The sequence below is a fragment of the Lampris incognitus genome, chromosome 19, assembly GCF_029633865.1.
Source record: "Lampris incognitus isolate fLamInc1 chromosome 19, fLamInc1.hap2, whole genome shotgun sequence".
In the NCBI taxonomy this organism is placed as follows: Eukaryota; Metazoa; Chordata; class Actinopteri; order Lampriformes; family Lampridae; genus Lampris; species Lampris incognitus.
Genome location: NC_079229.1, coordinates 20229142 through 20352170, shown reverse-complemented (window position 1 = coordinate 20352170; position 123029 = coordinate 20229142). Strand labels below are relative to the sequence as shown.

The 123029-nt window shown below is 41.3% G+C and overlaps 1 protein-coding gene across 3 annotated transcripts; it reads right to left on the bottom strand.

Annotated features, from left to right (window-relative positions):
• Positions 1–4507: 4507 nt before the first annotated feature.
• On the bottom strand, positions 4508–99946 carry slc12a7b (solute carrier family 12 member 7b). Of its 3 annotated transcripts, XM_056299915.1 has the most exons (25): positions 99655–99946; positions 54753–54847; positions 52865–52996; positions 46379–46525; positions 35171–35225; positions 34200–34330; positions 33518–33759; positions 33084–33295; positions 29972–30139; positions 29327–29425; positions 28961–29018; positions 26457–26631; positions 26127–26245; positions 25641–25739; positions 24353–24472; positions 23872–23976; positions 22151–22319; positions 20908–21103; positions 19909–20078; positions 19078–19209; positions 18532–18639; positions 12006–12181; positions 10943–10957; positions 9083–9216; positions 4508–7857 (listed from the first exon to the last, which is right to left on the bottom strand). In XM_056299915.1, the coding sequence occupies exons 1-25, from the start codon at positions 99770–99772 to the stop codon at positions 7766–7768; spliced, it is 3267 nt and encodes a 1088-aa protein (XP_056155890.1). In that variant the 5' UTR covers positions 99773–99946; the 3' UTR covers positions 4508–7765. The 3 variants fall into 3 exon arrangements, with proteins under 3 accessions (XP_056155890.1, XP_056155891.1, XP_056155892.1); XM_056299916.1 differs by lacking the exon at positions 10943–10957; XM_056299917.1 differs by lacking the exons at positions 4508–7857; positions 10943–10957 and adding an exon at positions 10836–10916 and having other exon boundaries at positions 9116–9216.
• Between the last annotated feature and the right edge of the window lie 23083 nt (positions 99947–123029).

Sequence of the window (123029 nt, the reverse complement as noted above, 5' to 3'; positions counted from 1 at the left end):
CCTACACTCGGTGTACAGTAATATATTGGCTCCATGTATTGAGTCCATTACACTCAGTGTGATGGGTAGATTTCACACCATGTCTGAGAGCACTGCTGCAGCACCCGCATGTACCTCCACCTCTGATCTACACCTGGATTCAACCAATGGGGGGGGGGGGGGAGAAGGCAACGCCTCCAATCGATATGGGCCTGACCATGTCATACCACATTGGACAAACACACTTCTCTGACAACTGTTTGCCATTTGTCCATAAAGATAGCCGTAAGGCTTGTGGCTGCATGGAGACTGCTATGCAAATTAATTCGAACATGATTTTGTGCTCGTCTGTCACAGGCAACTACACACTGTGTAAACATGCATATACTCATACAGCCAGCGCAGTCTTCATTTATGCAGTTTGGCGGGAGATGTCACAGCATTAACGTCCAGTTTCCTCTCCGTTTAACTATTGATTCGGTCAACAATGTCCAGAGCTAAGGGACGGGGCAGAAACAGCACTTTGGACTGTTTGATTGTGCCGTCTCTCGAAGCACCCAGGTTGATCGTAAGCCAACCGAGGCCTAAGTTCGTCATAATGCAGAAAAAGAAAATCTTTACAAAATGTCGGTAAACCCCGTAGACTCTGCGGGCGAGCTAAAACAGCATCAGAGAGCCGTCGTTTGAGAGCGTTTGAATGCAGCCGTCGTTGATGGCTTGTGAGGCAACAGGATTTGGGTTCAGGATGTAGTTGCACAAGGTCAACGCAAGTTCCTTCCAGGTTAAAGCACTCAAGGCTTAGCAGCAAGCTTGTAACGCACAGATATCACACCGAACGGCACCATGTGAAGTTAATGCATCATTACTTTTGGCCTTTCATACAAAGCTGATTGTCATTTGTGGGTGAGCGTGTGCATTAAGTCTATAATTAAGTCTATAAAATAACGCCTCTGAGTCACATGGTGTGAGGCAAACACCGTGAAACCCAAAAGTCATGATGGGGAGTCATCAATAACAATTTCCCTGCTTGAGGATGCAAACACATTTTGCATACCAACATACATCCTCTCAGTTATACACACCACTGACTCGCGCACCTGCTCGAGATGAGAAAAAGCTAATCGAAAACGCTATGAAATGGAAGTAAAGATGCATAGAAAGTTAGTATTTCCTCTCTGAGCACCAGAGGCGTAACAATGACACTGGTGCTCTGGTATGCGCTCTGTTTGTCTCTCTCCCTCGGTGTTATGGTCACGCTCTGATTGGATCAGATGCTCATGTCATTTCTTTGTGTGGGACAGGGGCCATGTGACCAGCATGGGTTCGGCCCCGTCAGCGCCGAAGTATCTGAAGTTCCAGTTTGGTAGGGAGGCGGGGGAGGGCAGTGGGACTTAAGCCACACTGACACACCCCAAATTTAATGCCTTGTTATGATAGCCTGGGATAAGATGTGTACACATACCATTACATGCATGAGTTTGATGACTATTTAATCACTAAGCAATGGGAACCATAAGAGCCATTGCGAGACATGGAGCTGCAAAGCAGAGTGGGGCCTCAGTTAGGGATGCCTGATGAAATTATAACAAGTATTATTCTCCCACATGGATGTACGGTAGATAACAATCCTGATATGGGTGCAGATTTTCAGTTATTGCAACTATTTTCATGCTATCTTAGAGAGGTGTACTACATTAAAGAGTTATTGCTTTTACAAATATGAAGTATGATTGCAAAACTCACAACTCTGGTGCTCATCTTGCAGAAAAAAAAATGTGGAATTGGCTGCAGGATAGAGTTTTGATTTGGCGACTGCATGAACCAACTTGTCATATATGAGAGCAAGTTTACACTTATTCTCATGATGAAATGCTAGCTTTGCTGGCTCAACACACAAGTGGGAAATAAAGGTACTTCTAAAAGTACTTTGAGAAATCAGTGCAGACTTTGGATGTAGTTTGTTGGACAGCGGAGAGTGTCTGTGCAATAGTAAGGTGACATGCAGTGGTTATTCCACTGGATTATTAATGGTCATCACCTCCAATTAAACAGAGGCAGTTATCCCAGTAAGATGCTTCTTGAGAGAACCAGGCAGAGCAATGAGCCAAATGACCAGGATGTTGCTTATAAGGGAGCTCAGCGTGGAAGTTTCTTGACATCAAGCAAATGTTCTCTGGTACGATTCCTTTCGTGAGCGCTCGTTTTCATAGTTTAACATCTGGCCTAACGACTCAAGACACATGTTTGATGCCGCGTTTTAACCAAGCTTTTTTCAAATTCCTTTTTTTTTCCTTTTATAGATTTTTACCCAAATCATGACCAACATGTATACGCAGGGAAACAGTACACGGTAGTGTATGCCACGTTATTCTTTATTTGAAGGCAAAGCTGTCCTCTAGTGGCCAAAAGAGGAAGTGCAGGATGCAGCTGTCTCTCGCTACTAAAAGGTGTTTTAACTAAAGAGGCGCTGATCTGTACCATGACCATCAGTCCATCACCCAGGTTTCTACCAAACACACTGGACTGGTTTTTCCAGCCAGGCGTACCTGCTGGGCCCGTGTCACATGGCCTGACAGTGAATCACTGGTGTAAGGTACCTTGTTATCTCCTTTACAAATCAAAACATTTAACAAGACTGCATAACCCCCCCCCCCCCCCAGTGACGTCTCAAAATGCCACACAGTGGAAGCTTACTTTTGACGGCCTCTCTGGCGTTCTAGTGTCTCCTTGTCTGAAGATGTTTGCTAAACCAAGAGTGAGATTAATTCCATTGTCCTGGCTCCAGAGGGTGTCTCTGTGTCTCGCCATAGCAGAGGATGTAGTGGGTGAGGACTACAGAGACAGATGACTGCACCATCATGGTTATCAAAGTGACGGCCTGTGTAATGTGTACGGTATCCTCTTTGGCGGTTTAGGCAACAGGAGGCTAAATCTGAAGTAGTGGTGAGGTTCATTACAACATTTAATCTGTCTCCGCTCGCTATGTGAGTAAACATACCTGTCTTGTCTATAATGTGCAATTCCTTAAAGGTGCAATCTGTAACGTGGAGTACTGCAACAACACGAGTTCTCTGCTGACAAGAGACATCTCTCGCCATCGGGTCAACATGGTGACTTTGTTCGAACCCCCCTGTTCCATCCATCCGTTATCCAAGCCACTTATCCCAACCGGGGTCGCGGGGATGCTGGAGCCTAACCCAGCAGTCATTGGGCGGCAGGCGGGGAGACACCCTGGACAGACTGCCAGACCATCACCGATCCCCGTGTTACCTCCGGCTATGTGTCCCGGTCGCTGCACTAGCACCTCCTCTGGTTGGTTGGGGCACCTGTTTTTTTTGTGGGGGGGGGGGGGGGGGGGGGGTTAGCGTGATCCTCCCATGCGCTACGTCCCCCTGGTGAAACTCCTCACTGTCAGGTGAAAAGAAGCAGCTGGCGACTCCACATGTGTCGGAGGAGGCATGGGGTAGCCTGCAGCCCTCCCCAGCAGAGGGGGTGCAGCAGCGACCAGGACAGCTCGGAAGAGTGGGGTAATTGGCTAAGTACAATTGGGGTGAAAAACGGGGGGGGGGGAGACATTGTGTATTTGTTTGAGAAATGGGAACCAACTGAATGCCTCAAAAGGAACTGAAAGCAATGCGGCATTGGCTGCATCAATTGCGGATTGTACCTTTAAGTAAACGCAGAGCAGCAACATCTTCATTAAAGGCCCCATAGTGGTAAATGGCTCAGAAAACGATCCCAATTTAAAACATAACGAACCTACTGACCCAACAAAGCAGTCATATCAGTCTCATACATAATTAACTGCAACCAGCCAACCAGAATGGTCTTCCCCATTGCAGTGGTAGATACAACCAAGTCCCATACGCCGTCAATACTGCTTGTATAGCACTGCTCCAAGTCCGCCTCTACTGATGTTTTGTCCAGCACAGTTTAGTGCTGCCGTGTGTGCGATTAATTGAATCAGGACAACAGAGGCGCTTAGAGGTTAGCTTAGATGATTTCAGCACTTTTATTAATTACTCAGAGGCACAAATATAATTTACAGGGCTAACCTTCTCTAAATGTGCGCCCACAAGTGACATCCTGTTACGTCTGTGAGGCCTGCCCGCTGAGCTGGACAGCAGCAGCAGAATCACACGCACGTGCAAACACACCCAACACACACGATGGTGCACAAATGTGCATCCCGTCTCTCTGTTATATCACACACATGGGTGCATGCATGCACGCACACGCATGCATGAACGAACACACACACACACACACACACCCCCACGGGTGCAGTTCCGCTGGTTCTCTCACAGAACAGAGGCTCTTGCAGACACTGACCCATAGCAAACTTTGGTTGTGAATGTACAGAGAAAAAGGTCACGTGACTGTACGTTTTTTGTTGTAAAACCGAGCCTCAGTGACATGTTGAGGTAGATAACATTTCTCCTGTCACTTCCGACGACACAGCCGTGAAACACACATTGCTGATGATCCTATTTACCCTCAAGAGACATTTATTCTTAATCGATAAGCATCTTTTGTGCAAGATTTTATTGTCTTATTCAACATTTATGACCTGCTCCTGCTACTCAGTGTCAGTAACAAAGCTCACATTTTTAAAAAAAAAATCTATTTGTTAAACTGATCTGAACAAGTTTTAAAACGTTTAATGGTTTAAATGTTCAACTTCATAAAACTAGACACAACTTGATGTTTTATAACATAGGCCCAGAGATTTCATCTTCGGGGACTATCATACAAAACAGAAGAGACTCAGCTGAGATGTTTTCAGTGAACTTCACACATGGTGGTAACATGGTCACATGACCCGCTCGTCTCCACCGCCAATGCGTCACACAATTAATTCAATGTTCTTAAACATAAGACCTGCAGTCTAACCAGGGGCCTTGAGACCAACATCTTGCTTGTATACGTTTCTGATGGGTTTCAACCCCCTTCCCCGCACCCACACACACGCACAAGCATGTATGCACAGACAAGACAGACCAACACTTGTGTGCACATGCATGTATACACACACACACACACACACACACACACACACACACACACACACACCGAAGCATGTATGCACAGACAAGACACAGACCATCCAGACCAACACTTGCGTGCAAATGCATGTACACACACACACACACACACACACACACACACACAGACCAACACTTGTGTGCACATGCATGTACAGACAAGCGTGCATACACACCAAAGTGTGTATGCACAGACAAGAAGACACAGACCAACACTTGTGCGCACCCCCCCCCACACAACAATCAAGTTCCCTACTGCAGCCTCCCCCCACTCCCCCGCCGATCAATTTGCAAGACTCACAGTTGTGAAAATTAACACTAGAAGTAACAGAAGATAATTACAATAAATGTAGAGACAAACACCACACAGAACATGGCTACAATACATAGGTGCACATGGGGAAGAAAATATAAACACACAAAACAAAGAGGATGTCGTTTAACTGACAGACAGACTCTGAACAGGACTTTGCTTTTCCATCTACACAAGAGTATGACATTTCCATTTTACAAAATACTGCACAACTAAGAAAATGCAGAAAAGAAACTGTGGAGATACCACCAACCAAGGGTTGAATGCCCCCTTCCTTCATTAACCTAACCCGTAGTAGACTTTGTGCCGGCAGCATTTACCCATGTAAGGCATGGGGGGGGGGGATCAAAATGCCCTGCAAGACAAAACCTTCATTATTTACTCAAGACTTCTGACAGAAATGTGAATCAAGCATTCAAAAGGACACACACACAGCAGAACAAAGTAGGCAATCTCTGTGGGAGGGGTGGGCAAGTCGCATCATAAATATAACCTTCCTTTTTTTTTTTTAGCATTTTCATGTTTTTCAGGGCTTCTAGTGATGAACAGTCATGGCTGTAGTAGGGACTAGCTCTGACACCGATAATACTTCCACAGTTTCTTTCTTTCTTCTTTTTGGCACATCTTCTCCTATACATGCATATGAAGTCAGTTGCCGACGGTGTTTGTTTTTCCCTATCAACCCCCTCCACGACCTCCTAAGCGAGAGACCGAGCCCACCCGTGGAACAATAAGGTACCCAGGTAGGTGAGGATGTGTTGGTGCACTGACAGGTAGAACGTGCATCCCATCGCTGTGTGCATGTTTAAGATAAAACAAATCGAGACAGTCTCCATTACATTGAAAGGTAGCTAGTGCAAAGAGAACGGTGCTGCAACTAAGCCGACGCTGGATAAAACTGCCGAGGGAATCCAACACCTATTACTATTTTACTTTTGAACTTAAGCCACAGGCGTCGACTCCTGGTCACTCTGACCTAATCGAATGCCGACAGCGGTAATTGCAATCTATAGATTTAGTTTAAGCTGCAAGCCAATCTTCAGCAATTTGTGTTCTCAAGCTGTCAAACAGCCCATGAATTAGAAACAAAAGCTATGCTTCCTGTCAATTCTGCTCTACACAAATTTCTATCAACACTACTTCAGAAATCATAAATATGTTGGTACATTTTCATAACATACTGTACAATTTACTATGGCTATTCTCCCTATTGCAACAATGGGTCACTTAAAGGATGTGGAATATTGCTCTTCGATTAACTATCTTTTACCCAGAATTCATTAAAAAGACCCCCACCCAGGTAACATAAGGTGATCCCCACCCTCCGTCTCAGGGGCTGGCTAGTGATATGTCTGAAAACACACAACAGCGACAAGTCTTTTATTGCACATTCAAAGTCCTTTTGACCCATCCGATACATGACCAAACTTTCCCCAAGCTTACCTACTCGTGCAAGCGTACGTGTGCATGAATCACACACACACACACACACACACACACACACACACACACACACACACACACACACACACACACACACACACACACACTCACTCAGACAGAAAAAACACGGCCATTCAGTCCACTAGGGGTTATTCTGAACTCAACGATGACAAAGACACAAAAAAAAGCAACATAATTAGCATGACACATGCTGCTTCAACATGAAACTCACTTTAAACCAAGATGTTTCATCGGCCTATATACAGCCTGTGTGTCCTTTTAGATGTCCACACAGACCATCCGAACCCATGGTGAACCCAAAGTAGTTCAATGAGACAATTAAGTACTTGTGTTGATGCAAGCCACATTGGATCACAGGGTGATTTTCTACCAATCAGTGTCTCTGTGTGTTTCCTGCCTGAAATGTAGTAGACATCAGATTCAAGAGCAATCATTCTGTCTGTGCATAGATGCCGCACAATTTAAAAGGGGGCAAAGCTGCCTTCTCCATGTCTTCCTCTCAGGACTGTACTCCCCCCAGAGTCTAAATAAACCAACATGCGTGCTTTTCTTAAGAAAAGCACACATTCTCTTCTTTGCTTATTGTGTAATGATAAGCGTCAATAACGTGACAACACTAACACAAGGAAAGGGAAAGAATATGAAAATATAACATGACAATTTCAAGAGTAAATGAAAATATAAAGTGTCTCTATGCTCTATCTTCCAGGCAGCAGGGATACAATGGCCCAGCAAGGGAACACAGCACACTCTCTCTCAGCCACCGAGCCAGTAAGTTGGTGAAACACCAACCATTTCCTCCCACTTACGGTCATAAAGACCGTCCGCCCGATCATGAGTGGCCCCTGCCTTCCAACGACTCCCACTAAAGAAAAATCCAATTCAGCTTCCTCCTCAAAAAATGCCCGATAACTGGTATCCGTGGCAATGACTGATGTGTGCAGGGTGGGGTCAGAGTGTTTTTTTAAGAGTAAATGGTGATGACCTCACGGCCACCACCACGGACCAGGAGGACCCGGTTCAACCCCTCAAGGAGAACCTCCAGAAACTCCATGTCTGAGAAGATAAGAGTCAAGGAGAAAAAGAGGAGGCACAGATACAGACCAGGACAGTGAATTGGACATTACAAAGGAGAAACATGGTCCCAGTGGGCGAGTTAATTATTGTGTGTGGGGAGTCTGGGCTAAATGCTAATGCATTGCACAGTGGCATAATGGATGGAGAGATTATCACTTAGCCCAAGAAATCAACTCTGTACACAGCTGCCAGTTTCCTGTTTGTTGGCGTGTGCTATTGACTACTACTACTACTACTTTTGGCTGCTCCCGTTAGGGGTCGCCACAGCGGATCATCCGAGGCGTGTGCTATTGACAATGGCATATTTTTCATGATGCCTGCAAGATTTACCACAGATAAATGTCAACAACATGCACAGAATTGTCGACAAACTTTCACCTGCACCTACCAGCAAATGGGTGAAAAGTTTCAAGTTGTACATATCAAGTTACATCCAAAATTCTGTCCGTCCGTCCGCTCAGCCTCATAATTGTGGACGTAACATAATAGGCACAACTTGAAACTTTTCACCCGTTTGCTAGTAGGTGCAGGTGAAAGTTTGTCGACAATTCTGTGCATGTCATTAACATTTATCCATGGTAAATCTTGCCAGCATCGTGACAAATATGCCATTGTCAATAGTACATGCCAACAAACAGGAAACTGGTATGACTGCTGCAGTAGAAACCGGAAGACAGTAGACTACAGTTATGCACAGAGCCGATTGTTCTCAAACCCATGCCTCAACAAGCACCGTCACTTTGGAAGTGTCCTTAAGCAAGACACAAGGGGAGCGAAAAGAGAATTTTCCTTGAAGGGATCAGTACAGTTTGATACACAACACTGGCAGAGGCTTGTAGTTCAGTAATGACACAGAGAAAGTTACAGTACAAAATAGCATCTAGGCAATGGCAATATGTGCAGCAATAATTATGTGTAGGTTAGGTGTGGTTGGAAAGTGAGCTGCAGGTTGACAGCACAAGAGAGGCTCATTGCCGGTTTGGAGTTGCAGCTGGTTGCCTGCAAACAGATAATGAATTGCTAGCCTACACAAGCAGGCACACAGGCAACTGAGCCCAGGAAAGGACTATTGCTCTAAGAAGTCGTTTGTTTTGGTGGCCTGCTTCTCTGTATGCCTGAGTTAAGCAGTTGTCCATCTAGTGGCTTAAAACCATTATATTTCAGCGTGGGACTGGAGTCAGTAAGAGCAGTAAGTCAAGGATACAGTTTTCATCCCCTCCTCTGTTCCTGGGTGGTCCGGGCATGTTGAGCAGCACCAGGTGGGCTCCCTGGGACTTGTTGACCACCACCTCGTTCAGCTTGATCGCCGTGTGCATCCGACGGACGTTGGACTGGTTCCTAACATAACATAAGGCTTATAGTGAGGAAATGGGACACTAAGGAAGTCAATGACGATGTTAGACTAGGAAACGACCCCTAATTCATTTAAATAATGATACAAAGAGTCTCTATTTTCCCCCTCGGAGTGTAAATGACCACGTGGTAAACAACCAACGCACTAGCTGACACAAGTTTGGAGCGGGCTCTTGGTCCAGTGATTAAGCAGATTTCACCAAGATGAAGCTATTCACTAGCATCAGAGTGAGGTAGAGGTTTCTGCTCTTTCTATTGGTAGGTCTCAACAAATGTAGACCGCAACTAGCTCTTAGCCCTGCCTTGATGTGGTTATCAGGCAGCACTCCTGAGTATGATACTGAATTTGGAAAGAAAAAAAAAGAAGATCCCTCTAAATTTAACTAATCACTTCCTTCTCTTACTCAGTTATGAGGATCAGGTATTTGTGTTATGTTTAGAAAATGGATCATTAGCTTCAAACAGATAAAAACGAAGGAAAGCCAAATCATGGTAATGGAAATAAACCATTCTGAATTTCAAACAAACTACTATTTTGGTCATGATAGTGGCGGGCAACATTTTTAAAGCAGGGCAGAGAAATAACCCCCCCCCCCCGACTAAATCTCACTACAACTTTGCTTACAGTGATGATATATATATATATATATATATATATATATATATATATATATATATATATATATATATATATATATATATATATATAGGCCATGTTGTAGTCACACGTTTGAATTTCCCTTAATTTTCCCTCAATCTCAAAATCAAAACCATAATCTCATTACCAGTTATCTAACTTTAACCTCTTAAAAAAGTTGCCCCTATATCATTACCCCGATAAAGTTAAAACACATGGCAAGAAAGCACACACGACATGAATACTTTAACTGCCAGTAAGCCAAATTGCAATGAGGCAAACAAAACAAAGCACTTCCTCTAAACTTCTGCCTTCCATTTCACTGAATTTGAAAAATAGGGCCATGACTCATTAATTGTCTCTTTCCGAGCTGTCCCGGTCATTGCTCCACCCCTTCTGCCGATCCGGGGAGGGCTGCAGACTACCACATGCTTCCTCCAATACATGTGGAGTTGCCAGCCGCTTCTTTTCACCTGACAGTGAGGAGTTTCGCCAGGGGGACATAGCGTGTGGGAGGATCATGCTATTCCCCCCAGTTCCCCCTCCGCCCCGAACAGGTGCCCAAACCGACCAGAGGAAGTGCTAGTGCAGCAACCAGGACACATACCCACATCCGGCTTCCCACCCGCAGACACGGCCAATTGTGTCTGTAGGGATGCCCAACCAAGCCGGAGGTAACACAAGGATTCGAACCGGCGATCCCTGTGTTGGTAGGCAACGGAATAGACCGCCACGCCACCCGGACGCCCTCTTGTCACTTTTTGTCTTGCTTCTTAAAGCAGCACCAGTCAAATATATGTGGGTTCAGTTACCACTGTGATGTCTAATGGATGGAAAGCACAAATTTGGTCAGAGGTATTAAACACTACGACATGATTGCATGCAAATTAAAACCATACGAGGTTTGTCAGGTATACATATGATAGGAGGAATAAGAAGCATATTAAACACACAGACACATACATACATGAGAACACAAGTTGGAGGACATTGAACAAAGCTGCAATCACCTCACGAGTGACACTCAGACACAGCATACACATACGGCCTAGGGCAAAGAGAAATGTGACTTACAGACTCTCCCACTCTCTAGAAGGAGAAAAACAGGACAGAACAGAAACAGGCTTAGATGCTTCTAGAAAGCCACTCAGCATGCCAACTGTCCCACACGGCTCCTCTGAACACCCATAGATGACCGCAGAAAGCGATTGCCATTAGGCGAGGAGCCAATTGGTGTGCATGATGATGTTCCATGTTAAAACAGTGTCAATTTCTTCCTCTCATCTGGGAGTTATGACTTTATTCAGAGATTGTGTAAAATGTTTGGTGGGCTTAAAATCAATTATATACATAAAAAAACATTTGAGAGAATATACACAATGAACATCACACACTCATAAAAAATGTGTAGATAGTATAGCATGAAATGTGGCAAATGGTGTGCATGTGGTCTGCATGGTGCAGCCATTCACTGAGATTCAGATGGCCGAACACTACCCACACACACCAACCCACACACACACACACACACACACACACACACACACACACACACACACACACACACACACACACTGCAGTCTGAATGCACACACCATGCAAGTGATGGTCCAATTTCACCCTATTAGACACTGGGTGTGCACATGATTACTGTTACACAAACTACAGCTACACATGCTGTCCTCCTGCACAGAGGCATATGCACCATTTTGGAGTACTGGTTAGAATTAGTGTTAATACGGCACTCTGGGTTATGTCAGTAGAAACTATTATTAAGTATATTGATTTGGTTACTTTATTTTTTTCTAATTATGATGTTAGAACTCTTTAAATGACTGGATAAAATTGTGACCAAAAAAAAAAAATCAAAATGGTGCAGACATCTCTTGTAAGGCACATGCAACACTGTGTCTCATCTTCACCATTCAAACAATATTTCTACATCTATAAATGTGCCACTACATAACTCCTCCAATTTGGAGACTTTTTTGAGTTGCATATAAAAATAACATTAAGATGTTGCACTACCACTATCCAACTTTTTGTTCCTCCATTTTCTCGCTTGACCTGCCAGCTCTATAAGTAGAAATGCACCAACTGGTTGAGGGGTATTTGCAGCAACAAGGGTTAAACTTACGGTTTCATATTAAAGATGTCGCGTACGGCTATGTTGGCATTGGGCTCGCGATTTCTGTTGCGTTCTGTGAAGAGCTTCTCCTTAGTCCAGGTCATGTGGACCCGATCAGGCCCAGTGTCGGCTTTGTCATTCAGAGTGGCATGAGATGCGGTATTCCTGTCATGAATCAACTGGGCCTGGATCGGAGAAACATGGAAAAAAGAAATTAACAGAGAAAGAGAAAGGGGTGGAGTGGGACAGGTATGGTGGAGAGTGATGAAACGAATCAAAGGGAGGGGAAGGGGGAAACAAGTACTGGGAAAAATGTGTTGTGAAGTGAAATTAATGGGAAAAAAATGAAAGAAGATGAACAGTAAAACAAGAGTTTCAGTAAGGAGAATGAGAAAGTTGAGGGACACAAGACTTTTTTGTTTGTTTGGATTTTCCACCCCCCCTTTTCTCCCCAATTGTATCCAGCCAATTACCCCACTCTTCCAACCTGCCCCGGTCGCTGCTCCACCCCCTCTGCCAATCTGGGGAGGGCTGCAGACTACCACGTCTCCTCCGATACATGTGGAGTCACCGGCCGCTTCTTTTCACCTGATAGTGAGGAGTTTCACCAGGGGGACATAGCGCATGGGAGGATCGCGCTATTCCCCCCAGTTCCCCCTCCCCTTGAACAGGCGCCCCGACTGACCAGAGAGGAGCTAGTGCAACGACCAGGTCACATACCCACATCCAGCTTTCCACCCACAGACACGGCCAATTGTGTCTGTAGGGACACCCGACCAAGCCGGAGGTAACACGGAGATTCGAACCGGGATCCCCGTGTTGGTAGGCAACGGAATAGACTGCTACGCTACCCAAATACCCAACAAGAAAAGACTTTGGGGTTGAGAGAGTCATGATGGAGGGGACACAGTTTTAAATTGAAAGAGTAGGAGAGCAGTGTGTGTGAAGTGAGATCACAAAATATTAAGGGCAGATAACGGGATCAAAACATGAACTGGAGAAAAAAAAAACAAAAAAAAAACAAAAACATTTGACAGCATCGGGTACCAACTGAAAAGGAGTGCTGGACATGAAACAATGGGTTCTGAAACAGGAGGGGGGTGGTACAAGCACTTTTCTAGTTCAACTTGCATGGGTGAAACCACGCTTACCCGGCTAATGAAAAGCAAAAATGACACAAACCAAAATACAGAAAAAAATATTATTCATATGGAGACACAAACCAGTAACACAAGATACTATAACACACAACAATTAGCACAAAACAATGGTTGTCTGGGCATGCTAAAGGCCCTTGCTAAGGGGTTGAAATACAAAGCTGAGGTTGATCAACAGAATATGGAACGGCGATGGTGAGAATGAACTGAATTAGGAATATTCTGCGGGTGTAAAAGGCTGGAAGTCAACAAAGAGTTCAAAATGGATTCTGAGTCTATGGGACACCATGGATTAGACAATGCATGCGCCATTAGGCATAGATAATGTGTAACTAACACAGTGGGTACATGTGTATATTGGAGCAGGGATCGGGGGGCAGAAATGCTTTCATATGGTAAATGGCTTTAATAACAGACCAGAATACCATTTGGTTTTAAAAATCACATTTGAAGATACTTTTGCACACAATCCGCCATGGCATCCCTGCTACAAAGTGCATGCTCCAGTGTTTCATAGCCACAGTCACATGATATGGATACTAGAACTGATCTTGGAAGAGACTTAATGGTAAGCCTCCAGCCCATGATAAGATAACACTATGGGATGTATTTCCTCTATCAGTTCATTACTAATTTTAAATTTGGAATGTGTGGGCCCATGCAATTCATCCTGCTGGTCCTTTCTCACTCTCTTTCCATCCACTTTTTAATCATCTAAGAAAGGTAAAGTGTCTTGAAGATAAAAACAAGACCTCTTTGAAATATCGCAGGGAAAACCTGCGATGCAGAGCATTTTAATGATAACATGTACATTATATATAAAGCCTAATATTTAGAGTGATGTTTATGCAGTATACTATAATTCTCATGAGAACCTTAATGATATGTCTTAGTATTGGGATTTAACTGTCAGATACTGCTGGATTTTTCATCCAGCGTACTTAGTGGGATGTTGTAAGTCAAGCAGATAGTGAGTTGTATGTCAGCAATGGTCTTTTTAGCCAACTGACAAAAAAAAAAAAAAAACCTAATCTGGCTAATAAACCAGATTTTACAGATTTACTGAGGGTGCCTGATAACGCATCACCAGCCTATAAAAGAGGTGGGACAATGATAAATTAATCCTGTCTGATTTGCTTATCAACTAGTATATCTGTCAGTATGAACTGTGACTATGGCTATGATGATGGGTGGCAGGAGGTTTGCAGGTCACGTGGGGTATGAGATGATCGTGAGTGAAGATTCATGTTAGGCTAAAAGGAAGTAAGAGGGATGGACAGTGTCTTTAGATCAAGGCAAGTCAAGTCTGATGTTCACTGATCATTGCCAAGGTAAAATGCAGCAGTTTTAGTAGTAATGGTGGCTCCAATACCTTTGTTTCAACTTGCAAAAAAACATGATTATGTGTGGATTTGCCACATCAGGTCAATTTAGATAGGTGCCATTTCAGTCACTGAAAGGTATAATACACTGACTCAAATAATTGTCCTGTCGTGATTTATTTAACTGAATATTTTATATGGCAAGCTGACCAAACAAGCAAAAGAAAAAAAATAGCTTATACTTCTGGACCTATATCTGCAACACATGCACAACTGCATATTTTACTAACAGAATATTTGACTGAATTTACCAGATTATTTTAAATGCTAACTGTGCATGTGTTGTACCCCAGTTACAGGTTTCCTGTGATGACACTGTCCTCTTTCCTCACTTGGGAGTCAGGTGGGGATGTAATGGAGGGGTAGGGTTGCAATTTTAGGGTATGATGGGTTGGCATTCACAAAGCAGCTCCCACTGACTGTACAGCAAAGGCGCTATTCTCGGACTAGTTCATACTATTGTGATCACAATGTCGAGGGGACAAGAAGGATTTCAGTGATCCTCAATCAGCTACCATCTTTGTGCTATGTGGGACGTTCTCACTTTATCTTTACCCCAGGGGTACAGTGCCTTGCAAAAGTATTCAACCCCCTTGACAGTCATCACTCATTTCTGTTCTTGAATAATATTTTTGTGAACCCATAAGCTCTAACAGCACGTTCCCAAAGCAAAAAAGTTATGTTTTGCTGACTTTTTGTAAATAAATTAAAAACTAAAATACAGTGCTTGCATAAGTATTTAACCCCCACATATATCAATACTTTGCAGAGTACCCTTCTGCTGCAATAACAGCTATGATTCTGTACAAGTGTTGCACATTCTTCTGGAGTAATTTTTGCCCATTCTTCTTGGCAGAATTTGTACAGGTCTTGCAGGTCGGTGGGATGGTGCCTCTGGACTGTGATTTTCAGTCTTTGCCACAGATGTTCAACGGGGTTGAGGTCTGGACTTTGACATGGCTACTACAAAATGTTCACCTCTTTGTTGCTGAGCCATGCCATTGTTGCTTTGGCCTTGTGCTTAGGATCATTGTCCTGCTTGAAGGTGAACCTTCTCCCAAGCTTCAGTTTTATGCCAGACTGCGACAGGTTTTCTTCCAATATTCCCCTGTATTTAGCTCCATCCATTCTTCCCTCAATTTGAAAAAGCCTCCCAGTGCCTGCAGATGAAAAGCAACCCCATAGCATTATGCTGCCGCCACCATGCTTCACTGCAGTGAGGGTGTTTTTTAGGGCATGAACAGTGTTAAGTTTGCGCCATAATGCTTTGAGTTTTGGCCAAAAAGCTCAACTTTTGTCTCATCTGACCACAAAACCTTTACCCACATCCTAACTGGGTCTTTCTCATGTTTGGTGACAAACTCCAAGTGTGTTTTATATGCATAGTTTTGAGCAACGGCTTCTGTCTTGCCACCCTCCCAAGCAGGCCGGATTTATGGAGAGCCCGTGATATGGCCGACTCATGCACATTTACTCCAGTTTCAACCACTGACCTCTGGAGCTCCTTCAAAGGGATTGCAGCATCATCTGTGGCTTTCCTCGCCAGCCCATGTCTTGCTCGGACCCTTGGCTTTGAGAGATGGCCTGTCCTACAAAGCATCTGGGTGGTGTGATACAGCTTCCACTTTCTGACAATGGATCCAACAGTGTTCCACGGGACATTCAAATGCTTGGATATTGTTTTGTATCCCTTTCTCGCCTTCTGCATTTTAATCACTTTGTCTCTTACTTCAGTATCATGCTCCTTTGTCTTCATTTTCTGATGGAGTTCACACCCGGCTAATGAACTTTACACAGAGTGCTTTTGATACCCATAAATGAGACTGTTACTTTAATATCCTACAGGTGCATACTATGTCCAATTGTGTTAACCTGAGTTTGTTTTAGGAATAATTTGTTATTTGTGTAACCTTGGAGCTTTCAGAGTACAAGGGGTTGAATACTTATGTAAGCACTACATTTTAGTTTTTAATTTATTAATACAAAGTCAGAGAAACATAACTTATTTTGGCTTTGGGGACATGCTGTTAGATCTTATGGGTTCACAAAAATAAAATTGTTCAGGAACAGATGTGTGTGTATATTTTATAATCCAGAAATTAATGATGACTGTCAAGGGAGGTTGAATACTTTTGCAAGGCACTGTATCGGGATACTGTACATTTTTAACCCTGAGCTTACACGGTTTCAAACTGGCATATACCAGCTAGGCAAGAGAAGGAGAGTGCCACTTTTGCAGCGGCATCAACACAACCTTGAAACGTTGAATAAGATGCGAAGTGAAAAGGGCACTAAATCAGCCCTGGGGTAACGTGAGTCATAAGAAAATACTGGGCTAAGAACATACAGTGTAAAAAGCACCCTTGGTATGCTTGTAAACTTATGCCAGGCAGGTCAAGAAACAGTTAGGGTGTGCTTCAGATATTTAGTGTAGCAAAGAGAAGAACGAAGGATCAACTTCTTTTCAAAACTTGAAAAATGATTTTTCTTGGTTAAGAGAAGGATGGGTGTTGATTAACGAAATGTGTAAAATATGTAAGAACAAGAATCAATGTGTACATTTACAAAACTAAAAAAGTTTTACACTTCATTATTCAAGTATGTACAGTCATTTCTATCTGAACTTAGTAGGTTTTTTTTTTGAGACCTTGCTTTGTAAACACAGACCCTGAGTCTGTTTCGTCTCGAACATTTCAGAGTGGAGTTACTCCTCATGGATCATTCCAACACCTGTTATGAACTCATCTTTCACAATATCATTCTGTCATTGTTGTCACATAGTGTCTAAACAGTTTAGGTGAGAATCCACAGTGACCACCATTAATCAGCCTCACTGTCAAAGCTTTGGAAAATTGCTCTCTCTCTTGAGCACATACAAAATATTATAAGCCAAACTGATCCATGATTAGTACCCCAACTCAATAAGTACAGTTACACTTATCATTTTAATGTGACATTTCTGATCACAAAGATCACATTTTGGGAGATAACATCTTGTGCCCAAAAGGTGGTCTGAAATTGTTGAATATGGTCCCTTTTTGTTAATCTGTGCCAGTCAACCATTTACTGCTCTTTTTTTCCATGTCTGTATTGCCAATCTATGTTTTGCAGCTTGCCTGTGTCCACACAATGTGGAATTAGGATCAGGGCAACTGGGGGTTAAAAATAAAAATCAATCAGGAATATAAGGGAAAAATAAATTAATATTGTGTGTCCAGAACATTCCCTGGATGCTAACCTGATTGGAAGATAAATGTCACATTTGAATGACAAGTGTAACTGCAGCCACAGATACCATTTTATGAACATGGGCGTGCACGTCTACGAGGGAGGTGAGACACAGTAGACTGACAACTCTGCTACCTCGTCCTCCTGAGTGTCCTCCATCTGTGAGGAATGTCGGCTGGGACTCGAACCCTGGGCACCGCCCTGGTTCTTCCTCCGGATCGAGCTACGTGATTCATCAGTGATACTCTGAATCTGAGCAGAGGGGGTGTGACGCAGTGAGGTGTTGGCAGACGGACAGGGAGAGGGGCCAGTTGTTAACGCATCAGGTCCCCAGGGATTACCCAGATAATTCACTGAACTACGTGTGACATAATCTATGGAATCTACCCAAAATGATTCCTGAAGGAATTGTCTTTATATAGAGTTCGTGATCCATGTGATGTCGACACATTAATGGATTGTATCATGTATGCTAGCCCTAATGTAGCAGCAACAAATCATCAGTCAACATCACGACCATCAATGAGAAATGTAATTGAACCCCTACACACACGCACGCATGCACGCACGCACGCACGCGCGCGCACACACACACACACACACACAAAATAAAGACAAATTAACAATATTCAGCAAGACTACATGTCAACCTACAAGAAAATCCAAATCTGGGTCACTAGCATTACAATCAAGATAAATGCTAATGCAACAACCAAGAAAAAGGTTCTGCGAGTACAGGAAAGTGATAAGGCAAATGATGTGCGTTACCTCTCTCTCCCTCTCAGTCCGAGACAGCTGCATCTGTTTCAACATCTGAGACCTCTGTTCCATCACCAGAGTCTTCTCATAGGTGAAGGCTGAGATGTCGCTGTCATGCTGCAAAAGTGGGGAGAGAAATATCAGAATAATTACTTTGGCAAATATTGATATCTGTATATCAGATAATGCATATAAGCACTCACTGTAATTTCCAGGATTTGTGAACACAATATATTTGACAATAACATGTGTTTCTGTTGTAAAATGTTGTAAATTATTTGTAGCACTTAACCTGCATGGGGTAGCAGATGGATGTTTTTTGTTGTCAAACAGAACAGCATAATAACTAGACTTTAAAAAAACAATAAAAACTGTATCTACACTGGTGCTGGCTCTGAGTTTATTGCAAACTGTGGCAAACCCAAACCTTCCAGGACCATAGTAGTCTCTAAACCATACCAAGTGTTTGCCAGTACTATTTGCCAAAGCTCAATATCAAATAGGTGCATCCCTTTGTGTCTCAGAGCACAGTGTCATTGTGTGGAACAGTCTCACCATCTCCACCACCTCCACTTCTGCATCCAGTCGCAAGTGGTAGAGAAACATCTGGAGGTCTTTCTTCATCTGGATACTGTTGTCATCCATCTGGGCTACGGTGAAGATGCGCATCTTACACTTCCTCCACACCTGCAGGCAGAGAGAGAGGGATTAGAGCGAGAGAGAGATAGTGAGACAGAGGCAGAGAGCAGTTGGTTAAAAGGGGAAGATCGGTGGAGGGGTGGATGCACAAATGTAAGGAGGAAAGAAAGGGAAAGGGCATAAAGGGAGGAAGAGAGTGAGATAATACAGTGGGTGGAGGTTGGGGGCAACAGAGAGTAGAAGGGATGATGTGAGGATGAATAGAAAGAAGGGGGTGGGGTTGATGGATGGTGGGTATGAATACCAAGATTAAAAAAGAAAAAAATAATGTTTCTTGAAGATTGCACCCAAGTTCAATACGTGATATGGAAAAGAAACAGACACAGACAATAGTGAGGTACAGCAGCTGTACAGCTGAGGATTTGTCAGGTGACATTCAGATGACCCAGTGTACATGATAACCAGAATTCCTGTGTACGTGATGTACCAGGTTGCACAAGCTGAGCTTGCGCCCTTGACAGACACCTGAAACTGATAAATACATTTCAGAGGTTGACTCCTTTTGCTTCCATTCTGGAATATTTACAATATAAAACTGACCATAAGAAGTGATGTTGGACAACACCTCACTTAGATGGCTCCTGCCCAATACTGAGAATGCTTTCTGTGCAGGTTTGTATCAATGCTCTTTTTAGCTGTAATATGTAATAAACGTGTGTTAAGCGTCACATTTTTGTTAAGCATCACCTTGTGCTGTCGCAGCAGGAAGGGCAGAAGCATCAGCATGCCTCCATCATGTACGACCCACCATACATCAATGGTGCCCTCTCCTAGACGGTCCTGGTTGGTGGGGAAACTGTCCACATTCTTGGCCACCAGCAGGGCCTGGTGGGCTGCTGTGGTTTCCCGTACAGTCTCTGGATGAATAGAGAGCAGAAAGAGAGAAAATAGGATGACAAACAACTACATGAGAGAGGGGCTAATGCAGAAAGGTTAACAGTGCGTGATGTCTGCAATTTGCATCTAAGAATTTATGATTTAGATGGACGGACAGTCAGGTAGACAAATAAATCAAAACAGACAGACGAATACATGATGAGACATATGACCAGCTGGAGTGAATATGGGGTTATGACTAGTTCTGTGGTGCTGCTCTACATTGGTCTAATTCTCCATAGGCAAATCAAATCAAGTCAATTTATCTTATTTGTATAGCCCAATATCACAAATTATAAATTTGCTTCAGTGGGCTAAACAGCAACATAACATCTTGTCCTTAGACCCTCCCATCAGATAAGGAACAACTCCCTAAAAAAAAAAACCTTTAACAGGGAGAAAAAATAGGAAGAAACCTCAGGGAGAGCAACAGAGGAAGGATCTCTCTCCCACTCAAGACGGACAGCGTGCAATAGATGTTGTGTTTACGCAATTTACACAATACAACATTGAAAGAGGATAACAGAATTATAATGGACTTATAAAATCTATGAAGAACATGATGCACAGGATGCCAAGCAGTATCCAGACACCACATATAAATAGGCGCATATAAAAATCTTCTGCCGGTGTGATTCCACTCTGTTTGGCTTTATTTCACCACTGCATTACATTTTATTTTGATCTGCTTCTCCATTTGCACCAATGCAGGTCTTTCAGGTTGACATTCTGTTCACATTCAATTCTATTGAACCCCATTTTATTTCATTCCACTCCACTACAATCTGGTTTACCCGATGCTCTCCCCACCTATGAAGTTCTTCCAGCTCTGGGGGTCGTTGGACTGCTTCCAAGTACCGGGCCAGGCCATCAAGACTGTGTTGTGCTTCATGCCACCCAGGCCTGCAGACTGGATGAGGTGCGAGAAACCGTCTCTCAGGTTGGAGGACACCACCACGTGGCAGAAACCCTTGGTGCGCTCCGCTGCCATGGCTGACTTGATGTTCTGGGTGGATTGGACGAGTGGAGACATCGGGGTGTGAGAGGGAAGGCAGGAAAGAAAAAAAGGGAAGGAATGTGTGAGGTGGACAGAGGAAGTGGAGAATAGGATTGGGGAATAATGGAAGGAAGCAGGAAAGAAAGGGAGTAAGGAAGGAAGGAGGGACAGAATTCAATACGAAACAATGAACGATCAATTATTGTTTTTTTTTACATCTGGCACCATTTTGAATTTTGACTAGAAATGGCATTAATCAGGGTTGCACCGCTCTGCTGGGTGCTTTTAGCATAAACACCATCTCACCATAAAACCTCAAAACCTCTCAAATCCTGAAATCTTTTTGGTTCAAGTCAGTTCACAACAATGACTCTAAGCGATGTCCATGAATTACTCTGTAATCCTTAACTTTACTCGCAGTAATTGCTTTGAGCACATTAAGTAATCCATCAAATTGAATTGCTTTTGAGGACAAGCTCAAATCACCTTGCAAAAAAGCATTACAATATTCCCTGTGGTAAATTGCTTTCTGTTGCCAGTAGGTGACAGTGTCAGACCAAGTTGCAGGTGGATAAGGCTCATCATAAGCCTTGAAATCCTGTTCACTCCTCTTTTGTTTCCCCTTTGCCCGTCTATTGCCACTGCTCTGCAAGTCTTAAGACTCTGCCCCCCCCCATGGCCAACAGTGCCGAAGGAAGTGTTTCAGCATGTATATCTAGATCATATGGGATGTTGTGTTACGAATAAATGTGGGACCTACAATTTATATTTCACCTAAGATAAATAGGCCACAACAACATTCAGAAGCTGTAAAAAACTGATTGGTAATTTTGACCGACAGTGTTTCGTCTTGTTGGCTAATATTATGCTATGTATCATATCAACGTATCATGAATTCACATGAGTTTATATATCAGGCAACGAGAAGTGAAGAAAGTTATCATTTAAGGTGCATTTGTAGGACAAAATTGTTTGCAACAGGAAAAAAAACTTGACAGCAGTGTCCATGTGTAAGTATGGTTGTGTGAGTCTGTGTGATCATTATTTCCACTGCACCTGCTCAGCAGTCTTGGTCTCCGAATCTTTAGTTAGATAGGTTCCTTCCAGAACATTCCCCACTATGGTCAGGCCTTTCCCTGCCTTCAGCTGAGTGGTAAAGGACAGCAGGCGAGGATGTTTAACTCCTAGATCTGAGTCCAGGTTCAGCAGCACCAGCAACTGAGGCCTGGACCGAAAGAAACAGAAGAGATGGCAGGTTAAGTAACATCATTATGATAGTGCTTATCAAAGATGGAAAAAAAGTGACAGAAGACAATCACTTCTAATGTATCTCAAATGGGTGATACATAGCTGGAAAAGGCACCTTGTCCCTGCTTATCAGTCCAAGCTGGCTGACTGAACAGATTAATACACAGCCCATCCAAGCTGCCATTACTCTGTATTCAACTCTCTGACTTACATGGTCAACAGCATTAACCTGACTTATTTCCAAAGAAAGTGGAAGAACATCCCATGCAATATAGCTATTGCATCAGAGCCAAATTTCTTAGAAAATAATTTGGGGATAGGACCAAGAGAAGAGGGCTGCTCAGTGGATGATATCTTTTTTTTGGGGGGGGGTTTCCCCCTTTTCCCCCCCAGTAGTAGTAGTAGTAGTAGTTTCTCTGCAATTGTACTTGGCCAATTACCCTATTTTTCCTAGCCATCCTGGTGGTTGCTCCACCCACTCTGCCAATCCGGGGAGGACTGCAGACTACCACATGCTTCCTCCAATACATGTGGAGTCACCAGCAGCATCTTTTCACCTGACAGTGAGGAGTTTTGCCAGGAGTACGTAGCACGTGGGAGGATCACATTATTCCCTCCAGTTCCCTCTCCCCCCTGAACAGGCGCCCCAATCGACCAGAGTACGCTAGTGCAGCGACCAGGACACATACTCATATCCCGCTTCCCACCTGCAGACACAGCCAATTGTGCCTGTAGGGACGCCCGACCAAGCCAGAGGTAACACAGGGATTTGAACCGGCGATCCCCATATTGGTAGGCAACGGAATAGACCGCTACCCTTCCCAGACACCCAGTGGATAATATTTTAAGTTGAATTTAAAATATTTGACTTAGCAGCTGAACAATAATTTTTCTGTGACATTTTAAAAGTCTAAGGCAAAAACAACTTCCCTGAAGTATAAAGCTCTTTACTTTACAAACAAATACAAAAATAAAGCTAATTTAAAAAAGTGTGAGGCGCTTTTAAACCTCCTGTGTGAGTTTAGGTACCAAGAGATTAATGAAGTTCTCTACCTGCCCATTCCTTGGTTGGTCTCTTTCTATCACTGACTCCTAGCATTTGGAACCAACATCAGTATTAAAAATCTTAAATGTGAGGACACATTACCTTTATTACTATTTTGATTCCGTTATTTTTGTTTGGCCGAGGGCATTGGAAAGAAGCCAAACACACACACACACACGTGCGCGCATGTGCACCCCCCCCCCCCCCCCATACACACACAAACCTCCGAAAAGTACCTGGCTGCAGCCTGCAGAATGGGGCAGGGTTCAATGTCAAACGTTTAATCCCATCCATCCACCCCACCACCAAGCCCTAACCCCAACCCTTTTAACCCTACCAAACCCAAGTCCAAACCAATGAAACTGATATTTAACCCCGCCCACATTCAACACTTAAATCAATCAAATCAAACGGCGGGTGGGATTAAACACTTGACAATGAACACCGCCCCGTTCTGCAGGCTGCAGCCAGGTATACTTTATACCTCCAGTTCTTTGTGTGTGGTGGTGCCTCCTCAAGTCGAATGAGAGCATAGCGGGCAGCGTTGAGAGACAGACCTCGTATTCCATCACCCCACTCTTTCTCCGCACTTATGAGAGAAGGAAGAGAATGAACAGAGAGAACAAATCAAAGGATTAAAGTGAAACAACAAAGAGAAAGAAAACAAATACAAACCAATTCTAGCAATTCTAAAACTTTGTGTACTGGAGTGGCTCCCACTCGCTCTTTTGTGGCTATTTTGGTATTTAGTTGTATTCAAAATTCCATGAAACTCCAATAAATCTCAAATGATGTACAATAGTACCAGAGCAGACATTCCAAAAACTAAATTTCTTATTTCCTAAACAGAGTTTTAAAATAATTTTCTGTAACTTTAAAAAAGATTTGCACATATGCTTCCTGTAGTTCTTCATTTTTATTTAGTCCACACAACAGAAAAAAACGGCAAACAAAACTGATCTTACCCTCTATATTCAATGTATTTGTAGATGCAGCCAGCGATGGCCATTGCCACAATAGCGTAGTACCAGGAGGAGATGAACATGAGAGATAGACACAAGCTCATTCCAAGGAAAGACAGGGCCCTGTGGAGGGACACGCGCACGCACGCACGCACGCACGCACGCACGCACGCACACACACACACATACACACACACACACACACACACACACCATCAACAACTCTTACTGCCATTTGTAAAACCATAATTTAATTATTCCATAATTTCTGGAAAAATATACTTTGGAAACAAGGAAATGGACCTCAAATTGTAGACATAAGTGGCTTGAATACTGATGCCTGTGTGGTACTGTGTTGTACTGTCCTCTACCTGCACTGTTCTTGGCAAACACCCTCCCTCACGCTAGAGTTGTCTGTGGGCGTGTGTGTGCATGTTCATCTGCTCTGCATTTGCTTGTATGTGTGTGTTTAGGAGTGTGAGTCTCCATTTGGGGACACACACACACATATACGTACAAACAAAGGTCAAAATCAGCTGGTCCTAGCTTAGACTAAGACCCCAGCCAAATCCTGTTGGATCAGACACACCATGGCCCTCACCACAGCCAAAACTAACTCGCAGGCCACTGGCAGACTCTGCAGGCCACTGAGTCAAGCTATCGTGTGTGTGACATAACAGAGCACATGCTCTTCAGTGGCTGATTTAACCAAGAACCATAGCTCTCCAGGAGAGTTTTGATGGCGCATATCTGCTACATATCAGCAGCTAAGACATAATTCAGACAGGGCAACTATATAAGGTAAATAAACAATACAGTCATACTGTCTCCATCCATGTTTGTTCTTTCCTCATTGGCCCTTTACAGAATCACATGGCTTCTCGTGTGTTTATAACCTGGGTTTGAGTTGTTGCATGTGTGGGAGAATCTTCATGAGAAAAGCCAGAGTTGATCACCTCAACTACCCTGTACGTACCCTGTACCAGAAAAGTAGCTGGGATCAAGTTTAAAGACTCCCAAGACACTGAGCTTCAAGCTCTAAGGCATTCATTATCCTATTCACAGACTGACAATAATCATGCATGGGTGTGTCTGTGCATGTGCAGATTGCACTGCAAAGGGAAAATGTCTGTTCACAGTGTACAGGAGGGAATTTTATCATTTAGACAAGACACTCAAGAAGTACTTGAATAATTCATTCATCAGTCCATTCATCCACACTTCAGTTTCTCTATCTGGCTGTCCATATATTCACTCATCACCCACACAAGAAGAGGCGAGGTTAACACACCAGTGGTAGTATTTGAAACGGGGCCTCCAGTTGGGTGTGCGCAGCAGTGTCTGGACAGCACAGGCCAGGTTGACAAATAAGTAGCACATCAGGAAGAACCTGAGAGAGGAAGACAGAGGGTCCAAAGGATATTAAGAAAATTAATGAGTGCTGTAAGCAATGGTTCTGTGCATTACTCATATCTCAGACAGTCACGTAAATACAACAAGAAATATGCAAATATGACGCAGATATCTGATATCAAGCTGGTAAAAAGCTAAAATAATTATAGTGAAACACTGCTGATACTAAAATGTGATACCATGATCTGTAGGTAAAATGCCTACAATCAAAGATTAATTTTTATTTCTGAATGGATTATAATTTCTTTCAATGTTTTGAATAGCTTTAATTTGTATTTACCAAGCTTGTCTCTTCATGGAGAGACCAATTGTTCTAACATTTTCTTGTGTCTTTAGCATAGATAGTGCATATTTAGATACTGACATGGAGAGGATCGGAGCCACAGCATCCAAGGAGGCAATAAGGATGCCAATCTCACAGATACCAGCAGTCAGCAGCAGAGCCCAGGTGGGCTCTCCGTTTGCCTTCCCATGACCAAAAACCTATCACACATGTTTGCAAGTATTCACACATAAAAGTATGTACACAGAACATGTATGAATGAAGAGAACAGAAAAAAAACCCAATGGAACCACACAGTTATAGAACACTAACACTAGTGTATGAGTAGAGAAGGATGTAGTGTATGTGACTGAACACTGAAAGGGTCAAAGAACAGAAAGAACACAGAATAATTGTTTGCGTAAGTCAGACCTGTAGGAAAGGTACAATGCCGTCTCGTGCAATGGCCTGCAGCAGGCGTGGGGCACCAGTCAAACTCTGAAGTCCAGCCCCACAGCAGGAGAAGAATGAGCCAATCACAATCACCCAAGGTGATGGCCAGGACAATGTGCCAATCACAAGGTTCCCTTTCACAGAATCACCAAACCTGAAACACAATACCAAAAAATACGTAATTCCATGGAGTGCACAATTTAATTTGGCTTTCATTATCAGGATTCTCAAATGGGTTCTTAGAGCTTCACTAACCCAGGAATTAAAAAAAAAATTTTTTTTTACAAATTTTATAGCACAGCATTACTAAAAATATTTCATTTTCATTAAGCTATGCAAAAGGTTTTAATGCAAGGCAAAAGCAAGGCAAGTTTATTCATATAGCACATTTCATTCAAAAAGGCAATACAAAGTGCTTTATATAAAGGAATAAACACATTTAATACAAAATACAGAATAAGATTAAAAGAAAAAGATTAGGAAATTAAAAAAAATATTTTCCATCCATCCATTATTCAAACTGCTTATCCTGCTGTCACGGTCGCGGGATGCTGGAGCCTATCCCAGCAGCTAGTCACAAATATGTTAAAAGATAAAAACATAAATAGAATGAAAAGGGTTAAAGTACAGGACCAAAGAGCAAATTGAAAAATTGTCAAACTACAACTGTCAGTTGGCTGAAGATCCAGTTAAAGGCATTGGAAAACATAAAAGTTTTTAGTTTTTTCTAATTCTAAAGTCGTCAAGAGTTATGGGAAGTCATATCTTCTGGAAGATTGTTCAAGCTATATGTGGCACAATAACTAAATCCTGCTTCACCATGTTTTGTTTTAACTCCAGAAATAGTTAGCAGACTATTTCCTGATGACCTGAGAGGTCAAGAAGGTTTATATGATATAAGCAAATCAGAGATGCATTTTGGTCCTACACTGCTGAGATTTGTAAATGAGCAGCAGTACTGAAAGCATTGCAGGGACCTGAGAATAGGTGTAATGTGATCAGCTTTTTTTGCCTTTTAGCACAAATTCTGAATGGGCTGGAGTTGCCTGAAGCTTATTTGGAGACCCGCGAAAAAGACCATTTCAGTGGCCTAGTCTTCTGGAGATAAATGGCACGGATAAGTTTTTCTAAGTTTTGTGTTGGCAATAATCTTCCAATTCTGACAACAATTTTAAGATTATAAGCTGGTTTTGTTATTGACTTGATATGGCTATTAAAATTTAGATTTGAGTCCATAATTACGCCAAGATGTCTAGCTTGGTTTTTAGTCTTCCAAGACAGGGAACCAAGATGAGCACTGACTTTTTAACATTTCTCCTTTGGAACCAAAGACAAGTCAATTTTATTTGTATAGCTCATTATCACAAATTACAAATTTGCCTCAGTGGGCTTTACAGCAATACAGCATCCTGTCCTTAAACCCTCGCAATGGATAAGGAACGACTCCCTAAAAAAAAAAAAAAACCTTTGGCATGGAGAAAAAAAAATAGGAAGACACCTCAGGGAGACCAACAGAGGAGAGATCCCTCTCCCAAGACAGACAGACGTGCAATGGATGTTGTGTGTACAGAATAGAAAACAATTTATAGAATACATTGAAACAGGATAACAGAATTATAACGGATTTATGAGATATATAAATAATGTGATGATAAGACGAGTATTTAAGTTTTGGATTTATTTAGTTGAAGGAAATTCAAGCAAATACAGTCACTGATTTGGTCAATGCACTGATGCAGTGAATCTATGGGACCATAGTAACTCAGTGAAAGAGCTAGGTAAATTTGGGTGTCATCTGCATAGTTGTGGTGAGTGATTTTATTATTTTGCATAACTTGGCCTACAGGCAACATGTAAAGGTTAATAAATAAGGCCCAGGCTAGTTCACTCGGATATGCAGTTGTCAAATGAGACAATCTACAAAATAGTAGATTAATAACATTAATAATGATAATATTTCTCAATACAAAGAAGAAAAAAAGAAAAAACAAAATAGTCCCCATCTTGTAGGACTTGAACTGATTTAGGATTGTGTCAGAAACCCAGTTTTCCAGTCTTTCCAGTAGTATTGCATGGCTGACAGAGTCAAAAGCAACACCAAGATCCAACAGAAATAGGATATACATTTTCCTGGTATTCGTGTGCAGACAAATGTCCCTTAGAACCAGATAAATCTTTCATGGTCTTTTAATATAAGGTAACTGGCCAGCTGTCAGTGTTGGTGTAAATTTTAAAGTAAAAATACACCTAAACTAAAAATCTAAATAAAGCCAGAAAAATGATGACTTGTTTGACAGGGAGCACCTAATTTCCTTACAGTGAGGGTTTAGGCTTTGAATTTAACACTGAACTTAACAAATACATATATCAGCGTATATCACTTTTAATATACACACAAAGTATACTTAACTTGGCCACTTAGGTATAAAATGGCCACTAAAACAAACACATGCAAACATAGTCTGAATAATTTTAAATCTTACTTGTCTCGAAGCAACACACCCTCAATACAGGCACCAAACAGAACCACGCAGGTAACATCTTAGGAGATACAGTTCAGGAAACCACCAAAGACGCAGTCAGTCAGTACACAAAGCCTTTTTGTTTTTATGGGTAACACCTCCCAAGTAGATACACTGATATGCATTACCTTTTAAATACAAGATAAAATAGATATCTATAAAACAGATAAATGAGAAACTTTAAATTTTTTGAACTTCTGTTTTTTCAGTTTCAGCACTTTCAGTCTGTGCTGGTTAGTAATAGAGATCAGTACTTAAGAAATACAAAGTCCTCATTCTTTGGCTACACATTAAAAATTAGTTTCACGGAATATGGATTTAGGATACAGATGACGGAGGTGGTGGCGATAGCAAGGATGGTTCCAATTGGGATGGACTTCTGAGCATCTCGCAGATCACCTGACCGATTCGAACCGGCCATGATACCTGCACAAATAGAAAAATTAGTAGACTAGAATACCATGAAAAGTAGATAATCAAACAAATACTGTGTTACCTCAGGAAGGACAAATAGTAATGTGCTTTCTACAATGCATCAGGATGATACCAGCTGATACCTAACATGCATCAATCACAGCGCACAACAAAAGATGGTATTTTTCAGTGCAACAGCATGATTGGTTTTAGGTCAGCTCAGTACAAAAACTAAGTCTATTTTAAGTCATTCAGTCTTCGTTCCTGACACAAACTGTGTACCTATATTAAAATGCTGGCACTAAACAATTTAAAGTACATATGATATACCTCCACATATCATTATATTGAACCTTTGTGAGTTAGGATGATGGTATTATGATCGTATTTGGATAAAAGTTTCTGTTAAATGAAAAAAAATGTAAAGGTAGTATAGTCCTCCAATGTGAATGAATGAAAAACCTGTTAGCCCAGCTGGATTTGTTTAACCCAAGTATTACTTATCTACTAAAAGAAAGTAAAATCCCAGGGTGTTTATGCCATATTTCACAATCTTACCAGTGACAGAGGGAAAGTAGATGCCAACAAGCAGGGTGAAGAAGGTAGTTATGTCATTAACCACGTAGGGCATGTAGATATCCTGGGAGGTGTTGGTTGCTGGAAATGAAGGCAGGCGCTTGTTTTCCACAAGCATACCCAGTGGACCATAGTCTGACCACATGTTTACTACAAAAGAGATATACAGCAAGAAAAACAGTTGGATAATGAGACAACAAATCATATAGACTACGTTAATAGCCTGGCAGACTTTTTCAATATTTACTGGCTCCTATTTCCTACCAATGCAACCTACTGAGTTGTGTATAAAGGGTTTTCAGAAACGCTTAACTATAGAGGTATAAGTTACACTGTAAAGACAATTATTTGTCTACTAGTATGCCCAGAGGAACTAATTTTCATATTTTCAAGAACTATTATTTTCTATGTTGCTTACAGATAAACGGAGTACCAGTGACCAGTGTCCAAAGCAGTCTTATTTCTGGAAGTGCATTGAATTGCCATGTAGTTGAGCAGCCAAGGGAAACTTAACCAAGAAGATATTTTGAACCAGTTTTCTTCTAAAGAAAAGTTGACCACAGGATTAAATTTTCCACACACTGGCCATTGGCAGCCAATCAGATTTTCATCCATTTCTCTTTTGAAGTGAAACATTACAACATGTAATCTACTCTCTAACAACAGCCACGATAATCAAAACCAAAACAATAGGAACAAAGTAGGCTTGAGTGAGTGAATCGCTTCTATCTCCTAACTTTAACTGCATGGAAATACTTTTAAGCTGTCAACCACTAGGGTCAGTCACAGTGCTGGAGTCAGGCAAGCCAACAACTGAGTAGCTGTAAATGATGACAAAGACAGGACAGAGAAGCAGACAGAACAAATTTGGTGTTTCGTTTACAACCAGCATACCCAGGGGACCAGAGACCCATAAGTTTGATGTGAAAACCAATGTGAATAAGAAATTGTGGGGATGAAGTGGAAAAAAGGCAACTGGGGATGAACGGGGAAGAGAGTGAGGGGCATTAAAATGGAAGATGAGAAAAATAAGACAACATAAAACAATCACACAGTCATGAAATCACACAGCAACTGCACACATCTACCAAGTTCCATAACAACATGAATGAGAGGAATGCGGAGGTGCTTAAGGGGGGAGTCAAAACTAGTTTGTCATGGCCCACAGTTTCATAACCTGACCAATTTCCTGAATAGGAATATAACGGCTTATTGGTAAGCTTTTTATTTTCATTTACTGTTCGTTCATCTTGTTTTTTATTCTGCCATACAGCACAGTGTAACAGTTTTAAAATGTGCTATACCATTAAAGACTTATCGTTATCCAAGACCGAATTCCTGTAAAGAGGTGAATAGCTTACTGTGTCAAAAAGTGTTTGCATCATGTTGTTTAACACTTAAAATGTGTTTTTGTTTATAGATTAAATGGACGTGTTCTGTGAAGTGAAAAAAAAATTCAGTAAAGTGAAACCTAACGTGGTTGCTCTGAAGCTGGAAGGCATGCAGTTCCAAGACTGGAGATTACATCACATTAAGATTAAAGCACAAACTGGTTGTGATTGAATAGATCTATGGGGTACAGTATTCGTTTTTCCCTTCATGATCCTGGAGCAACTTGAACATTTCCATTAATACCAGCCAGAATAAAACAGGTGAACCTTGCAGAGATACTTAAAATGTATAAATATGTGAATAAAATAAGGGATAATTTGGGGCAAGCAGTTTGCACAAAGTAGACCTGAAATGGGGTTACCGAGTTCAGCAGAGTGGTGAACAAGTTCATTCCAGGCAGCTGTTTCATAACCTGTCCTCCTGATCTGGATACAGTTATAATCAAAAACACTTTGACTGCAGCTGTGATCACTGAATATAGCTTTTTTTTTCTGTGAGACCCTCTGTCTTTCTTAGGTATATCTCAACTTCTCTCTCTCTTTTCTCCTTCCCGCTTATCTTGTGTTTTTAACACTCGGTCACGATTAATCTCTGTGTTATTTATCCCTGTCTTACTCCATTCTTTGTCTCAAACTCTTTTGTTAGCGTCAGCCAGGAACCAGTTTACACATCTTAGTGAAATGGTTGTTAATGCTGCATTGTTAAGCCAGTGACATGCTCACTTGCTCTACACCTGTTGTTACAGCACACTAGTATCACAGCTGCACTGTTTGCACCCTAATCTAATTTGGAGCCATGTGTTCAGTTATTGCAGTTTACCAGTACATCAGATTGTGAGTCATAGTGATTATATATGCATCTGTCTGTGGTTATGTACATGAGCATGTATACCAATGTATATTTTCTTTTGTGTTGGTATTAAGCAAGATATTACTTGTACTATGAAAGAGGTTCTATACTGGCAAAAACTTTAAACAAACAGCTGTAAAATGATAAATGTTTGTGTGAGAGCTAAGAAATGTCTCAGAATCAAAATACATTCAACTTGTACATGCAAGTTCTATATGCTTACTGTACCAAAGTTGGATACATTCATCCATTATACAAACTGCTTATCCTGCGCTCAGGGTGACGGGTATGCTGGAGCCTATCCCAACAGTCATTGGGCGGGGAGACACCCTGGACAGCTGCCAGGCCATCACAGGGCCCACGCCCACACACACCCCCACAACCCCCCCCCCCACACACACACACACCCCTAGGGACCATTTAGTATGGCCAATTCACCTGACCTGCATGTCTTTGGCCTGTGTGAGGAAATAGGAGCACCTGGAGGAAACCCATGCAGACACAGGGAGAACATGCAAACTCCACATAGAGAAAGACCCAGGAGACCCCCCAAGGTTGGACAACCCTGGGGCTCGAACCCAGGACCTTCTTTCTGCGAGGCGACCATGTTAACTACTGCGCCGCCCCCAAAGTTGAATACAGCCTACCTCAAAGCACAGCTAGAAAAAAATATCATCTTTAATACATAGAGAGGTAGCGAAATATTTTTACTTGGTAATATGAAGGAGTATCATAATTAACATAGCCAGTAATATAAGAGGAACACTTGTATACCATCAACAGGTGCCGCCACACATGTTTTAAGTAATGGAGGTGAAGAGGTGAAAATTTTTGGAGAAAACTATGTTCCAACCTGAGATGACATCACTGGTCAGTCCAGGGATGCCCTGCAGCACAGTCACATCATTGTTTTTGAAGTACTCATTGCAGCTGGCATTCAGCTGGGGTCCATCACAGAACAGACTCCACAACTCGGTTGTGACTGTCACATTGTCTATGACCTCTGTCTTCACACACTTGTCAAAGTTGTGGCTCTGAAGGGTGCGGTTTCCCAATACGCATAGACTAACAGTGGGATGAAAGAGAGTTGGTCATCTTTACATGCATCCTAAACAGTTTTTTACATGACCTTAGATGACAAAAATTTGAGAACTTGAAATTATCACTGGCTAGGGAAATTAAATATCCACAAATAATATGGCTGTTTAATGCCAAACTAGCAGAGTATCGAGCAATACTTGAACTTGGATTAAAGTGTAAGATATGGTTTCATCTGACTGGACTCACGGAAAATCAGGAGGCTCAAAGATGGTCTTGATGACCCCAGCATAGATGGCCAAGATGGAAAGGATGACACAGGCCAGGAAGACTAGGGCCAATTTGTTGACATACTTCACCCCAACAAAGACCACCAGGGCCATCAGTGCCAGACAACAGGTCCCATAGACACGCATGTTATTGAGCAAGGCATCCACCTTCTCTTCCTTCTTTTCTGTCACAAAAATGGCTGCCTTAGGGACAATGTATGTCTGAATAGGTAGAAGAAAAGTAAGGAAAGATAAACAAAAACCCCCAAACAGAACATACAGTTGGTTGTAGAGACTTTTAGTTCAGTACTGTCAATAGCACATGTCTGTTTTAGTAGACATTAGCTAAAATTTCCACCTTATTACATCTTGCCAACAAGTTACGGTCAGGACACTCAAGACAAGTAAGAGAGGATTTTAAGCTGTTATTTAATTCTATAAAGATTTCTATTTGAGCCACAATGCAAGTCTGGAGGACAGGCATAGAAGGAAAGACAGATAAATTATTGGCTGTAACTGGTAAAGAGGCTATACATGCAGTAAGTATGCTATTTACTGGGAAGCAGAAGGGGGTGACAAGCTGTGGTCAAACTGAGATGATGGAAACATTCTAGTATAATCACTATGTGGTTTCAGTAGTATTGTGACATGAGCATACTCACCAGTAGAATTTCTATTGTACCCAGGATGTACATAGAACCTGCAAAGGTTGTGCCCAGGTAGAAACAAAGGCCTACTGCCCCACCAAACTCTGGGCCCAGGGATCTGGAAATCATGTAGTAGGAGCCTCCAGCTGAGTGTAAAAAAAAAAACAAATTAGAAATTAGAACATACACAAACCACATTAAGGATGTCAGCTTTTTTTTTTTTGGGGTGGGTGGGTGGGTGGGGGGGCAAAACAGTAGGATCTTGCAAAACCTCCAACAATGAAGCTTTTGAAAACCCGTGAAATTTCAAAACCTTTCATCTTTTCAAAGACATTTGTGGATTCATAACATTCTATAAAGATACGTATGAATAGTTTGGCTTCGTCCAAAAAGTCAGGATATTTCCGCTCAGCTGCCAATTTCTACATGTAGGAGACAATATCTGCTGTCAGTTGCTTGAACAAAAGCAATTAATTTAGCTGAATTGAACATTCACAAGGACATTTTTCTGTGCTTACTTCATCTCACTTCACTCTACAAAATATATTCCAAATAATTTTCTTATAATCAGGGTCAGAAATTCTTTTATCACAAAGTGCATTATACGCACTAGGAATTTAGCTTGGTGTTAGTGTTACAGTTGTGAGTGCAAGAAGAATACTGTCTTAAATAGAATAAAATATAGATAAATATATAAGAATTAGAAGAGATATCTGATATAATATCCAAAAGATGAAATTTAGTTATCAAACCAATTTTGAATTTTGGGTAACATGTGTTGTCATGTCTTGGAACATTTATTTATTAAGCCTTTAGATACTGTTCTCTGTCTCTTATCTACTGCAAAAAGTTCCAAGATGGAACACAAAATCATTAAAGCTTTCAAGCTCCTAACTGTATAAATGCAATAAAGACCTAATGGGCTGCTTGGAGTCAATAGTAACTTCTTTTTAAAATTTCAACTATGCGCAAGCACCACATCCTACCTGGCACCACACCATTGGTAGCAATTGCACTCATTGATATGGCTGTCAGCATGGTCTGTTGAGAAAGAATTGAGAGACAAGGACATTAAATATACATTCTCAAAGCCACTAACCTGATACACAAATCTTACAGCAATTAATCACAAAGGTATTGTAATAATGCATTCGTTCATTTCGCATTAACACATTTTTAATCACATTTGGCCTTATTTCTTTAGCATTATTTTTTCACGATCTAAGAACTCTTTTTTTTTTTTTTTTTGGTCTTTGCCTTGCAACAATTATTATTTAAGATTGCTATAACCTGGATTTTGACTGTTTAAATTATTCCCTCAATGGTAAATATATTTGCCAGTGACCAAGCTCAATAATCAAACATTTACCCAGCTGAAAACATATAAACAAGCTTCTAAAATATTTACAAATCTTTTTGGATGCACAAGTTTTCAAAGGATTTCTAGGACTAGAATCGCCAATTTTTACTTTTTTTGTCCCTTTTGTGGCCTGTCCATGTCCAGGACAATCTTGGAGCAACCCAGGAACCTTAAGGAGCTTAATCCTACATCCAGCCTGTGAAATGACCTCTTATAGGCTTTTGCTGTAAATCTTTGGGATTGGTAATGGATACAAGCTTTTCTGTGAAATTACTCATTGTTATCCAGACTAAAGGTATTAGCATCTGGCTTGTTATGTAATAGTACTCATGGATAACAGCAAGGGCAAAGGATAGAGAAGAAAGACATAAGTAAAGCAGGATGGAGATAAAGGTCAAGAGAGGCAGGTGGAAAAAATGAGAGGGAAATATTCTATTTATGTCAAATTCAAAATGATAAAAGTGAAATATTTTTCGTTTTGGAAAATAGCATTTGCAAAATCCTTTTAGCACTATGGTTTCTATTTAATAGCGATGTCAATAGAGTAAACCAATATGAAAAAAGAGGCACAGGCAAAAAGAGAAAGTTGAGAAGGTGTACTGGTGATGCAACGATTAAGAAAGACAGAGGAGTGTATATGGCAAGATAAGATCAAGACAGCTGCTCTTGGGTATTAATGACTAAAATAAACCAAGTGTTCTTTGCTATCTGTACATTTTTAGGTCACGAATGGAAAAGCTGGAGTAAAGCCAATTAGCTGGAAAATTCACTACCCACTTTCACTGAAATACTAAGTTAATATGACCAGTAGACTGCAATACAAAGGTCTATTGGAGAGATGACCCCTGGTGAAAGCTTTTTACTCATATGTTTGAAGGGATCTTAGCACTGGTAAGATGGTCAAAGACAGGTGCACCTGTACCCAATTAACAATTCCCTCCTAAATGTCGAGCTTTTTTCCACACACAACCTTGTGTGTGGAAAAAAAGACTCATTCCAATTTTTATGGTGGTTTTGATGCAACACATTGCTCTTGGAATCAGATTACTTTTATCAACCTGATGTTGGATAGTAGTTATTGTGCAGGACCAACTGAACTGTGACTTTTTGGTTTTATCGAATGCATTGAATTGAATGAGGCAACTTTTCAGCTACTCAACTTCTTTGCCACTTATAATCATAGTCCACTATAACCATTGTGTTGATTTGGAAACATTTTGGACCCACTTTTTGTCAGGAGTTGCCAGGAGTCACTGTTACTCCAACACCGCAACATAACACACCCATTGACTGTTTTTATGTTGTTTAGTAACATGGTAAGTCAGACAAAAAACACTGATCTCCAGTGATAGCAGTCATGACAACTAATCTATGTTTTACAGTGTTCTGGGCTTATTTGAAAGAGGGAGTGAGATTGTGTTTGGATATGTGTATGTGTGCTGTCCTAAGCTAGCATGGAACCATGGATGTCTACGAGAACCATTCCACCTCAATGAGCCTCTTTGTATGTCCCTGAACTAGACACTGATCTTCCATCTGTTTTTTTGCCAACAATAGTAGTTCCCAGAGTAAAAAGGAAAAGAAAAAAAAAACAATAAATAAGAAAAAGAATCTGACAGCAACTTTGGACTTCATCTGCAGCTTCAGACCAGAAGACCAAATAGCAGTAATTGGATGGTTAAATTCCTACAAATATCATTTTTGACCCTTTTAAGAAGTTTATCTTAAAACCATTGTTTGAGGGTGACTTGGGCTTTGTATGTTCATGAAATACAGTCAGAGGATTTGTCCTGCCACACAAAGTTCTTAACTTGACAAAAATCTTGACATAACTGGAACAGACTAGAAGGCATAAAGCAGAATTGACTTAAATTGAAATGAACGGATTTGGAAAAAACTTACTGAGGTCTGTGTTGGGTATGACCTGTGTGACTGGGACTAACGTGTTAAGAGCAGTACAAGATGAAGAAGAAGTTTAAGCAAGAAAACGTCCACTAATCTGTCTGAAAAGCTTAAGAGTTCCACTTTCGAAACAGCAGTGGCACACCTAAGCAACACCTAAAATAAATGTAACCCCCTCAGTTTATGAGAGTGAAATAAGAGTGCACTGTGTACACACTTAATCCCAAGCAAACACAATGGTTTCTGATATAATCAAACACAAATGAGATTAAGTTATTGCTTGCGTAACTCAGATAATGTGCCTTGTAAACATTTTTTTTATATGAATCTACAGGAAGACTAGATTATGGTTTCAGTTGTGATTACTGTTTAGATATAGCTGATCATATGTGTACATTTATTTTGCATTTCATGCCTGACATAAAAATTGCCCAAGGATAAAGGTAAAACAAATTAGTTACATATAGAAGACTTTTTTTTAGCTTTAATGAAGAGCATTTCCAATATATTAACAAAAAAATACAACTGTTCTGAAAATACTTTTTTCATATACTGGAGATTGTGGGCATTATGCTAATAACAATTCACATTTTTTCACATATTTCTATCCACTATTACATCCCAACAGATTCAGGGACATCATGGCTTGTAATGCATCTTTCAGTTAAAGGGAACTCAGCTGATGTTGGGTTTTGCAGTATCATTCCTATCCCTTTGTACCGTTTGGTCTCTGTCAGTTTTCGAAACGGCCTCCCAAAGTCAGGACTTAACTTTGGTTATATAAATGATAACAATTCTGAATACAGAAGTCAATGCTATACAGAAACTAAGCTGAATACAAAAAAAATTGACAAAGGAAATCATTGTTGACTTCAGAAAGATCAGAAAAAATCACATTCCTATTTCCATCAATGGGTCATCTGTTGAAATTGTGGACAGTTTTAGATTTCTCAGTTTACACATCACAGACATCCTCACATGGTGTCTCAACACTAATTGAATCCTCAAGAAGGCACAGCAGAGACTGTGTTTTCTCAGACATCTCAAGAGTTTTTGGTTACCGAAACTCTTATGAACTTTTATGGCAGTACCATTAAGAGTGTCTTGACAGGCTGTATCACAGTCTGGTTTGGCAACCTGACTGCTCAGGACTGCAGACTGCTTCAAAGGACTGTAAAGAGAGCAGCAAAAATCATTGGCATGGAACTACCACAACTTAAAGCTGCACAATATTGGAAAAAACTCACATTGTTTTATTTTTTCTCTACGATATGAAAAAATACAGGAACTTTCATCAGATAACTTGGATAGCTCTATTTGGAAAGAATTAATCACTCTAGAAGGATTGGGATGATGTTGGGAAATTGTGATAAGTGAGTGGTGCCTTTTCGCCATTCGTACGCGAAGAGGAGGTGATAGCCAGAGAGATGACGGGGAACAACAGTCAACAATAGTCATGCACGGATCGGCTCTGACATCATCTGAATCCGCATGTTCACATAAATCATCCACCCGCCACCCACCTGAACAAATTATTTTCTCCGATTTAGAGACCCGCACCCGATTACCATAACCTTTATTTCTCAGTGGGATATATGTAAGTGTGATGATATGGTAATGTATTACACCATGTTTGAAATACCAGTTTTGTGTTTATCATATACATACAGTGCTTCGCAGCTGTTGCATATGACATACCCAGCATTTGACACATCATGGTTAAATATTTCACTAAACTGCTCCCACACAGAGCTTTTCTGCCCTTGCTTTTTCTTTTTCTACTTTTTAAATTTTCTCTCACCATCTTTTTTTGCCTCCATTGCTGCTTAAGACAAATGGATGTCGCAATTGGCGCAATGAAAGTCTAGTCTGCTAATTCGTGCCTGACGAAAAAATGAAGCTTAAAATATATTCATGTTTTAGAGAATGTAATTCATATTTTCCTCATTAATGATGAATTATTTCCATTGGTGGCCTTGGCCATGTTTCACCAGGAGGAAAATATCACACTGGACAAAGTGACAATCGCATGCCAGGTGGAGGCAGCGGTTAAAAATGCCACATTACTTTCTTCAGCCAGAACGGTCCAACTGCATCAGTACAGGCTGTCAGCGCAACACATGCACATTTTCGAGGGAAAAGAGGAACGCGCACAGCCAAGTCCCCTAGTCTCCTTCTATATTGTTAAGTTGGCAGTAATATGAATTTCAGTTACTACATTATAGTGTCTTGAGAATTACATGACGCACTTTCAGTTGCACTTAGGGCTTACTTAAATTACCATGGAGAATTTAAGTTGGTTATAGAAACCTTGTGCTTTTGGATATTGTTTCAGTTTAGATAACACGATCTACAGTTGTAATTATACACCAACATCCTGGGTTGTGAAGGTTTGTGAGTATGGAACATTAGGTTACCTGGTAATGTTACATTACAGACGGAAAATGTTTAAGGCCACTTAGGCCAAGTTCAGTCAAAATGAGATACTAGTATTTCCATGAGTAATGGGGGAGATGTTGCGTTTACAGACACATATGCAACTGAGATGGAGTCTGGTATATGGACTGTTACAGACACTACGTTCCATCACTAGTAGGTGGCTCTGTGAGACGGTGGATAGTGGAAAACGACTGCTGTAAGGGGACAGAAGAAGAACAAGTAGAGCGAAAGCAGGGAATCTGATAGGGAACTATGTATGCTATTAACATTAGCTGATGCTGAGAGTAAAGTTTCTTAATAATTTGTTCGTCTCTTGTGATTCACTCACCAACATAATAACCCTCTCTGGGGAGCTCTGTAAGCACAATGAATTAATGAGGAATATGTCAATCACAGTGCACTTGCAGCCGCCTCCCTCCCCCAGCTCTCATGAACCAATGGTAGACTGGCCTACTGACACCAATTTCGATTGTCTTAGAGAAAAAAAAAGAGCCATAGGCCTGTTGTGTACACTTCTGCAAGGTAAGCTTTATTTGCTCTCTAGACATGGTTTATGTTGTTGATGATATGCACTTGTGCATGCACGTGAGAAAGTTTTGTAAAGGAGAGAATTCCACTGGTATTATTTAGTTTGAGTAGCTGAAATTGGATTATTTGGAAAAAACACTACCGTTCAAAAGTTTGGGATCACCCAAACAATTTTGTGTTTTCCATGAAAAGTCACACTTATTCACCACCATATGTTGTGAAATGAATAGAAAATAGAGTCAAGACATTGACAAGGTTAGAAATAATGATTTGTATTTGAAATAAGATTTTTTTTACATCAAACTTTGCTTTCGTCAAAGAATCCTCCATTTGCAGCAATTACAGCATTGCAGACCTTTGGCATTCTAGCTGTTAATTTGTTGAGGTAATCTGGAGAAATTGCACCCCACGCTTCCAGAAGCAGCTCCCACAAGTTGGATTGGTTGGATGGGCACTTCTTTGAGCAGATTGAGTTTCTGGAGCATCACATTTGTGGGGTCAATTAAACGCTCATAATGGCCAGAAAAAGAGAACTTTCATCTGAAACTCGACAGTCTATTCTTGTTCTTAGAAATGAAGGCTATTCCATGCGAGAAATTGCTAAGAAATTGAAGATTTCCTACACCGGTGTGTACTACTCCCTTCAGAGGACAGCACAAACAGGCTCTAACCAGAGTAGAAAAAGAAGTGGGAGGCCGCGTTGCACAACTGAGCAAGAAGATAAGTACATTAGAGTCTCTAGTTTGAGAAACAGACGCCTCACAGGTCCCCAACTGGCATCTTCATTAAATAGTACCTGTTAGAGCCTGTTTGTGCTGTCCTCTGAAGGGAGTAGTACACACCGGTGTAGGAAATCTTCAATTTCTTAGCAATTTCTCGCATGGAATAGCCTTCATTTCTAAGAACAAGAATAGACTGTCGAGTTTCAGATGAAAGTTATCTTTTTCTGGCCATTTTGAGCGTTTAATTGACCCCACAAATGTGATGCTCCAGAAACTCAATCTGCTCAAAGAAGTGCCCATCCAACCAATCCAACTTGTGGGAGCTGCTTCTGGAAGCGTGGGGTGCAATTTCTCCAGATTACCTCAACAAATTAACAGCTAGAATGCCAAAGGTCTGCAATGCTGTAATTGCTGCAAATGGAGGATTCTTTGACGAAAGCAAAGTTTGATGTAAAAAAAATCTTATTTCAAATACAAATCATTATTTCTAACCTTGTCAATGTCTTGACTCTATTTTCTATTCATTTCACAACATATGGTGGTGAATAAGTGTGACTTTTCATGGAAAACACGAAATTGTTTGGGTGATCCCAAACTTTTGAACGGTAGTGTAGCTATACGTGCTGTCACGACTCTGCTCGAAGGAATTTGGAACCAGGTTACTGGAGTTATTATGCAGATCTGTTTGGTGCATTATTTGTATATGGATCTGCAAAATGCTCGCATAGTCCATCATACATACTTTAATATTGTTGACAATATGAGTATATTAGTGTTGCACAAGACTATCTGTGTTGTGTGTATGGCATATGGGCTTTTGTATGTTATTGCTGGTTTGTGTGTGTGTGTACGTTGCAAATAGAAGAGCAGCATAATTGTTTTTTTTGCCTAGAGCAGTAGAAGTGCATGCACCGGTCCTGGGCCAGGTGAGCTGTGGTTACTTCATTCAAAGATGACACACAAGAACCACCAATACTGGGCACTCGGCTGAAATCTAAGCTGATGCATAACAAACAGTGCTAGTCAATGCAGACTAGTAGTTGCCAAGAAAGGTGCAGCTTATCCTTATTCCAAAACAAAACACCATTGTTTCAGTTTTTAATTAGGGGAATGGTTTAGATTATTTCTATGTTGAGCTGTCCATGATACTGAAAGTGCACATAATGCATTTATGTTCAAGTCGGAAAATCTACTGTTATTGATGCAAACCAAATTTAATCCTCTCTTTTTTTCCCTTTTTTATTTATTAATTTATTGTGTGGGGTAGGGCCCCACATTAGCTCTTGAAACGGGTGTAAAATGCTAGCTGGGAAAGCGCACACTGAAAGGCATAACCAAGTGGCTGGGATAGTGTACAGGAACAACTGTACCTAATAAAGACTGGAAGTCCCCAAGTCCAAATGGGAGACACTGCCAAAGGTGGTTGAGAATGGCAGAGCAAAGATCCTGTGGGACTTCCAAGTTCCAGACTGACAAGCAGGTGCTGGCTAACCAACCAGACATTGCGGTGGTTGATAAGGAACAGATAACAGCAGCAATGACTGATGTAGCAATTCTGAGAGACAGCAACATCAGGAAGAAAGCATGAGAAGCTAGAGAGATACTGAGGCTGAAAGAAGAACTAGATCGGATGCAGAAGGTGAAATCCATAGTAGTCCCAGTGGTAATAGGAGCACTAGGGGCTGTGACCCCCAAAAGTTCCAGACTGACAAGCAGGTGCTGGCTAACCAACCAGACATTGCAGTGGTTGATAAGGAACAGAAAACAAGAGCAATGACTGATGTAGCAATCCTGAGTGACAGCAACATCAGGAAGAAAGCATGAGAAGCTGGAGAGATACTGAGGCTGAAAGAAGAACTAGATCGGACGCAGAAGGTGAAATCCATAGTAGTCCCAGTGATAATAGGAGCACTAGGGGCTGTGACCACCAAACTGGGAGAGTGGCTCCAGCAGATTCCAGTAAGAACATCCGAGGTCTCTGTCAAAAAGACTGCAGTCCTAGGAACAGCTAAGATACTGCACAGAATCCTTAAACCCCCACGCCACTGGTAGGGGACCCGAGCTTGAGGAAGACATACCCCACCCGAAAAAGGGTGAGAGGGAGATTCTTCTTTATAGAATCTGTATGCACGGGGCAAGATTTTGGTATCAGATGTGTTCTGATTTCCGTTTCCACTTTAGTCCGAGTAGTACTGACTAATCAAGTTTGAGTAGGCAGTGATTGCTACAGGAAAATGACTTGGTTGGATGTTGTGAAGAGTCAATATGGGGAGCGAGAGGCAGAATTAATTGGCCGAAATGTCGTCTGGACCTAAAACACCTACAAAAAATATCGACATTTGTGTATTGTGTGGAGAAACATTCGACTTGCGTCGACTACTTGTGAAACAATTCGGCCATAGGCGTCATCTCTCAATTCCAACTCCATTCTCACATCTCAAGTTGCTAATCAGACTGTAAACAATGATGGGCGCAAGAAGAGGAAGTCCTCATAAAAACGGAAGCAAGCATCCACAGCTACACCGGAGGCCCCAAAATTTTGGCCGCTGTCCCCAGAGGCTAAATGATTATCAGATGATTAGGCCTCTGGTTTCTGAGACTGATATAACTGCGATTTGCGTAACGCTAGCCGAGAAGCAGATGAACACGTCGATGTGTCATTGTCCAAAGGGAGGGAGAAATGGCAAAGTTCCAAGCATTAAATCATAGTAAATTATGTTACATCAGACAGACTTCTGTTGTAGATTAGTCATGGAAAATGGGGCGTCCAGGTGGCATGGTGGTCTATTCTGTTGCTGACCAACACGGGGATGACCGGTTCGAATCCCCGTGTTACGTCTGGCTTGGTCGGGCGTCCCTGCAGACACAACTGGCTGTGTCTGCAGGTGGGAAGCCGGATGTGGGTATGTGTCCTGGTCGCTGCACTAGCGCCTCCTCTGGTCGGTCGGTGTGCCTGTTCAGCGGGGAGGGGGAACTGGGGGGAATAGCGTGAGCCTCCCATACGCTACGTCCCCCTGGCAAAATTCCTCACTGTCAGGTGAAAAGAAGCGGCTGGCGACTCCACATGTATCGGAGGAGGCATGTGGTAGTCTGCAGCCCTCCCCAGATCGGCAGAGGGGGTGGAGCAGTGACCGGGACGGCTCGGAAGAATGAGGAAATTGGCCATATCAATTGGAAGAAAAAGGGGGGGGAAATCCCACCCCCCCCAAAAAAAGAAGAAAATGAGAACCATGCAAGTTTTCCTTTCGTATCAAGCAGCAAAAAGTTGTAGCAAGAGGTGTGTTAATTTGCCTCAATTCACATCACACATCCTGTGATGTGACTACTGCGCATGCACACATCGTGATGATAATGCTGAAACGATATATCATGTAACCCTACCACAACTTCATAATATTTAAACCACTTGCTGCAAAAGGAAAGCCCAAAACATCATTAAGGATACCAGCCACTCCACTCTTGTTCTGTTCTTGCTCCTTCCATCTAAAAAATGTTACCGGAGCATCAAATCACACACCACCCATCTCAGTAAGTTTCTTTCCACAGGCAGTCAGGTTGCTGAACAGCTGATGCACCCATATGCACCTTAGATTGTTGTGTTATTGTGTATATAATGTATGAATTCATTGCATACATAGTCTATGTAGGTCTGTGGTGTTGTCTTTTTTTTTTGGGATGATGTGTCCTTGTGTCCGTTGTGTTAAGGCAGAGAGAGCCAGAGCACAAGAATTTCATTGTATTCTAATACACATGGCAATAAAGTTGAACTTGAATAAAATAAAAAACAGGTTTACTCAGCCAGAAAATTGTCTCTAGCCTCACCACCGATACAGTTAACATGCATATTCTTGAATTCATTTGAAAGCATTCAATTTTTTTGAATGATTATGCCTGTGCGGTAATCCAGCTACATTTAATCACAGAACAATCATTTATAATTGTTGCAGACTCAGCCACTTCTGCCAAATTGTCAGCCCACTCAATCCATGGAATTCGATCCCTTTGTGATCACTTTAGTGTCACTGCTGGTATTGTCAGTGAAAATTAACACATGGTGCTGCAGCTGCAGGGACTGTTTTCAGCCATAAGACATGGTGAGACAGGAAGTGCACAAGTGAGACTGCACTCCAAGTCTTGTTTGTCCTTTCCGTATTAAGCTTTCGTAAGCCATTGTCTGCGGAAGGGCTGGTAAATGTACTCCGTGTGTGTGTGTGTGTGTGTGTGTGTGTGTGTGTGTGTGTGTGTGTGTGTTTGTGTGTGTTTGTGTGTGAGAGAGAGAGAGAGAGCGAGAGAGAGAGAGAGAGAGAGAGAGAGAGAGAGAGAGAGAGAGAGAGAGAGAGAGAGAGAGAGAGAGAAAAAGAGAGAGAGAGAGATACTTTACAGAGGGAAGGATTAGGCATCAAACTCTCAGGCGCCATTAGGATCTGCGGCTGAACTGAAAGAAGCCATGTTGGCTAAATATAGGAGGGATCAATGGCTACTAAGTCAACTCGCCGGTCACTCACAATTCTGCTGGCAATAAACCAGCATCATTCCAGTTTGTCTGTCTCAACACTTGCAGCAGCACATATGGCTATGATTTCATCCAAAAACCCAACCACAAGAGTACAAAAGCACACACACACAACTTAAAACACATACACATATGTATATATGCATTTGCACACACATTGTGCATATACACACATCCCTACACATGCACATCGTTCTATGAAACAAATACTAATCTTCCGCAAAACATGTCGTCACTCTTAAATAATTTATTGTAAAACCAATGTTAATGTTATTTAAATATTAGTTAAATATTTTTGGACCATTTACCCAATATGAAAATGTCTTCTTGGTTTGATGTGTTAGAATTGCAAAGGAATGATCATTTCTTTATTTGGGTTGACAACTATGTAGAGAAAGAGGCAGTCTATGTGGCTTATGACAAAGGAAATGGTAGAAACACATTTTGAGTGTCTTCATCTTAGATTAGATTATTCATTTATTCTTCAGATTATGTGTGTGTGGGCAACAGATGACACCTTTATCAATAAACATGTGAAGCTAAGGTCTGATACCATGTCAAGCCTCCAGCATTTTAGTTTTTATTTTCTGGCACGTTTTGTTGCCAAGCAATAGCAACCAAAACTCTGACAACAGTAGGATTTTGAAAAAACACATGAAGAATAGCCTGTTTTTGGGGCTATATTAGGAATTACAACCGTTATTTCCAGGTGTGTGGAGTGGGTACTCACACAGGAGCAGCACATGCCGACGATGGCCAGGGACTCCAAGATGCCAGCTGTACCAACGATCCAGGTGAGACGCAGGAAAAGGATAACCCCCAGAATGTTCTGGAGGCAGGGGAGGTAAACACCCATGAATGTCCCCATCTGAGGGCTCTAAAGAGAGAGAGATGGTGTAGATGAGGAGAAGAGAAAAGGGGGCATTGGGGAAGATGAAGAGAAGAGAAGGTAAGCAATGAAAGTGGATGTGAGTGGTGGGAAGAGTGGAGAACAGTTAAGAAATGGAAGTGGAGGGGGGGGGCAAACAAAAGATGACGGAAAGAGTGTAATGGGGAAGAAGGGACAAAAGGGAAAGAGATGGGAAGAGGACAATGAGGGTGAAAATTGGAAGTGAGATAGTATGCATGAGCAGCAGAAAAGGAGGATGAAAGGGTGCATGAAAGAAGATAAAGGAAGGAATGGGAGACAACAGAAATCAGAACGCAGTTGTCAAGGAAGAATAAGAAGGAACAAAACTGAAAAATCAGTTGTAAGAAAATATGAGTCAACACAAGCAATTGTCACATCAACATGCAAATAAGAAATACAAGTTAAGAAGATGTCATTTACTCATTACGACTTTAAAAATGAAAGAGGAAATAGGGCAGAGGGTACTGTTGTACTTCTGTTATTGAAACTCAAAAAAAAAAAAGTTGAAAATGCAATAGCCAGTAACAAATATGGAATCAAGTCTTCCTTTCATTGCTTCCACAATTTTTTTTTGGGGGGGGGGCACTCGTGAAATAAGGTGCACCAGAAAGTGCTGAGCCAAACATTTTAGGCTAAATCCAAACAGACAAGTTCCTGATCGCAAACAATGTCGACCATTCTGGCGTAGTGATACTGCAATTCGTTTGACTTTGCTCAATAATGAATCGATGGTTTGTAGCTGCATTCAACTGGTATCTTGTTCTAAACAATTTTTGTAGTGGTACGGATTCAAAAACATCAAGTCAGCTATTATTTGGCTTGCAACCGAGGTAAAAATATACTTAGAGATCATCAGCTCAGGAAGCACAAGAGACCATTGTTGGCAATGTGAAAAACCCCTTTTCCAACTCATTGGCTACCATTACATAGATGTTTTGTTGGACAGTTCATTACTGGCTATAAATATTCAAGATTTAGTGTTTGATTACTCTGACGTAATCTTCGTTACCAACCTATACTAAGCTGCAGCATGAACACATCGTAACTTTACTTAAGCATCCTTCTTTCAACGCTATCGTCCCAAAAAATACATTCCTTTGCTGGAACAAGCCTTAAGTTTCACAACAGTACTTCAAACAGGCACAGGCCTACACGCTATATTTTTGGAAAAAAAAATGACATGAAATGTCATGATAGAAAAGTGGTTGCCTTACATTCATAAGTAGCTACCTTTTTCGCCATCTCCCAGCGCAAATGTACAGGACTGGTTCCACTGGTCCGGCCAAAAAGGGGCGAAAGGGGTGTCCGCTTTATCCACTAAGTTTTTGGCCAAGATATTTCTCTAAGCCAATGGGAGGTGCCCATGGCATCTCTCCATGCAGTGAACAGGATGGGGCAATTGGCATGGGAGCGGAACTGTGGTTACAAAGGCATCTGCGTCGCTTGGCAGCACTGTAGGCACTTTTGAATTTTCTTCTAAGAAAGAGCTGGTGTGCAAAACAAAAACTTGAGTATAGAGGTTCCAGAATAAAACCCTACAAGCATGGTCTGTGGTAGGGTGGAAGTAAAAAGCCTTGTGTTTATTCATTAATATGAGATGAAAAGAGTTGTAGCTTGCTAGTGAACTGAAACCTTGTGTTCTTATGTCTATAATGGACTTTCCCCTGCACCTTAATTGTTGCAACAGAATAACTATTCATAAGAGAAAATATCAGGCTTTTAATCCAAATGGAAAATATATCGTTTCACTTAAACTTAAATTTCTGAAATATCTGAAAGATCTTTTTTTGTTTCACAAATACCCCAACCTGGATCATCTGGTTGTACAGTATGTAAGGTCATGTATATGAAGTAAAATTAAAATTTGAAACTTTATCAAGTCTGTATTAATTTAAATTTTCCTTGATGAGTGTAATGGCTCCTGGTTCAGCCCGATTCTGTGTGATTCATTTTTTCTCCACTGGTTGTCTCCCTTGTTTTATCATTTATATATTACGTATCATCTGTGTTAATTATGTGTTTGCCAGCATTTAAGTCTCAGTGTTAGTCTCATTGCTCCGTCTCTGTAGCCTTCAATCTTTGTAATCTTACCAGTTGTTTCCCTGTTTTGATTATAACCTTTCTGTGTTTGAACCCTTGCGTGTTTCTTGGGCTTTGAACCTTTGCTTGATACTCTTGATTGTTGCCTGCATTTTGACTGTGACTTCGGTAAAGTCAGTTGAATTGTACTTTGACCTCATGTTTTACTTTGTGCACCACTTGACTGTGTAGCCTCCCTTATGACAGAAAGACTGAGTTAGCAAAAAAACAACTCTGTCGAGCTTGCCAACATTTTGGCAAACAAAGGAGAAAAAGAGTGACAAGTTACAAGCAAGTTTTGACCAGTCACAGAGCTGTGGTAGGAACATACAACTAATTAATGTAATGATGACCACCCTGCAGACCTTCACTTTGGCTTTACCACTTCGTCAGCCTTTCACTAACACAACCAGTTCACTATCCATTTACTACTCCTGGAGCTCTTGTTTACCAGTCAAGTTTGGAATCACATCAGCCAGTGCCCCAGTGTTATGATGGCAACCCAGAGCTCTGATGTGTGGTTTCCTAACCCATTTCTACCCTACCTCAGAGCTACAATACACCACCTTTCCTACCCAAAAAGTACTTTCCTGGGCTACCACCTTTCGGGAGCAGCAAGGACCAAGAATTCTGGAGTGAGTTGGATGAAGTGGTGGAGAGTGTACCCAAGGAGGACAGAGTGGTGATTGGAGCAACTTCAACGGGCATGTTGGTGAAGGGAACTGAGGTGATGAGGAGGTGATGGGCAGGTATGGTGTCAAGGAGAGGAATATGGAAGGACAGATGGTGGTGGATTTTGCAAAAAGGATGGAAATGGCTGTGGTGAATACATATTTCAAGAAGAGGGAGGAACACAGGGTGATGTATAAGAGTAGAGGAAAGTGCACACAGGTGGACTATATCTTATGTAGGAGGCATGACCTGAAAAGGATTGGAGATTGCAAGGTGGTGACGGGAGAACGTAGGTAGCATCAGATGGTCATCTGTAGGATAACTTTGGAGATCAAGAAGAGGAAAAGAGTGAAGGCAGAGCCAAGGATCAAATGGTGGAAGATGAAGAAGGGAGACTGTTGTGTGGAGTTCAAGGGAGAGTTAAGAGAGGCACTGGGTGGTAGTAAAGAGTTGCTGGATGGCTGGACAACCACTGCAGTAATAGTGAGGGAGATGGCTAGGAAGGTACTTTGTCGGTCATCTGGACAGAGGAAGGAAGACAAGTAGACTTGATCGTGGAATTAGGAAGTACAGCAAAGTATACAGAGAAAGAGGTTAGCAAAGAAGAAGTTGAAAATTTTTGCAGTTTAGCAGGACGAATTATCCTGCTTAAAGAGGCCACTGCCATCAGGGAATACCGTTGCCATGAAGGGGTGTACTTGGTCTGCAACAATGTTTAGGTAGGTGGTACGTGTCAAAGTAACAGCCACATGAATGCCAGGACTCAAGGTTTCCCAGCAGAACATTGCCCAGAGCATCACACTGCCTCCACCGGCTGACCTTCTTCCCACACTGCACCCTGGTACCATCTCTTCCCCAGGTAAATGATGCACATGCACCTGGCCATCCGCATGATGTGAAAGAAAATATGATTCATCAGACCAGACCACCTTCTTCCATTACTCCAAGGTCTAGTTCTGATGCTCACGTGCCCATTGTAGCTGCTTTCGGCAGTGGACAGGCATCTTCATTGGCACTCTGACCGGTCTGTGGCTATGCAGCCCCATACACAGCGAGCTGCAATGCATGGTGTGTTTTGACACCTGTCTATCATAGCAAGCATTAACTTTTTTCAGCAATTTGAGCTACAGCAGCTCATCTGTGGATCAGACCAGATAGGCTTGTCTTTGCTCCCCACACACGTCAATGAGCCGTGGGTGCTCGTGACCCTGGTTGTCCTTCCTTGGACCACTTCCGGTAGATACTGTCCACTGCATACTGGGAACACCCCGCATACTGGGAACACCCCACAAGACCTGCCGTTTTGGAGATGCTCTGATCCAGTCATCTAGCCATCACAATTTGGCCTTTGTCAAAGTTGCTAATTTTTCCTGCTTCCAACACGTCAACTTCAAGAACTGACGATGCACTTACTGCCTAATATATCCCACCCCTTTACAGGTGTCATTGTAATGAGATAATCATTGTTATTCACTTACCTGAAGGGTTGGGCATTAAGAACCAGTTCCAAGTTAAGAACTGGTTCCAAAATTCCGATTCCATTGGCATTGTTAAGAAATTTAAATTTAAATTCTGCTCATCGGTTCCTAAACAAATTTCACTCATACCAGTTTCAGTTTCAGTACCAGGACCTGTATATCCATCTGTGTGGCTGTGCCTATAACAGCAGTAGCGAACACACGTGTGGGTAGAGCCGGTGGCAATCATGGAGCACAGCAAGTGCTAAAAAGAAGGGCTTATTTTGTTTGAAACCATGATGGGTCAGCACAGTGTAACACCTGTGCCAAACGTATTTCATGGAAGGGAGGATGCGCTACTAACATGACAAAACACTTTTGCCAGCACAGTGTGAAGATGTGTTGGCCCTGTGATGGCCTGGCGGCCTGCCCAGGGTGTCTCTCCGCCTGCCATCCAATGACTGCTGGGATAGGCTCCATTATCCCCATGACCCTGAGAGCAGGATATGCGGTTTGGATAATGGATGGATGGATGGTATACAAATCAATGAGTGTACCATACTTGATGTGTTGCGCTGGTCTCCCTCTCCCTCATATGCCTCCTCAGTCAACCCTCAGCCAATAGCCAGCACCTCATCGTAATTATGAAAGTGAAAATTAAATAGCGTTTGTCTTATTCTTAACAGCAAGACAGCAAACTAGCTATACTTGATCGAATTGCTAAAAACTGTCAAAATTGTGCATAGACTGTAATGTATTTTTTATAGATTAACGTTCGCACAGCCGTTCCTACTTCTCTCGTCAACATCCACATAGGTTGCAACTCCCCAAACTGTAAATTAATTGGTTTTTAGACTATTGCCGTGTTGTCATTTCAGCGGGTTTCAGTGTTACAGTTACAGAACAGTGAATGAAAAAAGAATGAACAGATTATTATTGAATCATATCATTTAATAACAGCAACCAAATTAAACTGTATGAAATTAATTTACTGGTTCCACAGACTGTATGAAGTCAATTGTGAATATGAATATGACTGAATATAACTTGTGAAAAAATCTTTACACAAGTTATATTCATAAGGGTTTTCAATAGGAAATAAGTATATGACCTATTTTGGAACCGCCCCGCAAAGAATTGGAATTGAGAATCGTTAAGAACCGGAATCGATACGCAGAACGAAATCAGAATAGTTAATTGTTAAATTAACCCAATTTGCCCTCGGGGATGAATAAAGTATTCTGATTCTGATTAAAATCCAAACGATACCCAACCTGTCAGTGATTTTAACGTGATCGGTGTATAACAAATAGAGTAAATTGCCCACCATAACAGGTGCAACAAAACGTGAGTGATTTTAATGTTTTGGCTGATCGGTGTATAACATGTAATCAAAAGAACCAATAGTGTAAATTGCCTGCCATAACAGGTGCAACAAAAACAGAGAGACAGGGCGATGTCAGTCAAACAGTGTACACACCCAGAGAGACCTGAGAAGAGGTCTCATCAGCCAACTTGACTTAAAACAGCTGTGCTGATGTTCAGAAGCTTCATGTGATTCTATCAAACACGTTCATTAACCAGATTTTGCCATTCAACAAATACAGCTCAAATACAATACAACTCCCAGGTAGCGGGAGATATTACTGATTTCACTCCTATAATCTGATTTGAGAAATGAGATTAATCAGAAAATGAAAAACGATTGAAAATTGTTTTTTTTAAATTTATGTGGCTACTTTTATTTTGTCTTTTGATGTTTTGTGAAAAAAATTATATCATTTTAGCACTACCATAAAGACGAGTCGAATTCTTCCGCAACTACGAAGTGGTTATCATTTTTCACATGCAAGGAAAAGGGATAGTAGGTGAAGTACACGGTTATTTATTTTGAATATTCTCATAAAAATTTGAGGAAAAAAACAACTTTGATGGTATAGCAGAATATACGAAAGGAGATGAGAGGAAAAGACAAGCCAAGACAAGACAAGAAGGTGTTGCAGGACAGTACAGGACAGCACACAACAGTACTGAGCTAACATTTAGAAAGGTATGCTTTCCTACAAAAACGGAATAACAGAAAACCACTCTATTATACCTTGACAGTTTTCTTTTTCGGCCCCTCATCATCATCGGCTTCCTCATGCTCCTGGGCCCCCTGTGTGAGATTGGTGTAGTTTGCTAGTTTATTGAGGAGAGATGACACCATGGGGTTACTGTCCATCTCCTCCTGCAAAATAGAAAACATTATTTAGTATACCATGCTAAGCAAAAAGGTGTGTTTGTGAATAACTACATTAGTTTCTTTCTTTTTAAGTTTTCCTAACAATACCAATTAACGTTTTGAATAAATAATGTGAACAATGTTTGTAGTCAGAGATATAGAGACAACGTGTAGAGAAAGAGAGAGAGAGAGAGAGAGAGAGAGAGAGAGAGAGAGAGAGAGAGAGAGAGAGAGAGAGAGAGAGAGAGAGAGAGAGAGAGAGAGAGAGAGAGAGAGAGAGAGAGAGAGAGAGAGAGAAATAAGCAAACTATGCTCAAAATGGGATGCACAAAATTTAGCTTACAGGCTGTTCATGAATTAAAGGATGTTAGAATAGCACTACTGGATCGACTTCATGCAATGGTGAAAATAGAATTCACAGTGCCTAATTGACTTTAATCCTGTGATTCTATTCTAGGACCAGTGACCACATAGGCGCAAGGGCAGCCAAATGCCATAGCAAAGCAGCCAACAACAATTCAGCCAAATGGACTCAAAGACATACTGCCTCTTTCCGGCAAATATGCCATCTTCTCGACCAGCTAGTGTGTTATGGGAATACTGTTTGATAGATTGGTTAACCAGTTTCCCCCCTCTATAGTGTATTTGGTTTCAACATAGTGCTTTGTCCTGGATTAGCGGACTATGGATAATCACTGGTTTGAGCAATGTTGGTATCATATAAAAAGAACTATGAAGTACAAAAAGCAGAGTACTAGAAATGCTGCTGCAGCTAATCCTCCCATACAATGATAAATCACGTCACTAATTTAAAATACACATATGAACAAACATCAATGTGCTTTTGAGTGAGATGCCGTAAAATCAATGCTGGGGGTAGCTTGGCTCAGGAGGTAGAGCGGGTTGTCTAGTAATCGGAAGGTCGCTAGTTTGATCCCCGGCACCTGCTGAGAGCCTGTCGAAGTGTCTTAGAGCAAGACACTGAACCCCTAACTGCTCCTGATGAGCACGTTAGTGCTTTGCATGGCAGCCTCCGCCATCAGTATCAGCGTATGAATGTGTGAATGTGAGGCATGCATTGTAAAGCGCTTTGAGTGGTCGGTAGACTACAAAAGCACTATATAAATGCAGTCTATTTACCATTTACTCACAGTGGCTATCAGCGGTTGTAATTTGGAAACACTTTTTCCCGACTTCCTTGTCAGGAAGTCACAGTCATCTCCACTGTTTTTAGAGCAGTGAGGTCTATGTTTTCATGGCTGCACAAAGAAGCCAACTGCTGCGTTATCATAACGAATCAGTTTTACTTTTTGGATGACTTCAGAAGCAGTGTACAATGCTACTGAATTCATCCAACATCAATAGCATTAAAGATGGGTACTTTGAGGCACAGACCTGGGTGAGGAGGAGGCAGCTTGGCCAAAACAAGTTGATGAAAATTACTGATAATGATGGAAAAGTTGGGGCACAGTACTGGTGGGTGTAATTTATCTCAAATGTTATCCTAGATTGGTCACCAATGACACACAATCAATAAAGAAAACAGGTAGGGAGTTTCTATTTCTTGGTTGACAAAAACAAATCCTGATCTTGACTCACTGGGAGGCAGCCAGGTTTTAGATTAATTTTTGCTTAATTTTGGCCTAATGATGCTTTTCATCTGACTTACACAATTATCTGTCAGTCATAGCATAAAAAATTAATAAAAAAATGCAAAAAAGTGATCAAGAGGAACAATGTTATTAACTGTTGGATTAGTTACCTCAAATAGAGCCATGTTCTTGCCATCATAGTTGTTGCCCTTATCATTATCTGTGTTGTTGATAAAAGGACTGCTTTCTTTTGGGTTGCCATCACCTGTGGAAGCAGAAAACATTTGTAGTGGAAACATATGGAAAATCTCACATGACAAGGGAGATATATTCACATTTTATTGGAAATACTGCCATCAAAAGGTGTAAAGTAAAAAAATAAATAAAATAAAATAAAAAAAACATAAAAAAGGGAGTTTATTTGCTTGGCAGTCTATATGCAAGATATTCTTCTGCTTGTCCAATCTGCAGATTCTTTACACTCAAATTGCCTTTTGAGTTGAGCCCCTCAAGCACCTCTGCTCTCCCTTGATATTTGACATAGCGATGACTGTTGTCAGCCATATCACAAACAGAGCTTGCCAGAACAATCGCCCTGCGTCTCGCTAAGTGACGTGTGGTCTTGACCACAGCATATACACAACAACCAACATTCAACACCATTTCCAACTTTCTTATGCACTGTGAATAACAGAACAGGAAAAGTAAAGGGATAAATTCCAAATCTTGACATGACTTTTGGCAGACATTTTCAGGAATAACTAGAGAATTACATTAAAAAAGCTCTGGGATACAACCTTTTGTAGAGTTAATGTTATTACATGGTCAAATCACGAAGAGGAATTTAATAAGCTCTTAGAGCAAAAGGTCACTTACAATGTGAGTTACAGCAAATGCATACATGCCTGCCCCCCCCCTAAACTTGGCAATGATACAAACTCTTAAACCTGTAAATGTTCAATTTTAAAAGGCTCGTGATGACATTTTTCTGTTTGCTGGTTCTATCCTGCCAAACTGCTGTATGCTGTATCTGAATATCAACTTTTATCCTCTGGAAGCAGAGCACCTCTGATTTAAAAGTCTCTAATGGTCTTTCATTTGATTCAACCCACATGCATAGATTATATTGCTCCTTCTTTAGCTCCTTGGCTAAAATCAAACTAAGAATGCTAATGCTTTGAATCCCTCAAAAATGTAATAAAAGACATGTTTCAGGCACCAAGACAGTGCAGAGGTCCTACCAGCACATGCAAGGATGTAATTTTTCATAATCAACCACCCTCGTCTTTCTTTTCTTTTTTTTTCTTTTTAATTTTCCCCCTTTTTCTCCCCAATTGTATCTGGCCAATTACCCCACTCTTCTGAGCTGTCCTGGTTGTTGCTCCAACCCTTATGCCGATCCGGAGAGGGCTGCAGACTACCACATGCCTCCTCCGATACATGTGGAGTCGCCAGCAACTTAATTTCACCTGACAGTGAGGAGTTTCGCTAGGGGGACGTAGCACGTGGGAGGATCACGCTACTCCCCCCCGTTCCTGCTCCCCCCCAAACAGGTGCCCCGACTGACCAGAGGAGGCACTAGTGCAGCGACCAGGACATATACCCACATCCGGCTTCCCACCCGCAGACATGGCCAATTGTGTCTGTAGGGACGCCTGACCATGCCGGCAGTAACATGGGGATTCGACCCGGCAATCCTCGTGTTGGTAGGCAACAGAATAGACCACTACGCCACCCGGACACCCTTCAAGTCTTACTTTTAAAGATTAACTTTAGTACCAGTCAGGCTGCCCCAACAATACAGAGATCCATACAGTAAGTTTATGTCATACCTTAACCAGGCCTTGAAAGAAGTATGCTACTGAACAATACTGATAGAAAATCTAAGTTGAAGTAGTAAATTGCCTATTCCCAAATCACACTACTCAACTAAAGGAGTGCACAGTAGAGTGCAGATCTCTGCCAGGCGTACGTATTGTACCTCCCCTTCTCCGGTGTTCCGAATTGGCAACAAACTACCCTTTTTTCGCATACCGAGAGAAGGGACACCCACACACGGACAGAAAAACCAGTGTTTTTCCTGTCGTAAGAATTTTGCGCAGTGCCCAAGTCAATTGAACGGGAAATATGGAGAGAAAAAAAACGCGTTTAATATGCAGCACTCAAGCCAAAAAAAAAACCTACCTGATAAAAATGTTTTGCCTGTCAGTCTGTGGATGTGCAGCCTCCTAGGCAGACCCTTGCTCAAAAGCAAACAAGTCTGACATGAAATGACAGAGATCCGACTATCACAATTTCAAAGCCCTTATTAATATACTTCAAATATGATTAACCATCGTGGTTTTCATGGTATAAAATGAATGAAGGCGAATGTCTGCTCTGCTGATTGACTTTCATTCATAAAACAACGGTAAGAAAACATAGCTCAGCCATGGGAAATGTTTTATTGTAGCTACTGAGATGATTTCCTGCTGTAACTGTAGTTAATCTTACTCTTGAAATCGGATTTTTATAGCAGAGTTTTAACATTGGAGACTATGGCACCTCCATGTGGCGGCAAGGTAAATAAAGCAAATTATTTTTGGTTCATCCAGTGTTCCTTCAGTTCTCCTGTGCTGAGATCAGTAGTGAATGATTTGATATGATCTGACTTCTTATTTACTTTCAAGACTCATACCTGAATACGCAATGTTTTGGTTTTGACACTATCGCTGCCCTATTTGACTCAACCATAGATGTGAGTTGCACATGTGCACGGTTGACTTGGAGCGGGCAGCGACGGAAAGCACAACCATGAGAAGTTCTTCATCATACAGTCATAACTGTGCATAAAATTTTTTTAGGCTGATACGTCCGGTAGTTTGTGAGATTAGCCGCAGACAGACAGACACACAGACACAGACACAGACACACACACACACAAACAAAATACACGGCCGCACGTGACCAAACACATAATCCCCTCCATGCCTGGCGGAGATAATAAACAGCAAAGTAATCCCACAAAGCCCCAGATAAGATGACAACCAACAATGGAACAAAACTACATAGAACATTCAACATTTGATCGATGACCAAAAATTTGATCCATCACCATTAATTGCTATATCAAAATTATTAATGTGTAAATGAAAGTCAGTTACAAATAAATTTCTTCAGTCTTAGGTAACAAAAACGCTATTAGCCCTTTATCAAATGTACAAGTTTGCACATTTCAAAAAAACACGTCTAACCTGTGACAACTTTACTCCTTGTTTGTCATTTAAGATGTATACCAATAACTGACGGAAGACATACAGAACATAGTCAATGAATAGGTATTCTTTTTTATAGTAATTTAAACCAGCAAATTCTTAACTTTGTATAATTTGTAAATAATAAAGCAAAATTAACATTTTGAGAAACTGCACAATTTCACCTAAAAGGCTGTTCAATATTACGGATCTTTAGTACCTATCACCACTTTACAATTTTCAGTTTGAAATATGGATTAGAGTTTTTACAAAATGTAATTAGAAATCCTATCCTGTGCACACAATAAATATGAATCACAACACATTGAACACAACCCTCTTGACCTCTTCTGACAAAATAAGATCTTGCTTCTTAATTTAAAGTTAATTTTGAGTGGTACAAACTACCCTTCTTCTCCTCCACCACTTCAAGAGCAAAAAAATAAAGTATGAAGTCGTTTTCATGTCCTCAACTAACCACAACAACTCACATAGCAATTCCACATTGCACACAGCACCATAGCAGTCGGGGAAAACATTCTTGAATCTAACTGTAAACCACATCTGCTTCTGCCTTCAGCATTCTACACAGCCATGCACTGTGCAAATGTTTTGAATGAACAGACAGCTTAGAGTGTAGGAGCGAAGACACTCAGCACAGAGTTGTCAAGCCCACATGTTACCAGCCACATCTTGACTATCAAGGCAAATACAGTGGGGGATTTAAGTATTCAACATGTAAACACTTTTTTCTCATTAAACACATTTCCAGTGCAGCTATTGGCATGAAATTAAGACCAGACACTCATTAAGGCAAAACAGCTAAAGAAATCATAACATTCCAATCAATAAAAAAGTTGTGTGCATTATATTGGAATGACATAGGAAAAAAGTGTTGAACATGCAGTAAAAAAAAGCACTGAAACAGGTGATTCCACTAATTAGTCCTCTTACCTGTGATAATTGGAATCAGATGAGTTAGTGCAGTTAAAAAGGGTTAGCCATGTGGGAATGCATCATTTGTTACCAAGCTGTCACGCAAGAACCATCTCATGATGGGTCAAGGCGAAGAGCTCTCCCAAGAGCTTCGCAGCAAGACTGTTGAGCAACATAGGAATGGCACAGGTTACCAACTGTTTTCTCAACTCCTAAATGTTCCCATGAGCACTGTTGGGCCCAATATCCACATGTAGAAGAAGGATCACTGCATCATCAACTGGCCACGCACAGCAGCTCCTCGCAAGATTGCTGACCGGGAAGTAAGAAAATTAGTCAGAAAAGTAGCCCAAGATCCAAGTACAACTCAAAAAGAGTCCCAGAAAGACCTGGAAGAAGCAGGTACAATTGTAACAGAGAAAAGAATAGGCAATGCACTCCACCGCCACGGTCGCCATGCACAATCACCCTGTAAGACTCCATTACTAAAGATAGGACACACTGAAGCTCATTTAAGATTTGCTACACAACATTTGGAGAAGCCTGTAGATTACTGACAGAATGTGGTATAGTCAAACAAGACAAAATTTGACATTTCTGCTAATAATACTATGCGCCATGTTTGGAGGAGAAATGGCTCTGCATATGTGACCCTAAAAACACCATAACTACAGGCGAAGTTCAGAGGGTGGAAGCATCATGGCATGGGGCTGTTTCTCTTCTCATGGTACCAGCAGAATCCAAATTGTTGAAGGGAAGATGAATGGAGCCATGTATCGGGATATTCTTGAGAAGAATCTGTTGCCATCCACCAGGACAATGGGGATGAGACGTGGGTGGACCTTCCAACAGGACAACGATCCAAAACATACTGCAAAGGATACTCTCAACTGGTTCCAGAGAAAGAAAATAAAGGTATTGGACTAGTCCAGCCAGTCACCCGATTTGAACCCAATAGATCATTTGTGGAAAGAACTGAAGGTAACTTTTCACCAGTGGGCCCCCCGGAATCTTCAACATTTGAAGACTGTTTGCTTAGCCTTAGACAAATGGGCAAAAAAAACCCCAAAAAACAAAAGCAAAAGCAAAACAAAAACCAAAAACCTTTACACTGTTAAGAGATTAGTTTCTTCGTACAGGAAGCATCTTGAAGCTGACATTGCAAACAAAGGCTTCTCCACCAAGTATTTCAGTTAGCGTGTTCAATATCTTTTTCCTGTGTCATTCCAGTTTAATGCACATAACTTTTCTATTGTTTGGAATGTTATGATTTCTTAAGCTATGTTGCCCTATTGAGTTAATGCCAATGTACGGTCTTAATTTCGTGTGAATAGCTGCACTGGAAATATGTTCAATGGAAAAAATGTTGACATGTTGAATATATATAGTATACGATATATAATCCATGAGTACATCAGAGAGAGGGCCCCCCAGGACTAGTGGCTGAGTGAGTGCCTCAGGCAGCAGAAGACAGAGAGTTGGGAGGAAGACGAAGAGGAGGTATCATGGAAGACTAAGCCCCTCCATGGGATGTACCAGACAGATAGAAGACGTGAATGATAGAGAAATCCAACCAGTGTCAGAAAAGGCTGGACTGAAGGACAGCACAAAGACGCTGATCATAGCAGCACAAGAACAAGCCCTCAGTACCAGATTGGTTGAGGCAGGGATCTACCGCACCAGACAGGACCCAAGATGCAGGCTGTTTAAAGACACCCCTGCCCTGAGACAGTCCAGCAATTAGTAGCAGGGTGTAAAATGCTAGCTGGGAAAGCGTACACTGAAAGGCATAACCAGGTGGCTGGGATAGTGTACAGGAACATCTGTACTGAATATAGACTGGAAGTCCCCAAGTCCAAATGGGAGACACTGCCAAAAGTGTTTGAGAATGGCAGAACTACGATACTGTGGGACTTCAAGTTTCAGACTGAAAAGCAGGTGCTGGCTAACCAACCAGATATTGTGGCGGTCAAACAAGGAACAGAAGACAGCAGTAGTGATCGATGTAGAAATCCTGAGTGACAGCAACATCAGGAAGAGCAGAGAAGCTAGAGAAATACCAAGGGCTGAGGGAAGAACTAGATCAGATATAGATGGTGAAATCCACAGCAGTCCCACTGGTAATAGGAGCATTAGGGGCTGTGACCCTCAAACTGGGAGAGTGGCTCCAGCAGAATCCAGGAACAATATCTGAGGTCTCTGTCCTGAAGAGTGCAGTCTTAAGAACAGTTAAGATACTGCGCAGAACCCTCAAACTCCCAGGCCTCTGGGTAGAGTACCCAAGATTGAAGAACACACAAACCACCCAAAAAGGGTGAAGTTTTTTTTAAATAAATTATATATATGTATATATATGGGGGAGGGTGCGTATGTTTTATACTATGATTGTAATACTTGTTAACCGAAGCAAAGGTGAATAAAGATTGTCCTCTTTCTCAGCAATGGCCTTGTGGGACAGGAATGGACCCACAGACATACGAATGTGCGCACGCACACGCACACGCACACGCACACACACACACACACACACACCAGGAAGGGAATATGTGACTCATTCACTTCCAATTTCCAGATTTTTCCATCCATCCCATCCATTCCATAGATTGAAACTAACAGCACTTTAATAATACCCTTCCTTCTCTGACCTTCAGATGGCTGCTGTTCCATACTTAAAATTACGGTAAATGCAAGAAGAGAAAATATCTGAGGCTCATGTTGGTTCTAGTTTTGTCATAGCACAGGTGTAATACAACTAGGCAAAACACAAAAAATGAAGCATGTGAGAGTGTGCTGGAGCACATTTTAAAAAGACATGTCTTCAAAAACAACAACCAAGCAAGTGAACATAGTACAATATAGCTTTCAGAAAAAGAACTAAGACGGGCATAATTTAGAACAGAAAAAAAATGCACAACCCAGGCAGTAGCTATATTGCAGCATCACTCTGACACAACTAAGGGTGTGTCCAAGTAAACACAGGTCCTGTTGCTTGTCTGTGTGTGTGTGTGTGTGTGTGTGTGTGTGTGTGTGTGTGTGTGTGTGTGTGTGTGTGTGTGTGTGTGTGTGTGTGCATGTATGCGTGCCATGCACACACTAATGCATGTCTGCCTCTCTGCATGAGTGAACATCCTAGAGGGCCCTGCTTATCCATCAGTGTTGTTGCATCTGTTGAACTCTGGCTGCGATTGTGGATTTCATTGGTAACTTTCACTACTTGATCCAGCTGCAGGGGGAATTAGAGGCTTGCAGCGTGGCTAAGCCCTGTGTTAATCACCGGGAATGTCACTATGTCCTTGTACAGCAGAGTGGGATAGCTTATAGGCATATAACACTAGGTCTAGCATTCCTTCTCATAAGCAGGGATAACTAAGTGAAAGTGTGAGTTAATGACTTTCTTGTATGATGTGTATACGAAATGACACCACAACCAAGATTGTCATTGGTTAGCTCTGCAAGATGCTATGGGTAATCATCGCTCACTAAATCCAAACGTGTCCAAATCGGCTTTGAGGCCTAGCAGCAGGCTAAACTTAGCAGTTCTCTTTCTAAATCAGGCGAGATGGTGCTTTTTAACCTGTAACCTTGGCAATATGTGGTAGGAGGGACATCAGTGAGAAAATTATGAAGCAGGTATAGTCTGTGCCACCACGCATTCAAAATTCAACAACATCCTAATGTATGTCACAATTTATACAATGTTTCCTTACTAATAATGTCAACACTGATATTAATAACAATGATAAATAGAAACAATAACAATGATAATAAAGTGGATGGCACTGCGGTTTAGTTGTTAGCACTGTCACCTCGCAGCAATAAGGTTCAGTTTTCATTTCAAGTCCATCTGTATGGAATCTACGCGTTCTTCATGTGTTTGCGTGGGTTTTCTCCCACAAGTCCGAGGACATACATGTTAGATGAGCTGGAGTCAATAACTTGTCCTCGGGTGTGAATGGTGTGTGGGGGCTCTGTGGAGGACTGGGGACCTGTCCCGGGTGTCTCCCTGCATTTTGCCAAATGCCTGCTAGGATAGACTCAAGGATAGATAACGGATTGACGGTGGAAATAATTCCCCAAAAAAGCTCAAGTACTGTAACAAATACGGCACATCTCAAAGCAATTCTGGCAAATAAGAAATGTCAATGACCTGCAGTTGCACTTGTACATCAAAATCTCCTGCTAGCTCAAGCTGCCAAGTATCATAAATCATTGCACTTAATGCGAAACACCAAATACAGACAAATCATCTTTTGTATTGCAGAGCAGAGTGAAATATCATAAGCATAAGTGAGTAAAATAATAAAATATTACATAACAACACGGGTGATGAGTAGTACATGATACAACATTCATTCATGTATATACAATGTATCGTGGTGTGTGTGTGTGTGTGTGTGTGTGTGTGTGTGTGTGTGTGTGTGTGTGTGTGAGTGTGTGTGTGTGATTGCACGGACGCACAAAAATTTACACTTTCATGAGCATGTGTATTTATGTGTTTGTATTCAGTTCGGCACTGTAGTGAACAGTCCTTGGAGACATGGTCTAGATTAATCTACAGTAACACAGGAAGAAAAAATATCTGACCTTATTAACAGATGTTAGCCTATGCGTTCTTTATGCTTTCAATCATACACCCTGGACTAATCCAGCACTTCGCAATATAGTCTGATGGATAAAAAAAAGGGGGAAAAAAGCCTCCTTTTTCCATTTCCTTTTTTCTGTGTGATGCCACTAGATGCAGTGGGCTCTGGTCAGAGTGAACTGGTTTTCTCACATAATGGACTGGGCTGTAAGCAACTTTTATCATTACTAGTTTTAGGAAATAATTGGTTAGGTTTATTTTCTCAAGATACAACATATTTTCAGCCTGGCATCCGGGTAGCGTAGCGCTCTATTCTGTTGCCTACCAACACAGGGATCGCCAGTTTGAATCCCCGTGTTACCTCCGACTTGGTTGGGCATCCCTACAAACACAATTGACCGTGTCTGTGGGTGGAACGCCGGTTGTGGGTCTGTATCCTGCATGCTGCACTAGCGCCTCCTCTGGTCAGTTGGGGCACCTGTTCAGGGAGGAGGGGGAACTGGGAGAAACAGTGATCCTCCCACGCGCTATGTACCCCTGGTGAAACTCCTCACTGTCAGGTGAAAAGAAGCGGCTGGTGACTTCACATGTATCGGAGGAGGCATGTGGTAGTCTAAAGCCCTCCTCGGATCGGCAGAGGGGGTGGAGCAGCGACTGGGACAGCTTGGAAGAGTGGGGTAATTGGCGAAGTACCATTGGGGGGAAAAGGGGGGGGGGTATATTTTCAGCCTTTATCCAATAGGACGGTAGAGATGGGGAAGTAGCGAGACACAGCAAAGGTTTCGTGGCCGGATCCAAACTTGGGACACTGTGATCAGGCCTGGGCATACATAGTTTGTACCTAATTGGTACAGCCACCAGGATGCCAGGTTTGGTGTTACAAAAGGTAATCTATAGTCTTCAATTTGGATTCAGTTTGGCTTCAGATTGAATGTTTTTCTGTTTTGTTTTGTTTTTTTGTTTTTTGCTTTAGGTCAGGAAAGTTTTAAATTTCTCTTATTTATTCCTATTTTCTGTAACGTGCTATGGAGTAACCCAATTGAGTTAACTGAGCAAGTAAATAAAGATGGCATCTTTTAACATTTTCTGTCAAACAAAACCCATGCCGCAGTGCAAAAAGCCCCAACACCAGCTTTTCTCTTCTCAGTGCCAACACACTGAAGGTGCAGTGCACAGTGGGATTTGTTCACAGGGACTAAATGACGTCAGTCCAAGATAATTTGCACCTGGTCCCTTGCAGAGAGGATGAGGGAAGGTGTGAGTCAAGTAATAGGTTGAAGTGATACAGAGAGGCTGGGCAAGTGTGTGTGAACTTAAATATGTGTGAAAATGTAAGTACAACGTTTTTAATGTGTTTATGTCTGCCCTGTTTGGATTTATTAATGTGCAATAAAGAAAAAACAACTTTCAGAATACTGCTGCCATTATTTCCAACATTTAAGTCGAACATTGTTTCTCGGGATCTTCATGTTATACCAATCCATTCAACATGAGTGGACAGGCATCTCTGTTGTTATTCTTGTGTGCTGTAATGAATACACCAGGAAACAGAGGATATTATAGTTATGTGGACGACCATGTGTCTGTGTCTATGAGTCAAGCTACAGCCTAGAAATCCTCATTCACTGGTATTCAAAGAGTTACCAAGGTTGCATAAAGATGCCTGAGGCTATGTGGAAATGTGAGCCGGCAGTTAAGTGGAATAGTTTTGGTGATGACGCAACGTAAGAGTCTTAGTGCAGGCTATGTTCTACGTGGACCTGAATTAGCTCTGGCCATGTTCACATTGTCATCCCAACCACAGCCAAACTACAATTTCATCACGGAAACTCTGAGCCTTGTATCGAACTAGCTTGGATGTTTGGCGTTATGTGCTGCATCCTGCTGCTTTGGTATTGGCCTGTAAGTTTGGCAGCAGAAGAGAGTAAAAGTAATTCTCTGTCAGAGTTAGCATATCTAAATACCATGTCTTGTTCACCAGTTTATATGCCAGTTGCAATGAAGAAAATAAAATGGCAAAGATATGCCAAATTTGCTAGGATTTTGAAATGTAAACACATTATCCTATATACAAGTTTTTGTGTCTTTCTAAGTTCTGTGTCTATGTTAAAATTCTGAATGTCTAGCTCATTTGAATTTACAGGGCATCTAAACCAAGGTATAGTAAAGATATATAAACAGGTGCCTTAGGTGGTTTTCTGGATGAGCAGGTATGATAAAAACTCAAGTAAAAGAACATTTCACGGCTATATATAGGCTACTTTGTTGTAAACACAACATTCATTAAAAGTATGAGTGCCCACTTTCTGTGAGCTCTAGAGTTCTTCAATTAATGTAAATAGAGTAATTTAGTTGGAGTAAAAAATTTAAGATCGATTGCAAGTATCCTGCAACATGAATATGAGCTAGTATCCTTACCTTCTACCATTCAGCACAGAGAAAGTTGTACAAAAAAGAAATCATTACACTGTATTATAGCAACAACATAACCCACCAAGCCATACAGAATGTTCACTCGCAAAATAATACGAAAAGTCTGACCAAATCAACATTACAACTATTCAATATTAAGTACTACCAAATTTTTACAAAGGCAAGTAGCAAAGCAAGCAATTACCATCCAATTATAAAAAGCAAGGATTTACATAATTACAAGGCAACATCTGTCAATGGATTTATACAACTGCCAAATTCTCTCACTTCAAAATGAGTAAGTGCTCAAGGAAGAGTGTTTCCAAAGTAGAATAAAAATGTAAGTATGCATGTACAATTTGTATAAGAAAACTGTCTTGTCATTCTAAGACTGTCCCTTGAACCAGTAGGGGTTTCGAAACTTGCTTAAGGACACTTCAGCATGGCAGATTTTTACTAACATGGGGGTTTGAGCCCAAATTCACAAATTTATGGACAATTTCTCAACCCACTATACCACCCTGCAGTCCTTAGCTAGGCTATTTATTCCATCCTAAATCAAAAATATTAATTACATCCGCATCCTTCCTCTCATTGTAGAGGTAAAACGCCACCTTGGCTGCAGCCAACGAAGTTCTACAGAACAGTGTAAAACAAAGGCTTCAAGTTCCTTAGACTACCTACAGGAAATTCTTTAATAAGCATAATACGGTATGGTTTGAAGTTTGTGTTCATCTGGCCATTGTGTCCCAAGTCACAACTAGTGTTGAAAATAGACAGCAGTTGGTTATTTCACTTCTTCATCTATAGATTCTGAATCCAAATTAATGTGCACTGCTATAGCTTGTTTGAATTTCAGAATTTTGAGAATCTCACTATGGAGGCCATTGTACAGAAGATGGGGGACCCAATACAACTTTTTTGGCAATGGAAGTTACCTAAGTAGCAATAAAGAGAAACACTGGATAAAAAAAAAAGTTAAATGGCTTTTGTCAATTAGACATTCAAATGTATTTGCCTCCAACCAGTGTTCCTCCAGTTCTGCTGTGCTAAGATCAGCTGTGAATTATTTGCTGATTTGCGAAATATGACCGACGCTTCATTTACTTTCAACATTTATACCTGAATACATCATGGGCACTAAATCAACTGTGCGCATGCATGCAGTGACAGAGAGAAGTATTGGTCGAGCAAGCTAGAGAGAGAATGAAGAGAGGGAGCGATGATAGCCAGAACAGACATTTTCCGAAGGTTTTCAATCACTGCAACCACGAGAGATTCTTGATCATACAGTCATAACTGTGCACAAAAAAATTTAGGCTGATAGGTCCAGTAGTTCCCGAGATTAGCCGCAGAGACACACAGACACACACACACGTGACCGAACACATACCGTCAGGCAGAGATAACAAACAAGTTCCACAGTTGATGCAGTGTTCATCAGTCACTCGCTCCACTTCAACAAATTTAATAAAGTATAGCCAAAACATTATCAGTGCACCACCTTCAATTCAATAAGAAAAATGTGCACACCAACCTGGAGTCGAAGTTCCACCTCACTTGAGGGACTCACAGCAGCCTTTTCTTGCAAAATGTATCCAGTAATTTAGTCCTTTTCGGAGAACGTGTAAAAAAATACAGACAATCTTGCCAGATTTGCAAAAAACACGAAGTAAATCGGCAACAACATGGTCAGTATCTATGAATGCAGCTGTCATCTCACTTAGTTTGCTCACACCCCGCCAAAGGATGACGACACCGGGGCTAGCACTGATACATCACAGGGCCCTGGGGCGTTCTGTCACTACACATCAACATTTGATTGGCTGATGATCAGGGCCATCTTAACGCATGGGTACGCTGGGCAGTTGCCCAGGGGCCCCATGAGCATAGGGGCCCCATGCTAATCTATGTATGTTGTGACTTGCTGTCAATAAATAAATAAATACTATACTATACTAAACTATAAATATTTGTTATTGGAAAATGCATATTTAGCATGTGCTTTACTAAAGTAAATGAACAATATTAATGTTGGACATTTTTATTCCTGTGAGTGGTTGTGTAGGTAGGGGCCCCAGTGCACTGTTTGCCTGGGGGGCTATAATGCTGTTAAGATGGCCCTGCTGATGACACAGTCACTCAAAGTTGTAATCAGTTTGCAGCTTCGGGCTTCAAGGAAAGGCTAGCAATACCACTAGTGTTGGTCCAAGGAGCTGTGATGCGTTTAGATAACGAAGGAAATCCCTTCTCAGACCCAAAAGAAAAGAAGTAATTGAATTCAGACATATTTCAGGCACATTTCAATTTAACTATGAAAAACAAATTATGATACTGATTTTGACAGGGCCAGCAGAGAAGGCCCTGATGGCCTTGACAGCCCACCACTTACTCCAACTGATTTTACCCACTGATTCCCCTCAATCTGCTTGAAGATGGAATTAATGAAATCAACAGGGGAAGTGTGAAAAGTATTGTAGTTGAAAAGCACTGAATTAAAGCAATAATGTTGACGCATATCAGCTGTTACCCAAAAAGTTGTCTTGTGTGTAACCTGCCCTCAAATATCCTAAATGGATCCTCAGAAAACTATTTCTATGAACATCTTTATGCCAAACCAAGAAAGTAGGCACACAGTGCACAACACAGTAACGGTTGATTGGCTACATGCCTAAATTGAAACAATCCACGAAAAGTAGTTTAGTCATTTAGAAACTCTAAAACAATAAAATATTAACTTTATGCATACTTAAAAAAGTGTTTTCCAATCAAGGCTACCATTGGCAATAAGCAGCACATTCTGTAATTCATAGTAAAATGTTACACTAAACACATAGTAAACTAAATTAACTAAATACTTTAGGCCGGATTGTATCAAGAATCTATGATGTTACAATAGCCCTTCAGAAGAGAGGAATTTGCCAATATGGTCTCCTATTTAGTCCCATATTCATTCCAGTTATTTACAAACTTTGAGAAGGACAGTGAAAGGGAGATGTGTGTGTGTGTGTGCGCGGGAGAGTGTGTGTTTGTGTGTTTGTGAGTGTCTCGTGTGTGTGTCTGTGTTTGAAAACCCTTTTGCACTTGTTAATAAATGAACACAGGTATATGTGATGTGTTTGTGTGTGTGTGTGTGTGTGTGTGTGTGTGTGTGTGTGTGTGTGTGTGTGTGTCATGCGGGAGGGACAGAGAGAGTATATCGTCCCCCTCTCACTGCCCTATAGTACATAAGGTGACCCCTAAAGAGTAACAGTGCTTCAAATTGGACATGAGGCAGTGACCATTGGTCCAAATCTTCATGGGTTTAATGCAGATCTGCAATGCAAAAAATGTCAAAAATCACTGTTCTGTACAAAAGATGAGAAATATTTATGCTGCTAAGCAGTACATTTACTTTAAAGGACTAGTGTATAGGATTTAGTGGCATCTAGCGGTGAGGTTGCAGATTGCAACCAATTGAATACCTACACTCACCCCACCCTTTCCAAGCGTGTAGGAGAACCTACGGTGGCCTTTAGGTGACAGTAAAATTTTGACGACGAGGATTCAGGCTCCCTGGCTTTTTCTTGTGCTAAATAATAAATATGCCTCCATTTTCCAAAACTTGAGTTCTTAGACGTCTCACAACACAAAATGGTTAGCCAGCACCAGCAACCACTTAGTCCTCTCTTTCTTCGTCTTCAAACCAGTGCATTCGCGCCAGCAGCACCAAATTCAAGCTGCATAAAAACGCGAAAGGCCCTCTAGAGCAGCGGTCGGGAACTTATGGCTCGCGAGCCATATATGGCTCTTCCGGTGACGGCATATGGCTCCCAGACAATTCTGAGTTGAAAAAAAATCAGTTTGGAACTGATTTTAAAATACTTGTGATATTTCTTAATAATACTGTGTCATTTTAAAGTAAACAGAAATTAGTTTTGAAGATAAATTTCACGGGTCACGGGTCACCCGTGGGTCGGGTCGGGAACCAATGGCTCGCGAGCATGTCCGGGTCATTGTAAAGGTGACGAAATCAATTTTATCAGATAGCCAACTAGTTTATCCGCTTCAACCCTTGTAACGGAAAAGATGGCGAAAAGAAAAAAGACGATGATTACCGTGCATTCCAGGCTGCGTGCACAGAGGAATTTGCATTTGTGGAGAGAGCAGGATCTGCGGTATGTCTAATATGCAATGATAACCTTGCATCGATGAAACGGTCAAATATAAAGCGGCACTACGATACGCACCATGCTTCATTTGCACGGAAATCTCCAGCGGGGGACGGCAGGAAAGGGGCATGCGAGGAGCTACAGCGGAGAGTGCAGACGAGTCAGCAGCAACTACGTGTGTGGACCAAGCAAGGTGACGGGAATTCCGCTAGCTTTGCGGCTGCTTTGGCAATAGTAAGGAATGGAAAGTCATTCGCAGATGGCGAGTATGCCAAAACATTCATGCTTGATGTGGCCAATGAACTGTTTGATGACTTCCCAAATAAAGACAAGATAATCAAACGAATAAAAGACATGCCCCTGTCAGCAAGAACTGTGCACGATCGTAGCATCATGATGGCAAATCAAGTCGAGGAAACACAAATTAAGGACATAAACGCCGGGACATACTTTTCTCTCGCGTTAGATGAGTCAACAGACGTTAGCCATCTATCTCAGTGCAGTATAATTGCCAGGTATGCTGCAGGTGACACACTGCGTGAGGAAAGCTTGGCTGTTTTGCCAATGAAAGGGACAACAAGAGGAGAGGATTTAATCACGTCTTTCATGGAGTTTGCTAAAGAAAAAAAACTACCGATGGATAAACTTATTTCTGTTTGTACTGATGGTGCACCCTGTATGTTGGGGAAGAACAAAGGATTTGTAGCGCTTCTCCGTGAACATGAAAAGAGAGCCACCCTAAGTTTTCATTGCATCCTGCACCAGGAGGCGCTTTGCGCTCAGACGTGTGGCCAGGAGCTTGGTGAGGTGATGTCTCTGGTCATTCGAGTGGTCAACTTTATTGTTGCCCGAGCTTTAAATGATCGCCAGTTTAAAGCTCTGTTAGAAGAAGTTGGGAATCATTATCCCGGTCTGCTTTTACACAGCAACGTGCGTTGGTTATCAAGGGGGAAGGTGCTCAGCCGTTTTGCAGCTTGCCTGAGTGAAATCCGGACTTTTCTTGAAATGAAAGGCGTCAAGCATCCTGAGCTAGACAACACTGACTGGCTCCTGCAGTTTCACTATCTCGTGGACATAACTGGCCATCTGAACCAGCTCAATGTGAAAATGCAAGGTATTGGAAATACAATCTCATCCCTTCAACAAGCAGTGTTTGCATTTGAAAGCAAGCTGGAAGTCTTTCTCAGGGACATTGAAACAGGTCGTCTTCTGCACTTTGAAAGACTGCAACAATTTAGAGATGCATGCTTAGCAAGTGACTCCACTCAACATCTGGATCTCCAGCAGCTAGCTGGCTTTACGTCCAATCTCCTGCAGTCATTCAAAGCACGTTTTGGAGAATTTCGTGCGCGCACTGGTCTTTTCAAGTTCAACACTCATCCACATGAGTGTGCAGTGGACAAAATCGACCTGACATGCATCCCCGGGGTCTCTATCGGAGACTTTGAGCTGGAAGTTGCTGACCTGAAGGCATCAGACATGTGGATGAGTAAGTTCAAGTCACTTAATGGAGAGTTGGAAAGTCTTGCGCGACAGCGAGCAGAGCTGGCGAGGGAACACAAGTGGACAGAAATTAAAAATCTTCAACCTGAAGACCAGCTAATTCTTAAAACTTGGAACGAGCTTCCTGTGACATACCACACAATGCGGCGTGTGAGTATTGCCGTATTGACCATGTTTGGCTCTACATATGCATGTGAGCAGTCATTCTCGCATATGAGGAACATTAAGACCAACCTACGCTCACGTTTAACTGATGGAAGCTCAACCTCACCACGTATGAACCAGACTACAAGGCCATCAGCAAAACCATGCAGCACCAGAAGTCGCATTAAAAGTAAGACATATTTAATTTATTATACGTTAAAAATACTATATGGCTCTCAATGAAATATATTTAGAAATATTTGGCTTTTATGGCTCTCCCAGTCAAAAAGGTTCCTGACCCCTGCTCTAGAGCGTGGATGTATAGTAGAACTGGATAGGCGCCACCGCTCAGCCTTGCAGCCAATTTTTTTCCAGTGGTCACTCGCGGTATTGCAGCGAAAAATCCCCTGCGGCCCAAAAAAAATTTTCCCCATAGATCACCATTGTAAGAGACGCTTGTAAAACTGTTGACAGGACATCTGCAGCTATACTCATCGTCAATTATTACTCTTTGTATTGTATATTTTTAAGCCATGGGGTTTTCATCTTTTTAATTTTTTTCCAAAGCCCAGAAAAATCTTTTTTTTCCTGCATGACATCACGGATGTATACGAGCACTCTACGCGCGGTCATGTTGTGTCTCGGGAACGAGGATCTTTGCTAGGCTAAACAAACGCTGTTCGGATGAACAAAAATCCAAGGTAAAGGTGAATAAACGACACAAAGCTGAGCCTTCTCTTTCACACATCAACTGAATGAATGACTCGTTTTCTCTGTAGCATCACAAGTAAATTGACGCTCAACACGAATTAACCACATTAACTATTACAGCGTAATACGATCTTAGTTTTTGGAACATTAACTTCATTGTTGGTTGGTGTTGCCGTTTGTATAAATACAGCTATGGTTTCCCGTCCCAAGTCCCGTAGTAGTTTTATTATGAAGTCCGCTAGCTCAGCATTCCGGACGCGCAGCGCCGGATCCTGAACGCGGTTCGCTCGTTCTCACAGTGTTGATGCTACGTCCAACGGGGTGTAGGCACGGAAGTAGACGTGATCGGCTATTGCGTCGGCCAATAGACGGCGCGGAACCTCGAAGCGCACTGACTACCAGACCGACAGACAGAGCAATAGTTGGGGCGAATGAGTTAACGTTAGTTAGCTAGTTTAGGAACAGCGGGAAACAGTAGCTTGACATTAGACGCAGCTCGGGCCTTCGGCCCTCACACCTTTACTAACCAACTCTACGTCAACGTGGATTGTAAAGAACACATTACGAAATAACTATAAAGCTGGCGTTAAACAACACTAGCTAGCAACATAATCCGTTACTTCATAAGTAGTCGAAGGACCCCCGAGTCGATGTTTCAGTGCACATCGTTTGTTTCGAATCAGTCGCTCCGAGGTTCCGCGCTGTCTATTGGCCGACGCAACAGCCAATTACGGGTACTTCCGTGCCTACACCCCGTTGGATCTAGCATCATCCTTCTCATAGCCTGGCATGACGGGAGTAACACTACTGCGCATATTCAGTGGGCCGCATGTACCCGGAAGTAACCCGGAAGCCAGAAACATTTTCGGCGTATGCGCCAGGCGAGCAATTCACATAGGAATGAATAGGCGCCATTTTTAGATCCGGCGTCTGCTATAATACATCCATGCTCTAGACTGCCAGTGTTTAGTTTGTCCATTCTGGGTTACTGTAGAAGCATGGCAGTGCAACATGGCAGGCTCCATGGAAGAGGACCCGCTCCATACGAAGTGCTCATTCTAACCTAACGAAAACACAACGATTCATAGATTCAGGTATACACTAATGAAAACACAGTTATGATTACTATATTACATTTCTGCCTACAGATCCCCCCTTAATCCTACACACTGGTCCTTTAACTGCATTTCAGGGAAAATAAAGCTACACCTCTGAAGATTTACATACATATAACCTTTATTTTTATTACTTTCTATCACTTGCGCATTTAAGGCAATTGCTAATACACAAATATCCAAATCATGAATGCTTTTGTAGTTTCTCCATAATAAAGAATGGCGATACAATACGTATCATGATACAGGGGTTACGATTCAATATATTGCAATATACTGTGATACTGTAAAGATGATATATTGCGATTTCATAGGCCTGTTTCGTTTCCATTGTTACATTGGAGTGGAAGAGTCAAATAGCTGAAGCTAGATTACAACGCTGCTATCTAACAGTCGGTGGTTTACACACAACACAAAATCAACCCCTCTGCCACGAATCATTGCATGTAAACGATTAATTAAAAATCAAAAGTGTATCTGAGAATTGATACAGTATCTAAAAACATAATATCACGATACTCGTGTGTAGTTATATTTTCTTATATCACTAGGTTCAAAGGTTTTTTGTTTTTTTTTGTTTTTTGATCAGCCATGGCAAAGGAACTGTTACAACAGCATTTGTGACACTTGTTTAATTTCTATCGGATTGATAATGGTCATATACCAATGCAGTTAACATAATCCCTATAGATGTCAGTATGACTAATGAAAACAAAGATCATCAAACATCTTTATGAACGGAACAAGAGAACTTTTCAGCCCAAAGAACTTTGAAGTAAGCCCGCTTCCTGAATCTACCAAATTGAAAAATAAATAAATACATGAAAGACAAATTGCCCCAAATCGTGTTTTTTGAGTTTTAACTGTCAAAAGATGTGTCACCAATGACATGGATGTCTCATCCTTCTGCACAAAACACAATGAAATGACAAACTGACAATCATTTGTTTCAAGTCACTAATTGTTCCTTCTTTTAGGTGATGGATAAACAAGAGGCCACAACCATAGACAGCTACAGCTTGTGACACAAAATACTGAAAATGTCAGATGTGACAGCTTCACAAAACAACAACCCCCACACACTGAAAACAAAATCACATTGGGCATCTAGTTTTCAGAGGTCATATTCATTTCATTCATGTTATTTTTTCATCACAAATAAGCTTCTAATACTTGAACATAAAAGACCAATGAGCAAGAGGGCATTTAAAGAAAAAAGGGCAATGCCAGGTTTAATAAGGGCCTGCAAGCTCTACAATTTTTGGAAACTGATTCCAATTCTCATAATTTGGGATAATAAAAAAAGTTATCTGATCAACTTGCTGATAAAGCCTGACCTTTTTTGTAATAGTCTATCTATAAATCATCATTACAGCATTATAGATTTCGAGGCTAAATTCTTCATCAATACTCTAAAATAAACAAATGCTGATTCTTTATTTAGAACTGTATTATATTCTCAGAGAGCTTGAGCACATAAAAGGAAGACTCTCGAAATCCTCTTTTTGTGTAATTTTACTTGTAAGGCCAATATCATTCCAATTTTTTATGCACCAAAATATTAGAGACTACATTAGCAAGATCCAAATGTTGAGAGAGGCAACAGCTTGTCCTTCATCACCAGGTGCAAAACCAAGTAAGAGCAAATGAGGTACATCTAATGTAATCAGAGAGCAGGGGGTATTCTAGGATGCTTAGTTTTCATCCACCCTCCGTTCACCACAGCTGACCCCTCAAGGACTTCACGTGAATAACAGGGATCTCATTTTTCACGTTTTGGACACACAGCCCCAATTCAATTCTTGGGGGGAAAACCATGTCCTCTATCTTTTCCTTGTGAGTTTGGATTCCTGGTAACATCTAAGATAACTGTAGAGTGGACTAACTGACCAGCCCAAGCCAAAATGCACAGTACTTGCACTATGCTTTTCTAGCTGAGACTGACCTGCCACCTGGTGCAGGTACACCGTGGGCGTACTAATGGCTCAGCCAAACCTTCATGTCTCTATGGTAGTAAATGGCCACACATCCTATTTATAACCACTAAGCTCCACACTGTGACAGCACTGTAAGCTGCCTTACGCTTGGCGAGTTATCCCATAGCTCACCGTTATGAGAGAGAGAGAGAGAGAGACAGAGAGATGGAGAGACAGAGAGAGAGATGGAGAGACAGGGGGAGCGAGAGAAACAGAGAGACAGTGAGAGAGAGAGTGAGAGAGAAGGAATCCCATCAACAAAGTCAAAAATCACTCCTTTCTATACTGTAAATCTCTAGTTTAACTCAAATAGAAACATACAATTAGCAACTACAAGATTAAGTAGTAGAAACTAAAAAAAGAAAAAATCAAATGCAAATCATGATTTCCTACATATGCAATTTAGGGGATGCTTTTATACAGTGTTTCTTGCACTGCCAAAGTGCATACTTTTAGAGCATGGACGGCGCCAGTCAAAAAAATAAAACCCTAACCCCGGCAGCGTTAGTACCATCCTCTACTCATTTAGCTCCTCAGGGCAACAGTGGCACAAATCAATGTACACAGAAGTCCCAGTTTAAATCTATTTGTAAAAACAGTACTTTGACACAGCTAGTTCCAAGTGAGGTGAGCAATGTAAAACCAGCTGAAATAAATGTTCACACAGACCCTTTTCAAAACCTGGACACAGAAAATGACAACTGAAAGTTGCAACTGAAGCTTGGAGAAATCCAACTTACCCCTCCGTTGAGAGCCTTGCCCTTGCTCCATGGTGTGGAGCGGGGCTGAGAGGGGGTCTGAAGGATGGGAGGGGGGCGTCCTAGCAAAAGTCCTGTGTGAACACAGCTGGCAGTGGCAACCAATAAGGGGGGTCCAAAGTGGTGAGGCACTGCTAGTGAGGTACGGAAGACAGATATGCTGCCTTCGCTGAGTGTGTATGTGAGGATCAGCTATTTCTGTGACAGTGTCTATGTGTGTGTGTGTGTGTGTGTGTGTGTGTGTGTGTGTGTGTGTGTGTGTGTGTGTGTGTGTGTGTGTGAAGAGAGAGAGAGAGAGAGCGAGGCAGTGGCCAGTGAGGACGGTGTCAGCGGCATCAGCCATGCATCACAAAGCACCCTCACCCACCCACGCACCTCCCTCCTCTCAGCCACCCTGAGCTTCTGATCCCTGATGAGAACGGAGTACACACAAGTGCACAAACACACACACATACGTACGCATACACGCAAGCACGCACACACACATAGGGGAGGTGCAAAGGAAGTGAGCGAAGCAGAAAGGATATCAGATGTAAAATGTGGACAGCTGTGGATAAATGTAGGTAGAAAGATTAAGAAGAAAAGGTAGAGGAGATACATACAGTGAGAGAGGTGGGCGGGATGACAAGAAATTAAATTTTGGGGGGAAAAGTGGAGAGAGGTGAGAGAAAAGAGAAAGAAACAAACAGAGAAACAAGCAGAAAGAAAGAAAATAAATCTTAAGAATACATATAGCATAAACTCCTTTTAAGGCCTTTAACATGACGCGTAGGGCCTACTGATGAAAACTGGCACGGCGTATCGTAAACATTGACATGACGAACAGAGCCAAAGGTGAGCAGCAGCAGCCGTCATTCTGGCCCCGCAAATGGAATAAACATGGGTGAGATTCATCCGAGCCCTGGCCCCAGCTTTTTGCCCCAGGCTTTAGTGAATGCATTACCTTTACATCCGGTTCTACATCTGACATGGCTGGCCATTAATCTGCCCGTCTAAGAGCATGCAAAGAGGGCAGTAATCACTTAACCAGATTAGGCTAATCCTGCCCTTTTTATAAAATTGAGAAGCCACCTCGAGACTCCAGGAGTGGAAGACGGCATGCCTCTGTAAAGCCATAAACAAACTCTGGCGCAACCTCTGCTGCAGCACACTGTTGAGCTGTCAGCTCACAGCAGCCTTCGCTAGGGGGAGTAATACTGACTGTGTTGGTCGTTCACGAGAGAATGGCCATGCTGCAGCCCCACAGCCATCTGGGTAAAAAGAGTCCCTAGTGGTCCCAAATGATTCCTGATAGACTGTTAAATAAATGAAACACTGCTGAGCAAGAAATACAATAGCAGCTGGTAATTAATTTGACTGACATAATTTAGGACTAGTAAAAAGAAAAATAGCATCACCTGGGATTAAAATATTCTAAACTCCTTAATAATCAGAAGGGTTTTTTTGGGTTTTTTTTTTTACAGAGATAAGGGAACAATGATTTTTTTTATCATATAATTCAACAATTCATGCAGCATCTACACAACCGGCCTTCACCAGCAAGTGCAAACAAGCGAAGTGTCTGCCGAGAGCATCATTAACTTGACAGATGTGTCAAAGTAGAGCTTAAAGAGAGGGTATCAAATCACATAGTAAGAAGGATTTGGTGGTATCAAGCTCTACTTGGTTTGATGTTAGATGGCTGCTGCTGAATTTTGTGTGTGTGTGTGTGTGTGTGTGTGTGTATGTGTGTGTCTCATACTCACTGATGGCCTAAGCCTTTAAAGCCCTCAGGTAAATAATGCTGTCCGTTACGTAACGCGAAGCACAGGGTGGGGGGAGGAAGGAGCGAGGGGCGGAGGTTATTGAGACTGTGGGATTGTGAGTGGTCAAAAGTGTGTGTGTGTGTGGGGGGGGGGCAGAGAAAGAAAGAGTGCGAGACAAGGATCCGGAGAGGCAGAAGGGGTCAGCCAAGGCTAGCTAGATCAATGTTACTTACACCTAAATCCTCCCAGCTATATGCAAACATGCACAGCGCCAGCATTTTAAATGAAGGGCTGTGTGAAAACAGCCTATTTAGAAGCCTTTCTCAAACTCCTGTGATCTGGGGACGAGTGCTAGGTCCTTGGATGTTGCTTGGGGTTTCCTAATAATTTCTAAAAAAAGAGCGACAATCGTAATTTTCCTTACTAGAAGGTCTGATACACATACACACACGCACACACACAAAACCCTTCAGAAAGTATTTTTGGGGGATTTTTACAGTTATGCAAATATTCATCATAATGTAACTGAGAAAAAGATACTAAATGTATGATGGAGAAATAAAAGTGCTCATAGATAACATTTCTATATTCATTTAACAATTTCAACATTTATATGTGATTTTTCTGAGGTGACTGTGTGTGCATTCTTTAAAATTTATGGGGTTTTTTGCCATTCAAGACAGCTGGTAAGAAAAAACAATGGTTCAGACATATCAAATTGTCACTACATAGTTTCTGCCTCATAAGAAAAGAGTATGTGGATAACAAAGGTGATAACAAAACTTGTGAAAGACCATCTGCGTGGAATACACAAGGCGAGCCTGTAGGCATTTCATCTCAGATTAACAAAATGGAAATGGAAATGTTGGAAATGTTATACTATCGGGACACAAACAGAAATGTGATAAGATACTGAATCTTTTATCATCTTTACATTTGTAATTATAGGCATATACTTTAAATTTGAGAAGTGCAGCATACTTAAAAGGTATTCTGATATGTATCCAGAAATGAAGTGGCCTTATATAACTGCACTGTCCACAAACCATAAGCACGTTCCGGATTGAAAACCATTACTTGGTATCCTATACATTTATATTTTTACTTGCAGCAAAATGTGTTTTGATATACATTTTACCACATATAAAACAAATATTTCCTTATGTACCATATATGAACATTTCGCCTAGCTATCCAAATGTTTTAGGCGCAATAAAGAAATGGTTAAAGGTACTATTGTTAGAGTCATGTGAAACTTTCAAAATGAAATCACATGAGCTGGTGATGGTTGTGTAAGTGGTGCTGAATGTTTGGCCAACTCCTGGTTCCCTAAACAATTAACTAGCACACAAAGCAACCAAAATAAATTATATGCTCTCATGTGACCAAAGCTTGAAATTGGAGAGAAAAATGGACATTCTTGTCCATCCTCTTCCACAGGGTGTCACTATCACGACCTTTTGAAACATCCACTCACCCATATACTACACATTCTCTCCCAGAAGAGCACTTCCTATGGGCTTGGGAATGCATGAGTATGGCTGTTGGCAAACTAAATGCTCGGCCTGCATCCTGAAGTACAATAGACCCTGTACCCAAATTGTAATGAAGTTGACTTTGTAACTCACAGAGCCAATGCAATCACAGGGAATTCGATAGGAACTAGGAACCTGGTGTTTATTCATATTTGCTCTACTTTTTGTGTTAATTGACAAATTATTTGACACTATTCTGTAGGTCCACTTGAGAGCCAAACCAATATGTCTTCTAGTCAGACAGAAAACCTCAACATTCAGTGGCAAAGACATAAAAACAAAACAAACTTACACGACTTTGTTGATAAATTTTACCCCCACTAACTTCACTCCACAGAAAGGTCGGAGTGAAGAGCAAGCTACAGAGAAGTCACTGTTTATTTGATGGGATCATGATCCTGGAGTCAGGGTTTGAAATTAACCTTTTTCCTCAGTGTCCTGCAACTGTCCCGAATTCTACTTTCAACTGCCCCAGACTTAACAACCATTATCTCAAATCGAAGGTTTTTTTTTTCATTCTACATAATATAGTTTAATAACTTTGTTTCAGTAACTCGCATCACTTCATTGACTCACTCGGGTGGCCCGACATGAAATTTCTGCTAGTGTATTTGTACTTTAGAATGTAACCACCATGAAACAACCAGAAAATAATGTTTTGGTCTGTTTTAATCAAACCATGGATCGTTTACCCCCTTGGTGCAGCTGATTTGGGCGGGTATAAACAAAGCAATTGCACTTGGGTGAGGACCAAAACAACCCGACTGAGACCTTGTTGATGAACTGGTCTTGGTCCGGTTACGAACGATCTCTGGTTTGGTTTATTTGTGGTATGTACATGATTCGACCTAGAGCCGACCCAATTGCAGGAAGAATTGTGCATTTTTTGGATTAAACCAGCTCCCATCGCATGTCTTTTTCACATAGCGTGAAAACACATTGGGCCTCATTCATCAATCATTCGTATGTGCAAATTTGTTCTTACACACCCATAGAATTTTTTTTAGTTCTCTAGATTGTGTAACAGTCAGAAGCAAAGCCTCATGGTTAGTTGTAATTCCTTACCCCTAACATCTATTGTCTACCTCTTGCAATAAGCCACCACCCTGGCTTGCAATGACGTCAGTATTAGCCAACTGACCTATTCAAAGTCCTGCTCCCCTTAATTATTGTTGCTAGGTTGGACAAGCTTGACAAAAAGAAACATGGCGACACGGCCGATGCCAGTTCTGTTTAGCTGGGTGCAGCAGTGTGTATTAGATAGTTTCTTGGCGTCAGGCAATATAGCTTCAAGAAGCTGACAGCAAGGACTACAGTACGCGATAGAAGGATATATTCACGATGTTACCGTTTATGAAAAAGACAAAATGACGCAAATTGAGGGTAACTCATTCTGGTCTCAATGAAAAGGGGAGAAGTCACACATTCTTTGCGTAGAGACCGAGGATGACAAGACTATCAGTCAACACTGCTCCTGCACTAGATGATAATTTTTACTAAGGTAACTTTTCCCGGTGGGATGCTAGACGTCATGTATATCCAAATAAGTAACACTAAAACTTACTTCGGTGCAGCACATAGCCTTCCAGAGATAATGACAACAAAGGGATGTTAGCTTTGATCTTTTCTGGCTAAAGATAATTCATGTCATCTTAAAAATGCGTCAGCAACCAGGCTCTGTCCTTTTCAAAATCTCTGTTACCACATCCGACATTAGGCTAACTCCTCTTGATATAGCTATACGTTAGCTAGCTAGTTAGCTAGCATTTTGCTAAAATTGGCCAACTTAAGCTGTGACGATATAAAACGTAATGTGTCTGAAGATTGTGACACCACTGTAAAGTGGCTTTACAGGGTAATGTTACCTTTGAACAGACGTAGGTGTCCTTGGTGATGGTGTTGATGTTTAGCTGATTGTGAGGTCTACTGCACAGCCTATTCCACTCTTTACATCGGACAAATTTTGTTTTTGGTTCGGGGAATGAAAAAAACACAATGCCTTCCACATGGTCAAACTATCAAGTGTAGCTTTTACAGGTTCCCCAGACACATCTTTTAACCATCTTGAAAATTTGGTTTTCTTTTCAACAGAGACGAGCCTAGCACATAGCACAAGAAAGGAGAAAGTTGACCGAGGTTCTGCCAGGTACCAAGCTTTCTCAACAGTTATTGGAGCGCAGAGCGAAAAGGGGAAAGACTTAGGAGGGTCAGTTGGTGTCTGAATTTGGGGGTTACCCAGGTTCTACACTGGTCTCTGAGACAAACTTAAGGGCTAAAAAAATTCCATGGGTGTGTAAGAATAAATTTGCATGTACAAACGATTGACGAATGAGGCCCATTGTTCACTAGATGTCACCTTGAAGTGCATTCAAATGTGCCATTCTCCTCGCATATTTTGGCTTGGTATATGGCCCAAACGATGACCGCAATTATGAACAAATGCCAATTCTGCCGATGATCCATTTTGGATGGCTATCCCACAAGAAAAACAAACTTTCCTTTCTCCGCCCGCCAACCCACAAGATTTCTGACCAATGAATGGAGTGACAGCTCCCACATGGCTTTTGTTGATATAGTTTAGAAATTTTGCCATGTGAAACCAAACCAAACCAAAGGGAAAATGCAACAAAGTAGCAACTCATTCACTCGGACCAAAGCAAACAGGCTATAGGTGTAAAAATGCCCTCATTAACAGCTTTGTTGTTTCTTGCTATATCAACTTTACAGTTGATTTGGAATTTGTTTCAGTGGGCTCAAAGCTCAGTGAATGATACTGTATCTCTGTCTCCACTCCATCTTGCAGCGTCTAGAGATTCCTGCCACCTATGCTCAGGTACTGTTCATTGACCATAGCTCAGCTTTTAATACAATAATATCCATAAGGCTTTACAACAAACGTTCACAGCTAGGTTTCCCTCAGTCTCTGTCTTGAACTTCTTACTGGGCAGAACACAGGTTGTCAAATTCAACATTGGATTTTCAAACTCATTGACCATTAGCACAAGTGCCCCTCAGGGGTGTGTCCACTCACTTCTGCTCTACTCATACACCAATGACTGTATTTCACACCCTGACCTTGTAAAAATGACTAAGTTTACTGATGATACAAAACCGGTGGGAAGGATTTCCTGTAATGTTGAGACAGCTTATAGAAAGGAAGTCTACTCAATTGTCTACTGATGTAGCAATAACAATCTGGAACTGAACATCAACAAAACTCAAGAACTTGTAGTTGACTTCTGCAAAAATCAGGGAGAGCTACTACTGCTGGCCATTAACAACTCGGTGGTAGAGAGAGTGGATCATTTCAAGTTTCTTTGGACTGCAATCTCCTCCTCCCTGAAATGGGAAGACAACTTCACCACCATCCAGAAGAATGCTCACCAAAGACTATTCACTCTAAGAAAGCTTAGGAAATTTGTAGTGTCAAGGGTTGCAATGTTACAGTTCTACAGAGCTGTAATAGAAAGTGCTCACTTTCTCAATAACTATAGTACGGCAATTCTATATAGTCCATGAGAAAAAAACTGTTGGACAGAGTCATGCGCACAGCTTCAAAAATAATTGGCTGTGAATGCGCCACCATTTCTGAATTATACCATATTTGCATTCAGCAGAAAGGTTTTAAAATTTTAAAGGACTCCTCACACCTGGCCAATCCCCTATTCAATAATCTCCCTTCGGGTAAAAGACTCCGCAATATTAAGACCAGAACATCTCACTTCCACAATAGCACTTGCCTGAAGAGATCTGCATCCTAAATGCTTCACTGATTGCACAAGTATAGACTCCTTAAGCACCTGCACTTTAATTTGTCACTTTAAGGGCATGGGCCATACGGTTATATTAACCGAATTATTTTAACATAACAGTATGTTTTTGTGGATACTCCTTGTATGCACTGTGTGGTTATATGTTTACTGTTATCTTTGACCACACCGAAACAAATTCCAAATCAATTGTAAAGTTGATGTGCCAATAAATTATTGAATCTTGCTCTCACTATCGCTGCCTCCCTCTCTTCTCTCTCATCTTTTTTTTTAATAAGACAGGCCATGAGCTACAGAGCTGCTGTCAGACTTTCCATGTCCACACTGGAAACATACAGTCTACCAGAGCTTTCTTCAGTGGGCTTCCTTGCTTTGCCGCCAGTGTTATTCAGCCACCTCAGCACCTCACAATAAAAATGTTATATATTCCATGACGCATAAATGTAATAATTTCATTTGTAATTATAAGTTCCTCTACTGTCCCAGAATTGTCCCAGACACCATATCTTTGTGTCCAGGTACTATTTTTATTGTCCCTGGGACAACAGAACAGCCTTAATTTCAAGCGCTGCCTGGAGTCATTCTAATCAAGGCTGGATTGGTACACCCAGGGACCCCTGGGCACTGAAGTTCATACCCCCCCCAACCCTTCCACACACACACCATGCCCACCCCACCCACCACAGCCATGAAACCCCACCTTAATTATTTTGAGCTTCCATGCAAGCTGGCATGTCAAATCTACCAGACCATAATCACATCAGTCCAGCTGAGCAGGTATTATCCATGTATCATTCAATCATTTCATATCCGATTTAGAATCCAAAATCAGAAAATGACCTGTTATTTCGTTGTTGGTTTATAAATCCAAAATCAGAAAACCAACAATGATCTCAACTGTTTTTCGTTTTTTTTTCATTTTGATCTTAAGTTAAAAATAGAACATGAGAAAACTGGATAATTGTTAAGGTACACCTATACAGTTCAATAGACCAAGTACTGCCATTTCACTCACAAATCACAAGAAAAGAAACAATGGATTAAATTATCCTAAGGCAGTGTATGACAATGAAAACCACTCAAGCAGACAGCACACTAGTTATTACTGACACATAATAATGTGATTGACTAGGACCGGGTTACAATAATGCCATCCTAAGGGGAATGAAACAGCACAGCTGAAAGAAGGTTCAAAATAAGAGCTCACTAAGTGAGCTTGGCAACTTCACACAGAACTGCAAAAGCCAACATATAATGAACTTGACAAACTGACTCCAACACAATATAGCAGTATCAAACCACAGTGATGCAACACGTTATGTAAACAGCATATCAAATGAACTCATTCACAAAATATACAGTAACATGCAATCACTTCTCAATGCTGCTGTGCTCAATGCACAGACAGCATAATCAAATGATTATTACCTTTAGAAGTTCTTCTTTCTTGACTTTTTCTTTGCAAACTCTGTGATCAAGTCCTCAAAATCCAGCTGTGCATTGCCGCAAATGACAGTTGACGCTTCCAGGCTATCGTTACAACTAGCTAGCTTGACAACCTCTGTTGGAATAACCCCTTCATTTTGTTTAGCTTTTTTGAAAAAGTTACTTATTAACGGGACATTTTTTATTGTGTCCACTTCTTTCACTCCCTTTTACTTTCTTTTCTTTCTTTTGGCAGCCCCACTGGGCTTTTGGTTAACGCCGTCCATTTCCTGCTGCTTGGCAATTTTTCCTGCACACTTCTCACTGTTACAACCTAAGTGATAGTGGGTCAAGCAAGAATTAATTCCCCTGTTTTTAACCTTGACTCGGTTTAAGAAAAACTGATCTTGAATCTGTACAATGTAAACCATCTGCTCTCAAGGCCCACCCACCTCGACCATTAGCCAGTGCATTGTCACTTGCTCACCAGTCACCACTTTCTCAGCCATCTCACCAATAAAATAATCAATAATGAGACTTAATTTTCATGGAAACAACTTTTGTTTCATTGTGTCATATTTCTGTAGCCCAACATAAAAAAAAATAAATGCAAACATTTTTTTTCTCCCATTGTGAAGGGCCCTTTTGCACACAGGGGCCCCATGGCACATGCCCAGATTGTCCATATGGTAGATCCGGCAGTGGTTCTAGTGCAGATGCTTCCTAGTTAAGATGAAAAAAATGTAGAAAAGTACAATGAATCTCTGTATGTGTCATGTAATGAAGAGTAGTTCATTCACTAAATCATCAGCTGTTTCAGTGAAAAGAGTTTAATTTGAATTTAGCACACTTATGGTAGAGGACGTTTTTATGATCACTCTGCAAAGAAGTACTGCTTTTCATTTTGACTTTGAAAGCCCCCTGGTTTGAAAGTGCCTGTAATGCATGCTTTCAAGCCTGCCTTGCTATTTGTACTTCCATAGTGTTATTAAAACTCCCGAAACAATGGAGAGAGAGAGAGAGAAAGAGAGAGAGAGAGAGAGAGAGAGAGAGAGAGAGAGAGAGCGTGTTTCCCACATGATGTAACCACTGCTCTCCAGTGAAGGAGTTGCAACATAATTAGGGAAATTAATAATGAACATGTTTCAGTGCTTTCCAATCCAAACATTTGCAATTCATAATACCCTTCAGTAAATTGAAACAAGCAGCTGTTTATTATCCACAATACCCGTTCTTTGGGTGTGGGTGTATTGGGTGGTGCAGAGAGAGAAAGGGAAAGAGTGTGATAATGGAAGTTGGGGAATATCAATACCATTCCCCTCAACACTAACAGCCAAAAACAAGCAGTAAACTACATGCTAGTGGTGGTCACTTTGATGCCAGATGCTGACTTTTGCCACAGAGCCTCTTTAATGTCTGCCAGATTTATTGTTATTGAACAGCCAAGGCAAATTTATTGCGGAATCACTTTGAATTTTGTTTTGTAAAGCACTTTGTTACAGTTGTTTTGAAATGTGGACTAAAAATCAACTTTATATCATCATTATTGCTACTCTCACATTTTTCTCATTGTCACATTATAATATTGTTATCATTTAGGGCTGGGCAATATATCGATAACATGTCAATATTGTGATGTAAGACTAGATGTCATCTGGGATTTTGGATATCGTAATATCGTGATATGACGTAAGTGTTGTGTTTTCCTGGTTTTAAAGGCTGCATTACAGTAAAGAGATGTAATTTTCTGAACTTATTAGACTGTTCTAGCTGTTATATCATTTGTCTCTACCTGTTTGGACATCATATACGCATTACTAATGAGTGTTTATCAAAAACGTCATTGTGTAAATAGATTGAGAGCACCAATAGTCATCGGTACAATAGCTACAATATCATCAAAATATCGATAGAGGTATTCAGACAGAAATATCATGATATTTGATTTTGTCCATATCGCCTAGCCCTATTATCATTAGAATCAAGTATCGTAATGAACAGGGAGCTCTTAAGCAGTTAGCCTTGTCAGAGGAAAAGGAAATGCTGATGGCGAAATAAAGCAATAGAGCAACCAATGGAATGACAGAAAACCAAGGGACAAATAATATTTGTAAAAGTGTCTTCTTTGTGTTTCCCCAAAATATATTTTCCGGTAATGAGGATTCTACCATAACCTGCTGTCCCAAAACATCTAAAATAATTTTGGTTCAGGCAATTATGCTTTATATAACTCTTTTTTTAACCAGGGAAGAATGCCCTAAAGCCCCCACAAATTATATAGGTCTGTGCCTCTTACTTGAAAAAATAAATAAAATAGGGGAACTACTGGTGTGAATGTGTATGTGCGAGTGTTTGTATAGATGTTATAGATGCCGAGGACTTATCAGGCGCTCCATATTGAGCTAGAGCTGGGAGGAAGAGGGGCATGTGGGGAGGAGTGGACCAATGGAAACAGGAAGAAGTGGTCAGAAGAGGCGGGCCCATCGGGTTGAACTGTCCTATCAGAGGGAATCCCTATCTGTTGAACTGTTAGAGACTTCCACTGCTCTAAGCCAATTCCTTTTAAATACGTTACATCCTTATTTATCTATCCAGACTGTCTGATGAACTTTTCAGTTTAATGAGAGCTGTTTAGCTATGTAGCACAGCTAATAGGTTTATGAGGGCATGCTTCCCATAGCAGACAACAAGAATTTGGTACAACTGGATGTGCCTTATGACAGCAATTTGAGTGTATAAAGAATGCAGGATTATCTCTCATGACTTAAGCATGCCTAATGGTGAGTGTCATCCCGCTGTCTGGAAAGCATTGCCTCTTTATCTTGTTGGGTCTGACAGCTGGTTTTTGGTATATTTACATGCAGCAGTGCTTAAGACATGTGCTACATGGCACATTTTTGCCTGGGTTTTGCAAATGTTACATTCCTGATTCTTTCTCTCTTTGTTACATATTTTTGAAGTTACTTCATATACACATTGCAGCTTCAGGTTAGACCCAAGAAGACCCAAGACTGGGTCCATTAGGCACAATGGGGGGAGATGCATCTGAATGACATCTTGCTGAAGTGAAACATTTTTATCACTAATTAGGTACGCATGGCAGAGGATGTCAATACGCTTTGAACCATGCTTTCATGTCTTGACGACTTGCATCAACTAAGGGTTTAGCCTTTCCTTCCCTCCCACTACTCAGAAAATAGCTTTCATGTCATTTAATAGTCATTTTATGCATAATTTACTGTATATGAGGTGCACCAATTTCAAGTGGTGACTTCTGCAACCTGAATTTCCTCTGAGATCATAAGTCATATCACATCGTATCCTCCTCCATTACTCACTGTAAACCCCAATCCATCCATCACACAAAACGTTATTGTCAAGTCCACACAAATGTTCAGGACCGTCAAAATGACATAAAAACTTTATGTTCACTTGACACAAACACTCATCCCTTGTGAGCTTGACATAATTTTTTTCATGTCAAGTCAACAAGTTTTGATTTTTGAGTTAATTTTACTAAAATTTATAAAGCCAATACAACCTAATTTGTTCAAGGCCAATTAACAACACAAACATTGTACACTTAGCATATATTTTGAACAAACTAAAAAAATATGTACTCAATGTTTTTTAAATTTAAAGGTTGAGTACAAATTCCATTTCTTTGTGTTACTTGAAATCTTTGAGTAGAAACAAACCTAAATTTGTGTTACCATGTTTACGTCAATACAACTTAAATAATTAACGTTAAAATGGCATATATTGTTAAGATCAATGGACAGCATAGAAATTGTGCACTATGTATACATTATAGTAGTTGTTTGAAATAAAAACATTGAACTTAGAGAAATATCTAATCAATTGTTTAATGTTTATTTGACAAGTAGTCACTTTCTTGTTAAAAAAATTATGTTCACTTTATATAATAAAAGCATAATTATGACAAGAGTTGCAGTTTTGCTGAGCACAACACACGTTTTGCTGTCTTAACATAAAACTGCCACAATCTTCTGTTTTTTACCCACTTTTTTCTAGTGCATATAATTTAGTAAAAATTAATCAAAGCAACATTAAATCCAAGGATTGAGTATAAATTTTCTGTTTTGTTCATGTGCTTAAATACTTAAATTTCAATTAGAAACAAATCCTGAATTTGTGTTACAATGTTTACGTCAATATGACCTAAATATTAAATGTCGAAATAGCGTATATTGCAAAGCTCAAAGAACAACATACAAATTGTGCCCTGAGCATAAAATCTAACGGTTCCTTTGACTTGGACATTTTTGAGCTAAAGTCAGTTAATGTCCAAGGGTTACAACCCACAATAAAATGTTGGCATTTTACATTTCTGCAAACCAGATACATTAAACTCTCGACGTTTCTGGGGGGAAAAAACCCACACATTTCAACTTATAGCCAATGTCGGTGGAGCTGTGTCCACGTTATATCACTGTCAAGTTTCTGTCAGCAAAGATGGAAAAAATGGCTGACAATCCTTTTATTCTCAGTGGAAAATTAAATATTTTAAGATAGTTTTGACATTAAAATGCATTTGATAACATTTCAAGCGAGAAATGTGCATTTTATTTTCATAATATTCATTCAGTGAATATACAAGATCTTTAGTTTGTTAGTTATCAAGAAGATTTTTTGCAGGTTTCACCAGAAAATTGTTGGAATGCAATGTTTCTGATATTGAATACAACCCCAACACACGTTTCTCCAATAAATCAACATTTGCATGCTTTTTTTCCCTTCAAAATAAACCACCTAAATGCAGTCTAATTTATATTTCAGCTGCAGTAAATATTTGATATATTATTGTGCAGAAAATAATTTAGTTTAGTCATATTAGGTTTGTGTTGAAATACCATTAATGTATACATTTAACAACTCAATAACTTGCTGTTATGTATACTAGCTATTCCCACCTAATATGACAGACTTTTGTTATTAAAACACAAATTATTTTGTCATTTGGTTTAAAATGTCATGTAAAACTGACAAATTTCCGGTCAGACAAGGATCATGTGACACATTTATTTTGGGTGCACTCGTAACTTTCATGTTACTGCACTGAAAGGTTTTGTGTGCAAGCCGTTTCCACTAAATCTTTGAGTAGAGTGAGCCAATTTGGGATTTAGCTGAATAATGACACATTTAATCTTAATTTGACATTAAAATAACAATATATAATTGTTGTTTGTACATAAAATGACTAAGTTATGACTCATAATTTTATTTGTGTTTAATAAACATAAAAATAAGCATTCAGCAACCTGGTAATTTATGTCATAGAGATATATATATAGTATATATTTCCTGTTAATGTGACAGACTTAAATGCTCAAAAAACGAATTATTTGTTATGATTTAAAAAGTTCTGTTGAACTGAGAAATTTCCTGTCAGACAGGGGTCATGTGACACAGTTATTTTTTGTCTGGGGTGCTCATAAACAGTCATGTAACTCTACTGTACTAAACTAAAAATTTTGTGAGCAAGCCGTTTCCAATAAAATTTCAAGATGAGCGAGCGAATTGGGATTTGCGGCGCGCCTTACATTCATTCCCACATTACACCATTCCTCTCTCCCTTCTTCATTCTTCACCTCCCCTTTCATCCATCCAGCCATCATCTCTCAGTGACCAACTTAAAGCACCCATCAACAAATCACATTGCCAAGTATGGTTGCAGTTAGCAGTGCATCCTGACTGACCTGGTCTTGGACAAGTAAAATTTGCAAAATGCATGTGTGTGTGTGTGTGTGTGTGTGTGTGTGTGTGTGTGTGTGTGTGTGTGTGTGTGTGTGTGTGTGTGTGTTACTTTGCTGGCCTTGGCTTTTGATTCTGGGAACTTGTGAGAGCCATTTGTCACTATTCACGACATTTTATATACTAAAGGATTAATCCATTAAAATAAAAAACGTAGTTTCAACGATAATCAAAATAACATTCATTATGGCCCTAGTATGATTGTGAAATTTCGGAAGTACTTTTTAGGCAATTGCAAACTGACCTGTAGTACTATATTTGGTTTGCCTTTCACTTCAGTCACTTAGGAATGCTTTGAGGAGCTAGAGAGTAGCCTGGAGATTTAAATACCAATTTCCGCAGGATTATTTTGGGTATTTTCCCATGTCTAACCTTAGGGGGACCAACCCAGACACTGACTATCAGCGTTCTACAGTGTTTCAGATGGAGCAAGCTGTGCTCGGAAACACAGTTAAGATAAACATATCGCCAGGAATTGAGCAATACCACTGGGTCAGGCTGCACACATGCTGCAAACTAAATAACCTAAACCAGAGCTTTCCAACTTCTCCTTTGTCAGGGCCTCCTGCACTTACCCTGGAGAAGATTACTGCCTCCCTAGCTCAAAAATACAACCAGCGGTGTGCAGTGTGTCAAAGGGAGTTTATGCATCTGTGGTAGGAACACAGTGATTGTCATTTGGCTTTTAAAAGTCAATGAAAGCAACATTTAATGGACATATTCTTAGATTTTAAACCAAAGCAAATGGTCACAACTGGCTACTCGTCCTTTCCTGATTTGAAAGTGCCCTTCTTTTCAGATTTTGTCAAATAGAACTTTCTGAGGCCATTCAACTCTACTGTACCTTTATGGATACTTAGATACTGAGGCTACAAATTGTCTCATCTTCATAATTTTTGTCTCATCTTGCACTCTGGAAGACTTAAATGTTTATAACAACAGTGAAATGTTAAGAGTGTAGGCCAAAGCAACAAAAAAAATGGATGTAGGTTATCAGATGCATTGCCAGTGCAGTGCATTTTTGACTCTGAAATTAAAACAAAAACCAGACTTGCAAATCTATCTGGCAAACATACTGCATACAAACATTCCAAGCAGGGTCGGCGCCAGAGCACAAGGAACGGATGGGCAATCAACTTTGACAGGGGGGCATTTTGTTCACCTCGCGCAGCTTTCATTAAGTGTATAATCAACATTATCATGTTTCATGAAAGACAAACTATGACAGGGATGGGTACATACATACTGTCACTTATGCACACAGGCGCGCATGCACTGTGTCCACAAAAACAGATGTTATAAACTAAGATGGACAGGGCTAAGTCTGTTAAATGTTTTGCATTTAATATAGTACTGCAAGAGGCAATTCTACATAACGAATAAACCTATATATTGGGCCACCTCCTTCACAGGTTACACAACAAATTAAAGGATAAACAACATTCTTTAGGCCACATCAAGAACCGGTATGCATAATTATACATTCATATGCACGCTCATCCAGAAACACAGCCACAATAACAAAGGTGCAAACAATACCACTCTTAAAGAGCACAGTGTACAGAGCAGTGCATAAGTGGATTTATGAGCTCACCACTAGAACAGCTGGAATCGCTGACTGTGAGTGCAGAACTGAGCTAACATCAGCCAAATGATTAGCTTGGGCTCGGTTGTCACTGCCACAACTTATTGCTGATGTGGGTGCTGTTCCAAACCACTTTCTTATGTCCATGTTAATTGAATGACGGCTAATTTTTAGCTTTATTTACCACCAAGAAAACGTCCACATTAGTGTCACCCACCTAACGTCTCTAAGTAACTGCAAGTGCAACTTTGGCTGGTCATACAATGCGGATAAGGTAGTTGTTTTTAATTGGCTAGGCAGGGGGTTATTATTTTTAGTAAGAAATGGTGACATAATTTTACTTATAGCTGTAAAAGTGTTTCAATTTTATTTGTCAAGGACAGAATTCAGCTGAGGGGGCACAGTGACCTTACTGGATGGGCCTGGTACCCCCCAAGGCCTGCCCATAATGCTGATGCTGAGTCCAACAATGAAATAATAGTGAAAATACTCTGAGAATTCCACAGCACCAGTCAGTTTTTTCAGAGGTGAGAAATGCCAAGCTAACCAAGAAATTGGACGAGACTGCCACAACACAAAAATATATCTGTTAAACTTGTATAATAACAACTTGCTGAACAATTATGGCATCCGACGCTGAAGGACACAGCTGATGCTATGGGAATGTGCAAAAGCAGGGGAACTCGGTTTTGAAAATTGAGGGAAAGAGAGAGAGAGAGACACACACACACACACACACACACACATACACACACACACACAAAGCAAAGTTAAATAAAACCAGACCTGACTAAGAAGAAAACAGGAAACACATGCCACATGCAGGACAGACGGTCCACTGGACAGAGAGAAAAAGACCCCAGCACCACCTGCTTTTAGACTTTCACAGCTTAACTCTTCAAAGTCACAAAAATCGTCTCCCCGTGTTAAAATACTGACAGCACCTCCCTACCGCAATTGAAAATTACTGTGAGGAGGTCTGACCTCCCCAAGCCTAGCATTGATGTCCATTATAAACGGTTGTTACCCCAGTGACTCATGAGTCCTGGCTTTTGACATGGGAGTGAATGGCGGTAAGGGAGGACAAACCTGCCTTTGGGCGGGTGTAGCCAGAGGCTCTGGGCCAGAGCCAGAGGCTCTGCACCATACATCAGTGAACCAATCAGTGGAGCTGACTGCACTGGTGAACACCCAATCAGAGTTTTGAAGGAGGGGGGTTATCAGTGATATCGTGCAAAAAAATTGTCTTGTGTCATCTGTTATTGGCCAAAACGCATAAAGGACATCCTCCCTAAACAATCAACAACCAGAATACAACATTGACATTGCGATGGTCCAATGATAATTTCTGAATTTCATCTTCAATTCTCTGCCACCGTATTGTATGTGAATGTGACGAATGGGCGGTAAAGCGATAGAGATTCAAGTAGCATATTAGAAAAGAAATTATAACGAGCAAATTGCGAACTATTTTTAAACCCATCACTGAAAAAAATATTTTATTTAGGCCTTTTATAGAGTCAAAATTTCCTTTTTTCAGATTTACATTTCCATTTTTTTTAACCGAGCAGTGTCAACAGCCACTCTGCCTTGCGACCTTACAAGATCCAAAGATGAGTATTCAAATTATGATTTGTGTTGATATTTTACTGACTAGACCTCTTTTGACCTTACAAGAGGTATAGAAGTCCGCCAGTCTTCTCTCTTGCTCTTGCAGACTGGATATAACAACAGGCCTCACAGCAGATATCAAGATAACCTCCCAACATGCAAAGTGAGGCAAAAGAACTCATGACACACTTGTTTTTAATAATTACAATTTTCATAGTTTTTGTAAAATTAAATAAAATAATTCAAATATATTGATAAAATATATTAATAAAATATAAAATAAAAGTGTATAAATAAAAATGAATCCTATAAGCTATTGTTTTACTGCTTGTTTTCTTTGAACATAAGAGTAGAGATAAGGAGCCAACTAGTGTGAAATAACGTGACACCGTGGGTTGGTTTTCCTCCCCAATTTTTTGAGTCACCAGCCACCCCTGAAACCCATAATGTAAGCTAGCCTATCTTGTTTTTATGGGAGCCTTTCTTGTGGTTGGCCCACTCATCTAATATATGTTTGGACATCTCTGCTGTCAACAGACATTAATTGGGTAAGAATTTGTAATGTTAACAGGCAATAAGAGAGGAGAGCACCATTATTAGCATGTTAGCTGTACCCTTAAAGCATCCACATATTCCTTAAAAGTACTTAAGCTCCACTTAGCCACAGAGCCCTTTTTAGTTACACGCATGCTACACAAAGTGTTCAAAAAGGGCCAAGTCTGCCAAAACCATTTTTACTATGCATCAACGCCCAGCCAATTTACAGTTTTCAAAATATCAGTGATTTGTGTTGAAAAGGTTGTTTGCAAGGGGCAAGTCAGACCACACAGCCAATGAAACTAACCAGACAGCCTGAAAGCCGTTGGTTGGCCTTCGGTTACAGAGGTTAAGATAATAGGAGAAAGAAAAGTAGAGGGATACAGAGAGACAAAAAAAGAGCGCAGGAGATGTGACAGAGTTGAGTCAAAGAACATATCCCAGAGGAGGACATTTAGGTGGTCTCATCATCTGTTCTTTGCTTTCATTCAACCACCAGGGAATTCGGTAACCCACTTACAAGTTAAATGTGGCCATATGAGGAATCGGTAATGCTTAATCCATTGAGGTCATTTTCAGGAAACCGTAAGAAATCTGAGGAGGCAATAAGAGACAGAAAGAGAAACGGGGGGACTGAAATCTAAATAGAGAGAGAAATAGGATGACTAGATAAAATGAAACTGCAAGGGTCTATTTGGGCAAACTGATAGGGGGGAAAAAGACTAGATATGAATGTAAATGGAAACAGAGGAAAGAGGACATAAAACAATAATAAACAAATAATAATAATAATAATAATAAGCATTAAGATTAAGAGCTTTTATGTGATAATGGCTTATGTGCACGTTGTGCAAATGCAGCAATAAAACCTAACAACATCACTTCATGAGAACACTTGGACATGTTGGCCAGAACATTATGAAGATATTAGATTAGAGCATATAGCTCTGGTGCAAAGAGCAGCAGCAACATCAACTAACATTATAGAAGATTTTTAAAAAAACAACTGTGAAATATCTGAAATACTATGCTGGAGTAGAACAGAACAGAACAGAATACAATAGAATGTGTTAGAATATACCAGACTAAGACAGAACAGAATAGCAGAAAATGTCTGGTTACAGAACATATTGGCACAAATGCTCATTGAGAAACTCTATAAAAAATTCACAGCATACATTACATGTAAATGTGTAAATGTAGCAATAAAACTCTCCAACAACTTTAGACTTGATATTGCGAATTCAAGAATGAATTCACATCATATAAACCTAACTGATCTATTAAAGTATTTATGATGTATGATAATAATAATAATGCATTTTATTCATGGGCACCTTTCAGAGCACTCAAGAACTCCTTACAAATCATAGTTAAAAACAAGCAGCACTGTATCAGACAGGAAAATCAAACAAAGCAGGAGTATACAATAATATGTTAATATAACAGATAGGTATAAAATCATCAACTGTGCAAAACTCAATGTGGGTGTAACCATCGAAGTCAGGATCAGACTGAATATGCCAGTTTGAAAAGGTGCATTTTGAGATGGTATTTGAAGGTGGAAAGAGAGTCAATTTTGCAAATGTCTTGTAGGAGAGAGTTCCAGAGGCAGGGGGCAGAAGGATTGAAGGCACTAGATCTCATAGTAGTCAAGCAGGCAGATGGTGTAGTGAGTTGGATGGCAGCGGAGGATCTGAGAGTATGGGAGGGTGTGTGGATTTCAAGAAGTTTGGAAAGATATGAAGGTACTAGTTTATTAAGGGCTTTAAAGATGAGAAGCAGAATCTTGAACTTGATGTGGTATTTAACAGGGAGCCAATGAAGTTGCTAAAGAACAAGATAAAAGAGAGGACAGAATAGTAGCAATCAATACGGGATGTAATCAGTGTATGAATGCAAATGGAAGTGCTATTAGGTGCTAAGTGACGGGCGAAGACAATTAGTATTGCATAGGTGGAAACTATGCAGGCCAAGTAACATTGTTTATGTGTGCCTCAGAAGATAATGTGCTGTCCAAGATGACACACAGAGACCCTTAACCTGGGGGGAATGAGGAATTATAGAATTGTCAATAGTCAGAGAAAAACCATCAGGTTTAGCGAAAGTAGATTTAGTACCTACGAGGAGAACCTAAATTTTATCCTATCAAATTTGAAGAAGTTGTATGAGAACCAGGATTTAATTTCTAGTAAACAGTCCGAAAGGGAAGTGGGCGGAAGAGTGGAAGTGGGCTTGTTGGATAGCTAGAGCTGGGTTTAATCTGCATAGCAGTGAAATTGAATGCCAACTTTCCTGAACATGTGGCCACTAGGTAAAAAGTAAATAACAAATAGGAGGGGGCCCAAAACAGAGCCCTGGGGAATACCTGTAGTAACAGGAAAGAACAGTGATCTCAAATTTTTAAGTTGGACAAACTGGGTGTGGCAGGGGAGAGATGATCTAAACCAGGCAAGAGAGATGCTAATGATTCCAATGGAAGCTAATGTCTAGGAGGCTGTTATATGAGATGGTATCAAAGGCTGCACTCAAATCAAGAAGGACGAGTATGGTTAAGAGGCCAGAGTCAGCTGCCATCAACAGATCATTAGTGATTTTCACCAACGCTGTCTCCATACTGTGAAAGGAGCGAATACCAGATTGAAATTGTTCAAACAAATTGTCAGTTAAGCGAGCACATACCTGAGCTGCCAGCTGGTCTTTCAAGTGTTTTAGAGAAAAATGGTAAATTTGAAATTGGGTGAAAATTATTCAAATTCTTGGGGTCTACACCAGGTTTCATGAGTTTTGGAGTTACTGCACCTATATTTGTATGCATCTGGCAGTTGTATGCATCGCAGTGTGTGCATTAGACCCAATACATACAGAATATATGCTGGTGTGGAAGACAGCAAGCCAAAGAAAGAAAATCACTAGGGAGAAAAAGGGAAGTCTGTGGGAATGAGAAAGATACAGTGTAAGAAGATCCTGACTTGTGTAAACTGGAGTTCAGCCAGGCCAGTTCTAGATCAAATAATGACAAGACCTAAAAAAAAAATTTAAAAAAATCTGACAGCAAGGGGGTGGCGTCTCCCCTCCCCCCATACAGCCAAAGGGAAGCCAGCCAGAGGTAATCAATAACATCAACTGTTATCTGACTCTCTCCTCTCTTGCTCACTATTATGATGAGTCAACAACATAATGCTGCTTAGGAACCTCCCAAGTCTGTCACAAAAACACAAAAATTAAACACAAAATACAAAGAGGCCCAATGTGACACAGACCTACTCATAAATACTCCTTACATACATGTAGGGATGAGAGAACACATTGAAACATAACTGTAGCTGGTCTTGGTGGCTAGGCAAGCCTTGGCCCTTTGCATGAAATTTTAACCTTACAGGTTCGAGTACAGGTCATAACCGACTGTTCATAGCACTCTGGCTCCCTTTTTTTTTGTCACTTTTTTTTTTCACTGTCCACTATATGGCGTCTAACAAAGTAACGATGCTAAAAGCAAGTATAGTTTCTTTCCAGTCCACTATGACAAATTGCTTTTTCGGAGGACTGTGGGGACTCTGTAAACATTCACAGAAAGTATAGAGACCCATACAGCTTCAGTCGATTTTTCACAATAACATAACATTTCCTTATGTATGCAAATCAGACACGGATTAATGAGGGCCAGCCAAGTGCTGTAAACCATGATGGGATTTGATTGTAAACAGGTAGGTTGGAGTGTTTTATCCCTGACTTATTGACCTGACTTTGCATTGTGATGCCTGCAGCACCAAAAGCTAAAAGGACCCAAAAAGTGCATAGGGAAAAGAAAGGCATGCCACAGTAGGATATCTTGCATAACCGTCAATATAAAAAGCCATTTTCTCTTCCACAGTCTGTAAAATTTTGCCCAGCATGCATCCGTAATTGCAGCTCCACAGACAAAATTAAAAGCTGGAATCCGATTGGCTCATGGCCTTGTGAGACACTGTAAAAACAGCAGCTACAACAACAACAAACTGGCAAGAGATGGAGTGCAGGAGTAGAGTTTGTTAGAGTGGTATTGCATGACATTACCTTATTAAGGGAGAATAACACAGCTAAATGTTTGCATTGAAATGAATTTTTTATACTGTGTGCTGTAGTTTCCTAAATTCTGTAAGACTGAAAGCACAACACATTGTTCCTCAAGATACATTGTCTGAAGCCACACTGTTGCTTAGCTCCAGAGAAATTCAATTGTGCAAGATGCAGAAAGCAACATGGAATGATATTCTGAGGATCAAGGTACTCTTACTGAACCAAAATCTATAACCTATTTAAACTAATTTAAAGATTATTTGGATGTAAAATAAAAGTTAAGGCAGATATTACTGAGTCCACAAAGATGGGTTCCTAACCATTGTCACTGATCCGTTTCGCGGCAGACAGCATACGAGTTCTGTATCACATCACAAATGAGATCTTTGGTTTTCTTGTTCCTAGCATAGAGGAGTTAATCAAGTTCACAAATGCTAAAAAAAAAAAAAGATGTTCGTAACCATGTGAATAACAGCTATGAAGTCTTGACTTGACTAGCATTTCCCACAGCAACTAAATTTTGTTGTTTCTCCTCCTATTGCTATCATTGTACTGGTTTAGTCTGGAATGATTAATGCATTCGTCATGTCCAAGTCCCTTTATTCACTATACGTGGAAATATGTCTTTCCTGTTGTGTTCTTCCTTTAACTTTGCTCCAGGACCCACTGAGGTTGAGTCATGTTGGAAGTAGCATGCCAGTGGCAATCAACACAGAAAGATGCTAAGAGAAGTGCAGGACAAAGACAGGGGTTTCCCAATTAGAGCATATGTGCTGTTCCTATGTTTGTTACTGCATGCAACTTTCTATTTGGGAAATTGTACAGTATATGGAAATTATGGACACATAGAGAGGGGGATAGCGTTGCAAAAGAACAGAACAGAAACAAAAAACAAACAAACAATTTGAGGAGAAAGAAGTCAGACCAAAAATTAGCAAGAAGATGAAAAATGTAGTTGTGCTGGTGGCGTTGGTTGGGGGGAAGCAGTTAAAATCAAGGGAAAATGTAGAAAAATGGCATTAAAAGAGTAAGCAGTGGAACTGACATAACAAATCTATTTCACACTACCTGGAGTGATGGAGAAACCCTTGTCTCACAGTATGCTGTTAAACAAACGAGTGTGCACTAAAATCCACACATTAGACACACAAATAGATGAAACTATTTCTTCTTACTAATACAAACAATTGCAGTTGGATAGAATAAACCCAAGCAGTCAAACTTGCATAGGCTGCTTGTAGGTAAAGTCTGGAACTTTCTAAAGCTACTTATTCAACTTTTCTCCTCAAAGAAAAGAGCTGCGTAAAATTGCAAACTGGTATCCAACTCCTGAATGGTCATGTCTTGGGTACAACACATGAAACCTTGCATCTGAAATGGACTAACTTGGCTTGACCCCGAGTTTGCACAAATCCACAGGGTAGACTGACTCAGCTTGTTCAGAGCTGCAGTGAAAGGGGAGACCTCTGACATGAAATGCCCAGAGGGAATAAAAACAAACTAACTTACCTGGGGTGTCCCCATCTCCCTCTCTCAGAACATTGTTGTCTTCCTCTCTCCCGCTCCCCTCTTCGGCTGCCTCCCTCCTGCTGTCCTTTACCGGGAGTACCGTGAAATTGGTGGGCATTTTTACACCATGTGCCTCTTCTCAGCGTCTCCTGCCTGGCCCACTCTTATCTCTTTGTGTGCGTCTTTCTATTCTGCTGTTCACACTCTCTTCCTCTTTCTCAAAACGCTGTTAAACTCCTTCTCTCTCCGTCTTTGTCTCTCTCTCTCTCTCTCTCTCTCTCTCTCTCTCTCTCTCTCTGTTGTTTCTTCTTTTGCCCCCCGACTTATTGCTCTATTGTAGTTTGGCTCATGTGCTGTCGCTAGATCTAGGTTTCTCAGTTTTCACCCTTATCGCTGGGATACTGCTGTACACCCATGTGACCCCTCCTCCAAATAAGGAAGAGCCAGACTGCCCCGCCTTAAGAGGGCAGAGCACACAATAGCAGAAACTGCAGTGTGTGTGTATGCGTGAGGGTTATTTCGTGCATGCTCTGCTCTCCTTAATGAGAGCAGCAATGAGTCTCTCACACACACACCCACACACACACACCCACACACACACACACACACACACACACACACACACACACACACACACGTTCTCCAACAAACCAGACTGGAACTGTCAGTTTAGAGAGAACAGGAAGTCCACAGCAGCGCTATTAGCAGGAGGGGGGTCACACACACACAGCACACACACACCTACTTTCCCTCTTCCTGTCTAGTGTTATTTGACCCTCATGCAAACATCCAAGGAGAAGTGGGCAGGGCTGATTCATAGATGTGTTGGTCCTGAAATGGTCACTTCTGGAAACGCACAACTAAATCCTGACAACACATGCACGCACAAACACATCTACAACACCAACTTTGGTGTTATACAAATACCTCTCTATTACCAACATGAGTTACGGCGCACACACACACACACACACACACACACACACACACACACACACACACACACACACACACACACACACACACACACACACACACACACACATATGTATAGACCCATTAGGAAGGAGAATGACACACTAAGAAACATGGTGTGGGCAATCACTTGAATGAAAAAAAAATCAACTTTAAGTCCTTACCTCGACAGAGCTGTTTTTGCTAGACAGACAGAGCAATGCACTCAATGTGGCGCCTGAGAATTAGGAAATTGCTGGTCGAGTGTGACTCAGAATTTGGCTCTGGAGCACGCATGCTGTTGTGGGGCTTTATGGGGAAGGGTAATTAAAACAGCACTTTTCCCATCGATGCATTCGAATAACTACCATAGGAAGTTATGACGAGAAGTCACATTTTTTTGGTTATTGTTTCTCATCCCTCTCTACACTGCTGTACTCTGTTGTATGCTAGGCATTCAAATAATGGTTATCTTGCTTTCATTATGCACAGCATGTGACAGCCTAGACAAAGACACTGCTGATGTAAAAAAGAAAAAACAAAAAAGCATCAGTTGGGCTTATTGCTGAATGCAAAAGCGGGACATTAAGAAAATAGAAGCCACCTTTTTTCCTATTTAAGCAACAACAAAATTAATGATAGGAATAGCTTAGACTAAATGATAAAAAATTGCAGAAGTGATTCTTAATGATAGACCTACAACACAACATTTGCATGACTGGAAGAAGATAACCAGCTCTTTCGTAACACTACAGCCCTACAGCGCCATTTGACCTCAGGAAATTTGGACCCCACCCATGAAAGGGACTCTCCTCTCCCCCCTTACTTCCTCAGTGTGACGTCATCGGCATACAGGTTCAACATAGCCAACAGAGGGGTGGGGGGCTGCAGCATCCACAACCACACACGCACGCACACGCGCACACATACATTCACACACACACACATACATACACACACACACACACACACACACAGAGGAAACTGCTGTAAAGAAGGTGTTCATTTCCTCTGAAGTGAGCCAGTTGGTATATGTCTAGTCAGAACATTATACTGTAGGGAAGGGAGACTTCCTGTCTGCAACATGTTTTATGCACTGCCAAGTGTTTATTGCTGGTAGTAATTTGGGCCTTGACTAAAGAAACTTTTGTAAAGTTGGGTGCCTTGTGGATGGCTCCCCTTAAGCATCCATGATGAGAGGGTCTAAGGACAGGATGTTGTGTTGCTGTTAAGCCCACTGAGGCAAATTTGTAATTTGTGATATTGGGCTATACAAATAAAATTGATTTGATTTGATTTGATCCATGTCAGTTCTCTATATGAGGAATGGCTCTAGTTCGTGACACAGAAGAAATTTGGTGTTTACATTCTTCAAGATACAAATTTGCTTTTACTATTGCAACTGCTGTGTAAATATCTTAATCAAACTACCTTCAACAAATTAAGGTCTAAATTGACAAGCACTGTGCAAATTGACAGAGCTAGATTTGTTTGTCAGTCATTCAAATGATTGTGCTTTGTATCGCCTTAATCAGAGTTCTTTTGGAGAATTGGTTGTGTACATACACCCATTTTGGGGATTCCTGCTACTTGTATCTGACCCAGAAATGACAAGTAAAGGACAAGGCAACTGACAAAAAAACAACCACATTTCTGGAGCGAGACTGATACAATAACATTTCACGCTCAAAAAATGGAGCTTGCTATTCTGATGTTTTTGGACAGGTGAATGTTGGTACACAATGTAACTCACGTTTTATAATTCGACTATCCAACAAGTCATGTAAACTGAGATTATTGAAGCGACTGCATTCTTGCAAACACATGTAGATACCCTAATCACACTATCACCTTAATTAGATTATTCACCTTAATCAGATTGACTGCATGTAAACATAGTGATTTAGATTAGGTCCTGTACATCGCCTATCCCAGGTTGCATTTGTCCATGTTTGTACATCAAAGTTCAAACAAAAATGTGATTAACTAGTTTGAAATGCTTTCCAGTTCCTGACAAAGGACTTCCAAGGGAAAGCAACAAAACAATACAGTCAAAACGCTGCAACCGCAAAGAGGCTATAACTTAAAGAGCCTACCGCAACCTAAGCATGACGACCCCAAAAGGAGAAACACCACTTGTTACAGCTGAGCCCTATGTCTCATGTCTAACCTTAAATTCATTCCTCATGAGATTAGTAAATATATGTGTAATTTGAAGATGAGTTTTCAGGAAAAAAACAACTATTGCCTAAGGGAGAATGCCATAGATTTGTTTCGGTGTATTCTGCAGACTGCCTTATCATTACAATGTTCTGCAGACGGATTACCCACGAAGAATTATGGTGGGTGGTGCCGAATTAACAAAGGACACTAACTCACTCTATGGTCAAGAATCATGTAACATTAGGAAACGATGGTAAGACAAGCAGACAGAAGGTTAAGTCATAATGTTAGAGAGAAGATGCACTTATGACCTCTGATGACTAGTAGTTCTCCAGATTTCGTACGTTAAATGCACTTATTGTAAGTCGCTTTGGATAAAAGCGTTGGCTAAATTACTGTAATGTGATGTAATGCAATGTAAGTCAGAGGACAGTGCACAGTTTTATTTTGGGTTTTTTTTACAACAAATTTCCAAATAAAAGATATAACATTATTCTACTACAGTTATTTGAATAAATATACTGGGTTTTTTGGGGGGATTTCCCCCCCTTTTTCACTTGGCCAATTACTCCACTCTTCCAAGCTGTCCCAGTCACTGCTCTACCCCCTCTGCTGATCCGGGGAGGGCTGCAGACTACCATATGCCTCCTCTGATACATGTGGAGTCGCCAGCCGTTTCTTTTCACCTGACAGTGAAGTGTTTTGCCAGGGGGGGATGTAGTACGTGGGAGGATCACGCTATTCCCCTTCGCCCCTGGACAGGCATCCCAACCAACCACAGGAGGTGCTAGTGCAGTGACCAGGACACATACCCACATCCGGCTTCCCACCCGCAGACGCGGCCAGTTGTGTCTGTAGTGACGCCCGACCAAGCCGGCGGTAACACGGGAATTCAAACTGGCAATTCCCGTGTTGGTAGGCAACGGAATAGACCGCCACACCACCCGGACGCCCCATACTGTTATTTGTTTTGAAAATAAAACATGTGACGTGTGATGTCATGCACCAACAGCAATTTCTTATTGTCAAGTCTGTTTTAAATAGATATTAATGACCTTGTGATTTCAATGTTTTCAGTTGTGATTTCAATGTTTTCTAAACTGAATCTGATGTAAACTAGGCCTAGTTTTACTAAAATGGCTTAATGGACCAAAGTCACCAATTTGAATAAATTACACACACCCAACACCCTGATGACCCATGACAGAAAAACAATGAACTGAACAAAACTGGAGGTAGAAGAGGACAGGTTGTGGAAACGTTACTTAGTCAATCAATCACTTTAAAATTTCTCAAAACTTGTTTTCTGTCCAATGGCAGCAGACAAGAACACAATGTTTTAGTTGAACGCTATTCCCAAAATTCTGTCTCATGTTGCTTGAATGACCAAAGAAGACAATCATGGATTATTCCACGCAGCTTCTAACAATGTAACTTCATATATATTTTTTTAGAATCATGTATAACCAACAAAATCACAGTAATCAATACAAAATTAAATTTTGCAATTACAACATACATGTTTGATAAATGCTATTCTATAAACATGCAAAACACATCACTTCCTGTGCACCAGTTAAGATTTTGGAGGACATGCTCAGTAATTGACAGAAGGGCAATTTGGTAAGTCCTAATAACAAATCCCCCAGCCTTTCGGGGTAGGAAGGGGGGGGGGGTTCAACACATAGCAATTAAAAGGTAACATTCCTCGAATCCCCATGTTACCTCCGGCTTGGTCAAGCGTCCCTACAGGCACAATTGGCCGTGTCTGCGGGTGGGAAGCCAGATGCGGGTATGTGTCCTGGTCACTGCGCTAGCGCCTCCTCTGGTTCGTCAGGGCACCTGTTCAGGGGGGGAAGGGGAACTGGGGGGAATAGCGTGATCCTCTCACGTGCTACATCCCCCTGGCGAAACTCCTCAATGTTAAGTGAAAAATAGCGGCGGGTGACTCCACATGTATCAGAAGAACCCGGGACAGCAAGAAGGTCCTGGGTTCGAACCCCGGGGTTGGCCAACCTTGAGGGTCATCCCAGGTCCTTTCTGTGTGGAGTTTGCATGTTTTCCCCATGTCTGCAGTGGGTTTTCTCCAGGTGCTCCGGTTTCTCCCACCATCAAAAACACTTGCATGTTAGGGTTAATACTCCTCTTTGTGTCCCTGACCAAGGCATTGGAAAAAAAGAACTGGAGTTGGTCCCCGGGCGCTGCACGGCGGCTGCCCACTGCTCCTAGCTACACAGCTAGGATGGGTTAAATGCAGAGAAAGAATTGCCCCACGGGGATTAATAAAGTAGTAAAATAAAAATAAAATAAATAGTCTGGAGCCCTCCCCGGATCGACAGAGGGGGTGGAGCAGAGACCGGGACAGCTCAGAGGAGTGGGGTAATTGGCCAAGTACAATTGGGAGAAAAGGGGAGATAATTAAAAAAAGAAAGAAAGAAAAAGGTAACATTCCACCATAAAAATCAGAATCATCTTTATTTGACCGTGTTTGCACATATATGGAATTTGACTCTGGTTTAGTGGCTCTCAATGTACTTACATAGAATAATAGAATGTTCATCAGAGTGATGGCCTGTGGAAAGAAACTGTTCTTGAGTCTGGTTGTTTTGGCGTACAGTGCTCTGTAGTGCCTACCAGAGGGGAGGAGTTGGAACAGGTTGTGACCAGGGTGTGATGGGTCTGCAGTGATGTTGCCTGGCCGTTTCCTGACTCTGGAGATGTATAAGCCCTGAATAGAGGGCAGGTTGGCACCAATATTTTTCTCTGCAGTCCTGATTGTCCATTGTAGTCTGTCCCTGTCCTGTTTTGCGGCCGATTCAAAACAAACAGTGACAGACTGGATTATTGCAGAGTAGAACTGAATCAGCAGCTCCTGAGGCAGGTTGAACTTCCAGAGCTGTCAGAGAAAGTACATCCTCTGCTGGGCCTTTTTGATGATAGTGCCTGTGTTGGACGCCCACCTTAGTTCTTTGGAGATTGTGGATCCCAGAAATCTGAAGGTTTCCACAGCAGACACAGTGCTGTTGAGTAAAATATTTCCACAAGCAGCTTTAGGGTATAATGATGTTTTAACTGGTGCCTTGTGCTGGCTGGGGATAATGCTTGCCTCTTCCTGGACCTAGAGGACCGGATATCTAGTCCTACAACAGGAAGTATTGATCAGCTCTTCAGGGAAGGATGAGAAGATAAGAACTGTAATGGATATTTCAAGAACAGCCCAAGGACAGTGGCCATTAGAGCTGAAAGTTCGAAGCTACAGTTCTCCCTTGAAGCAGTCACACTATATTTTGCTATTCCTTGCATAGCACAGAAAAAAACTCAATAAAGCACCTCTTCTCACCTCTTTTCGGTCTTACCAAAGAGGAACCTTAAAATTAATCTTAAGAAAAATAAAACACGAAAAGTGTTATTATCAAGTGGTTTAGTCTTGATCTTGAATGAATGGAGAGGCTATTCTGTTTACTAAAATCATTAACTCACAGAATGAAGGTAGGGTTGTTATGACTGCAAATAAAGCCTTTCAAGAAATCTCTGCTACAGTTTTCCTGCAGTCGATGAGGGCAAAACAAACCTTGTTCAGATTCACACAACAGCAGCATATCCTCAGGTGGTCTGATGACAAAATGTTCCTAGAAACACTGGCCTGTTACGGATTTCGATTTTACGGCCTCCTGTCTCTCCTTAAAAGGAACTGGTGTTCAAAGATTCATCATGACAGTCTGCTGCCCTCATCTGGCTATGCGAGGAGGTACACCAGTTACCAAGGTCTGTGTCGTGAGAAACTACACAGCTGACAAAACAAATGTGTTCCATAGTTCATACATACCTAGTCCACTTTATTTAAATAATAATAATAATAATAATTCTGATTTTCTATAACTAAATAAATACATAACACAAAAAGAACTCAAAGTGGGGACAGTAATTTCATATAATCCCATAAATAAAAACCCTGCTGAAACCCCTTGCAATTTGCCTGAAAAGCCTACAAGTCCATGGAGGACGCATTGCACAAAGCAGGAACCTATGCTCGAAAACCGTTTTTGGAATTTAACTCTATGTTTAACACCATTTTGCTAGAGCTCCCGCAGACCAGGTTTTCCAAGCTGACGGTGTCTGATATACGGGTATCACCAACTCCCTAACAGGGAGGCAACAGCCCGTGCGTCTGTGGAAGCACATATTAGATCCATCGACCCTCAGTTCTGACACATCATCAGGACATCTGCTCTCTCCTGTACTCAACAACAATGAGTGCATCTCTAAGGACCACCTGGTGAAGCTTCCTGGTGCAGTCGCAATAACCTGGAGCCTAATGCTCCAGAAGATGATAGAGATGACTTTTTTTCAGCATTTCAGTCAATTCTCAGCTTTTCGACCATCTACTCTGCTACATCTCGGAACAGAGCTGGTTCATCCCGCTGATGACAAACACACCCTCCAGGAAATGTATGTCCTCAGATCCAGTAAGTCTACGGGCAAGAGCACTGCCCACCCCTCTCACCCCTTGCCACCACAAATTCAAAGCTGTCCTTTCCCTGGAAGCAATACCAGACAACCAGAAATAAAACAACCAGGCTCAATAGAAGCTTCTATTCCTCAAGCATTGACCCTCAATAACTGAGCTACACCCCCCCCCCATTTAAGACCCCCACCCCTCGCTCTCTCTCTCCTGCAGTCCAGCATCTACTCTGACTCTTACACTCTCATTTACATTCAAGCTGGCAGCTATATAGGCTGTACGGTCGGTATACTGTATTGTACAACTGACTTGGGGGCGATGTGCTTCTGGTCTACTAGCAGATATATTCTCCAGATCTATGTAAATCTCAGTTAATGTTTCTCATTAGTCCAATGTTCCCAAATCTGAATATTGTGTAGAGGCACCCCATTACTATTTACAAATTCCTCTACTGCAAAAAGGTGAATGAAAAGGACTCACAATTTCCAATTTTATTTTCTGTGCCTATTTGGTTATAGACTGCATCTTTTTTATAGTCTTATATGTCATGTCAAATGTGTTACAAGCGAGATACTGACAAAGTCAAATAGTTTTTATATATATATTAAAAAAAGTAACCAACAAAAGCAGACTGATACAAACAATGGCAGGAGTGAAAAGCTGAACAAGGGAAAAAACTGGCAGGAGTAAAGGTCATTTTTCATAGGGAAAGACTTAAATGAAATTTGGAAAAACAATAGCAATCCCATTAAACCACCGTTTCCAGTCAAATTTTCCTAATGTGTAACTGGCAATGAAACACTGAGCTTTCTTTCCAAAACATTTCCATGACATTTGTTTATAGATTCATAAACAAGATCTTGAAAAAAAGTTTAGCTCACTGCTGAAAATGAACTCACCAGGCTTGGCCTACAAAGGGAATGGGGCTTCAGTTACCCCCCAAAAAACTCAAATTTTCAACTCACCCAGCCATCCTTTTATTCAGTCCTTTTGTCCCACGGTTCAGGAACACATCCAACCAGCTCTCAAAAGGTCTCAACTTGTTCTTCCCTGCATTTTTACGACGGATCTTGGTGAGAATGTCACACCATAATAAGAAAACACAATCACGCAATTTTGCTTAGACAAGATAACTTGCAGCATATCAAGCCTGGTTGGGGAAAGGCTACTTCCTGCATGATTTGAAGTAACGTGCAGTCTGTTGACGACTTTACTTCACACATGATCACCCACAGCTCTACTGTCTCAGGTGACAGCGTGTCTTTGTCCGTCAGCCATCTATGAAGCACTACATTTGACACAACAGGCTCAGGCTCAGGGTCTCAGGCTCTTTCTGAAACACTGTTTCCCCGGACTGCCGGACATTTTTCAGGCCAAACAGAGCAGAGTAGTAATTTATACATTTTCTCTCTTAGCAGACAATTTTCCCCAAAGCTACTTACAAGACATTTAGCAGTTAGATATATATTTGTGGGTCTACCAACAGACATTTTAGATCTTTACTAGTCATCGTATCATGGCCAAGAATGCATGTCATGTTAGTGTGTAATACATTGCCACAAATCAGAAAGCTTTATCAGTCATGCTTAGAGATCATTTATAGATTAAGTTAGGCCCAGACCAGGAAAGTTTACAGGCCTTTCTTGAATGATGTGAGTGAGTCTGCAACTCTGATGGGAAGATGGTAGTTCATTCCAGTATTTTGGGGCCCGATGAGAGAACGGTCTGGACTTAGGGTTCAGCCTTTGTGAAGAAGGCGTTGGCAGCTGCTTTCCAAAGGTAGAATGAAGAGGGCGGGCAGGAGCGTACATTAGTTAGGATGCATTAGGTGAGTAGTAGTGCTCACATTACAATCTGATGAGAATTCAACATCAGTTCCCTAACTGTGTCACAAGTCAACATTTGTCTATAACTATACAATTTTTTTCAGCAATGGCGACGCTTCAATGATGGGGATGAAATCGGTCAGTTTGTGATTTTTATAGGCTATCATATACTAATGCTTAGTCCACACCCACACAGGTATTTCTGAAAATGTAGCTTTTTCTATACCTTTTGTCCACACGCAAACTGCGTTCTAGATCACTGAAACAGGTCTTTTGGAAAACTCCTTCCAGTTGTGAAGATTTTCAGAAACTCCATTTTCAGTGTTGATGTGCAGATGGGGAAAACAGAGTTTTTGGCTTGTTGTTTGCTTTTTTCAAGCTTCTGATTGGCCAACATGGCTTTAGGGTTAAGGTTATATCGCCGCCTGTTGGTTTGGCATGCTGTTGACAGCGCATTCATTGCGTTGAGTAGCATGTGTTTTGGGGTTTTCATTTGGACAGAGTTTTTTTTTAAAACAGTGTTTGTGTGGATGGGATTTTTTTTTTTCAAAAACGAAGGAGGAAAAGCCTTGTTTTCAAAATACCCGTGTATGTGTGGACTAGGCATAAGCAAGGTGGTCATCTGCTTAAGTTTCCACACTTTTACAGCCATATTCTATCAAGGTCTAGATAACAAGTAGGGAAATTGGCTGGTGAATTTTGGCATATTAAATAACAGCGACAGCAATCTGAGTTACTTGCCCTGGCATGGGTCAGCAGATGTAAAACTGGAATGTTACATCAGCTTCGTTCCTTTTTGAAATGACAGGCCAAGCAGCAAGAAAGTCTGAAATGGAGGAAGCTTGCAGTCTGAATTTACTGTGTAGGTGTATGACTGTGGCTTTAGCCATTGTGACTAATTGCAGCAAGGGTGGGGCTGGGAAGGTTATCCTAAGGTTCTTAATTCATAAAGCCTGGCAAAACATGATACTCACAACACATCAGCCTGCACATTTCTGACATCTGACACCCACAGACAGTACCAGAGAGAAACCCCTACCAGACAACACTTCTCCCTCACACAAAGCTATTTGTAATTGCCAAAGCCCATTTCTTATTATCACCACCAGGCGGTAGTCCGGAGTGGAGTGTGCGTGCATGTGTGTATGTGTATGTGTCTGTCCATGGCTAATCTCACAAACTACTGGACCTATCAGCCTAAAGGGTTTTGGGCACAGTTACGAGTGTATGATGAAGAACTTCTCATGGTTGTGGTGATTCAAAACCTTTGAAAATGTTTGTTCTCACTACTCCCTCTCCACATTCACCCTCTAGTTCACTCGACCAACGCTGCTTGCTGTCGCCGTCCGATCTAAGTCAACTGTGCATGACTCACTGCCACAAGGAAGTGTCATAGTCTCCAATGTTAAAACTCCAGTATAAAAGTACAATTTCAAGAGCAGGATTCATTACAGTCACAGCTGAAAACCTTTTCAGTAGCTACAATAAAACATTGCCCATGGCTGATCTAGGTTTTCATACCGTTGCCGTGCACATGGACATCTATGGTTGAGTCAAAACATTATGTATTCGAGTATGAGTCTTGAAAGTAAACGAGAAGTCGATCGTATTTCACAACCCAGCAAATCATTCACTGCTGCTCTTAGCACAGGAGAACTGGAGGAACGCTGGATGAACCAATTCGTCTTATTCACCTCACCACCACGCGCAAGTGCCGTAGTCTCCAATGTTGAAACTCCGCTATAAATATACAATTTCAAGAGTTGGGTTAATCACAGTCACGGCTGGAAATCATCTCAGTAGCTACAATAAAACATTTCACATGGCTTAGCTATGTTTTCTTACCGTTACGTTATAAATGTAAGTCAATCAGCAGAGCAGCCGTTCACCTTCATTCATTTTATATCATGAAAACCGCAATGGTTAAACACATTTGACGTCTTTTAATAAGGGCTTTGAAATTATGATAGCCTGATCGCTGTCATTTCATATTAGACTTGGCCGCATTTGTGCGAGGGGCCAGCTAGGAAGCTGCACATCCACTGAATGACAGGCAAAACGTTATTAGGTAGATTTTTTTTAGCTTGAGCACTGCATATCAAACATTTTTTTTCCATATTTCCCGTTCATTCTATCTGGACGCTGTGCCAAAGTCTTAAAATGGCAGTGAAAACACTTTTTTTCTGCCCATGTGTATTTCCCTTCTCGTGGTAGGTAAAAAAAAGGGTTGGTTTGTCACCAAGTTGGACACCGTAGAATACATACACCTGGTGGAGACTCCTCTTAAAGACTGTGCCTTTAGTCCTTTTACACTTGTGAACATATAATGGTGTTTTCAATTTCATTTGACCTTTACAGCCAAAAACAAAAACGATTAAGAGGGCTATATATGCGTTTCAATTTAACCTAACAGTCTCATTCAAAACAGGTCAAATTTTCTGATATGCCAAGCACATACAGTAGGTCCATTATTGTAACAATCTCAGTTGTTGACATATTTTCAGAAGTGGATTTTCTCCACTGCTACAAGACTCATTTGTCTTTATTCAGTCTGAGAGGTGTATTCATGGCAATTACAGTGGAAATAAGCATAATGACTCATGGATAGCGCTTTACTTAGCCCTGCAAGTGTTTCTGAGCAAGCGCTAGGAAACCCCAAAGATTACAAAGACTACTATGTTTTTCAAATCCAGTCAACCTCTTGGAAAAATAACATGAAGGTTTTCCACCAACATCAACTCAGTATCAACAGATGCCAGATACAAGGTGAGGAGGGGATGCCAGGTTTGAATATACCGCTGCGCCACCCATTGTCCAACTGTTTTACCTGATCAGAGCACTTTGGGGATTGGGGTGAACTTTGAGAGGGGAAATTCCAACAAAAGGTGGAAAAGTAGACTATAAAATGTTAAGCACCAACGTTGACGGACACTCCCCACACTCTTAGGAGTGGAGTATTGCGTGTAGCCTAAACAGAGCCCATTTGGAACAAACATCCTGCACACAGGCATGTGATGAGAGGCCACACAGGAGCAGGTCCAGATATAGTGGGTGCCAGGGCCCAGTTGCTGTTTCTTGCGCTGACTAAGTTGCTCCAAATAAAGCAGACTCCATCACATGAACTCAAGGAGCATGCCTGCACACATGTAGAAATATGCATGCACATGTATGCTTGGCCACACATCACTACATTGTTGAAGCCTATGTGAGGCCGCCCTGGTAGCTGAATGGTTACGGTGCATGCCACATAACTGCAATGTGCCTGGTTCGATTCCAGCCAGTGACCTTTGTCGCATGTCATACCCATCTCTCTCTGTCTCCCTTTATTTCCTGCCTGCCTATCTTCTGTCCAATAAAAAAAAAGAGCCTACTTCTGAAGACATTCAACAGAACTACAAGCCTTCGTGTACTGAACTAAAGGACACCTAATTCACTGTTGCTCAGATGACGCTGGTTCTAACCTCAATACCAAACCATGTCCTATCTTAAAAATAACTGTTCTTAGTGGACTCACGAGGAGGTTCCTCACATGATGACACTGCTTTCCCGGGTTTTCTATTGTTCAAGTGGACATTTGGAGACCACAGGTTTCACACGCACACACACATACACAAAAATCACACAACCGACCACACTAAAAAACATAATAAGCTCACAATGAAAATAGAATAAACTTCCTGAAACCTCATCCTGACATAAGCTAAACTTTTAGGGATCTATTAATAGAATAGAGCAGAGTAGAATAGAATAGAATATGAGGGAACAGAATGGAATAGAATAGAATATCAACTTGGTCATTATGTTGTTAAGTCATGCTCTGTCTGTAGTTAATGACTTCAACTATAAACCTTAGAATTCAAAAGGATGCATACGAGATTATATATGCTCACCATTACCAGTTGTGTTATTTGCAAATTAAAATCATATATAGTCCCATTTCAAAAACATCTCATAGTTGAAGTGTGTTCTGTTGTCTAAGTGCCGCAAGCACAAGTGTTGTATTTTTGTGCCACAGGGGAAGTGCATGTGAGCACATGTGAGTGCTGAGAAGAGAGAGGAGGAAAAGCTTACTGTAGTAGTCCTGAGAAGAGTCTTTAAATATATTTCCCCACCCAAAAAGATCTGACACTGCTGGATGTTAGAGGGAGAGAAAAAGAGGTAAAAAGACTGAGACAGGGAAAGAGACAGCAAGATGTCTACCGTGCATGAAAACAATAGGAACAGTTAGTAAGCGTGTCTGTCTTGCCAGTCGGTGTCTGTATCCAGTAAAAAAAAATTTGTTTAAATTCATTGAATGTGAGGGGGAACCTTTCTCCAACTTTTCCTCTCCATCTGTCCTCTCACCCCTGCACCCTGCAGAACCAGATCTAGTTTTCATTAGCATACATGCCTGACCCCTCACACATCCAGAAGTAAATTAAGTCATCTCAGATATCTCTGGGCCAGCAGAGTCACTCCACACCTTTTGTTGTCACTAACTTCCCCCAAGGAACAGTCCTCCATCTTAACCAGTAACATTACAAGAAATTCAGTGGGTATCTCACTACCCATCAGACTTCGAAAGAGGGAGGAACAGCAGAAAACTGGAATCCAGGATAAATTACACAGGCTATATAACAGAAGATGGAATGAAAATGAATGGAGATGAAATGGGAAAGAGAAAAAAACCCACATGAAGTAAATGCACCAAAGAGCATAGTGTGCTCGTTTTTTTAAGATATAGCCAACATAATGTCTTTGGGGAAAACAAGCAACACAGGGATAGGCTTACTAACACAGTGACAAATGAAGAATACTATGTTGAACACTTGTGATGTTTCAAGTTTGTGATGACCTCTCAACCTCTTTCTTGTATCATCAAAAAACTTAACTTCAGGGATCTAATAAAAAAACCCAGCTTGCTTTTCAAATAGTCATGTGACTTTGAAATGGTGTAAACTGTATTTGGAAGGGTTCATGGGCACCTTGGACTACCAAACGTCCTCACCCTATGAGTGACAAAAAACTAACATGAAGATCATTGGAATTGGAGCCGGAGGATTTTTCCCCACATCATGTTATGTTATGTTATTGCTCTCTAGCTCACCCTTCCTGTTTTTCTAGACTTTTAACTATCAAATTAATTAGAAATTACATAATCAACTGTCCCGTGTAATTTTGACTGTTAATTCTCAAAACAAATAAGACGTCATTGTGAGTCACGGATAATAGCTTCACACAATAATATATCATGCATCAGGCGGCATTAAATGCATTAGAAAGAGCATGGCGTGCACAGGCTCTATACACACACCCTGACTGAAGCGTTTGAGAGAGCAAGCACACACACATGAACATGTGTACACGAGAACACCCCTTGGGGAATTCAGTTCGACTGAATAAAAAGACTCCCAACAAATTAAAATCAAGTGCCAACCCGTCCTTATAAAAATCAGCACATGAAATTAGGCAGGAGAGTGTTCTCATGATTTTGCAGCCCTTAAGCTGGCTTTGCATAAATCCGATATCCCCTTCTAACCCTTTAGTAACTGACATATGAGGATGGGAGAGATTCATAGAGATAAGGGCCACTATTGCTGGTTTACTAAGCCTAAACTGGTAATTATGCTGACATTTTCTATTTGTCAATTGACAAGCACGTCCAAATTCTCGAGACACAACAACACTGATACAGGCACAGCATGTTATTTAGAGCCAATAACAGGCTTAAAAGGGGTATCAGTCACCGAGAAGTTCCCCTGTTCTTTAATCCACTCCAAAAGGCCATGTATCATTCATTTTCTGTCACGCTCATGTAATGAACCCAAACTAACTAAAACTCTAAAAAAAAATCACGGATCAGACTGACACTCCAAATCAGATGATATAATGTTATTGCTCATAAGCTTCGGTTGAGCCAGTGACTCACTTGTCTATCTGCGCTAAATTGGCTATATTGTGGGATGGGCTAAGCACCATGCTTAATTTCTTAACCATGATCCTTATATAACAACACAAGGCCAGTAGAAAAAAAGCACTCCTTTGAAATCACCAAGAGCAATCTATCAGCAATGTGACGTTTTAAGGATTCTGGGGCTATCAGATACAGAACTACCACTCCCTACAAGCTGGTTAAAGGGATTTTCCTGTGTTCTATGTCCCTGATTAAAATCTCAAGACAATGTACATTCTATAAGATGGTTGGACAGAGATGGGGGAATGGAAATGGCTGACTGAAGACGAAATGTCCTTTCACCATTCATCTGACATGGAAATCAAATCACCGGTGAAGCTCTGCACTACCCCTTTCAGAGCAATCAGATCAGTGGTACTCAGTGGCCAACATATCGCAACTGAAACTATATTAGTCCTCTTGCAATGCGGGTACCCAAACGAAGCAACTATTCATTTATTTATTTTTATTCTGATCTATGCAACGCTCTCATTGTCAGTAACCGAGAGACAAAAGGCAGACTTTTGGAACTGATTTCTTAATACACATCCAAGCCATCGCTACACTGCTTTGGTGGCCCTGCCCCGTCGTGTACAATGCAGTTGTTCTCCCAGCTCCTTCTACCTTTAACCTGTTGCTACAGTGGCACCTGAAATGGTGCTTTGAGAGCAACCAGTCTTACCTGCGCATAAAAAACACCACGCTGTGTTTGAGTATGAACCCCGATGTAACACCAATGACTGCACGGGTTGGGTGTGAGCAATGAACTCTGAATCAATAATCTCATTTTGGCGAAAAGTTAAAATAAATAAATAAAAAAGGGTTACCAAGCGCTCTTGTGGAAAGCGGTTATGAGGGGGTTTAATTCAGAGCTAGCAGCGCTGCAGCCGCTGTACATGAAAGTTAATCGAAGACCACTCCGTTACATCACATAATAACTCCGCGACTATAGACAAGAGCCCGAATGAAAATGCGATGGCTAATCCCCTGGCAGATAATACGAATTGGGGCACACGGCCGGTTTGAAGTAAGGACAAGTGCCTTACCGTATTTGTTCGGCTCTCTACTGTACTCTAAAATAGGCACCACGGCGTCGGGGTCCGCCGGCTCGCACGCCGCGGTGTCCACGGGTTCATCGCCGCACGGCGCCGGTTCACTGACAACCGCGTCCCCCTCCTCCACGTCGCCTCGGCCAACCGGAACGACCACAAATCTTTCACTCATGTCCCCTCCTTCGTCCGAACTCACTTGCTCCACTGCTTTGTTTTTGTCTTTTATTTTTTCTTAAAACAAAACAAAGAGAAAAGTGCCGAGGCTCACGCCGGTTTAGCCGTATCGCTGAAACTCGGTGGGGTCGTTAAGAAGCTGAGTCGACGAGCACACATGACAACGGACACAACGTGCACGCAAACACACACACACAAACACACACACACACGCCAATCCGAGGATTGATTACACTATACTCCGGCACCCGCCCACCACCTCCGTTCATTGGAAGAGGGGAGAAACATAGCGCTGTCAATCATTCCCAGAAAACAAATCAGGGGAGGGGAAAAAAATACAGAAGACAAAACTTACAGTTTGAGATACGTATTTGCATGTTTTCCTTGAATGTGCTTGCTGTGAAAGAGTTGTTCATATCTATTTGTTCATTTGCTGGTGTATGGATATACATACAGTACGCTGCCCTTTTTTATGTATGTATGCAAAGTACATTGAGAGTGACTGACAGCCAAAAGACAGATTTGCATGTGTAAGGCATACTCGGCCTATTACACCTGATCTCGTTCTGATATTCAAGAGTTATATTTACTTCAAAGAGCTAAGGATGACAAACACAGACGGACAGATGGACAAAGCAAAAGGCCAGACTGTCACTGTGAACACATGTAGTGGCATTGCTTATCAAGTAACATCACTATCCTTCCTTATAAACACAACAAATTATTTCTTATTCAAAAGTAACTGGTGCTTTACCATCAATCATCTGCCATAAATGCAACATGATTCTGCTGAGAATAACAGGTACGTCGATTTTCAATATATTGTTAGTTGTATTTTACATGCTGTCAGTCCAGTGTCAGGATACATGAATCCCTCCAGACAAAAGAAAAGAAAAAAATTCGCTTTTTATGGTGAAATCAGTGTTAAAGAAAAACAGGATCCTCGTAATAAGCGAGAGGATATCCACCGAGGCACTTGTACATAATGATAAAACTAAGCTTACAAAGAATATTCCATCTTCAAAGTTATTTCAGATATTTAAGCCATGGAATCATGTAAAACCTAACTTTGATACTATTTGCTAAGCTCCAAACCAGGGCTGTACGTTACAGATCATTTTGGTTTGTTCTTCACTGCATCGAGGAAGCTTTGTAGAATGAATTATTTTCGATTTTCATTTCAATTTGATTATAGCAGCTCTGGCGTGACACCTACTCAAGCTTGCATGCCATGTGGACAGAGGTTAACGTTTTGTTATGTACATTCAAAGCATCTATGCATGAGCTTGGCCCTTGTCAAATATTCAGAGTCTGTCATTGTGCATTTCAAGCATCTTAAATCTCTCTAGAAAGAATATTTTGGGTCAGCTCCAGGACTTTACTCAGTTATAAATTGCTTGCAGACTGTACTTAGGATGTTTAAAATAGACAGCTGGCCTTCCAGTTGGATATCTATAGTCTGCTTGACTTAGTTCAACCTCTTTAAACTGGTACACCGTGGCCAGTGAGTTAAAATCAATTTCTTTTAACATAATTGACCTTAATCATTTACGGCAGCACATTATACTGGAGGTAAATCAAAATTATAAAGATTAATGAGAAGGTTTTGAAATCTGATGTTTTTTCTGCTGTTACAGTGTAAGGGTGTAAATGTAATGTGGACTGGCTGGGTATAAGGGTGGACAGACTAGCAACTTAAGTGGGGTGTGGGTCTAAAGTGGGGTGTGGGTCTAAAATAACAGGGTTGACACAGTAACTTGTAATCCGCTGTTTAAATGTTACCACGCTCATCCTCAGCCAACTTTATCACCTCCCTTCAGAATGATTGCCTTGTTGGACATAATGTGATACAGATGACTAGTTAAAGCCAAGCGGGAACAGATGTGCATGGTGCAGTGCAACCGCAATTTGCGTGTGTTGAAGAACACAAATTTCAGCCTTCATCCTCATTTCAACCTGACGTCCATCCTCTCAGCTTTACTTCTTCTGCAAGCAGCCCCACTGTAGAGATTCCGATGCATTTGTCTCTCTCCTCTCCATCCCTGTTGGTGTCCTTTGCTACGGTGAAGAGCACCTTCTTGTAGACAAAACTTTGAGTTTTGTTCGATAATGAAAATATAATGAAATTGAGCTTACCTAACTTGAGATGAATAGCATGATTTGCATTGCTAGATTACATTAATCTTGAGCAAAATCGACTCAACCTCATACAGCATCAAATTCTTAATCTTGCACACATAGAGGATGGAAATATGCTATGATAATAGAATTTAAAAAAAAACCTGTCATACTTTTTCATGACAACTGAATTTTATTTGAATATCTTATTCAGTCCATTAGCAAATACAAACACACAAGCTGCTTACCAGCAACTATAACATACATCACACATGTATAATTTTTCCATTGGTTTTTAATTTTATTTAATTTTCAGCACCACCCCATGGATGGAGAGATGGATGGGCGACTCTCCACTTCAAGCCTCGAGGTACGCAAAGAAGCAAGCTTGTGCAGTCAAATCTATCAGTCTAAATTGTCCTGAACCTAGATTCTACATTAGGGATGGATAGTAGCTGTCAATTTAATCGTCTCTTCTTCTCTGGTTATTCTCTCTACTTTCTCTCTGTGTGTTGTTTGCCACAGGGATTCTCCTCCGGGACAAAATCTGATAAACGAGACTCTGCTGTCGGATAAATAACCTACTGGGAGTTGCCCGGGTGTTTTCGCTGTGGTGCATTTAGCCCTTTTCACCTCCTACATCTAATCTAACAATCTCCTTAAAAAAAAATCTAGAGGAGATAGAGTGATAGATTGACAGATATGTGAGAATGCATGTCCTCTTGTGTGCAACGCCTTGTATCTTTATATGTGAATAAGACATACTTGTCGTCTCTAAACCCCCCCTTTGCAATGAAAAATGAGAACAATTGCACTCGACAATATAATGTTGCATGAGTTTATGTTGAACCTGTGCCTAGTTTGTACATTTGTGTTGATACCGGTGTTCAGTTTTTATCTTCCACTTGACCTTGCATCCAGGTTGGGAAAATTTAAGAAACGTTGGACCATCACCGTTATATAAAGTGATCTTGTCATGCATTGTATTCATTGAGGCTATCTAAAACAGAGCTTGCTTTTGAAATGGCCCCAAGTTATGTTGACCCCTGCCCATCTGAGTGTTCTTCCTCACAGTAAGGACAGTCTTACTTTATCAAGGGCGCTGCCTAGTGACCCATTAAAAGTTGTGTCAACCATGTTAGTAACATTACTGACGCCAACGATGCGTGTGGGGGCTCTATGTAGGTCAGCATTATAGCATGAAAAGAAGCTTTTATTCTGAAATTGGTCCCCCGCCACTGTCATTGTGCTCACCCTGTTAAAACACTGAGTGTTGGGCCTTGGGCTGCTGGCACATCTCGGGTTTGTGTCCTGAATGAGCATGAATGTCAAAGTAGAAGAAGTGATGAAGCGACTGCACACAGACGTGACAATCGGTAGTAATTCAACCACAAAAGTGTGTCTGCCATACCCAAAACTATTTCAACGAGGGATGCAGATGCCTCTATTTTCAAGGATGAGCTTGTTGTGTTGCCCTTGAATATTTCTTCTCCTGGATCATCACCTTGTCGTGGTGGAGAAGCTTGCGTGTCCCAATGATCCCAAGAGCTATGCCATGCAGAGCTTGGCCCCTGGTAGGGTCACCCAAGGCGGCTAGGTCAAGGGGGAGGTTCCAGACAAAGCGCGATCCACCAAAGACCTCAACAGCGGAACTGGTGGAAGATGTCTCCAGGTCACAATGGCAGTGAAGGCAGATGAAGGCTGCAACAGAGGGTGGTCCCCAATCATCTTGGTTCTCCGTGCCACTGGACTATGGCAACCCCCTGCCAAGGACCGTGTGGTGGCTGCAGGTGCATCAACCTCTCCACCTAAAAAGCTGTCACGTGCAGGCGCCCTCCCATTATGTGGCTCCAGGATCGGCCTCTACGCCCACCTGAGGACCCAGAGGGAGGATGGTCATACTTGACCCCGAGTGACCACCGATGATGATGATGATGACTTGAACATGATGGTTATCGATGAGAGAATAACACTAATCACATTTCATACACACGCTGGTTTCCAGCCTGTAGGGACACAGGTGATAATTTGGCCTGTCAGCAATTGATCCAGACATGTGTATTTAAACATCCTAGTTTTGTTTTGTGCGAACATGTCCCATTTTGGCTCCGTTCCCACAGTTTTGGAAACCAAACTATTATAAAGCAATGTTCCAAATTCATTATCTTTTTTATTTGTATTTTTCACCAGGACATGGATGACATAATGGACTATCGAACTCTCAAAATTCACACGAAAGTTTTCAAGGCAGTCTTGAGTGTTTTTTTTTTCCTTCGTGTGCCGTAATGTGTCATACGTAGAAACGCATAAGGCATGGCAAAAATCGTGTTTTACACACTTTTCTACTTGCAAATTTTCCCCCCTTTTCTCTGATGCTCTGCTGTTCGCTCCACCCAAAACGGGGGTTTGTGTGGAAAATTCTGCCGTATAAACGAGATAGATTAAAGTGGTGAGGAGAGTCTTATTTTCCCCCTGTATGCAAAAGAAACCACTATCAAAATTAACCTGGCACTCCATCATTTTGGATTCGTGTGATGTTCCATATGAACATGAGGTATTCGCATACAAACAGGGCTATAAAGGTGCTTTTCATAAAACTTGAGCTCAGTGGAGCCTTAGACACTGGCGAGGTAGCTTCAAACTTTTTATAACATGTTAAAAAAAATTAACATCAAAGCAACCTTCAAAGTAAGTTGGAGACAGCAAAATTGGTGCTTTAATTGTGGTAAGCAACATATGACTATGAAAATAACCAGTTTCTTGATCATGAATCCAAGGCTGTTTTTTTGGGTGGAGCCCGGGGAGGGGGGGGTAACAGATTGGAAGTCAGGGAGATGAGGCAGTTATTATCGAGGAGGTGGGGATGCAAAAGGGACTTGTTTTTGTCTGCTGTATGAGCCAGGAGTGCAGATGGGATGCTGTTTGTAACAAGATCCCTTGGGTTCCCCTGTTCACAAGGGACGGGTGCATGTGTCAGAGAGAGAGAGAGAGAGAGAGAGAGAGAGAGAGAGAGAGAGAGAGAGAGAGAGAGAGAGAGAGAGAGAGAGAGAGAGAGAGAGAGAGAGAGAGAGAGAGAGAGAGAGAGAGAGAGAGAGAGAGAACGTGACCGTGAATACGCTTTACATCTGGACTTGTGTCAAAAGTTCAATAGTGTGTGAGAGACAAACCGTCTGTGCTATGCCTACGCACGCATCGCAGCCGGTTGAATGTGGGAGCCCTTTGCAGATAAATCACTGTGTCGTGGCGTTATGAAACAGGATCTTACACTACAAAAGAATACTGTCACCTTCATAGAGCAATGCATCAAGAAGTGGATGTGAGGGATGTGGTGCTACATAAATGTGCTCCACCTGGGATGCAGCTAACGTTGCTAGCAGTCTTTTCTGTGCCCTTTAGCAGTACAAATATTACCAGGTCTTGTCATGTTGTAAGAGACAGTCAAACATATGGAAGTTCAACTTCTCGCAAGAATGCACCGTAGCTGTTTATATTTGGTAGGTTTGCAATGTAATCTGATTCATAAAGGGGGGGATAAATTGTTGGGGTTTTTTTTGCGGCGTCTCTTTTTGCGTGTGTTTAATGGCCGATCCCAAGGGCCCCTTTTCCTCAGCCACTGCTAGATACATACATACAATGCCCCTTAAGTGATTCATATGTTAACAAGTATCAGCTGTGAGTCACACTGCAAAAAAAAAGAAAAAGTTTTCAGCCATGACCAACTCAATCATGCCGATTATCCTTAATTATCCTTTTACCCAAATATGTTTCTCACTTACCCTTTCAAAGCTAGCATACTGTAGAAATGCACTCAAAAAGTGAGTGAGAGAGAGAGAGAGCGAGAGAGAGAGATGGAAATGGATCTTAACGAATGGCCAAAACAGGGGGTCCCAGGGTCTTGAATTACACAGTGGAATTTCAAACCTTTTCCATGTTTCCACATTCACCCAACCACTGCCCCCCCCCCCCCAAATGCCCCACCCCACCACCAACCGCGAGCCATGAATGAACAGCTACACGCTATGGCTGCTTTTAGCTCGGCACTCAGCACATGATTGACGACTCACACGCTCGCTGACAGTCATTACGTCAGCAGATCAGTATTTCTGTGACGGGAAACGTTTCCCCTGCCTAAAACCAGACCTTACTGAACTGTTTTGGGGTAGTTAGTCATTTGCTGGTGGTACCCAAGTGTGGTGTGATAGATAGAGGCCATGCAGTGTGAACGTGGCATCCATATGCTTCAAGATAACCACGTGTCTCACCGGGACACATTTTGGATGTCCAGTGGTGGAGTGAAAACATGGAACAGATGATGTGAGACCACGTCACACCCTCCTTCAGATGTCTTCTTTGATTCAACTCTGTCTGCCCGTCTGTCTGTCTCTCATACTTTCTCTCATATATTCGCTTATCCCCTCAGCTAATCTTCTGCACAGTGATCCATCCACCCACACAAACAAACTCACAATCTCTTTCTCTCTCTCTCTCTGTCTTCATCCATCTTTTATCTTTCACCGCTCTGCTGTCAGTCTCTCGGTTCGGTGGAACTGATGTTGACTCTGGCTCAAAACCTTTGTCTCAGCTGCTGCTGGGGGGAAGGGGGGTTATTTTGAGAAGTGGACAAAGAGGAATGGGATGGTTGGCATACCAGGGGAGGCACACAGCATCACCACACACCCACCAGGCTGTTGACA

Excerpts from the sequence above, each read along its gene's own strand:
- slc12a7b (XM_056299915.1), bottom strand. The coding sequence starts at position 99,772 with ATGCCCACCAATTTCACGGTACTCCCGGTAAAGGACAGCAGGAGGGAG. Across the intron at positions 23,977-24,352 it reads AAATACATTGAATATAGAGG|TGCGGAGAAAGAGTGGGGTG; the intron begins GTAAGATCAGTT and ends TTCTCTCATAAG. Across the intron at positions 21,104-22,150 it reads AGACCAAGACTGCTGAGCAG|AACATCAAGTCAGCCATGGC; the intron begins GTGCAGTGGAAA and ends CAATCCACCCAG.